Raw genomic sequence first — 121,896 nt, forward strand, 5'->3', positions numbered from 1 at the left:
TTCAATTTAATGAAAAGTGAAAGAGATCGCATTATACTGCAGTCAAGTATGTCCCTATATCAATTTTATTCCACCGTTCAAAACCCAGGTGAAAAGAGTGACCTTCATTTACTTCTACAATAATATTAGTTCTTGAATCTTCCTCTTAAAAATGTGTAGAATTGCTCTCCAAATATAAGCTCAAACAATAAACAACTAATAAATTAACGCACTGTGGTACAGAAAAAAAAAACCAACAAACCCCTCTATTTGTCCTAATCTTCTTTTTGGACATTGCTGACTTGAATAAGAGGATCTAGCTGGTCAAAATTTTTCCTACCTTTCAGGTACTGATTTCTTTATCAATGTTGGGTTACAGTTCTTTATATCCTTATTTTGCTGCATAAGTAAAAAGCCTAAGTTCTAAACAATTAGCAATTCAAATTAAATCAGCATATCTGGTAGAGATTTTATTACCAAAACACCTTTAGTAACAAAAGTATTGATCCTGATGCTCAGGGGCATAGCTTGATAATGACATCACGCGACGCAGCTCTTAGTTTTGAGCTCTTGGCCAGAACAAAATGACCCTGAAGTCTGTGACACATTAAGTACATCGTGTGGGTCAGACAACAACGTTTCTATGTTGCAAACACAAGTGTTTAGTGCATAATATATTAACTGTACAATGTTAAACACAGAGCAATGGAAACTTGCATCTAACCATGTATGGTAAATTAGAGTTTATAGTTCATTTTCAAAGTAAGGGAAGAGGAAGAGCCTACAATAAACACTTGTCCACTTTGTTAAACATCATCAATAAATGACCCAGCAGCGCAGTTCCTATTTAAGGGTATAATGTTCTTACATATAGTCTCATGACAGAATTCAAATAAACTTGGGGCCACTGCACACTTCTCTTGTCTCCTGTCACTCTTCTCACTGATGTCCACATAAAACCACATTGGCCTACTGCTGGGAACACCTATTGTCCAGGGTGTGATTGCTTCCCAGCGCAGTACAGAAATCAGTGTTATCACTCAGCAGAGAACGCACTTTGCCCATAACAAGTATTTAAGAACCAACAAAAGGAAGTACTTTTTCACACAACACGTAATTACATTTTGGAACTCATTGCCACAGGATGTTGTTAAGGCCAAAAGCATAAACTGGGTTAAAGAAGAGACTAGACAAATTCATGGAGAAAGGGTCCACCAGTGGCTATTAAAGTATGATGGTCCAGATGCTGCCTCTAGCTCAGGAAATCCCTAAGCCATTGATTGCCAAAAGCTGAGGAGAGAGGAAGGGACATATAACAGCACGATAAGGCTCAGTACTGGTGTGTTATTCTTTTCTCTGGATACTTATGAAAAAAAAAAATCAGTCTTATATGGTATACTGTCAATCCTACCCAAAATCTTTTGATCTCAAGGTAACCAAAAGTTAATCAAATTTGGCAAAGAGCTCAGGAAGTTGGCAGAAATAGGCAGATCAACAGAAGGCAGATTTTTTTAATGCCCCAAAGCTGCAGCATCAGCTCAGCTTTTATTAAATATCTACCCAAGACCCAACTGCATTGAAACTCTGTTCACAGAGCTATGTGCTATTAAAATTTAAAAATACTGCATAACCTATTAAAATAATTGCAACCGAATGAAAGCTGTAGTGAAGCATATAATAAATACTTAACACTCAACACAGATTTAAGGTCACATAAAAAAACCTAAATAATACAAAACCCAGAGTCAATCCAGCTGCTGAAATGCAATCAATACATGCCATGAAATAAAGCAAGGAGAAAAAACACCCTTAAAAACAATAAGAAACAAAGTTGTTTACATTTGATAGTCAAAATGTACATTTTGCATTACTACTCATTTCCAGTCTCATGCCATAAAGTCACATCTGTATCAAATGTTCTACTCCCTCTCTTTGAACTCTTTTGAAATGTTTCCTTGGTCTTTTTAAAGGAGTGTAAAAATGGACTCAGACAACTAATTCAAGATCTGTTTTGTTTCTTGCCAAGATTTCCTTCCAGATTATTAAGAGGGCCTCAAAATGTAGCTAAACAAAATAATAGTGTTGGAAAAAAAATTAGTGATTCATTTAAAAAAAAAAAAAATCTTCTTGGCAAAAAGGAAAAGAAACTAATAGGAGACAAAGGCAATAACTGAAGTACTTCCTTATAGAAATAAGCATGCATGAATGTCAACACTGATTCCTTATAGTTAACACACAAGATATGAAATTGTATTAACTCTTCGTGTGTTGTACAGTATATATGGCAGACCACTACAGACAAAACCATTTGAAAAAGCCAATGCTGGTTCATGACTTAACCTTTAATCCAGCAAAACATCTTCATGGCATTCCTGAGAGAGCTAGACAGTCTATAAAAGATAGAAATAAAAATATGTCTTGTTAGAAGTTATTGCCCATTGGGGAAACTCTAAACCTGAACACGAAGCATGAGTATAGAAAGACTACAATGCTTGGCCGGAAAACAAACATGCCTGTGGGACTGCTTTTTGGATTGACTCTGACTTCAGTATATTTATTTCTGAATATGAAAATTTATAACCAGTAATAGTCCAAAACCACAATTTCATGTTTTAATATTACATCAGAAGTGCTTTATATACCGCCCAACCTACAGTACATTATAAACAGAAATAAATCAGTGAGAAAGCCCTGAAGACCAAACTTATACAAATGGCTCAATCCTAAAGCTTTTGCTTGTAGTCTCACTGAGTTCAGTAAGACAGTTCATATGTTTAAGTGTGAAGGCTCAGAACACCCTGGGGAAAATGAAGAGTGGATAATTGTTTCTAACATATCATTTACATGTTGTGAGCTATTCCCAGTTGGCCACAGGGAAGTCTTCACTAATTCATGGCTTCAGACACAGAGAGATGAGGAGTCTGGATACTAACCTGGCATTCAGGGAATACAGAATGCTAAGACTTGCTTGAGATAGTAAGTTTTTAATTTTTTTTTTTTTTAAGTAATGAAAATTACCTCTGCAATTGTCTATGTCAAACAATCAATTTGTCAATACAAAGGAAACTCTTTTAGTGGAAATGCAAGACTGAAACTGTCTTAGGAAAATAACCATTCCAGTGCCTGGAGGGGTCAGTGAGTGTATCACTGCGTGTGCACAGGACTGACGGCTGCGGTCTCATGCCAGTACCAGCTCCCTTGCACTTCTACACTGCAAAGCTTACATCCCCACCCCACTCAGTTAGAAGGAAATATTTGATTAAATCTCAAGTCCATTCACTCCTTAATATTCAGCAATGGCAGTACTTAGGGGAAACCACACATATGTCACTAAGATGAATAACTGCTAAGATACTCTCCTATCATTTTACAATGATTTCAAAAGAACTTCTGCTTAAAGTAAAACCCATCAATTTCCAGTCCTCTAGCAATTGTATAATTGCCTGATGTAAGCCCATTGGAGTCTACTGGACTCCTTCCAACTGCTTTAATATGTCTGGGGATGACATATATCAACTGAAGTGACTAGGTAGTAACACTAGGGCAGATTGCCTAGGACTCCAGATGAGCTTCCCGTCAGTTTCCCACAGCTCTTCTCCCCAAACAGCTCTCTGATTAGGAAATAGCAACAGCTATACTCCGCTGACTTCAGATAAGGCAACAAGGCTTATGACTACTGTGCGTACGCTGTGAGTTGAAGCCTTCCTTTTGATAAGTGTTTGAAGGATAGCAGTTTAATTATTTTCCAGGGGCTTATGTTAAGAGTATAGATGAAGACATGGGAATAAAATATATGTCAAAAAGTACACGTTTTACGTGATTCTGTTTCTCAAATAAGCCAAAAAAAGGAAAACATTTTCGTTCTTTTCACTAATACAAATGGTTCAATTCACTTGTCCTCACATAGGCATCGAGTGCCATTTGGGGTATGCAGAAGTCATTGCGTGGTCTTGGAAGCAGAGGAGTATTCTTCCTTTTGGAATAAATAACACATTTAAGATGATCAAATTCTGAATTACAAAAAAATCAAATGTCAGAGTAAAGTTTAAGTAAGTAACATTATCATAAATAGGCAATCTCATCATAAGTACCATTAATTTAATACTGACATTCCTGAGACATGCTGGAGAAAAACTGAAGTACCGGTCACCTGTACTTTCCAGCATATTAGTGCTGAACCTGAAAAATAATTTCTGCTTCCCACAGCAGAGGTGATTTTGTAAACTATGTTCTAGAGAATAGAAAATTTCTCTCATTGCTGGATTTACCTGGCCAAATATTAAATTTTACTCAAATAGTCTCTGTGTTCACATAAAACAGCAGCTCAGGTAACGTCTTCAACAATTACAATACATTTTAATTGCATCCTCAAGAAATCTTCAGTTAATTACTGTGGGCCCAGTTGAGGCAAAGTCATCTAATGTACAGTTTGGGTGTGAATATGTGAATAATAAGGTAAAGTCATGTCTAATAATGAGGAAAAAATGTAAATTATGAAATTTTTCAGCCTGATGGGACTCCATACAAATATTCAAGCCTATACATATTCCTGTATGCATCTGTACACCTCTTTCAAAATTTGGCCTAACAAGATTAAATTCCATTGAATTTTAGGCTTCTAAAAATTTATCTCCCTTTTGTAAGGAAATTTTTTTTTGAAGTATTGTAATCGTTCTTTTCAACTGTGCTTACATTGATTTTGTTTTCAGTTTGCATCCCAAAGATTGACTTTAAATAAATATTCCAGTATATTGATTGAAAGCACTTATGAATTACAATCCCAAAGCCTCAAAATCCAATTATGGAAGATATTTTCAAAGAAACAGACCTGTCATCCTCTCAATTTAAACTGATATATAGATATATGATAGTTATAACCGATAGTTAGTATAGCTAGATGTGTTAGTATCACATACTGTAATCATCTTTGCAAAAGCCATTGATCAACATTGATTTTGCAAAATTACTAAGTGAATATTGCATATACATCTGAGAAAACAATGTTTTGTGGGCAATTTACAAAGCAAACTGAGAGATAAAGTTTGTGTTAAAAAAAAAACTCCTCAGAAATTTCCATTGTCCTAAGTCTGTTTCTGAATTAAACTGTGCTAAGCCAAGAGGCCTGATCTTGCAAACTGACTTAACCTGGCAGACAAGAATTAAATTATCATTTACATCTATATTACTCTTCATGATCCTTTATGTGTCCTTTGGACCAGTCAGTGTCTTCCATCTACACTAGTAGCACCCTCTAGTGTGTACTGGCCCTAGCTCCACAGGTCCTTGTGCCTGCTCACATCCAAGCCTCTCCATCTCGCTTACGCTAGGCACATCACGGACTTTTACACAGACTACGTTTTAGACCTCTGGGGTCTATTTATTTCAGGAACTGTTCGCAGGCTGAGCTGAAAACCTCCAGTGAGAAATCACCCAGCAACACACCCATAGGTGACAAGATTGTGGACTTCTGCAGTTGCGCACCCTCCCTCAGATGTAGGCCTTCGGTCAAATTGTCCAGGTCTTTCAGTGGTCTATGTGACCTCTCTCTGAGCCAGGAACATTTTCACGTACAAGAGGTAAACCATTCCAAATGTTGTGTGTGAGAGAACTACATGTTCCACTCCAAAATAGATCTCAGATGTTTTCTAGCATGTGTGCTACATTATTTCTAGATAATGTAGGAGGATCATGGAGAGATTCATACCAACAGGGTAGGTGTACAATACATATGTTTGCCCCTATAGGCACAGAACAATTTAAGATCACAGTGTGATCCTGTTAGAACACCATCTCACTTTGCCAGAAAACCATTATATTGCAATGGATCCCTGAACCTTGCTAATTTTATAATGTAGAATGGAAGAAAATTACTCATCTCACTCTTTTTGCTTCGCGGAAATAAGCAAAACCAGCTAGTACTTTTAGTTAAGCTGAGCATTTTTTCTTTTTTTTTTTTTTCCCCACAAGCATATGCATTCATCGGCTTCAGATTCCAGTTACATAGATCCATTCAAATAGGATATAAAACTAGAAAAAAACCTCATAGAAATCCACCAAATTCTGGCTGAATCAAAGTAAGTTTTATATAAATATTGTCCCAAACTATAAATTATTCTAAGGTTTGAACAAAGTCCAGTTTCCAGAGTACTTAAAACTTGGCCCCAACTTGATGGAACGTGACCAAGAATCACCAGAAGATTGGCAAAACCTAGGGAACCTGGCCTGAGAATATAACAAAAGCCAAAGTCCAGAGAGGTTCACACTGACAAGGTGTCAGTGCACTTTAATGTCACTGAGACAGTGACTGCCTCCCCTCCAGACTTGCTTTCTTTCACAGATTGTAACTTGTATACACCTGAAAAACATTAAGGGAAAAAGATCACTGAATGTTATCTTAAAATATAACGTTTAATCAAAACAGGGTAAAAGCATTCATATGATAAAAACAGGGTTTGTTGCAGTTACGATTATTTTGGTTACGAATGAAAGTGCCATGTTTGGAAATACAAGAAAACACAGCACATCTGGGACCTGAATTACTTCTCTGTGCACAGCACTTTTAATAGAAGTTCTGGTTCCGTCAGTTCCCACAACTCCTTCTGCACATGCCTGTGACTGACAGCGATGCCCAAAGCAGCTGCCTGCTGCAAATCAGGTGACTCGGACATCTTTGCTGTGTGACACAAAGCTGCTGGACGTAGAAGTCTCATTTTCTGTAGGTGTGAATTCTGTTAATCAGGTCCTTGCATTACTAACCTATTAATCTCTAAGCAGGTCACGAAGACATAGTGTAGCTTTAGTAGTGACTGGGTCAGACGATGTCTAGAATATCTAGCAATTTAATGGCACTTTTTAACTCTTAGGTTAGAAAAAAATCATAGATAAGTACACCGATTTTAGACTGAAGAGAGGAAAGTAAAAGTGACAGTGTAATTCCAGAGTCGAAATTTAACCAGAATCTCTGAAGTTGAAGTCATACACTAGCCATGGAAATTGCCTGGTTAGGGATATGCTGAGAAAAGGATACATATAAGCAGAGGCTCACTTTAAAATAGTTCAGTAGTCAGAAGGACTGGCTGGCCAGAAGTCCCACTAATTTGGAAAAGGAATGGAGTCACAGTCATTTTAGTGTGAGTTATTATCATAAAGAACATCATCACCTTCCCCTTTCCATCATTACGTACCTTTGCACATCTTTGAACAAAGATATGAAGTCATTTTAATGCAAGAAGAGATGATACAGTCTCTTCAGTTTGGACAGAGATAACAAAAGGGAGATGTGCTAGAGGTCTATAAAAATATGAAATGTGGAGAAATTGAATAGCGAAGCACTATTCACTGTTTTTCTTTGTATAATAATCAGGGAGTACCCAATTTATTTACCAGGCAGAAAGTTTAAAACAAAAAAAGGAAGTAATTTTTCACACATAATTAAATCTCATGCAAAATTAAATTGTGGAACTCATTATCACAGGATGTTGTGGAGGTCAAAAGTCCAAAAGGTTCCAAAAGGCATTAAAAAATTCTCATGGAGAATAGAACTGTCAGAGGCTACATAGCATGATAGTCCAGATGAGACCCACAGCTCAGGAAATGCTTACAACCGCTGATTGTCATAAACAAAGAACTCATTCCAGGGAAATGAGCAGGTTAAACATACTCTATTGCTATCAAATTTATATTAAGTATCTGTTACTGGTCACTGCAAGGCGCAAAATAACAGGCATGATGGACAGACGATCTGATTCAATATGGCATTACTTATGTTCTTTTCTGCTTGTTATTTATATGAATGAAAATTAAATACTGAATGATTGCCATTTTGACTTGGTAGAATCTTAAAAAGAAATCAAATTTGATAAAAGGAAATATAAGGTGCACGGTAATGATCAGATGTTCCCTGGAGCACCATGGCTACAAGAGTGAAGAGTTACAGTTTCCCTCTTGGTCACAGTTTTCCTGTTGGTCAAGAATTCAAGAGGCAAAAGCTATGTTCCTTTTATGCTCCTCGAAAGCAGCACATTTTGCATGACCTATTTCCATATTTCCATATTTCCCTGCCTAATTCTGCATAATTAGCTTCCAAAAGTATTGTATGTATTTTTCACCCTAGTAGTAAGGATTTGACAAGTTATCTATATCATTATATATATCATTACAGATTGTATTATATATATATAATATATATATTATATATCATATATATATATTATATATCATTACAGATTGCATCATCCAAATAATGTTAGAGAGCACCAAAAAATCAAAGAAACAGACCTGGCTGCATACTGACATTATTGCAGCGAGTGTTTCAACTGCCAAGCGGTATATTTATAATTACATGTTTAAAAAAGACAGTATACGTGAACTTAGAGCACATCATGTTAAAACACAGCCCAAGGCTATAATAATGTGTCTGAGTAAGGAAATTTCCAGTTCTCCTTACCATGTTTACAGAAAGAAGTGCTATGTTTTCACATCAGGCAGGATAGTAAGTTTCCATAGGCAATGACCATAGCAGCAAGTAACAAGATGCATTTTGGTAGCCAACACACGTGGTAGTTCTATTAGTTCGGAGTTTTCAAGTAAGAATCCCCAAAGATCAGCTGCACATGGGAGCTGCTTAATTTTGTGTCAGCTACATGTACTTTTTTCCAACTCGGCAAACTGTGCAAATAATTTGGCTAGAAATTAGATGGTTCCTGACAATTTTAAGTGCTTAGAAGAACATACGCTAAGTAACTTTCTAGTCTGTTTTGCCCTCAATGTATCTGAACAATTAAAGGAAAAAAAAGAAAAAAAGAAAAAAAAAGAGGAAAAGTAGCAAAGATTAGAATACATTACAATAAAATAATCTTCAGTGTAATAGCTAATAACCAATTCTGACGAGTAAGGTTATTTACAAGTCCTGAGGACTTGGATGACTATAATGGTGTTCTGAGATCACCTTTTGATTTCGATAGACTTATGACATTGTCTTGTTCCTTCATGGTCAATTTGGAATATTCTATGATGGAACTACACTACGATGTAAATTCTTGCAAATTAGGTAGGATTCACTTTGATTAATAATTAGAGATATTGAAAGAAAACCAAAACTTTTTGCCGCCATGTCACCAGCAAATAGTTTTACTATTAGGATGCTAGCTATTGTTTTGGACAACAGTAGCTATTAGTTCCAGAAGTAGATCTGAGTACCCACTATATTTTCATTTGATGTCCTGATCTGACAACAGCAAATCTAAAGTAGAAGGGAAATAACTGTCCAGAATTCAATGCAAGCAAAAGCATAACTGGTTCAACCAGCATCAAACACGATCATGCTCCAAATGAGTTTGTACAAGCTCACAAAATACAGATGTTTGTAGCAGATCACATTCCCCAAGGCTGTTTTGATGCACATTTTGTACAGGAATGTGTGGTGCGTATGGAGCCCTTCTAGTTTATTTATTACTTGCCCAGGGCTAGGCTCAGACTAGCCCTTCCTGTTTTCCTCTTCTCTGCCCTCCTTCAAGAATACCACAGCTAGAAAATTAGATTTGTGTGAAGAAACTGTGCCCTCCAACGATGCAGAAGGTCAATAAAGGGAAGCTTTCCCAATCTATTACCTCCGTTACTTCTGCCTTGATTGGTGCACTGGTGATGAGTGGTTTTATAACAATAACTCAGCTTTTCTGTTCCTACCCTTGTCTGTGGCTCCTGGGCATCTTTTCTGTTTTGGTTTCTGGTCCCTTCTACATCATGCCTTTAACATGTCCAGTATTGCAGCCTCTTCATCAAATGACAGGAATCTATAAAACATCTATAAAAATATATTTTTTGGGTACAGAAGATTAATAGAGCTATTACTATAGCTTCTGCCATCACATGAAATAGGAAGCATTGTCCGTAACTAAAGGGCCCTAATAAAACTGCTGATCTTATGGATCAGCAACTTGATCTAACTTCAAAGTTGGATTTAACTTCAAAGTTGGCCCTTCTTTGAGCAGAGAGACCAGATGACTTCCAGAGGTCCATTCTAATCTAAATTATTCTATGTTTCTCTGTCCTGCAAAGAGATCCTGGCTACTAACATTCACTAAAACTCCCAAAGGGGAGATCCATTTATAATAACCACTTATTTGTATGCATTTCCATAATCACTATCTTGCAGGATCATACTCTAGGCTCCATTAAGCATTTCCCTCTCTGTAACCACCTAAAGAAAACCATGGAAAAAAGGAAAGTGAAGAGGTAGCTGCAGAGGAGTTTCCTGTCAGAGTTACAGAACAGGAAAATGAAGATCAGTAATATGCAAGGACAAAAATGATGCAGCCTCAATGTTTCATTGCAGGCATCTCCTTGGCAGGTCTTCCACTGCTTCTGTGAAAGTTGTGTGCAAACAGGGATTCCAATAAATATAAGCATGTACTGATCGGTATTTTTTAAATACCAGGTCTTACATCCACTGAAAGTCAGGAAGGAAAAGAAAATAAAAAAGTCCATTACAAAAGTTGCTGTTAGTAGACCCTCTCAAGAACAGCAGGAAAGCTTGAGAAGGAAGTGGGCAGACTGAAACATGAGAAATATATACTTGCATGAGGCAGAAGAAGATCTGGAAGTGTGAAGGCTCTAGGTTATCTAGGGAATCTGAAGCAGCTCCACCAGGAGAGAAGGAATGTGGCTGTGCTCAGGCAGGAAATACTGCTTGCTTAGCCCCAGCAGCCAGCAGCCAAGGCCAAAAAACGATTGCTATCTTGGTGACCAGCAAGGAAGCTACCCTACTGATTTAAAAAAACCAAATGCCCTAAGGACTCTGCTTCTTCTTTGTAGAGGTGCTTATACATTTCAAAGAGCAGTGCTTCTGGGACTCAGTGCTGCGGAAGCTGGAAGAATGGATCTGCTGACTTGTGAAGTATCAGAAAGTGCCACTGCAAAGGGCCCCAAATCCACTACAGAAAAGCTGCCAGGGCTCATCTGAATCACAGACTACTCCACCACAGTACTAATCCACATATGCACTGATGATTCCTCTAGGACTTTCCGATCTGAGCAGATCAGAAATTACTAGAGCCAGAGGCTCAGATTATATTCTCCTCAACTCTTTCATACCTATGAAAAAGCTAGACAATGACTGACCTCTTTTGGATAATATGATGTATACACATGCTTTCAGGGATAGAAGGACAAAATAAAAGCAGTCAGCAGAGGGAGGAGAAAATACACCCTGCCTATGTGCGTACCTATTCTGGTAGCACTTTGGCTTCCTTCTCTATGCTGCAAAGAGACTGCTGCGTAGAGACGGTGTGACACCCAAAAAGAAGGGAAAGGGACTTTTTGGATACAGTAATCTGAAACTCTTGAGGAAATATAATCATTGAGGGCCATTGATTAAGGTGGTATGAGAATCAGAAAAAAAAAGGTCATTTGCCAAGTTGCTGAATACCTTACATGGCTTCATCTTAAAGCAAAGAGTGCTAACAAAATCTGGAAACCTTCATACCATCAAAATTATGACCTGATTAGAACAAAAGAGATTTATTGGATATAGCTTTCACAAAGATTTCACTTGTTCAGAACTAAAATACAGTAGGAAGATGATTTAGGTGTTACCTGGAAATCATGGCTATATATATTCATGTAGGATTTAGGGTAGAGGGAAATAGCAACACACTCCTGGTGAGGACAACAGTGGTTGTCTGTAGATAGCCAAAACAGTAACAAGTGGACAAAAGCCTCTGTGTGGGCAACTAGTGTAAATATCCAAAGCACAAGAGCTGGTACTAATGGGAGCTCTAAAGTAGAAAGGGCAAATGAACATTTCTATACTAGTAAATTAATAATTTATTAACTTTCCCAGGCAAATGAGTGTCATGGTTTAACCCCAGCTGGCAACTAAGCACCACACAGCCACTCACTCACTCCTCCCCGGTGGGACGGGGGAAAGAATAGGAAGAGTAAAAGTGAGAAAACCCGTGGGTTGAGATAAAGACAGTTTAATAAGTAAAGCAAAAGCCATGCACACAAGCAAAGCAAAACAAGGAATTCACTCACTGCTTCCCATCGGCAGGCAGGTGTTCAGCCATCTCCAGGAAAGCAGGGCTCCATCACACATAACAGTTACTTGGGAAGACAAATGCCATCACTCTGAACGTCCCCCCCTTCCTTCTTCTTCCCCCAGCTTTATATGCTGAGCATGACGTCATATGGTATGGAATATCCCTTTGGTCAGTTGGGGTCAGCTGTCCCAGCCATGTCCCCTCCCAGCTTCTCGTGCACCCCCAGCCTACTCGCTGGTGGGGTGGGGCGAGGAGCAGAAAAGGCCTTGACTCTGTGTAAGCCCTGCTCAACAGTAACTAAAACATCCCTGTATTATCAACACTGTTTCCAGCACAAATCCAAAACATAGCCCCATACTAGCTACTGTGAAGAAAATTAACTCTAGCCCAGCCAAAGCCAGCACAATGAGTTAGTGACTTTCTCAGGCAGTGAGGTCAACTGGTATGGAGTTGGCCATGTCTAATCTGATGAACTCTCTTAGTGTCTAAACTATGGTGTCTGCATGCGCACGGCTTAGTAAGAAAGGTCTCTGGAGTGTTTTCACTTCTGAACTGTACCTGGAAATTATTTGGGAGAACATCATTCTTCATGCCAAGGAGTTTTCCAGCAATTCACTGACACAAACATATTCACTGGCAGTGCTTCACTTTCTAATACAGATTCAGCCGGACAGAAGGATTCATCTTGCCTATTTTTAGTATACCTCCAATGTAGATGCTACTTCCAACATAGTAATCCTTAGCATTCAAGTAGACTAAAACAGGCACTTTTAGAAAGGATTTAATCTAGCCTAATTTGGACATTTACCTTAAGATGAGAAAAATCACAGCCTATTTCTCTCTCCTGACTATGGATTATAAGTCCAGATACAAATGTCTGCAATGTTTATGTCTCCATATGGTCAGATGAATTTCACACAGAGGAGAAACTATCAAAGTGTAATGAGCAATTCTTGGATACAAAAGAGAATGACTGTTCTTTTATATTGGATTCCTAAAACAGGCAGAAGTGAGTGAAGGATGAGAAGCTAGAAAGCAATTCTTGTTAGGGTGACCATGAAGTTACTAAGTCATCATTCATTGTATTGATTTCAGACTATTCCTGCAATATTTTGAATTGCGGTCATGTTTTCTCTAACCTCTGCCAGTTGGCGAGCTTCCAGTGCCATGTACAGGTCACACAGGAAAATTTAGAAGAGCACTAGCCCCAGGAGAGGCTGCCTTCACCTCACTGATATGCCACCTTGAGAGCCAGCTACGAGCAGCATTTGACTATAGTTCTCCACACAGTTTTATATCCACCTCACAGTCAACCATACTTCTTAATTTGTTCATGACAGTCCCATGTGGGGCAGACCAAAACCCTACAAAAGACAAGCTCTATCACAAATGCTGCTTCCTTCGTCCATTTGACGACTTGCTCTGTCAAGGAAGGATATTAGATTTGTTTGAGAAAACATTTTATTGACAAGCAAAGATTTGCATTTTTTTATCAGTTTACTATTTTCTCAGTATATTGGCCCCACTCAGAGCTACTTTTCCTTCCACGTTAAATGTAATTTCCTTGCCTCTTGCCAGTTCTCAGGGATTCCCTAGCCCTCCATGAGTTCCCTGAGAAGAGAACAATGATTCAGAAATCGCTTCACCTTGTTCTCTAAGTAAATTCTATCGTCTCGTATCATGCTATATTTATCCAAATATTTACTAAATGACCTTTCTCCTTTTGTGTCCCGTATTCTTATTAACATTAATGATAAGAATTGTAATAAAGCTCTTAGTTTTAGCCAAACCTTCTATTAACCTAAGTTTTGTTCTTTGTTTCTTGATAATTTTAAGTCTATTTGAATCTTCACCTTTCTTACACCTGCACACTTATGCCCCCTTTTATAGCATAGAAATATGCCTGTTCCTGCTTTCAGTGGGATTTCGTCAATTTTCCAGTCATTGAAGAGTACTTTTTCTCTCTTGTATCTTACTATATTTCCATTTTTCCTCTGCATCAGAATATTATTAAGCATATCTTCAAAGCACAGAGAAAACTTCTTATATTTAGACATAAAATTGACATGCCTTAAATATATCATTTAAGGTATTTTATGCTGCACATCAAAATATAGAAGAAATATGAAGGGTTTATTGTTTGAAGATGTTCTCCAAGACACTCACAATGCATTTGAGTTGGATGATAACACTAATACTTCATGGTACATGTGGACTGTGTAACACAGAAGTCTCAAAGTACTCCATGGAGAAAATCTTGTTTACTATTTTCATGCTTTCAACAAGTTCATATAACTTAAAGCATGTTTTTGGGAGGAAATAGAAAAAATATGAAATTCCAAGCAGAACAAAATATGACTACGTGCCTGCCAAAATCTAGGCAGAAAATCCATAAAAAGTAACTATAGAGTTTCCCGAGTAATTCATAGGACAAAAGTCAAAAGGCAGCTACAGAAAAATATAACAAGCACAGCGTATATTCAGCATTCTTGTAGAATGGAAAAATCCCTCTCCTCTTCCCCCAGATCTGCTTCTACTTTAACTTTATTGAGGAGAACAATTAAACAGGAGGACTCATTTAAAAAATAAAATAAAATAAATGGCTAAAAAGGTTTGCAGGCATAATGGAGACATTTTAAACAGCAAGTTAGGATCTTAGCAAAGGAAGGAAAAAAGATAAGTATAGATAAATTGCAGAAAAGGAGAAAATAAAAATATTTAAAGTAAGAAAATAGTTTAAATAATAAATCAACATCTAGCCAGAGGGAAAAAAAAATTAAAATTGTAAATGTAAAACCATAGCAAGACAACAAAAAATCATTAATTAAAGTGTGCAGATAAGGATGATCATTGGAATGTAGGATGCCTGATTTTTCAAAGCTTCTCAGTAAAATCCCTTGCTAAGCTGAAGAAAAACTATCATGCACTAAGAGAAAAAGTCTTCTAGGAGATTAGTAATTTGTTAAAAGACAGAAAACTAGGCAGAAATAAATAAATACACTGAGGTGGGAAGAATCTGCTCTCAGGTCTTTCTTGCTGCTCCACGTTTTCAGAAGTTATGTGGAAAATGGAATAAATAATGAGTTCACAGATGTTGCCAAGTTCACGGATGACACAGATGTACTCAGGATCATCAAATCTAAACCCGGCTGAATAGAGCAATAAAAAGTTCTCACTAGTATGAGTTATCAGGCAATTAAATTGCCTGAAGATGAAAGCCATTATCCAGTAAGTGAAAAATTATGCGGGGGGGTGGGGGTGGAATTCCTAAGCACAGACATAGAAAGGTGTGCCTGAATTTCTGATTACTCTTCAAAGACCTCATAGTTACTTTGAATATAGTTGTGAAAACATTAACTCAAAGCTCAGACACAGCCAAAAGCCAAATATGATTTGGAATTACTAAAATAAAAGAAGAAAATGCATCAGAAAACAGTAAACATAATATAGAAAATATAAAACACTCCGTCATGCCATGATATCATACCTTTCAGGTTATCATACAACTAGGAAAAGCTCAGGGAAGGAGGCAATGAGGATGATATGGAAAGACTCCTGTACAAAAGACCATTAAGTAGGTTAGGACCTGAAAAAGAGGTATTTGAGGAAGGATGTGACAGTGATCTACAAAATCATGAAGAGTACGGAAAAGTTGTGGAGTTTAACTCACAGATTTTAGAAAAAGGTAAGTTCAGTGAGGAATCCATATCCGGTTTGGAGAAAATTTGGAAGATGGACAAGGGAATGAAACAGCTGGGTGAGAAATTGGAAACAAGTAAAACACTCTTTGCAGTTTCCATCACAGAAATGATGTGTTTCATAGTCATAAATCTCTTGTTTTGCCAAAAAAAAAAAAAAGGTAAGAAAATAGCACTCCCCCCCAACTACTAAAACCAACTGTTATTCATTTCATGTAGATTCTGTCTCATAATTAAATTTTAAACTGTTTATCTATGTAATTTCTCAGCTAGTTTTTTGTGCTACATTATTTAACAAAAGTTTTGGCTGAAGCAGAGAATAATTCTTTGGGCCTTCCGACTGCCTTTTTTAATATCTCCCATTTGTATAAACATATGCATTTTATTTGTTTTATTGTAATGGGTTTATCTGCCTTGATACTTTTTTCCCCCTTTTCTTTTGTATCTTTTTTCTCCAAAAGCTTTGTTTGATTTTTCAGGAATGAAAGAACATACCAGGCTGTGAACCAAAGGAAACATAACAACTTCACTGTCCTTTAGGATGGAATCATAGTCAGGAGGAATTTTATAGGAGGACAATCATAAACCTTGGGGAGGAGGTTTTTGTCTTTTATGTGTAGAGTAATTTAGCTCATTTGGGTCCAGGCCCAGCACTGGAATTGGCCAAACCCACAAAACAACTAATTGAATGCTTCAGTCGAAACCCCCAGTCCTGAAATCCCCCTCCCCCAGCCAGCCACTGCCTGATGCAGAGAGCAGCTCAGCCACACCTTCTCCTTTGAAGTTACCCAAGCATTTAGACAGCAGTGATACTGCTTCTTAAAAGCAGATGTGAAGTTGATCTGGTGCCTGAATTCAAGCCCTATCTTCACTGTCCATGTGTGGGCATACCAGGAAGAAGGTTTTGGCACAAAACAGCCTTGCTGGCCCCACCGTGGGTTCTGTGCATGGCCCGGCTACCTCCAAACATCTCAGGTGCCCCTGGGGAGGGACCACGCTCTCAGAGCTCCCCACTCTGTCCCAGGAGGGGTGCAGAAACTCCCTCCCCCCTTGACTGCATGCACTGTCAGTTCAAATTCTGGTTTTCTGGGAGGGGGTATGAAGGTAGCAGGCTCAGCCCGAAGGACTCAGCAGGCTCCAGGATGCAGGGCAGTAGTGGCAGATGATGTGCCAGGAGCCCTCTGACACAGGCAAAGTGGAGAAACTCAGCACTTGGCTTACTTTTCAGCCAGGCAGGGTTCCTGGGCTAGGTTATCCTCTGCAGAAATCCTGCCCTGATCCTCAGTCCAGGATCCCTGCTGGAGCCAGGTCTGCCACTCACAATCTCCTCCAAAGTGCAGCAGCCCATCTGCAATATGGCTGCAGCAGCATCCGTCATGGTCCAGGTGCTAGGGGAAACATCTAGGAATCAGGAAGGAGTTTCAACCCTCTTGGCTTGAAAACACTCAAGTTCCCAGCCAAAACACCAGCTTAAAGACTATGCAGGAGTGCTGTCACTCCTTGTTTAACTCATGCCACTCTCTAAACATTTGCACCAGGGTGGGAGCACAACACAGTGGTCTGACTTTTAAGACATTTAACTGCAAGTACTGCAGTCAGGTCTCTTTTCAAAACCTGTTTCTGTAGGCAATGGACATTCAAACGTGTAAACTTCTCTGGGAGCAGGAGTAGGATTTCCATTTTCCCACACACAACTCCTCACCCCGTAGCCTGGGCTGGACAGTAATTCTCTCCCTCCCGCTCCTTCTTGCAGCCCCATCGAACCCTTCAGTCTCAAGCAGGAATCAAATGCTCTCACGTATATTTTGGATGAGTATTTTCAAAATTAGCCCACTTTATAGGAGAGAGAAATTACTATCATCTTGGGATGTATCACAAGAAAATCATGCCTAACTTCAGATGTGGCTGACAGGACGGATGCTTTGCCGCCCTCGTCAGCACTGAGAGGTGCCTCCAGGGCAGAATCCAAGGCTGTTCCCTTCCTAAACCTTTCCCTCTCAGCTCACTCTCAACAGCTATTTACTAGTTCAGAAAATCCAGGTACCTCACCCAGGACTCTGAAGCCAGCTCTAGAGGCCATTGGCTATACTGGATCTGGCTCAATTCCCTTCCACCCCTTAAGCCCCTTGATGTCAGCTCCCTGAGCGATTATACGCACTCTCAGAGTGGTGTGGTGAGTCCAGAGAATTTTCACTTCTTAGATGAGCAGTTTTCCCAAATGCTTAGTGTCACAATGGGGGGAATTTCAAGCCTTGTCTTCAGTCAGTCTGGAAGAAATCTCTCTTCCAAATTAAAGCCAACCCCTGCTTTCGTTTAGTTATAGCATCTGATTCATTAATTAGGGACAGAGGCTTACACATTTACTCATAGCATGAAAAGATTCATTCTTTTTCCAAAGAATTAGGAAATACTTGGTTATAGATTTGTATCCACCCCTAATTTGAAGAAAAATCAGTTAGAAAACCAGCATAATAGCTTCATCTAGAACGGCAAGTATCCCTTCAGACCTGGAATTTACCCTTTCCTTACTGGGCAGACACTTGGTCTAATGAGGAACTGGGGAACTACACCTGCAGTATTCCTTCAGCTATAACTCTGGGAACACTTGAAGCTCTGCTTTTTCTGAATAGGTTTAGCATACGCTTTTCCTCTCCAAATTCTAGGTTATCTTTCAATACGAAAGAATACACTAAATCATAAAAAACCTATCGTTTCTCCCTAATTAAAATTTTATTTAATGGACACAAAATATGAGTAGACATGGAATGGTAAGCTACTGTCTTTCAGACAGCATGACTTCACATACATTGATTTGGATGCCACCTTGTGTTAAATGAGATTTCAAATGAGAAAGATACTACAAAGAGAACTTTATCATGCATATTAGCACTGAATATTTACTCTTTAGAGCTGAATGAACATTGCTGAACTGCTCAGAAATGTTTGCGCTTTAATGAGCTGCATCTGTTTTCTCTTCTGAATGAAATGAGCACAGATAAAGCACAAACACAAGACACTGTCTTTGACTTCTGTGCAGGACTGAACTTCAATCATCTTAAATGGTTTGAGAAGTGAATTTTATGGCAAAGTACATAATTTACTGAATATTCACAAAAAGGTGAACTTTTAATAGAGTTGAAGCTGAGCTATTCACGCACTACCTTGAGCACAGTGACAAGGAGAGAGAGATGAGGTCCACCTCATCAAACTGCATTTGCAGGCACTGTGTACAAGTGCTTCTCACAGTACCAAAGTCTGTCGAATTACAAATCTATTTTGTCTGAACATATTTTTAAACAGAATATGCTTTAGATCATAAAGGAATTTCTCCCACAATCAGCTAGGTCGTGACCACTGCTGGGAGAAGGGGAAAGAACTCACCTCTCCCTATTCATTGGAAAATTGCTCAACAGAAAGTTGTTCCTAGCTTTATCTAGGAATGTCATCAAACAACTCTGCAGCTCCTTCAGAGATCTAAATCACTAATGACACTTTTGCTTATCCATTCCATTTTTTTGCTATGACTATTGGCCTGTAACATTAAGCCTAAGGCAGAGTGGGAAAGTAAAAAAGATAGCATTGAAATATTGTACTAATAGTCGTATTGGGATGTTATCTTTGTTTTAGAAATGTTGTAGTAAAGCAAATTCACTCCTTTAGTTTCAAGTAACTTGTCAAAGGTAGATGTCGGTAATTTATGAACAAAATTATTCACAAAACCCCCCAAACAGTGCTTCCAGGCAGACAATGTATTACCAACCTGCTGTTTCTAACCTTTTTGATTCTTAGTTGTATCACACAGGGTGTTAGTTTTCTTTAAAAATTAGTACGTAAATATGGTAAGAAGTAAAAGGCGGTTAAAGGTGGAGTCATTCCTAAAATTAATTGTTTCTTTTGTATTCTTCAATTTCAATACTTGTTTCAGAAACCTTGTCTGGAGCCCATGAAGTCTGATGAATTTGTAGCTATTTTCTTCACCACTGAGATCCTGTTACTGAGCACCATGTGATTTGGTTCACTAGGAATATGACAGTGACTGCTCTTTCCTCAGAAAAGTTTGAATAACTTTGTCCTAGTTGTCGTTTCAAAGCAAAATTTGAAAAAAAAAAAAAAACAACAGTAAAAGTTTACATTAACAGTTAACATATGAGTATATGAGATCAGCTCCTCATGTTCTAGGTCACAATTATTATCTCTGTAAAAGCTGGAAGCATTTGGAAAAGTTTCTTTCAGTTCCAGAATTATTTATTTTTCTGTTACTGCTCTGAGTAACCTCTATATTGACCAGAAGTTCAGGGTTTTAGGTTTGTTGGTTTTTTTTTTTTTTCCTTTAGAAAAGGACCTGAGACTTAGCTGCACTGCCTAAATTGATATTTTGAAATAAAAATATCTTTTCATGCAAAATGTGATGTCTCAGCTATATCTATAATTAAACATTTTCACATAAAGAAAGGCCTATACATGGGTAGAATATAATTTGTTAGTGAAGACCACATGATCCCAGCACAGAAGTTTGACAAAGCTGTTATTAAACACTGCTTCCTATGTACAGCTCTTGGCAATATTTATTCCACTATTTAGAAAGCCACAAATAAGTAAAGCACTTACACATGCCTAGTTTGAAGCCAACAAGTACTTCCAGGTCTAATAGCCCCAAGGAGTTTACTCATCTACTTGCATGTACACATGTGGTTCACCAATTCAGTGATCCGATGGATGAGCAATAATGAAAATAAGGAAAGGAAGTAATTTCTGAGGGCTCACATATCTGATAGCTCAGTGACAGAAGACCTCGTTCCAGCCTCTCGCACAAGCTGCACACTGGCCAAGATTCAGGTATCTGCAAGCCAACCATATACCACATACATATAGATACTGTATGCGGACAAGTGAATTCAGTGTCAGGTGGGTCATGGACTATGTGGCTTTCTGAATCTAAACGGATGTGAAAGACCTCCTGGAGGCCAGGCTGGTGCACTCCACATGCACAAGAATTGTAAAACAGAAGTTAAGACTGACAGAGAAGAGAGATCAACTGACCCCACTTGTAATGCAGATGTGAAAGTAGAGAAATCCTTCATTTAACTTGGAATTTCTCCCACAGTCTTAAGGTAGGTTACTCCAGAGAGACCCTGAAGAACTGGGGCAGCAGGGAAGTGGGGAAAATATCCCCTTGCTATTATATGTACAAGGAAAATGAGCAGATGAACTTGTCTGAAATCAACCTGCCAAAGTCCACAAGCATGTGTCTTTCTTTCGATGATCCAGCATGGCAAACAAGATTGCTGACCATCAGGGTTATGCCGGAACACTTCCCATAACCGTAAAAGAATTTCCATTAGTATACTTGCTAAAAAAATGAATTTCCATTTGTCAACACCCAGTGCCCAGGGCTCTCAGGGCACTTTAACAGACAACAATTTGTTTAAACATTTGTTTAAGCATTTAGATGGGGGAACATTTTGTTATGTATATATAAAGTTCTGCAGAATCCAAATATTTTTACTGGAAATTGAAAATTCACTTCTTCCAAACACAATATTTCTTTACTTGGCATATGGGCACAACAGATGGAGTAAATATGAGAAATTGCTATAACACTGAGAAAAGGTTCCTCCTGATTTTGAAGAGTTTGGAACCGATGTTAAGATTTTCCTGCTTGACCTCTTTGAAGTCAATGGTACGTAATACCATTAATGCATGCATTGCATAATCTTGCAAGGAATAAATGTCCATATTATCTTCACTGATGTATAACAAAGCACTCCAGACATAAAGAAAATTTTCTCCTTCCCAGGCATTTCAGTATTAGAATTAACTACTGAGCTTGACCTATAGAGTTCTCTAACCTGGGATCTCCACTCAGGTTATCTATCATTCCCACAGTAATGACCTCTCTTTTTGAGTAGCTTGATATAGTGACTTTTTAATTTGAGGATGAGAAAAGGAACAACCACCCCACTATCTCTCAGATAATCCACATTATATGAAAGGCATCTGCATTACCAGAAATGACAGCATTTTAGGAATACATTCCTAAAGATTTGTTTAAAAGCAGTAGAACTTAAATACAGAATATAGAATTGTGTGGGAAATGTTTTTAATTTCACAGAGATGTAATATTTCAAAAATAAATTGTTTCATTTTCAGGTTGAAGATAAGAGTTTACAAATTGAAAGCACCAGACTTTGCCTACCGCAGCTTCATCAGCACTCCAGGAACTGGCATGGAAGCAGAGACGACCTTGCACCAGTTGAGTATCATCAGCAATTTCAACAACCCACACGAGAACTCAGTTCCCACACAGCTGGGAGTTGCTGGCGCGCGCTCTCTCTCTCTCTCTCTCACACACACACACAAACAGGAATAATACCATTCTTCATCCAGCCGGTGACGACCTTCCCATTCAGCTTCCATTTTGACAAGAGATCTTATTTGAACAAACAAAGAAAAACCTTTCATTTGAAAATATTTGCCTACCTCTGCTCAGCAGTTTACTTTGGTACAGCTCAGTTAACAAATATTAGTAGAAGAAATTCTACACATATGAAACAAAATGTACAAGTTCTGGAGAAAACCAGTAGAAGTATTTGTATACATAACCACAGGACTTACTCAAAGAGCTACAAGGAATTAGTAGGAGCATGACATACACTCCTGGGTTTGTTCCAGGCATTTGTGGATCCATAGGCAGTGTTTATCACAAGAACAGTTATACATGAGGAGCCGGCAGCTGCCATAGGCTCTTCTGCCTAACAGAGGCAGAGCTATTGTCATTCTCCACTTGCTTTCCATTGCCATTCACCTGTGGTCAGATTATACCCATCTGCTTGTACAGTAACATTGTCCTTTGATATAAGTATTTCTTTTTCCTCCCTATTGTTTACCCCATCATATTTATAGAGGGCAACTACAACCCTTTGCATGGTCTGTTTTGTTACACTAGATAGGCAAGCCAACGTCTTTAGATTTGAAGGGATAGAGTTGGATAAAGTTGGACATCTTATATACTGCAATCCATTGAATTGCACCTAATTATATCTCTAGCCAACTCTACCTTGTTTAATAAAAGAAACACTCAGTCTCAATTTTTAAGCAGTAAAGGAAGGGATACACAGTAAGGGTTTTGAGCCTGACATTTGCTGTATGCACAATGTAGGAAACCGAGTTCAAACAAGCAAGAAGTTTATTCCAGAGAGTAACTATTTTTACTATCAGATTCTTCCAGCTCTAATAACAGCTTCAAAGTAGAAAAGAGCAGTGCTCCCAGAAAGGTGAAGATTTCCCCTGTCGATATCTCAGAGCTCCTTCCCACCACACAGCTAAAGATCCCCTACACCGTTGGGTATGTGAGTCCTTCTGCTAGCAGATCTGTTCAGCATCTGCCACCTCTTCCAGGCAGTCCTCTCCCTCTCACACAGCTCAGCAACCAGATAAGTCACAGGGAGAACGATCACGTAGTGGTAATGGTATATGCACGCAGCTCTCAACAGCCAGGCTACAGCCTGTGCATCTTCCAGTAACTCACTTTATACCTCAAGACCCAAGGAAATACTTGGCTTTTGCACCTCCTATTTAAAGTAGCATGGCAAGCACAGCAGGAGAGACTGAAGTAGAAGGAAGACATGGATAAAGACACAGACAGTACAGTGTGGCACAGCTTAAAGAAAGCAGAAATGTAAAAAAAAAACAAAAAAAACCCCAAACACATTAAAGTGAGATTTTTAAAAAAAGCCATTTGCAAATAGAGGAAAAAACCTGAACAAATAAAGTATCTATCACGTGAAAGAAATGAAAGAACATCTTGTAGGAACCCTGCGAACAGACAAGTTACACGTGTGCCAAAGTAGATAGGCCATGGGTGTGACCTGGGGGAGGAGAGCAGAAGGAAAGAGAGAGAAAGACAATAAAAATCATGAAACTTCTATGGATTGCACTTTGCAGATCACCATACAGATACCATCTGGCCTTTAAATTGTAAAAAGCAAAAAAATCCCAACCCAAAATGCAAACTGCATCGCCATTTTCTTAGACTTCACACTGTAACAGTATTAACTGTATAAAATTTATAATTTCAGTGGAATTTGCCTCTCTCATTTTAACATTGCCCCTACTGCCTTCTACTCTGCTTAAAAGCTAAGAGTTAATCTCTGAAAGAGATGATCTAGGTAGCAGTTCTTTTTTATAACATCAATGCTTCTTCTCTAATCATATTCCTACGCCACTGTACTACACAGGCACATGTAACTAGGAGACAAGAAGGTTTCAGTTATTTTTTCTCCAGTTGACTCTGGTCAGCAGGACATACATTTCTACATCAGGTATTTTGTTCCTGGCTAGATGGCTGCACAGCACTGCCACAGATACAGAGCCTATACTGTTCCAGCTACATATATATACAAAATACTCACACGAAGTCCACAGGCAGAAAGATAGCCACCGTTTATTAGCTGTTATCCATTTTTTCAATTGGTCTATAAGGTCAACCAGTTTGCTAACAACTCAGGTGAAAACTAACTCTTCCACAAAGAGAATACTTGTTGAAGGCAAATCTGTCATAAGCCAAATATACATCAAAATTCTCCACATGTAATCTTGTCAGAGAGCCATTCTTTGTTGTCAAAAGCTTTTAACATCCCAAAATGCTTAGTTCTGACACCTATTTTCCAGTTTACTGCTTTCTCCCTTTTTCCATTACAGCTGGGAACTTAGTTCAGCTGCATTACATTTAGCAGCAACACCCCTTAGCCTGCCGGGAATTAATCTCTCATGATTCTTATCGCATGCAGGCTCAGTAAAGGCTCCAGCTCATGACAAACGGGAGCTGGAGTCTCCCCCATAGGAGTCACCAGAACGTTCACAGCTGTAACACAAGCTCCTTTATCAAGCATAGCTCCAAGTTACTTCTTGTCAGCTGATCACCAAGTATACATTAAATATTGGCTTACTCACTCTTCATCCAGTTTTTAATAAATGATGTTACAGTGGTCAGGGCTATGCTATCAACTTCTCAACCAGTAGAACTTATCATAATGATTCTCTAGTGAGTTACTATCAAAGTATGATTCTAAGGTTTCTCAAGCTTTTGCCAGTATGCACGTAATGCGAACGCATCCTGAAGGCAATGATGTAATTGTGAGGAAATATGGTATTAATCTACTTCTATGTCAAGCTTTACAAAATTTACCTTCTCATGGCAGACCCTGCCTGAGTGTACCCACAAAACAAGTGAGTTTTCCTACTTATTATCCGCTACACCTACCTGTTAAAGGAGCATTGATAGTAACTTTTAATAGCTATTTACTTTTGCCAGTTGGTACTTAGCAGGTACCACCAGCAGCTACCTACATATCAGCTCCGAGGTATAGATGCCTGTTGGTATATGGCAGGCACCTCCAATAAACACTAGGGCACACAAAAGGTTTGATTCATAATTCAGCAGCGATCTATTTACAGTGAATGCTGTAAATGCATACTGAACTTTGTTTTTTTGTTAGCTTGAGTAAGAAGGAACTGCCCTTGAGAAAGCTGCTGGCTGCTGGATTCCTGGGCGTAACAAAAGCTCTGGTGCAGGGGCAAAAAAGAAAGCATGGGGGATTTTCTGAATGCCAGTTCAGCCCCTTCCTCATGAAGGCAAACTAACCTAGTTCCCCAGCGCAGATGGCTTTGGATATTCAGTACAAGATTTATGTGACCACAACACGCAAAGCCAGAATTCTTTTTCCTCAGTTCTAGGTTTGGGGTTTTTTTCCTAAGCAGCATTGTAAAAGGACTTACTGTGTGTAGAAAAAAACCTCTTTAAACTTTCATAACACAAACACTGTTAAGTGCTAGCATTTGCCTGCCAATTTCCGGAACAGGAGTTAGATAATATCAGGGTGGGACAGTTATTATGATCTCTTGAATTCTCATCCAGAACTTTGGTCCCAGCTGCCAGAGATTCCTGGTGCTCAGCACTGACACATTCGTCTTGAGCTTTCACCTCTGGGAGGTCTGTCACTTCATATCAAGGGGGGTGTTATATCCACGGTGTACCTTCTCAAAATTTTTTTTGAGGAAGACAAGGAGAAGCACAATTCATTCAAAACATATTATAATAGAGTGGAGGAATAAAGTGAATCACCTTTTCCTTCTCCTTCATTTGCTATCCAGGCTACTGTACTGCTTAAGCCAGTTTTTTCTTCAGGCTCTCTCTTTTCTACATTAAAGGTAGTGTTCACTCCCACATCAGTAAGAGCTTCACATACCTTGAAGAATCATGCCCAGGTTAGAAGAGAGCTTTTTTTCTTCCTTCATCTCTCAGGTAGCATTATATTTTTCAACAGTTCAAGAAAGTTATTTCTTTGAAACGCAGTTTCTAGGCATTATCACCTTTTTTTGCATATTTAATATGTGATTTCAATGTGTCACAGAGATACCATGAATTTTTTTCATGCTTTAGAAAAGGAAAAACTGAAAACAACAAATGGAACACTCTGGAATTTACAAGGTTCCAACATGAGAAAGATACTTTTTGCAGGCAATATGGACGTATGATGCCATAACAGTTACATGGCTAAATCTTCTGATGAATTCTCACCTACCTTTTCCTTAAGTAGAAGAATACTATGTACTTTTATCAGCTACAAGAGGAAACTTGTCATGAAGTGTCAGAAAATCAATACAGAACACTTAGATAGTTCTTTAAGTCTATGGCAGACAACCAAGGAGCCTCCAACCCGCCAGTATACCTTCTGGAGAGCTAGCTGAGCGGCCAGACACCACTTCTGGAAAAACATCTTCTAATGCTTGCATCTTTTGCCAAGAAAGGAAAGAATAACACAGAACAATACAATATCTTGAAACATCACCACATTATTTCTTTGTTACCAAAAAGCACTTCATGCAAATATAGTAAATACTGGGAGGGGGAAGATGCTTGTAAAGAAAAACTCAGGAATAGTAATGATTTCCCCATTGTAAAAATGGACTTAGATTCTCCAGGATACATAGATTATGTCCTCTATGAGAAAATCTTGCTTATCAAGAGAAGAAAATAACCCACAAATATTTTTTTAATATAAGTCAAGTTTTAAACATTTCAACAGCATCCAATAGTTCTTAAAATGGTTTACTGCCTCTGCTGAATATGGATTAATAAGATGGACTTTGATTTATCATCTATGTTTTCCCTCTGAAGGAAAACACTATAGCTTCTTTTCACAGGGGTTTGATTCAATCTGTATGAACTATAATGACAGATCCTGCCAGTGTTCACCACCAGGCCAGTCGGATGCACTGATAAGAAATTTCATTTTAATGCACCTTGAGTTTTCTGAGAAATGAGATTCTTTAGTTCTGAAAGATGCACAGCTAACGATTCTCTGCTCCTCCTCTAAGAGGCTGACCAAGCTTGAAATACACTGGCTACACCTGAAGCTGGCAATGACGCCTCGGCTCTGAAGCAGTAGCAGGACTGTGATAGTTCAGTTCTTACAAGAAGACTAGATTTCATTCTTTTACTTTTTAGTTTTTAACTGGAAGACTATGATGTCTTTCAGTTAAACAAATGAAGAACTGAGAACCATACATATACATATATATACACACACAGCATATATACATATATATATATTCACCAAATAAATCTGCACATGTGGAAGCCATCTGTGACATCTGGTCTTTTACTAAATTATATATATGTATATATAGACACATCACTCCATATGTATTTACTCCAAACCTCCCTAAGAAGATCATGATTCTCAGAGGTGCAAATTGCTGAGCTCCATACACCACTACGCTTTCATTAAGAAATTCAGTTCTCACAGTAGTACTTTGCAATTCTGCATCTTTATGCCCAAGTACATGCCTCAGTATCTAAGAGGCAATAGCAATCAATGACCATAGTGAAGTGGTAAATTTTAAATGTATTTTACACACAGAGAGATATTACGAGTTGAAGCCGTATTCAAAATCTAGTGTAGTGAATTGTAGTTCCTCTACTGACACCAACAGGCACTAGACCAACCAGGGAGTATGTTTTTTAACTCAAGGTCACACAGTAAGATGCTACTAAAAAAAGTCCAGAAATTCTTTTTGCATCTTACCCTCCACTTAAAAATTAGCCCAAGATCCAGTTTTAAAGACTATCATCAGGAGAGTAAGTAAATGTCAATTAACAGAGTTTCTCGTAACTGTTTCCAGACAATATCTGGTAGTTAGATGGTGACATGTTTCACAGTGACTTTTTTTATTCACAGCTTCCGATTGCAGATCAACACCTGCAAGAACCTCATATAGTTTGAGTGAATAGTAATTGAGTCTCTCTCCTGTGGATCATTAATCTGATAATACTCAAGTTCGTACCATTTGTTTAACTTCTTACTTTACAATTAGTTGAAGATCTGGGAAAAATATTCATATTCTCAGTTACAGGATCCAATCAAGGTATGATCTTGAACACACCTACATTTACTGTATAATCCCATTATATCAAATGACGTCAGAAAATTAAATGATTTGTGAAGTCAGCTAAATTCTGGCTTGATAAAATCTTATAAGGAACAATAATCTAAATCACAGGTTCCTAGGCTATAACATACGCATTTCAATGGGATGCAAGACACTTGCTAATAGTTTCTGGCTATTTAATCATGTAGAACTACGTTTTCAAAGTGCTTGTCTTCATTTAAATAAGCTATGTTGTTATTAGCTTTCAAAGAGGCACCTGCACAGCTTAGATGGTTAGCATTTCCTCTGGAAAATTCCAACTTGTCAAAACCAAATCCTTTTTGTAGAAACGTGACAGGTTCACAGACTCAAATTCAGAGCAAAACACCAAAGATACAGCAGTACTGAAGCTCAAAGCATCCAAGCAGCTCAAGCAGTTAAGGCAATCAAATAGATCCAGCTTCAAATCTCCTCCTTTTGCAGATCAAGGGTTTGAAGTTTGTTTTACATTCAGTGAAGCCTCTTTAGTTTTCAAAGTCAGTCTTTCTTACTATCTTATTATACAGAGTGAAATAGCTCCAACACAAGATTCTGCTTTAAGGCTGTAACAAAGACATGCTCTAGCTGAGATTGTACTCTTTGAGCGGCACTGTACAGAAATACTCATGCTAGGCCAGACTGAGCTACCTTAGATACCAGAAGGAGTAGAGGAAAAGTAAAAGTCTCTCTTTTATTTGCATAGACAAAAAAAAAAAAAAAATTAAGCCACACGTTCCTTAGCTGCCTCCCAAGATGAGAACCAGAAGACCAACCACCTCAAGTGTGTGTATACCAATGCACACAGGCTGGGGAACAAACAGGAGGAACTGGAGCTCTGTGCCCAGTCAGATAGTTTTGATATCATAGGAATAACTGAAACATGGTGGGACAACTCACATGACTGAAGGATCGCAATGGATGGCTATAGGCTGTTTCATACAGACAGGCAGGGAATCATAGAATCATAGAATCATTGAGGTTGGAAAAGACCTCTAAGATCATCAAGTCCAACCACCGACCCAACACCACCATGTCCACTAAACCATGTCCCTAAGTGCCTCATCTACTCGTCTTTTAAATACCTCCAGGGATGGTGACTCCACCACTTCCCTGGGCAGCCTGGTCCAATGTTTCACCACTCTTTCAGTAAAGACATTTTTCCTCACATCCAATCTAAACCTCCCCTGGCGCAACTTGAGGCCATTTCCTCTCGTCCTATCGCTAGTTACTTGGGAGAAGAGACCGACACCCACCTCGCTACAACCTCCTTTCAGGTAGTTGTAGAGAGCGATGAGGTCTCCCCTCAGCCTCCTTTTCTGCAGGCTAAACAACCCCAGTTCCCTCAGCCACTCCTCATAAGACTTGTTCTCCAGACCCCTCACCAGCCTCGTTGCCCTTCTCTGGACACGCTCCAGCACCTCGACGTCCTTCTTGTAGTGAGGGGCCCAAAAAAGAAGAGGAGAGTCACGCTTTATGTTAAGGAGAACCTTGAATGTATAGAACTCAACTATGGCAATTGTGGAAGCTGTATCAAATGCCTCTGGGTCAAGATCAGAAGTGTTGTCTCCAAGGGGGATCTTACAGTAGGCATCTGCTACCGACCTCCAAACCAAGACAATAAGGCCAACGAAGAACTATTTGGGTCACTTAAGCAAGCTTCGGGTCAACAGAACCTGGTTCTCATGGGTGACTTCAACTACCCGGACATTTGGTGGAAGAAAAATATAGCAGCTCACATGCCATCCATCAAGTTGCTGGAATGTGTAGAGGACTGCTTCCTCACACAAATGTTAGATGTGCCAACCAGGAATGAGGCACTGCTGGACTTGCTACTCACAAACCAAGAAAACCCGCTTTGTAATATCTTGGTTAGTGATAGCCTTGGCTGCAGTGATCACAATATCATGGAGTTTGAGATCCTGCTGAGCATGCTGAAGGTTGGTACTAGGACAAAGGTTTTAGATTTTAGAAGAGCAAACTTCAGCTTGCTCAGAGCTCAGTTGGGAGGGATTCCGTGGGAAGCTTCCATGGAGAATAAAGGAGCTAGCAAGTGCTGGGAGGTTTACTAGAATGCTCTCTTGGAAGTACAAACACCATTCATTCCCTTTAAAGGTAAGCAAAGTAGGTGGAGCAAGAGACCCCTTGGCTTAACTGCGAGCTTCTGAGTCTGCTGAAAACCAAAAGAGAAGCGAACCAGAGTTGGAAAAGTGGACAAATACCCATTGAGAACTACAAGGGCATTGCCAGGGCGTGCAGAGATGCAGTTAGAAAAGCTCAACTCGAACAGAAATTGGCCAGAGATGTCGAAAACTACAAGAAAAGGTTCTTCAGGTACCTAAACAACAAGCAGAAACAGAAGGAAAATATTGGCCCACTGTTAAACAGAAGAGGTCAATTAGTCACCAACAACGCTGAAAAGGCAGAGGTTCTCAACACTTTCTTCACCTCTGTTTTTACCAACACTGTTGGGCCTTGGGAACAAAAATCCAGGTCAATGCAAAGACAGACCCACCATCAGTGAAGGAAGAGTTGGTATGTGAACTATTACAGGAGCTTGACCCCTACAAATCGATGGGCCCTGACGTTATCCACCCGAGGGTGTTAAGAGAGCTGGCTGATGTCATTGCAAGGCCACTCTCCACAATCTTTGAGACATCATGGAGATCAGGGGGACATCCCAGAAGACTGGAAGAAGGCTAATGTCACCCCCATCTACAAGAGGGGCTTAAAGGAGGATCGAGGAAATAATAGGCCCATCAGTCTTACTTCAGTCCCTGGGAAAGTTATGGAACGAATCCTCCTGGGGGCTATCACAAGCCAAATGAAGCACATGATTGGGAAAAGCCAGCATGGATTCACCAAGGATAAATCGTGCTTGACAAACCTGATTGCCTTCTACGACAAAGTAACCTGCTCGGTTGATGTGGGGCGAGCAGTGGACATTGTCTACCTGGATTTCTCCAAGGCTTTCGATACCATTGCCCACAGCCTCCTCCTGGAGAAACTGGTGCATTACGGTCTAGACAAGTGGTCCGTGCAGTGGGTGGGGAACTGGCTGACAGGCCACACCCAGAGGGTGGTGGTACATAGCTCCTTTTCAAACTGGCAACCTGTCACAAGTGGGGTCCCCCAGGGATCGATATTGGGCCCAACGCTGTTTAATATCTTCATAAGTGATCTGGATGATGGGATCAAGTGTACCCTGATGAAGTTTGCCGATGATACCAAACTGAGCAGGGAAGCGGACACTTTGGAAGGCAGAGCCACCCTGCAGGAAGACCTGGATAGGCTGGAAGAGTGGGCTAACAAGAACCTTAGGAAGTTCAATAAGGACAAGGGTAAGGTCTTGCCCCTGGGCAAACGAGTGCAGCACAGGCTGGGATCTACCCGGCTGGGGAGCAGCTCTGTGGAAAGGGACCTGGGGGTCCTGGTGGACAACAAGCTCAATGAGTGAACAGTGTGCTGCTGCGGCAAAGAAAGCCAACAGGATGCTGGGTTGCATCAACAAGGGCGTCACCAGCAGAGATAAAGAAGTCATTATCCTACTCTACTCAGCGCTTGTCAGGCCACACCTGGCATAGTGTGTTCAGTTTTGGTCCCCGCTATACAAAAAAGATGTGCACAGGCTGGAGAGGGTCCAGAGAAGGGCCACAAAGATGATCAAAGGACTGGGAAGCCTGCCATATGAGGAAAGGCTGAGAGAACTGGCTTTGTTCAGCCTTGAGAAAAGAAGGCTTAGGGGAGACCTTACACCATGTTCCAGTATTTAAAGGGTGGCTACAAAGAAGATGGAGACTCCCTTTTCACAAGGAGTCACACGGAAAAGATGAGGGGTAATGGGTACAAGTTACTCCTGGGGAGATTCCCACTGGACACAAGAGGAAAATTTTTCACAATGAGAACAATCAGCCATTGGAATAATCTCCCCAGGGAAGTGGTGGATTCCCCAACATGGACACTTTTAAGATTCAGCTGGTCAGGGTGCTGGGCCATCTTGTCTAGACTGTGCTTTTGCCAAGGAAGTTTGGATCAGGTGATCCCTGAGGTCCCTTCCAACCTGGTATTCTATGATTCTGTGATTCTATGAAGATACAGGTTTCCAGTTAAGGGAACAATAAAATGAATTAGAAAATAAGGAAGGTATTCAAAGGGAAATATTGGCATAGGTAAAAAATTGATTGCTTCGAGAACTGGTTTTTGGATTGACAATACTGTTTTCTGTAGTGACCTTGACACAAAAAGTAGGAGCACGCTAACGAAGACTGGATCAAAAGAAAGCAGGATCAGAACACAAGAGGAATTAGTTTGGAATTAGAACAGCAAACAAGCTCTGAAATGCACTGCTACATACTGCAAGCTCATACACTTAAGAACTAATAAGCATAGCTACTTTAAATTCAGGTCCCCTCCAACTTGAATTGCCCTCTCCTAGAGGAGCTCATCAGCTACAGAAAACAGAAGAGGGGATAGATCTGGGTAATACTAGTTCATCAGAGAAGACCTACATGACTCTTGTATAACTTACCCAAGAATGAAGAAAATGAGAAGCTGAACAGAGCTACATGCTTTGAGTAAGTATCAACATCACCGAGGTACGACTGAGGTTCCTTACCTAGAATTATGGACATATTTCTAGAATGACTCATGCTCCCTCAAAAAAGTGAAGCAGAGAACTACCAAGGATGAACAGGGAGTGGAGAGCCTTTCAAACAGGTGGAAAATAAAAGGGTTGCTTGCCTAACCTAGCAGACGAAAGGCTGTCAGGGAACACTGGTTTTCCAAAAGATACCAAAAGAAAAGGAGTAACTCAAGCCAAAGACAACGTTAGCATAAGAATGAAGGTATATAAAATGGCCATTAATAGAGGCAGACTGGAAATTACACATAGATCCTCCATCAGAGTCATTCAGAAACAACCCTCCAATAGGACTAATGGGGTGACAAAACCACCACTACTTTTCAAATTGAAGCTTGATATATGTGTGAATTTGATCAAATGAAATCATAACCTAAGCTACCAATCAGACTGGCTGATAAAATCAAGACTTTTTTCCTGTCAAATGCACTACATTAAAATTTTTCTTCCTCTTGATAAAACTGAAATGTTTGGATACAGAAGGAAATGTTTTGCCTAAATGAATACAAAAAAAGTGAAATATTCAAAAATTTCCAACTTTTCCACCACGCTTCTCATGTGGAAGAATGTATGTGTGTTATTTTAAATTATAATGAAAATAAATACTGGGATTTTCTACAAGTAAGGAATTCTGGTTTTCTGTATGTATTCGCTGCAATCAGAGGTCCTTCTGACTTGCTCATTTTTTTCTGTTTTTGCTTCCTCCCAGGCTCGCCAGTCACACCACCATATATCTTATTGGAAAAGGTGTCTTAAACGTGGATTTAAATTAGCATGCAGTGTGGACAGCTCGGAAAGGTTCTACAAACATGCTGGGATCCTGATTCCTTCCTGACATAGTGACATGTTTCACTTCCAAATAAATAGTGTGGGATTGAACGCAACAAAACACGAGGTTTCTAGATTCTTTCTTCCACAAATTCAATCAATGCTTGTTCACATGAGTAAAGTCCTACAGTGTGTACCAGGGAGACAACTTCATGCACAGCTTCATTTCTCAGGTCCACATCAGTATCTTCCAAGAATCATCTTGGAGGTTTTTAGACTAGGTTTTATGAGATGCAAATGATTGCACTCCGCTATAACCAAGGCTGCGGTTTGGCTAAGCTACTCACTGCAAGCACCCTTCTGCGGGCCACAGCCCTGGGGGGGCAGCAGCCACTGGGCACAGCACAGCTGACCGCTCTGGCATTCCCTGCCCCCCGCAGGCGGCAGGAGCCCAGCAGAAAGGTGCTGCTCCCGGGGACGGTGCTTTCTCCGGAGGAAATGGAAGGGCACTGGGGAAAAAAAGCACAGCGGCAAGGTGGAACTATCCCTCCATGTATTACAGGCATCACTCTTCTCTGTGACACAGGACAGAGGCGACTCTTGCAATCGCTCATCAAACTACCACCAGTTCTTTACAAAATTTTATTTTACCTTGAATGTCAAGCATATTACCAATCTCTGATAGTAGGACAACAGAAAAACAACACATTAGAAAAAGCCACTTATAAAGCATCGGTTAAGTTCAATATAAGACTCTGCCTTAATTTAAGAAACGGATTTTAAATTCTCATGGGAACTGTGCCTTTGCTCTTTATGTAAAAGCAAGCAATACACCTCATTAGCAAAGCATACAATGAAAATTACACATAGCTTGCTTAAAATGAAAAAGGAAACAGCGTAACAAACATTGCAGCTAGTCAGCCACCAGTTAGACCTTTCTCCTTGTAAACGTGCTTCTTCAATTTGGCAACTGCAGGCCTTGGGGAGAAACAGCAAAGCATATATAACTTAATACTTAATTATGCAGAACTGTTACACTGGGGTTGTGCAAACATTTTTTTAATCTTTATTTCTGACAAATCATAGCTACAAGCCAGCTATACCAGTTTTTTGTTCTTTTTTATTTTTTAATGCCATTTTCGTATAAGTTGAATCACCCACATGGAACCTTTTGACCTTTTGTAGCTGAAAGTACCATCTTCAATAAAACCTTGGCCCTTCTTGAACCAGTGGGAGTTCTACCCTTGCATTTCACCTTGGTTTTAAGCAAAGAGTTGCATGGCAAAATAGGTGACATTACTTCCATAATAAGTCCAGATATTTCTCTTAATTCATAAAAATCTGATATATGCTTTTGCTCACAGAACACTTGGAGCTATGACATATGAAATGTACACAAGCCAATGAGATTCACACACATATGAAGTCAAAGCCAGCCACATTCTTTCAAAATCAAATACTGTATATGTCGGCTGCATGTGAAAATTTTCACAGTAATTTATACCTGACCAATACCATTTAAGGCCTAATCCTGCTCCCAGTGGCGTCTCCAGCAATTTTGCAAAGGACTTCAGTGGTAACAGGAGTATGATAGGACACTTAAATGCTAAATAGGAAATATTATAGTTTATTTTATTCCTATTAAAACTGATGATTCTTTAAAAACACTTGAGATTCAGTCGATGCAAGTTATAAAAAAATTATCGGAGTTTCTTTTCTAAAGGAACATATAACCTTTGGGATCATTATTTATAATGTTGATAATGTCAGAGGTACTTTTGTTCCTGCTTATGGGATTATTGCTGGTCACCTTCCTGAGACTTGAAAGACCATAAAAGACAAGCACCATACCTATTACTCTAAATTATTGTGTCACAAATTAATAATTTGGTCCCTTTCTAAATGGATCTCTCCCCACAATTACACTGAAACATAGTGATGGGTCACAAATTCCAGGGGGTCCAACTGGTCCTGGCATTCCCGGACTGCCATGATCTCCATCTTTACCGGGCTGCCCACGCTCTCCAGGACGTCCTTCCTTACTCATACCCGGGGGACCTTCAGGACCTTAATGACACACAGGCAATAAACAAATACATTACAGAGGATTTTTATTAAAATGAAAACAAGAGCAAGTATGGACCCACAAGCCCCCTGCTCTTTGGTGAAGTATGCAGATAAAGAAAACTTCATTTTCTGAAAAAGACACTTCTTGTCACAAACTGCTTATATGTTTATATAACCAACATGATACCTTATTAAGATTTAAAAAAAAAAAAAAGCATGTGGAAAACACTTTAAATAAAAACAGCTTTTAAGAGGAACTATAAAAATCTACTTTAGTACATTGCTATATGTTATCATATAATCTGGAACCACCATGGCATGAATCAGAGGCCTCCGATTTCTATTCGTTTCTCTGGCTTTGGATCAGGCCCTAGTATCTCTTCCAAACACTCAACTTTGCATTTTGCATGAATACACTGCTGTTAGGAAGAACATTTTCCTTCACTAAGCAATGCTTACAAGTCACATGATTATATCAGGGCTCAGTTGTCAGATAATGGCTGACTTCAAGATCCATCTATCAAGAAACAGCAGTCTCAGGTACCAATCTCTACAAGACCTGTCCTATATTAAATAATGTATTATACGGCAATTTAAAAGGCATGCAAAGACAGGCATTAGCCATAAAACATATATGGTAATTAAGATGTGTAAAAACTATCTATGTTTTTCCAAATTATATCAACATTGTTTTCTAAACCATGTTTTTTTGGAAATTATTAGCATGCACTGAATCTGCACAGCTGACCCATCCCTCACCTGGAGGTCCTGGGGGGCCTTGGATCCCAGGAACCCCAATTCCTTGATTGCCTTTTGCGCCATTTTTCCCTGGCAGTCCTGTAAATTAGCAAACACATGTATATCTTTGCACACTAAGAATATTTTCATCCAATGAATTAGGAAGTCAGCATTTGATAATACTTACTGAATAAAAAAATGTAATAGTTCAAAAGCAAATAAGGGGATATAAAATAAGCATTTCCTTGTAACCTGCGCAGTGTAACTGGGTTCTAAATTATCCTCATTTCTACTGAATTAAGAGCTGATGTAACACCTCTCAAGCAGACAGCCACTATGAGTTGAGGGAATAGATGACAGGCAATTAAGAAATTTGCTGTCATTCCCTTTCCATTGGCAAAGTTTTTAAGAAGTTGTATGAAGGAAGTGTAAGGTATTCTATGTCCCTGTGGAATACAGAATACATAGACAATCTTCCACAACATATGGCAGAATTAAATCTCCATCAAAGAAATACTGAGAGGGGCAAAATATGTGCTCTCTGACACTAGTACAACCCAATAAATTCAGTTTCTTCATAGAAACAGATACCTATTTTACCAACTCTTACGGAATAGCCAGAACTGTTAGTGTCAGCTCCAGAGGAAAACTGCACATTCTCCTATTGGAGATGAAATTATAAAAGCACTACAGACAAATCATCATTACATCTAAAATGAATTTGATGTGCTAGGTCACAGTTAATAAGTCACAAAGAAAGTAAATATTTACTGAACATGTGCCTGCCTACCCTTGGCACATTACTAGTTAGCTGTATTTCGTACAGCTTTCCTGATTATTTTGATGCTATAGGAAACACAGCTGCTGCTGGGACCAGTTACCAAATTATGGACTTCACCCAGTCTCTTGGTCCAGTTCCAGACTATATATGCATATTTAAAGTCTGCAAATACATCACAGAAAGCAGCTGGAATGCTCAGACGGATGAGTTACCTGAAAGCATAAACCTTAGCTTACCTAAAAAGAAACCGGAATGTTTAAAAAAGCATAAAGAAAGGAGTAAAAATCCTTATGAGATAAAAAGAAAAAAAGGAGAAAACCCCAGGAAATCAGAGGGAGTATAAAGGTTGTCGCAAGCCAAAAATCAGCCTACAGGTTAGCAGATAGTAAATAGCCAGTGGATAAATACTGTTCTTTAAAATAGTAGAAACAAAGACATTTGGAAGAAAAGAAACCAGAAAACATGGAAATACATTGAAATCCATGTCTAAGCATATTTGATCTAAAAAAAAATAATCTAAATGCAGTTAAAAACATTTACTTGACACTAAGAACTCTCTAAAAAGATCAAAACAAAGTTTGGCTATAGTAGAACTGAACACTAGCTGTCTTGTTGCATTCTTGTACTTTCTCTTCTTCTGACATGCGTTCTTCATAAGCAGTGAAACATTCACATTGCACCATGTCCTCAATTACACTTCATCATAGAAACCCAGCTATTCCCTTACTCCACCCTGCACTAATGCCATTCAAAACTGGAAGCAGAAAACAGTCATAAAGGCCATTAGCACTGTGACACATGCACGCAGTAAGTACCTCTTGTCCCACGAGCCCCAGGGCGACCTGGGATGCCTGTCAGCCCCGGAATACCATCGTTTCCTGGTAAACCAGGAAACCCTCTTGGGCCTTCAGGGCCCCTTGGGCCTGGTGGTCCTGGAAGTCCCGGGGAAGTGCTTTGGGATTGACAGTGGTTACAGTTTTGTAGCCTTCCACTCTGGAGGATGGCAGGCAACTGGGCTGGGAGAATTCAAACAGAAAATTGCTTAGAGTGTTGCAACAATAAAATATAAAAATATTGCCCCCTAGCCACTAATACAAGAACAGTTTCCTCTCTTTAGAGAATATGACACCTTTAGGAAACCAAGTGATAAATCAGCAATATCGATCTTGCTTTCAAGAAAGCATCTTTATAATTATCAGGAAACTTCTGTAGCACTTTAAACAAGGAAAGAACAGTAAAGAGGCTTTCAAACTTACTTCTCAGTACATCTGAACACACCTGTCGAATAAATTCTTCTGAAAATTCTCGTGCCTGAATTGAACAGAGAACAGTTAAAAAAACAGACAGCATGCATTTGTTTGGGGTTTTTAAGGTACCCAAAATGACAAGTTTGAGGTCCTATACATACAGGTTTTCCATCTGATCCAGGTGGTCCCGGGGGTCCTCTATCTCCTGGCTGACCTCTGAGACCAGGAGGTCCAACCAAACCCTGGATACCGGATTCTCCTTTTTGCCCATTGATACCTCGAATGCCTGGATCTCCTTTCTCACCTTTCTGGAATGAAAACCAAGGAAAAGCCAATCATACCTTCACAGACCATTTGGAAGCTAGGTAGCACCAAGCAAACATATTCTGAGAAAATCTTCATTGATGATCTTCACAAAATGAATACGTAAGTTGTCACTGAAAACTAACGATACTGATGCGATCTATTTCACTAAAATGTACTGAAGTTTTCAGATTCTTTAGTAACTGTTTCAGATAAACTACCATTATATATTTTTTTAATTTTAAGGACCCATTTCACTTACTAATTAATATAAAACAAAATAGTCTTCCTTATTAACATATGGAAGGAAAGGCTTTATTCACTTTTTCATGAAAATTAATGTGTTACAGTACATTAAAATCCTTAGAAGGCTGAAAAATTAGAAGTGAGATTCTGGCATCACTAAAGTTCCTGGCAAATTTACTATAATAATCAAGACTTTTACCCTACGTCTGTAGTGTATAAGACAAAGGAAAAAATAGTTTGGTTTCAGTTAGGGTTTTTTTGTTGTTTTTTTCTGACTTCATTTATTCTCCATATGACTAATAACAACTGTAGTCCATTTGCTTCACTGGAAAAGGTTAAAATAATACTGGAAAATATTTTGATATATCTTCATCGAAGCAATGGTTCTTTAACGTATGGAATTACCTACTGCAATAGTTCACGTGGAACTCTTTCCCTATTCTGGAACCAACAAAACATCAGTACAATGTAATTTGGTATGTGCTCAAGATTAAAGTTCGTATACTATGTTTGCTCCCTGATGAGTTTTTCCTTCCATCTTTGCACAGCTTCTGCATAATGTTATCAGTTGCTTCAAAATTTTCTTTCACCCTTTTCAACTATTTTAGATGGAATTATGGAAACAAGGCAGCAGGATTACTATGTATGACAAAACTTATTGGAGCAAATAATGCAAGTTTAAGAAGCACTCTTCATAGACTTACACTGAATTTTGAATTATTTATTATTATTTTGAAGTATTTGTATTACTTTGTATCATTCTACATAGTACTCATCAAAATTCTTTACATCAGAAAAATGCAAAGCTTTCTGGCTTGGTCTGAATTAGTAACAATGCCCAGAGTTCTCCACATGAATTATTACAGGGTAGCAAGCTTCAAATTCAATATCAAATTACTGAGTTTTATGGAGAGAGCTAGCCACTAAAATAAGGCAGGTAGTTTTTCCTCTTAAAAAAACAGAGAAATGAGACAAAATGTGACAGATGTCAGTCAAGTGCCTAAGAGTACTGCTGGAAAGATGGTCCACCAGTAAGATGCCATGCATGAACTGAACAGCAGTCTATACCCTCTTCCCACAGTTATACACTAATTCAGAACTGACTTTTTCCAAGGTTGCAATTGTATTTTATTTTCTTGATACTGTCAAATTGAATGTTGTAGTCACAGAGAATTGATACTCTTAGTTACACCATGTAGATTTGTACTTGTTCATTTCTATTACATAATTACAAATGTTTTTTTCATTTAACAGTGTCAGCAAGGCTCAGAGGTAAACATATGGAGCATATATAGCTGCCTGTGGCTATACTAGAAGCTATATGTGCTGGGATCTGAAAACTATGCTTTTCTTGTAGCTGGAAGTTATTTGTTTTAATTTTAGTTACTTTTACAGCTATGGACTATGTTTACATAAAAGACATCTGACTTGCAAGTTGATTTATTTGGACTAAATGTTAAAGGGGCTAGAAAGCATTAAGACCCAGTGAAATACTGGGAAAATGGCATCTATTGTAGAAAAACATTACAGGCAAGAAGCCAGTACAAAAACACCAGGACAAAACGTTGGAAGCATCAGCACAACTGCCTGCAGAACTTGCCAAAAACCAAATGAATCTGCTGAGGGAACATTTTCTGCAGTATATCTTGGTCTTGCAATGCTCAGCCACATCCCATGTGTAGCCTTGTTTGTTGACCCTTGCTATTGGCAAAGAAAATAAAAAAAGGGAAAAGAGCTCAATAAGTGCTGAGAATTACAGACTGAAGAAACTTTTTATTGAGGAGTTGGAGTCTAACAAAAGACAACATATTTTACAGAAATAGAAAATAAACTAATGTTATAGGTCTGATAGGTAAACACAATGACAGCATTATATCTTACCATATAGTAAGAATATTATTAAAAGGATTTTTCAGAAGAAATTTATTATTACCACGATTTACAATATTTAAAGAGGCTAGTTCAATAGTATACAAGGAATCTTTTACCAATTTTGGCAATGATTTAGCAAATCACCTATAAGCCAAACTGTAATTTTAAGTATTTCATAGAACCACAGCAGCATATAGGGCAATTTATATGTTTAAATGCATAAAATTTAATTATCAGAATTGAGCTTCCAGTGAATATGTCCAGTTATTGATATGCAACAACGCTTTAATGAAAAAGGGTTGAACAAAGAAATCTCTAAATAAAGTTGAAGGAGAATTATATTAATGGGACAGTGTGTACCCTGATTTCACCAAATATTGGAATAAATAAAAAATAACTAACAAAGTTAATCTTTTAAATACCCATTTTTAAACAACACGCAACACAAAGATTAAAAGGTCTGGCCATAAATATAACTACATTAGCCAAACACAAGAAAAAAAAAAGATGGGACTTCTAAAAATAACCTGGAGAGCAACAAATGCAGTTTCTGACAGACCAAGAGCAGTCCAAGCAGGCTTCCCCTTATGCCCCTCAAGTTTCAGGCTGAATTGAATTATTCCTGTAAAAACTTAGTAGTAGGAAGAATTCTGCCCTGCATTTTCTGAGTCAGTCTCAAAGACAGAATCCTCTAAAAAAAAAAATCTTTGTAAAGACTGCTGTATTTTTTTTCATTAGCTTTGAAATAAAGGTACACAAAGAAATCTCACTGGTGAAGGTTAAAACACACAAGACAAAGAGTTCAGCTGTGGAAGTCCTTACCACAGACTTTTATGGAAGCTGACAGTACAGTGTATCAGCACAGTTCAAAAGGAATTAGGCAAATTCAAGACTGACATTAAATGTAATAGTCTTGATCTCTAGCTTAAATGCCCCTAATTTGCTGACTGCCAAAAAGAGTGAAGGTATACAAGAAGAAGGATCTTCTTTGTGTATCCTGTGCCTTATTTTTGTACCCTGCCCTGCTATTATTGGCTGCTGCTGAACAATATGGATCATTTTGATCAAGTATGCTGTATTCTTTTATGAACTATATTTTTATTTTTCAATGAACTTCGAATCTCTAGATTTTTTTTTTCTTTAATTATTTGCTTTCTTCAAGCAGCTCCTTCTCGGCTTTTTTTGTCTGTTTGGTTTTTTAATTATCTTAAAGTATATACTTGGCTTTAATTATTTTTTTTATTCTTTCATTTCATGAAATATATATCTCACTATGCCTCTTTTTAACTAAATCTTCTTTCTCTTCTCTGATATTTCTCAATTCATTTCTCTTCTGTTGCTTATAGAGATGTGGGTATGGAAATAAGACTGTAAACACACATTTTACAGATCACATAATTTGCGGAAACAAATGGAATAATTTTGTAATACTATATTTGTCATTACAAAATACCTACCTCTCCTTGTTCTCCACTCAATCCTTCTACTCCCTTTAGGAATTAATATGGAAAAAAAAAAAAAAAAGGCAAGTTGAGCCAAATTACTTGGAATCAAAAAAATAATATTTTTGTCCTTTGTTTTCAATAATTAATCACAAATGTCAATTTTTAAAGATTCTGTGATTGTAATTTGTATAAAAAACTGAACTGCATATAAGGATGAAAAATGTATATCATGGTGAATTAACAGTTTAGTAGTACCTTTAATATCATATACCAAAAGGATAAGTTGGGAATATATCATACATATTATAAACCATATATTTTATTAGTGTACAAGAAGTGCATATAAACAAAACCTTATTCACTCTACAAAAGAAATAAACTTTTGTGTTCTAGCAAAAGGAAACTCCTGATTCTACCTGTTTAATACTGTCTTACTAGACAGAAATCAAGTTCAGAGCCTTCGAAATACAAACTCAGTTTGTAAGCCAGATTTTGCATGTTGGCAAATGGTTTCGGTGTCACTTCTACTAAATGGTTCAATGGTGTTATCGATCATTAAGTTCCATGGCAAGATGGCAGCTCAGCGCAGGCTTTTTCACTTTTCTGATATACTCTTACGGACAAGGGAATCTGTATTGTATCTTTGAGAAGTCCTGGAGGCTTGAGAAACCTAGTGCTGTCCGCCAGAAGTATGTGAATGACTGATTTTTTGGTTGCTGACCAAACTAGATAAGCCTGGGAAACAATTTTAGACCAAGCCTGTATTATTTTTTCAGCTTTCTCAAAAAAAAAAAAAAAAAGCAAGCAACAGCAATTCAGTTGCATCATTCTATCTGAAAAAAAAAAAAAAAAAAAGTTTTCTTTCACTATCACTTTGTTTTACCATATGATTAAAATAATAAATATATGAAAAATTTATCCATTATTTGCAAAAGGAAAAACCAGAAAGTTTAATTTGTAAAATGTTAGAGTAGGACATTACATTTGGTTAAAACCAATGATCGGCCTTTTAGTTTAAACTATTTATTTTCAAAAATATCTGCTCAGCTTTAGTACCGGACTCCTGTCAACCTACATACCCTTGAGAGTGATAAAACTAGGCTAACATACAATCTAGATCTCCTGCCCATGCTCCACTGGAATCAGCTCCTTTTGGCTAGACAGGCAGCTGTATCGATGTCGTAATTCTGAAAGAAGCAACTGTGACTTCCTTCCAAGTCTAGTTTTAGATATGTACCTCTAACAAATACTTCTCTGTTTAGGCACGACGTAGATCATGTAGTTAACAAGTATTTATAAATACTAACAGTTATTTTCTGTGGTATAACAAGATAGCCAACTATGACACAATCAGAATACATTGGCCCAGAGTTAAAGAGAAACAACTGGATCTCACTGATTTGCAGCTGAAACAGGAAACATCTGTAATTTATGAGCACAGAAGATGTCAATAATGACTCCCAGTATGAGAGGTAATGAACTATATGAAAGTGTAGCATGGTACATGCAAAATCTTAACATCTCAAGCATCACTCTTATAACCTTTACACAAAAGCCACTTCGTGTTGTTATCTGTATTTTATATTATTTATAATTGTTTCATGAAAATTTTCCATAATTAAGGATTTAATAAAATAATCCAGAAAAACATACTTCCGGTCTGTTTCTCAAGATGTAATATCCCAGAACCACAGAAACACGTAGGTTGGAAGGGACCTCCATGGGTTCAACTTCCTTTTCAGAACAGATCCAGCTAGAGCAGGCTGCTCAACACCCTGTCCAGACAGGTTTTGCCACAATCTCTGTGAGCAGCCTGCTCCAGTGTTTGACCACTCGCAAAGCAAAATGCTTTTCCCGTATATCAAGTTGGGATTTCCTGTGTTCCAACTCGTGTCCATTTCTTCTTGTCCTTCCACTGTACACAGCCAAGAAAAGTGTGGCTCCATCTTCTCTATATGTGTTGTATTTGTTATTTTTAAAATACTAAGGTTGCTTAAGAGGTAATTTATATAACTATGTAATCATGTTATACATCAATATATTTCACCTGATGCAAAGAACTATCCATCTTGATGGAAGTAATCTTGAGAAACAAGTATGAATCATGGCTCTCTTGAACTAGGATCATTATTTTAACAGTACCTGTAAGCCTGGATTTCCTTGTCTTCCTTTTTCTCCTTTCAGTCCCTTCAGAAAAGAAGCACATTTTCTTAAAATAAACATTTATCTGGGAGACGTAATTAAACTATCAAAAATAACACAAAGAGGTAAACCCTAAAATCTCATCCTAAACCAGGCCAAATCAGTCTGAAAAGTTACTCTTCAAGAGTTCACAGCAGACACTGTGCAGAAGGATACAATTTCTACACTGAACACAGAGGAGCCAAGTTAGGATCTGAGTAGTGATGTAATACTCTTCTTTTTCTTGTAGGTATTTCCATGGCTTTTAGATAACAAGGAGGAAAATCCCACTGGTTATAATATAGTAGGTAGGCAGAGGCCAGGTGACGTTACTTTGACTATGAGCATTTATGTGTTCCCACAGTGCCTGGGGCAGGCAGGGACAGAACCCATCCCAGGACAGTGCTGGGTCATGTCCCAGCCCCCTGGGGCAGCAGCACAACCCACATCCCCGAGCCCGCACCATTGCTTGGACCACATAGCTCTGCACCAAATGTCAATAGCCTGCTCAGCCCCAGAAATGCAGCTGGAAATTTATACTGGGCATACTGGCCAGTTTTCCTTGAAGAAGAGTTAGGGCTCAGTGCTGCTATTCTTCAGGCAAACCTTCTGTGGAGCTTAATCTTAAAAAAGGCTCCTGAATTAACACCTAAGACTTGTATTGATAGTGTTACCAGATGATTTCACTAGAAACAAAGTTGATATACCTGGATACCACTTTCACCTTGGTTTCCTTTGTCCCCCTGTAAAATATTAGAAGAAAAGTCTCCCTTGTAACATGATTCATCTCGAAGACATGTAGTCTGTGTTTTAATTTTACACAGTAAATATAAGAGAAGCATCTAATAGCTTTTATTTATACTGAATGAAAACAAGTTACTTTATCCCCCATGTACACAAACACTGAGAAAAGTACAGAAAGTTATATTAAGAAGGGAATCTGTCATAGAAAGAACTATCAAAAAGAAAAGTGGATACTCATATACCAAGTTAAAATTAAAAAATGCAACATAATGAGGTGGCAAATCCAGCAGGATTCTATCCACTCAGTGTGTGGGAGTGGAGAGGATGTAGGCAGGGAGGGGGGGCAGTATTTCTGATGGGTTAAATTTCACCAGAATGCTAACCACTAAGTATGCTTGCCTTCACCCACAGAGAATAGAGTATAAATAATTTCTGTTACACTTACTATAAACCCATTGAATGCAGAAGTTATACATGACACACAAAAGAAAAAAATATTTTTTTTTAATCAGAAAAAAAAATTATATATAAATTTAATCAAAACTGTGTAAGGACTAAGTTCCACTTCCCTCCACTCCTTTTGACTTTCATTGAAATGTTTATAGCAAATAAACATTAGTGGGGTGATTGGCAATCAGATGGTGCAAATGGTACTTAAAAGCATCTAGGTTTATCAAGTTGTCTGCACACCATCTAATTGACACTGGAGAGAAACACACAGCTTTTGAAAACTATTTATGCCAATTAATGACAGAGGTATAAAATATGTACTCCCAGAACGTGCCTCTCTCTCTTCCTTGACTGAAAAGGAAACTTAAAGTTATGGGAGATGGCTCCTGCCCTAACTCTGACCTCTTAAATCAGTGTGACTGTTTAAATAGACATGAATCAAAACGTTGGGCCAAGAACATAGCAACTCATGAAACAAGAAAGATCTCTGTGTGTGTGTGCAAAACTGCATTTAATAAATAAAATAATTAGGATGAAGTTTTTTGGATCTGTTTTGCCAGTTTTCTTGTAAGAGCCAAACGCGTGTGTTTGGTTGTTTTTTGAAAGAGAGAATGTTTAGTTAAATGCTAAACAGTAGTAAAGAGGAGATTTTGGCCACGGCAAATATTTTCCTGATTGAAAATCCCAGAACATAAGAGGGTATTTATGCCAGCTGTATTTGGTTGTATTGTACTTGAATGCAAAATATTTGGTTTGGTTTCAAGTTTTAAAATAAGCTATAGCTGAAAGGCTTCACTTTTACTGTCAGATGCCCAAACTGCACTTTTTTTCCTGAAGAATTCAAGAGTTTGTCATACTTATGACTTGTAACTCCAGTTAACCAGCAATATATATTCTGACTTGCATCTTTTCTATAAAATGGATGACTTTTGCAAAACCTTCTTCAGTTTAAAATTTAAAGAGGTTCCATAAATTTTAACAATATCTCCTTTCTTAAAATCAGTATTACTGTCTTGGCACATGCACCTTACATGACCCTTAGATACTGAAACTGAATATATGGTGATAATGAAACTAATGGAACTATTGTTATGACTGACTCAACTCAAGTCACACTTCCATTGGGCTTCAGTACATTTTGAAAGATTTAAGCCAGGAAATCTTTGTCCTCATATGCTCTGGAAATCACTGTTTTGAAACTGGTCAGAAGACTAATTTTTCTACATCTTGTCTTGGAAAATGGAACTCAGGTTCCATTATCTCATTTAGCTGAGATAACCTCATCTAAATTTGGATCATTCTCTAGCTTCCATTGACCAGGGACTTGCTTCAGTTGCCTAAACATAGGCATTTAAGATGCTCTAGGCAACCCAAGGCATCCCCATGTGTGTCTACTGACATCTGAAATACTCTAGCACACCTAAGACATCCATACATGGCTGGCATATGAGACACTGGACATACAGGAAACCTGTGCCCTTCTGGAACAGAAGCTGACATCTAATGGAACACCTCTGCCTGGGATTTTCATAAAACTTTAAATATAACACCACCCTTCTAACTTACTGCTTCTTTACCCTTCAACCTTTCTTTCCCTAGTGAAGTACCTGATTCAACTCTATTTCTATAATGCCTTTTTATGAAGGGCTTCATCCTTCAAAAGGTGGTCCTCTGCATTGCTGGTAATGCTACACAGATGCATTATCATTTTTTACTAACTGCTTATTTCTATCTGACACCTTACCTGAGCTTCCTTTGCTTTTACAGGATTTCCTGTTTATTCTGAAATCTGTAATTTGAATATGTAATGGAGAAATCTTTGCCCTAATTGAGACTCCAGTATTTCCCAGGAAACACTGCTAGATTTCTAACACAAGTGTCAGATACATTACGTAAACACACTAAATTTATTTTTATATAATTTTTTCTATATATTGCAATTTGAAATTATTAATTCTGTTCAAATATAATTTAAAATTTGATTTAACTTATTAATTTAATTGTATTCATTTAATTTAAAACTAATATTAATTTTTTAAATTTAAAATTTATATTTAGATATTAAATTTGGGCTGATAGCAAATACAGCAACATTTTTAGCCTTGACAACTTGTTGCTTGAATAAATATCAAGTTTGAATAGTTGCAGGTAAAGTTTCTTAGTTATAGTAAATGATATATCCTAAGGAAACAAGCCTATCTATCTGTTTCATGACATCAGAACACTTATATTGCTCCAAAGAAACAGTATAACATTAAAATAAGCTTTATACTCATATACGCCAATTAAGAAACTCACTGTAAAAAAAATTTGTCATGTTTTCCCATAAAAATACAATAAAATAATGAAAATAATAGCAGTACTCATTATCTTGCAAAGCAATGAAACATTTAATTTTCAGGATGCACATATTATTGCTTTAAAAGTGTCCAGAATATAGAAATCTTAATTAAAATTTAGACTAAAAACGTAATGGATACAAGTCAGAGCTTCAGTTACAACTAGAATGAATTGATTTACAGCAATGGAACTAATTTGACTTCAACCACTTTTGAACCATGAGAGCTGACAGGTGTTCAACCCTGCAATTGTCCTCAAATCATATTATTAAAGATTACAGTGAATATTTTTTCTCCAGCTGTTTCAAATAAATATGTAGTGTTTCCTTCACATAAATTTGCCTAATAGCATATGTAAAGTATAAATTCTTGGTCTTCCTCTGTTTCTTGGTTTCTCTGTTTCTACACAGAAGAAAGGTGCCATGCTGAAAAAACATCATCTAGAAAACACAACTCTGTTAAGTTCTTTGTAGTTACACACTGGGCACGAAGAGTAATGATTTTCAATTACTTCCAATTTTCAGGTTCTTAAATCCCATTCTATAGAAAAAGCATAGCTGATTTTCCCTCAAGAGACAGTTCACACTCCAGTGAGTTCTGCGAGTTATAGTAAGATAAAAATAAGTCAGTATTTTAAAACAAGAAATATTCTAGGGGCTTTCCCGCTTCCAGTCAAACAAAAAGTTCTGCCTTATTGGCTGAGACAAAACTGAGAGGTTTCAACCACACAGGAGATTTTTAGTAGAATGATGTCATCTTGTAGAAGGAAATCTCTAGGAAAGCATTTAATGTAATGTTAATTACAGCTTTAAGTTATGCAAAAAGCTGTGTGCTTGAATTTCAAAACATGCCAAAGAACAACATTGCCTATAATCTTTTCAACCTAGGACTCCTTAAAGACATGTGATTGTCAGAAAATCCTACATACCTACACTTTAAAAATAAGGATGACTATCCAGATAAGTCAAATGTCAATACGAAATTTTACAATGTGTTCACAAAACAGTTCTTCAGCAATGAAGAATTTCAGCATAACCACATCTATAGCAGTGTTTGAAAGATGTAAGACTGCACCAAGAGATGGTGAGATCCTTGAAGGCATGATCTTTATGAGAATTCAGTATGCAAGAGGAATAAATATAGGTTCTTGTCTGAAAAGAAGAAATAATTTTCAACCTGTACAGTAGAAGTAGGATCCATCTAACCTAACTTTTGCCATCTAAAATGTCAACATTTAATTTAGCTAATTGTCTAGGCTTCAGCTACCGTCAAAGAAAGGCATAGAGATGTGAATTTATGACTCCCCAAGGACCTCAGACTCTCTCAGCTAAATACGGAGAGAACCCGGGCAGCTTGGTTAGCCCAGCTAACTGGGCTGAATCTGTCCCAGCTGCCTAGGGTTAACTGCTCCACTTCTTATTAGAGCTCCACAAAAGACTTTGTACAATAGACTTTATAGATGTAGCACTTGCTATAAGATATAAGACTAAGTAAATATAGAATCCTGGGTCATACCATTATGTACTATAATTCATAATGGAAATTTCATTAATACCTATGCCATAGCACTTTATGTTAACAGTTTCTCCATTTTGGCCATTCTCTCCTCCCTATGAAAAATGATTGCTTTTCTAAAGAATGGGCCTTCCAAAATATACCAGCTATTCTCTAATAATAATGATGTATTTAGAAAAAGGATTTCCTTTAATAATGATCACTTGTAAGAAAAGCACTTCCAATAAAAGATGTAATTAATGTAAAACTGGAAAAAACACTTACCTTTATACCCTGGGTACCAGGAATACCTGGGTAGCCTGGTTCACCTGGAGCACCTGGTAATCCTAGTTCTCCCTGAGTAATACAATAGCTCTGTGTCAGTGATGTACTGTGTGTAAAAACATATATTGCATGTTTTCTCAAGGTCACATGATATGCTTTGGCTATGATATTTTGAAATTTTATAACTGAGGATGATTCAAACGTCTGGAGAATTTGTGAAGGGATGTTGAATACAGAGAAGCCACAAAAGGGACTCCTAATTCTTAACTTTAGTTTTCCAGTATCTATCTTTTTTAATTGCCTTTTAATACAGCTGATGTTGATTTTTCAAAATTACACAAATAAAACTATCTGAAGTAATGGCAATCTTTGCAGGTTTGAACTTCATGAACAGCTGACTTACATTGCCTAAAATCTAGTATAAAATTAGTAAGAATAAGCCATCAAATGGATTCTGATGAGCTTTTATGTTAACTACTGTTTTATTTTGAAACAAACTGCCTCGTAGCTCATCATGGAAAATCATGGAAAATCAGTAAATCATGGAAAAGTAAAGCAATCCCTCCTTTAACCAGAATACTTCCAGATTCATATTTACCTTGGCTCCTGATGATCCTGGTTTCCCCTGTATTCCAGGTTCGCCTTTATCACCCTATATAACAATATAAGAGTGTGGCTGATACATCAGTATGTTTTGTCATATGTGGTATGAATAGCAAACATAAACAGACACTGCAAGGAAACTGGCTCTTAAAAATAGCCACAGCTGGTGACTGAAAGGCTAAAGTTCTGCACCTTTATAGGAAACCTGAAGTTTCAACTCTCTCTCAGGAAAGATGAGATACTGATGACAAAATGTGATCTGCCAGCCTCTGCTCACCTGTCCCTTCCCACCTGCCTAATTTCCCTTGCCCAGTCATACCATGTTTGTGTGTACTGACTTCACATTTCCACCATCTTATTTAATAAAACTCTGAAAATCCTCGGACCTGTCTGATCCAAAATATTTATTTATGTTTTGGTTTTCACTGTAGCCTATGGAATTAGGCATATACTCAGCACAAGGATTTTCATTAAAATCTAAGAATTATTATTTCATGATGCTCTTCTGTAAGAATGAGCTTATTAAGAATGATTCTGTAAGAATCAGCTTATATTCTGAATGAAATATAAATACACAAAACAAAAGCATTTTTCACAAATGAAAATAAAGCTAATTCATTTGTAGTTATTTCACAGGTATTCAATCTTCTTGACCATAGCAAACATTGACCACTTTAAAAAATGTTACCTTCAGTATACAATTTTAAATAAATACATATGTACTTTTGGATATAAAAAAATGCATGGGTGGAAGTGGAGCTAAATGTAAATACAAAGTTCGGGAAATGGATTCTATATTCCTAAATATTCTCTAGGACATACAATTCAGTGCTTACTAGCCAAAACTCATCTTGGATTAAATTAAAAGGTTACACTAACAGATCTGGATTTATAGTATTTATTTTAGTTTCTGAGAGCATAGGTCAAATTAATTCTTGCTGTAGCTGCAGTGCAATCAGTAAGTTACATCTGAAATAAATTTGGCTCCTCGGGTGGAAAAAGCAGCATGTAACGTTATTTAACACAATTAAAATATAAATAAATGTAACATGGGCAGAAAGCTCTGATGTATACTGAGAATTATCTGGCTCCCAGCACTGCAGAACATTTTCCAGGACTGCGAAGCTGAAACAAAGTCTCATGGCCACTTCCACAATTGTTCCAAACCTCATGGGATGACAGGAACCGTTTACTGAGCTATATTAAGCTCTCTTGAGACTGAATTATCATATAAGGTAATATAGGGAAAATCATACAGCTACTCACCAATATTCAATATACCAAAAAATTAGCTGCAAAATCCTGGCATATTGTCATCCATAAAGCAGTCATTTATCAAAGTCACAAGCGAATTAACACAAACACTTACCTTAGGCCCAGGAGCTCCAGGTAGACCAAATGAGCCTTCTGGTCCCATCAAACCCTATTTATTTTTGAAAAAGGCAGAGACATTTCTGTAATAAGCTAAAGGAATAATGGCTTCAGTATAGTGTATTAGTATTATTAGTATTATTATTATATTTCTATAGTGAAATAAGTAGGACAGGAAATATAATGCCTTTCATCATATTACTATATAGGCTGTAGCTCTGATACAGCACAGTGGATTATTTAGACCTTCTATGGCCTAAGGAATGGCTACTGTGCAATGGAAAAAAACATTCAGGAAAAAAGCACAGCGCTGTCATGACATACTCCTAAGAGAGAAAATTCTGCAACTCAAAACCCTGGCTGTGTGATCTAATCTTTAACATATCTTTAATACATCCTTAGCTATAATTGAAAGTGACACAAGAGTTTCTTAGTTTCCATTTAGGGTTTCCAAAACCAGTAAAAGTATACTCGGTATTTCATAATTCTCATCCCTCTTTCTGACTGTGTGTCCCTCAAAGGTTGCCACGCCTTGACACCTTTTGCAAACTTTGTGGAGATTTATTGGGAGCAGTTAACTTTGGGGCCACACCTTTGCATCTTCTGCAGAATCTTCAGGATTGAACTGTTTTTTCAAGAACCCAATAGTTTCTGCCACTTCAGATCATGACACTTCAGCACATGTACAAAGCCAGAGCATTGCCAAAATTGTCCTTTGGATTCCTCTCATGGAAACGTGTTGATAAAGGCATGTTTAGTTGTCTTTGTTCCATACATAAACTAAGAGCTAAAGGGTGTTAAACCATCAAATGGCTGGCTTTCCTAATTTCTGTTCAAAGCTACTCTCAAGTATAGATTAGAAAAGAAATCTTTTTTTAAAATCATGCTTTCCAAGAAGGAATTCCCATTTATAGTATTTTACACATCTTCTCACCACTTCATCTCACTTCTCTTTGACTCTAGAACTGCATGTGTCAATAAAAACAATATATTATTATTGTTTTATTTGGATTTGCATATATACTCTGAAATATGATCTGCTATAAGAGTGTACTTAAGACACAGCATAAAATAAAAGCATAACAACACAGAAAGTCAAACAATTAAATAAGGCCTGGAAATCTAACTTGTCAGAGATTAAATTTTATCAATGATTCTAATTGATAGTATTTTCAAAAACTACTGTTGTTATTATTTAATCTTTGCTTTCATATAGATAAATACAATCACCTTCCATTTAGTACTAAATGTTAGTAACTATTCAGTTCAATGACATTATCTCAGACCTCCTTCAAAAGTTACACGTGATCAAAAATAAATGTATGTCTACAGTAATTTGTTACACAGATTGTAACTCAGTTTTGCCAAAAATTATTAACTTTCTTTGCTAAAACTAAAAGGATGGCTTTGTTTTTGCAAATACAAGAGAAAATTCAGAATATTCGGAACAAGAAGTAATTATTTGTAGCCAGAGTTTTCAGCATTTCATCAATTTTCTGGTATTTCACCTGTGCTTTACTGTTAACTGAGGCAGCACAGATTAACTCAGGTTTCTTTCCTGCTGTATTGTAAGAAAGTACTGGTCACCAAAACTTTCTATCAACAAACATAGCAACTTGCTCTTTAGGCCACAGACACAGGTCTGTGAATACAAATAAATGGTATCAATCATAAGACTAAAACTTCAGTAACTTTGCTGCCCATTTTCCTCAGTCTCAGACTTTTCCCGTTCAGTCAATTGCACACAAAAATTCTTCTACTAAACTTCAATTTCTCTAAAATAACTAATAATATCATACATCAAATAATTTCCAACACTTTTCCTGAACTTTGAAGATTAGATCTGCTTGTTCTTACTTACACAGAAAATCTAGTGTAAGTGTAATCTAGTGTAATCTATTATTTGGTAAATAAAGGTTTACTATACCCTATGCCATTTCTTTTATAATTTTGGAATAGAAATTACCAATTCCTCTCCAGCTGGAGTGAAGTTTCTGCAGTCTGCTTCCACTCATAACCTAAGAGACAGTGTATTCCCATTAACCATTTGCTTAAGGCCTATGTTCAGCGTCAGCTTTGTTACAGCAAGCGTAAGAAAATATTAATTTGGTTTTGGAAACTAACGTTGATTATATTAAGACTGTCTTAATTCACTTGCACATCAGGCCTGCTTCTTCACTTTTTCTCTTTATTTACATAGCAAAATAAGGTTCTATCTGTTTTCATTTCACTGTAAGGCTTAATTCAATTTGGCTTTTTAAAATCAAATTTCATGTTATCTATTGACCTCCTCACTTCTGAAATACAGCTCTCTTCACTGTGTGGTATCTTTTGCATTCCTTGAAGGCTACCTTCCTTTTCCAAGAACCACTGTGAAATTATTATTTTCTTCTCAGATTCCTGTTCTGTGCTCATTACTAGCACATTAATCCATAGAGAAAAGCAAGCACAAGTTTGGGGAGGGATAGTGGGAAGGGATGAGAAATGTGACTAGGGGATTTCTGGCTCCTTTCACATTGCCACCTCAGTGTAGCCCTGTGTTTCAAGTCATGTAACATGCTGTTGAAAGCCTACCCCCTACCAACTCCACACTAGATCACTTCGAGTTTATGCCCACACCAGTCCTTGGGTTACAGAAGTGGTTAAATGTTCATCACAAATGTTCCTCATTCATTTTATCTTATACAAACTGGAAATACTACGCATACAGAATAGTTGTGGTGTTTTTTTTTAAATCAGATATGTGTATATATCCACACTGGTCTGCAAACATATACTAGAGAAGGCAAATCAGAAAATACGTTTAGTATAACTAAAGTTCAGGCGTACATCTGCAGGAAAGGGAGAAGTAAAACCCAGTTGTCCTGGCTTCCTTTCTTGCACTTTAATTACTAGGCCATATTTAATGTATGTCATTTAAAAAATTACAGGAAGACGACTGCATGAAATCAGTACGCTGCAAGAAGAAAACTTTCAGATGCAATATAGGAAAAGCTTGAGAACATAATCTGAAAACTATGGCATGTAAAATTAAGAGAAGAGCATGTCCCAAATAAAAATAAAGAACAATTCAAGGACATAAAATGTAGCGTTACTCCCCCCTTTTCAAGAGCTGACACTATTTATGTGGCAGATAAACTAATAAATTACTGATGTTGGCAATGTAATAGGGATACTCATTACTGAAGAAGAACTTGTTACTGAAGAATTTTCCCAAGGTATTAATATACCATCCACAAGCTTTCCATCTGTTTTTTCTGGAACAAGCATATTCAGTGTGACTAATACAAGGAAAATCCCACTGTCTTTTCTGGTTGAAATTCCCTAATGCCATATAACTCATTCAAATACTCCATGCATCAATTTCCTACTTATTTTATCAGGTGACAAAAGATAAATTAAATGAGTTGACAGGAAACAGGAAAAAATTATTTTCAAGTGTATCGAGAACCAGATGTTATTTATCTAAATAAAACTTGAAGAAAACATGGTAGGTGAGTTACTTGAATAAATACGTACACTTTGGAATCCCACAAGGCTTTATTATAGCTGTTGATACAGGCTTCCCTCCAGCATTTTGTTCAGCTTTGTCAGAAAGAAATGGAGAAAAAATTTCCAGCGATAGGCAATAAAAATTATTAGAGGCACAGGTGAGAGAACAAATGTGCATGTGTTAACTAGGAGTAAGGACATTTGAACTTCCAGTTCAGGCAATGTTTCTTCCAAATGTGATCTAAATAACTGCGATAACTGGTTCTCAAGGAAATTTATTCTTTCCAGAGAAGATCTTTACGTGGCTGAAAAAGTCCTTTAAGTTCATGAAAAGAAAATTAACCAGTGTACTCACTTTATACAAAAGGGCTTCTGACAGCTGTAATGTAGTGGTCATGCCTGTGGTAGAGTGAGGAAAGGAAGAGCTGCTGGGTAGATGCAGGGTAGCTATATATTGTGCAGGAAATTCTGAATGTACTGGGTGACAGAGCAGCCCAGAATTTGTAAAACCCAAACCTGGTTTCAATCTTTCTCTCCAACAAGGACTCCGTTGGTTTTAATTGATCATATATTTTATTAAGGAACTGCGAGCATGGAAAAAGAGGTGTGCTCTTCAATACATTTATAGACATTCATATGCCCATACATAATCTCTGTTACCTGGAAACCAGAGTCAAGTTTTTTTAAACCTAGCATTATTCAGAGAGCAAGTTCAGGGCTCTCTCCTTTGTCTGTGGTTGTCTACAGAGATACAGGAGAAAGCACAAGCCACACCCTTAGTTCTTCTGAATTTTCTTTGACGAAAACCAATAAAACAAAGTGAAAAATTAAGAAAAGAAATAGGAAAGAAGACGAGATGTGTGGACTGTACAACTTTGAGAAGTCTATTTATAGTTTAATAACCTCCTCAGCTTCTTCAAGTGATAGTCCACATATCCATTTCGATTCCACATGACTAAGCAATACTCAGAGCAACAATCAGAGCACCCTAAAGAAAAGATTTAAAAGTCCTTTGTGGAATCAATGATCTCAGCACCATTCTGACAAATGCACAATCGAAACCAAAAGACCACCTCAAAAATGGTGAGGTTTACTTGTGACAGGATAGACGTACATTACTGGACAGACACACAGCAAGCCTTGACTTACAGTGATGATTCCTCCCTTTGGAGGTCTGAACAACCTGACTGATTACAAATGAAGTTTAGCACCTGATTTAAGTGCAATTCAGATGCAAGATAAAATAGAGACTTGGGAGGGGTCTGAAAATATATTCTCTCTGAAAAATAAAGTTAGAATACTATTCAGTCTTAAGTGTCTGAAGTTCATCCACCTTTGACTGGAGAGAAAAAGGCAACCTTCACAGAAAAATAGAGAACAAATGGCCGGTGAAAAACAAGAAGTCTTCCCACAATGGACATAACATTCTATTAAACCAAAGACCCTCTCACCAAATAATCAACCAAATAATCCTATATAAAATGACAAAATCCCAAGAAATTTGGGGGGGGGGGGGGGGGGGGGGGGAGAAATACAGACGTGCTTTCAGGGAAAGAGCAGTAGGAGTTACAGATACTGAAAGGACTTTAACTGAAGTGATGCACATAATCAAAACTTCAACACTGAGATATAATCAAAAATAGCAAGGATAGAGAGAACTCAGATAAGCCTTAGGCCAAGTACATGCTCCATTTAGCCAGGTAGGCATATATTGCTCTTATTACCAGGAGTAATTGGAGAAGAACAGGCTCTTTCTAGAAATAAAGAACCATCCAGCATATGTGTTGTAACTGGAGCATACAGTCTTCTCTAAATCCTTTACTGTCAGGTCTGCTGGGTGTGAGAAGAGCATGGGACTCCTTATCACCAAGCTCAGAAAATCCACAAACCAAAACTGTCTTAGCTGGCCAGATGTAGGCAAAAATCTGGTAAACTGCACCTGACTTCGTCTTTTGGTGATCCTTAGACAGCCACGGAAAAGGCATAAAGCATTATCTCTCTCTGTGACTTCAACTCCAAAAGTGTAGAACTCTAAAGGAAAGCAGACTGTATTTCCAGTTGAAAGCAAAGGAGACGAAATTTTGGAAAAGCCCATTCATTAAAACAACATCAAGAGCAAATTTCCCACTCCTGATTCAATATTCTGAAGTGAATGAGAATGTCTGACATCATGTTCAAGACTCATATGTGACTCACATATCTGACAAAACAGTTGCAATATCTTCCCAGAAAAGAAGAAAAACCCTTTCATTGCTTTGCTTGGGGATGGAAACTATCATGTTTTCAGTCACTGTTTGCTTGTAGTGAGCCCTTAACTTGGGCTCCCCATAAACAAACTCCTCCTGAAGCTCTGACTTCCAATACGTCAATGTGTATTTTCTTTTTCTCTGGAGAAAAAAAAGACTCCTGGTTTTGGGTACCCTTTCTGTCTTAGGAGAGAAACATGCACCAGTAACAATCTGGACAGAGAAGTGCCATACCCTGAGGAACATTCCAGCACTAGTATATAAAGGACCCTTAGGCTAGCAGTTACCTTCATACTCAGATGGTTAATTTGGAATGCAGCAACACATAGTTACGCAAGACTGCATGTACCAAGATGGTCAGACATACACGTTGCTAATCTCCATCCAAACAAGGATACTCCTTAGAAAAGCCCCAAATAATTTTGATATCTGGTCTGCCCTTATGTACTCTAGAAGATGGTAACATCGGTAACCTTAACTAGGATTTTAGAGAGATTCAGCAAGAAAGACAGAGGATCAAAAGGTCCACACTGAGACTCTTGGCATCCTTTTCCTTCAAGGTTCCTGTCACCCACCAAAATGAGGCACAAGCTACCACAACAACGTGGGTAAACACCACTGGAGTCACTGAGAGCAGAAAAGAAAGGTCCCTAAAAAGATTATTCCTGTCCTGCAGTGAAAGGTAGATACTGACAGTAAGATGGCCTTAGCGGTGTGACAGTAGGCATCCTGATGACTGAGAAATGAACATCAAACCCTTTTTAGAGAGCCACTGACTATCCTGTATTTGACGTTGCAGATACATGGATTTCTTTAAGTTCAGAATAAGCCCTCTCCCTTTCTTCTACTTTTAACACTACAAAGTAGCACCTGAAATCCCTTTGTGCTTTGGAATGGATGAAATCCAGCCTGATGGCTGGGTGTCAAGAGGAAGTTCACTACTGATGAAGCACTTTCATAGGGAAAGACCTTGAAAAGAGATGGGGTAGATAAATTGAAAGACAGACAAGTTATGAAACCGAACAATACAATCTGTTAACAATTGCCAAAATCCAAGAATCTATAGCGATGTTCTCTCACCTGTTGCCAAAATATCAAGGGGCTTAACATAACGGCAAGGGCAGCAGAGAGAACAGTTCACAGCTTTCATCCACGATTTCCACACTTCAAAGATGCTGCTGGGCTAAAAACTTACAATTGCCATAGCCTTGTCTTTTGCTGCTGACAGAAGGAATATTGAGACTTCTAGGCATAGCTTCCCTATTTAGGAATAAAATGGTCAGTGCCATTTGTACATATCTACAATGCAGATATCACTTTCTAAGCTTCTCAGCCTCTTCTTCCATTTCATGAATGCCATCTGCTTATTTCTAATGATTTTTCTGAAGCTCTATCCAGAGCATTTCCTTCTTGCTGCTATTTAAATCCCTCAGCTTTGTCCAGATAATTTCATTTACTACTTCCTTTTACCCTTCCATTTCAGACAGAATTAATTAGCAAGATAATTACTGCTCTGAGATTAATTTTTGTAAAAAGTGTTTATATGTTAGTCTCTTATTTATCAAAGCAATGCTATCAAAGCATTTATAAGAATCTGATTCAAGGTCAGGTTGGATGGGGCTCTGAGCAACCTGATCTAGTTGAAGATGTCCCTGCCCATGGCAGGGGGGTTGGACTAAATGACCTTTAAAGGTCCCTTCCAACCCAAACTATTCTATGATTCTATGATTCTATTCTCAGTTCAGATATTAGACAACTGATCACTATTGTTATCAAAATCAAAATTAGACAGAATTGGACTCAGTGATTATTTATCTTCAAATGCATTTTCCAAGCTAAAGAAATTAAGCAGTATTCTACAGTTTCCCATGTAACCATATTTATCCCAGTAGTAACACTACAGAAATGCTGAAACTTCCCAATTAAATATTTTCACTGAACTGCTTTCTTGGCTTCCTGAGAAACTGAAGTTGTATCTTCTATTTGGACTGGGCATGGACAAGCCCGTTACATGCACAATATATAGTGAACCTCAAGATGAGGCAACAGAGCAAGAAAAAACCCAAGTGATCTTCCTGTTGTTGGCACACATTAAAACATTTGCATATGCCAGTCAGCTACAAATCAAGAAGTGTTATCTAATTTTTTCCCTGACAAGTGTTGCTAATTCTGTAGCCCGAATACAACTGCATAAAATCTCTTACACTACCATATGGCTATATACACTAAGAATAAACAACAAGTTTCTTAGAAGGTTAAAATATTTTAGTCATTTAGTGCCTTATTGTCCATAAAGATAATAGCATGAGTCTTAATTCTGTACTTGATTCTCTACAGTATTTACTTCATTCTAGCAGTAATAGTCATATTGATCTGCTTGAGGTTGAATATAGGGTGAAACATAGGTTCTTTAACTAAATAAAAAGTCACAGTAAACAGCTTATTTATGATGCTAAGCCATGTATCTCTCAGGAAAGTCAGAAGCATTTTAGTCAGCAAAGATGATAAAATATCTCAAACACAAAATGAAAACTGCAAAAAGACATGTTAACAGTGAGGATGATTAATAATGGAACCATGTAAACATTGTTGAACTTTTCAATAGAAAAGATAATTATTTTTTAAGGCAGCATATGTTCCACCAATGAGGAAGTTCCTACTAATTAATGAAAGATCTCTAACCAGTTTTAAGCAGCTGTCCCTTTTGCCTTTAAAATTTTCATTTTTTAAAGTCTGTATATACTTGCACCAACTTTCAGAACAATTATTTTACTACTGTGATTTCTAAAGGATTATAAAGAACACGGGAATCACCCTACTCAGACAGTAACAAAGATGTGGTAAGCTGGACCGTCTAAAAAGAATGAATTATTTTCCATTTCCTACATTCCAAAATGAAAACCTCTTTTTAAGCAATTTGGGAATTCAGTGATCTCAGCTATTCTCCCAGTCCTTGTCAAAAGAGCACTATCACAAAAGCATCCTGAAACTCATCTTCAGAAATCCATTGTACACTATGACAATATTTAAGCCGGTCTTAACTTTCATAATAAATTGATTTGAGTACTTTCAAAGTTAATTCAAAGTTAATTAATTCAGAGAGTAAGTTCAGAATAATGTGTTTGCTGGACTTGTTTATCAAATGTGCAGTCAGGAAATAATGTTTAAAAAGTAAAGTGGGTATATAATATTTGGGGGGTAATTCAGAGATTAGACTTAGTCTGATCATATTCGCCAACCTGAAAATGTTAGGTTGCTACTATATTTGCCATTTCTTGTTTGTTTATTACAATTAGAGAACAACAGCATCAGAATTATTTGTTCATAATAACATCGTTCTGCAAACTTACAGTATCCCCTGGTGACCCTTTTGCTCCTGGTTGACCCGGTGGTCCAATTTCACCCTGTATTTTTTACATAAAGAGAAGAGTTCTGTGATTAATGTATGTATAGTTAACTAATTTGTTAAATATTCTTTAACTTTGCAGATTTATCTAGCTAGGATTATTTCTCGAAGTACTACGATGTTAACTTTGGTACTTTGAAATTATTAATTCCTTCTGGAATAGTAGAAATAAAACCTAACGAGAGATTTTTCAAACATGCCACAAAGAATTTGGAGCATGTCTCCATTCATTTACAGCATGATTTGATGTCCTAAACCCCCACTATGAAAACTCTCCTCTCAGCACAGACTGAACCCTTACTTTGGAATGGGTATATATATGCACAGGTTTTAACTGTGTTTTGAACTATTAATAATACCTTTTGTCCTTTTGCTCCTTGATTTCCAGGGATTCCAGGAACTCCCTGAGGGGGAAAAAGAAAACCTTTTAAATATATGGAATAGTTTCTCTAGAAAATAATATATATCCCCCCCCATGTCCTCATAAATTTAACATTTGCCATATGATTGGGGTTCAAAATTTGGGCAGAAAATAGAAAATTTAAAAAAAACACATAAGAGAAAAGAGCTTCAGCTGGAAACATGCAAACTATTTCATCTGGGGATACAATGAAACACTAATGTTCAGTCGCTCCCCAGTGCTTTCCTGCCAGGGGTCCATGGGTGCTGCTGGGCAGGCTCAGATGCTCCCGGCTGCCCACCAAGGGCTGCAATGCTGTACTGAAAACCCTGACTGACACGGGGAAAGAAACCACTTTTCATTATCCATAAGATTTCCCACATAAGATAGAGCATATCTTCTTCCAGCAAAAGTCCTGGTCAATAGGACCATCAGTATGACAAATCCTATTTTCCTATCTAAAATGCAGTGATTGTAACAGAACCCAAGAGATAGCTATATTTGATATATGCTAGCTTCCACCTCCATAAATTGAAGATGTCTGTCATTTCCTTAGCATCATTGCTTATTTAGCTCTACAGTATATCTCACAATTTTCTTATAGTAATCATTTAATTGAATATAATTCAGTTTTAAAACAAAACTTCATATATGCTTAAAACTGTAGTCTACATTCAGTTAATCTATTTTTTTCAAAAAATAGATTTTTTATAAAACTATTCAAATTTATTGGACAGACACTTACTTGCACCATCATTAATCTGCAGCAAGAATTTGGCTTACAGACTTTACATTTTAATCTAATATTGAAATTAATATGCTGCAGTGAAAACAAGAGAACTGTTCTAGACACCACCAAAACAAATGCATTCTGTGGGAAAAAAAATTAACATGAATGTAACAACCAGGAATAACCTGATAGTTTCCATATGAATCATAGAATCATAGAATCATAGAATCATAGAATCATTGAGGTTGGAAAAGACCTCTAAGATCATCGAGTCCAACCATCGACCCAACACCACCATGCCCACTAAACCATGTCCCTAAGCGCCTCATCTACTCGTCTTTTAAATACCTCCAGGGATGGGGACTCAACCACTTCCCTGGGCAGCCTCTTCTAATGCTTGACAACCCTTTCGGTGAAGAAGTTTTTCCTTACATCCAATCTAAACCTCCCCTGCCGCAACTTGAGGCCATTTCCTCTCGTCCTATCGCTAGTTACCTGGGAGAAGAGACCGACATCCGCCTCGCTACAACCTCCTTTCAGGTAGTTGTAGAGAGCGATGAGGTCTCCCCTCAGCCTCCTCTTCTCCAGGCTAAACAACCCCAGTTCCCTCAGCCGCTCCTCAGAAGACTTGCTCTCCAGACCCTTCACCAGCTTCGTTGCCCTTCCCTGGACACGCTCCAGCACCTCAACGTCCTTCTTGTAGTGAGGGGCCCAAAACTGAACACAGTATTCGAGGTGCCGCCTCACCAGTGCCAAGTACAGGGGCACAATCACTTCCCTCCTCCTGCTGGCCACACTAGTTCTGGTACAGGCCAGGATGCCATTGGCCTTCTTGGCCGCCTGGGCACAATGCCGGCTCATATTCAGCTGGCTGTTGACCATATGGATTACATCCATGCAACCCTGGCTTGGAAAAGACAGCTCCACTGTTTTGCAGTTCACACCCAGCTTCTAGTTAATAATGACCCCATCAAGCAGAAACAGTTCATTGGTCAATAGCACATGAGTTAACTATGACATCCCAAGCATTTTACAGGTCATCAAAATTCCAACATACCTATCATTAAAAGAAGAGATCAAAGAATATAATAAAAAGAACTGGAAAACAACGCCTCATTCTAAGACTTCTATTCACATTGTGTAACATAAGTGTTCTTGCTAAATTTTTATCCAAAACCATCTTAGATCTTTTGCACAAATAAAGAGATGGGAAATAGGGTATATTTATCACATTTATCACCACATTTAGGAACTTCCAGACCTGTCCATGAGTTCTCAGTATAATTATTTAACAGCTAATTTCTGTAGCTGTAAAATATAAAACTAAACTATAAATATCTGTACCTATAATATAAACCAGAATTTCATATATGCTGAAAAAACCTCCCACTAGGCACAAACCTTCTCGTACTGAAAAGATGTACCAAAGCTTTCCATGGTTACATTTCTATGCTATCTGCAGGGCTGAGAGAAGACAGTTCCACATACTTATCCAACACAGCGAATTATTTACTATTATATAAGCATGCCTAAAAGAAGAAACACAATGTCCCGCTGAGCTGTGTTGAACTTCCTTGGCTAAAAGAAATTGCTGATACAAGACATTTAACTTTACCTTTATATCAGTGGCAAAGGATAAAACTCAAAAAGCAACAATTGTAAAACTAAGTCATATTTCCTTTTTTGCCTTCTGATTGACTCTGCACTACTGAAGTACACGGAACTTAGGCTCTTATTTCAGTGGGAGCTGGTCCAGACCCTTAAAATTCTCTTATGGCTCACTGACATTCACTCAGCTAAGAATGAATCTATCACTTATGCTAATGTGAGTGATTCCCAGAGTACATGGGGTGGAGATTTTCAGTTATTCTCCACATGTCAGTTGGCACAAAAGAAGGAGAATGAAGTGGCTAATTTGGTCATAAAGAATGAGTGCTTCCCATGAGAGTTATTTTTCTGTATAGCTTCCATGGTTCAGTGATTACAAACACTAATTTCTGTAGGATCAGCTCCAGGATGCCTAAAAAATTAAATTTGGTTTCCTTCTCATTATCTATTCCCAATCTATTACTTCCTTTTACATGGATAATCTCTGGTTATGCCAATTAGAATTGCACTTTCCCAGAAGACAAGGTTAAAAAGTAGTTTAGATATCCTGAGTTTCTTCTCTAACTTTCAGGTCAAAAGCCAAACCAAGCTTTGGAAATATGTCTTGTTCCTAAACAAAGATTCCACATGCAGTACAAATTCTTAGAATCTGAGCATTTTTTTGTCCACCGTGAGCAATAAGGCACTTTTAATAGGAAGTTATGTTTAATAGGGTGACATAACACTAACTAAACTATCAAAGAAACCTTACTCTAATTATCAAAAAATGTATTCTTACTTTAAAGCATGAGGCGAAGCAACTAGTTTTCCTCCATTTGTAAGATAAAAATGTAATTTTTGTGAAGAGTATATTGTAACTAAAATTATCACAAATGCCTGTGTTTAATCAAAACTTAATATGAAACAGATTCATCATGCAATTTTTCTGCCACTAAGGGAAACACAATGTTTGGAACTACTACAAATGGGAAAATTGCCACCCCCTGGGAGTAACAGAATCAATGCTATGGAATAATTCATGATTCACTGGCCTACGGAAAAAAATTGCCTTTGGGGATGTCCTTTGCAAAGCTATCAAGCAACATTTTGTTCATATGAAATAAGAAAAAGGGGTTGCAATTCTAGATTGCCTTTTGTCTTTGCAGAAAACTTACTTTAAATGGTTTGTATTTACATATATGCAGTTATAATACCAATAAAACATAGCATTACATTTCTAGCCAGAATAGCTAAAAATCAAAGCATCTACTGCGCTTTAGTGATTTCTGTCCTTACATGAGTTGGACCATCTTACACTTCCGAATCAGTTAATTTGTTCCCCTTCTTCTTTTACATCAAATTTCAGGTAAGGTTTATTCAGTGTTTCTTCATATTTAAAAATGAAGTTTATTGCAAGCCTTACCACTGCCTTAGTTCTTTCAGCATCATCAGTCTGACTTTCTCAATTACCTTCATTTCATTCAAATGCCTTCCTCCTTTCTCTGAAATTTTCCCTTAAATGGGAAGTCTTCCCTTACCCCATAAAAGCCTGTAATATTATTCATTATTGTTGTGGTTTAACCCGGCAGGCAGCTAAACACCACACAGCCGTTCACTCACTCCCCCACCACCACAGCGGGATGGGGGAGAGAATCGGGGAAAAAAAAAAGTAAAATTTGCGGGTTGAGATAAAGACAGTTTAATAGGACAGAAAATGAAGTGAAAAAAATAATAATAATAATAATAATGATAAAAGAATATACAAAATAAGTGATGCACAATCCAATTGCTCACCACCCGCCGACCGATGCCCAGCCAGTCCCCGAGCAGTGGTCACCCCTCCCCTGGCTAACTCCCCCCAGTTTATATACTGAACATGACGTCACATGGTATGGAATATCCCTTTAGCCAGTTTGGGTCAGCTGTCCTGGCTGTGCCCCCTCCCAGCTTCTCACTGGCAGAGCATAAGAGGCTAAAAAGTCCTTGACTAGTGTAAGCACTACTTCGCAACAACTAAAACATCAGTGTGTTATCAACATTATTCTCATCCTAAATCCAAAACACAGCACTGTGCCAGCTACTAGGAAGAAAACTAACTCTATCCCAGCCAAAACCAGGACAATTATTTTAGCATTAATCAGCAAGTGCTATAATCACATGAAATTTAAAGCCAGCAAGGTAGCCTAGTAAACCTAATTCCTTGGTTTAAACACATGTCTATTCTAAAGATTTGCAACTGCGGTTTTGTCACACACTGCTGAGTTTGTGCCTAAAAACTAATGTGATTATGTATCAGTCTGGCAGCTAACCAAGATTTTTTATTTATTGAGACACCGCTGTCTTTACCCTTTATTCAGCCTCCTTTGCCTGTTTAATCATTTATCTTCCACCCTGTGTTACCTATGTGTACCTAGAAGCCTATCAGCTTTCTAAGCTCTTGTTACAGACCTGGGGAGGCTTTGCAGAGTACCCCCAGGACCTAAAGTGACACTTGAATGTCAGGTAGGTAACTGAAATCGTCTCTGGTGTCCCTGAAGGTGCTGTGGGATAGCTGATCTACCCTTTGAAAAAGATGTCAGTCTGCTCTAAGAACTGTCGTACATGCCAGATGTTGCAGTTGCCCTCATACATCTCAAATGGCTCTCAGTGCCAATGTCTAGGCGACCAAATCCCACACACCTTGATGTCTTGTTCTCTGGAGCAAAAATTATCTCTTTTGTTTTCTTTGCTTTGCTTGTTTGTATATGCCTGGTGTGATAGGTCTCTATAGGCTCAGATAGCGAAAACTTCTGACAAAGTCTTCACATTGGCTAGGAATCACAAGATATGTAAGTGTAAACTAGGATATCCAAAGGTAAAAGGAGCTATGGGTATGCTTTACCTGCAAGAAATAGCAATGCTTAGCCATGGGTCTCACAGCTTCATCACAGAATGAAGCTCATCTGGGTATGCAACTAAATCCCCTGATGCAGTTTTCCTCGGCTGCAGCCCCCACAGCTGGGACTTCAGAACACCCAAAAGCATGAATTTGTTTCTATTGTGATGATGAGCTTCAATGATGACACTTATACAATTCTGTATAAATATTCTATTTTATCCCAGTTTTAGCAATTTAAATAAATCTTCCATTCTTTGATAATACCTGGCAGATACAATGGATTTAACTGTAAAAGAAACATGGTTTCACAATCCCTGGAAAATCTTTCTTGTAGCTTTCATTAATCATGAAGTGTCTATTTTTGGTTTGGATGATATTAAACAGCTGGATTTTTTTCCATGCAGCCCCACGAAAAATCCATTAAATAAATTGCCTGAGGCCTTATATACAGCTCAACTAGGTGTAAGCATTTTTACTTAAGCCACAAGCTACATTTCTCAAAATACTTTTCCCACTTCTTCTATCTAGTATTATGCATTATTTGTATCTCCCTCATGCTTAACTTTATGCTTGTGAACAGCAGAAGAAACCATGCATAAAAACTTTTTCCAGAACAAAACAAAAACTATTTTACTCCTAAAATGAATATTTATTAGCCTATTCTATTCTTTATTTTCTGCTACTGTCTTTAATATCTTACCAGGCATCTCTTCAGTGCCTGGTAGGACTTCATTCATCAGTACTGGCTGATAGCCCTAGTAGGGAAAGTAGGAGTTTCTAGGCTACAGGTAACATAGCCATTATCATAAAATTCTACCTCTGGAAGATGCAAAATTATAGAGTATTTCCAAAAGCTTCTCTGTTATGAGCAAACTGTTTTGCACTCAACTCCCCAAGAAGATGGAGAGAACATTAGTATAATTATCTTATTATTATCTTATTTTCTTAGGGTAGGTATACAAAACTGTACTCTTTCAACATACTGCTTTGAACAGGCTCCTCACTGAATACAGTACATCTGGACTTATTTTGTAATGTGTCAAACATTTGATAAATACTGTCTAGGACAAATCACTATGGAACAGTTTTTCAAATTATCCATTCTTCTTTCAGCATCAAGACAAAAATACCTGAAATAATATCATTTTTCTTTATTAAAAATGATAATGATTTTTAAAGTTATGATAGAACAATACTTCCTGTTTAAACAGTGAGACCTTCTGAAAAAATGAAAAAGTAGGAAAAGGTAAGCATAGACCCTTTATTTCAGAGGTCATTACTTGGGGAAAAAAGATATACTAGCTTCTCTACTACTATTGTTGAATATTGGTAAATATTATAGTTTATTTTATGGCTTAAGATAGTATCTGCTTTCATATTTTATTTTTTTATGACGATGGCTAGTGAGGTTATTTTGCTGTGACTCTACATTGTTGAAATTATATTAATTTTAAAAAATGGATCCATTGAGTAACATTTAGAAACTTTTGTTAAAAGATGGTCACATTCTAGACTGTTGCCCATTTACACAACAAAAATTCAAACTGTATCCCTAATGATCATTCGTAATTCAGGCAGTGACACAAGCCTCACAGAAGACTCCCAGCAAGGCACTGAGAAACTGCAATCAGAGTTTCAGTCTTAAAAAGTCCATAGGCTTTTTAAGAAGATTGCCAGAATGGTGCTAATTTTGACCCTAATCTTTCTTCAGCAGGGTAACTGTTAATCAGGGTCAGCTGAAGGATCAGGTTTAAAAGAGATAAAAGTCATGACTACTGATTAAAAAATGGCTTTTCTAGTGTATATGAGTTTCTGAATTTTGCTTCATCAAATGGCTCCTCCCACTCTGAAAAATCTGCAGTTCTGATTCTGGGAAGACACTAAAGGACATTACATGAATTATAGCAATAGAACAAGATTCACAAAAGAAATCTATCCACCCAGATGTTCCCATGATCCCTTTAAACACCTGAAAAATACAACTATTTATGTATTACTGATCCTTACTTGAAAAAGCATACTTGATACATGAGAGATTTACTGGAAGTATGTAAAAAAGTACAAGTCAAGCCATAATTTGGATAAAAGTACAACAGTCAAGATACTTTTTAAAAGATTACAGCAAATCCTTGATAATCCTAATAGAATGAAAGACACAAACCCAATTTGGATAATACTTTCTACCGCGGAAAGTAGCAAAATATATGTAAAAGAAATTCAATGAAGCTGCATCTGCTACTACTGAGTAGTTGGAATTGATGACAAAGCAAAATGGGCTATATACAAAGAAGCGTTCCCACAGACATAATGAGCATCCACCAGACTAGCATAGCAGCTTTAAATCAAATGCAGGAAAGGAAAAAGCATTACCAAGATCTTTGCAGTTATACGACCAGAGTTTGCAAACACTTTTTTTGGCAAATCAGTTATTAAAAATAAAACACACGTGTTAAATGTGGAACACAGTGACTCCTGTTGCATTGCCAACAACACAGATCTTGGAAAACTGTAATTTGAAAGCTGGAAATGCTAATAGAAAATGAAAACTGTGTATATCCTGTCATAGGCCAAAACTGGTGTCACTGTTTCTTGTAAACACCCTTCAAAATAATATCAGACTTTTAAAATCTTTGTGGATCCAAAGGTGGCCAGACAAAACACGAGCCCCCAGCCCTGCAGGTGACACCGCAATGCCCTCCCTCTGCCTGCCATGCCAGGCACCAGCCTTACAGACTGTGCAAACCAACGTCCAATCTGTCTAAAAAGTTTACACTGACTTCTAACAGCTGACAAACTGACCCATGTTTGACACTTACATGTAAACACACTGATATTCAAGCAGTTACATGCCTTCAAAATGTTTTAAAATTTCTCCACTACTTAAATTTTGGAGAACAGCTTATGATGGGTCACACAATTTGAGCACCTTGCACACATAAGAGAGGGCAGGCTGAGGACGGCAGAGCCTCCTCGAAGTGCACTGACTGCTGCTCTGCTCCTTGAACCCAACATGCCCAGCTATCTGACACTACAAGAATCACAGTTCTGTTCATACAGGTCACGCTGATGTGGAAGAACGCAGTTTTCAGCCATCCCCCTTTCCTGTAGTAAGGAGCCACTCAGTTAAATTAGCAGTAAGTAGGTTTAACAAATCATGCATTTTTTCCATATGGTGCATACTGTGAAATTTGTCACAGGATGTAGCAAATGAAAACAGTAAAACTGTGTTCCAAAAAGGACTGCAAAATTACTAGAAAATTGGTCCATTGGTGGCTATTAAGTAGGATGGGCCAGCATGCATTTTTGGCTAAGGAAGCCCCAAAAGCTCCAACAGACAGAATCTGGCAGTAAATAACAGGCGAAAAAAAAATCGTTTTCTACATACTCCTATCCATTGGCAGAGAAAAAGTTCTGTGATAATTCATTTAGTCTGAGTCTGCTTGGAAGTTCTTATCTGTTTAAGAAATAGCTAAGAAAAGTTGGTGCAGAGACTGGGATCAAAGCCTTCCAGAGCACAAAGAAGGAAAATCACACCTTGACTCACATAGCAATCACTAAGACTAAATTTAATTACTAAAACTAATTACTAAAGCAAAAATTAATTTGCACAATAAAAGTCAAAGGTTTTTTCTTAAATAGTTTAATATTTCTGTAGTACATTTCTTTATTCTTGATCTTAGTGGATCTAATAACCTCAATTTTGCTGGTCCTGTAGTAATTTATTCCATATCCAATCTAAACCTCCCCTGGCACAATTTGAGGCCATTTCTTCTTGTCCTATCACCTGTTACTTGGGAGAAGAGACCAACACCCACCTCGCTACAACCTCCTTGCAGGTAGTTGTAGAGAGCGATGAGGTCTCCCCTCAGCCTCCTTTTCTCCAGGCTAAACAACCCCAGTTCCCTCAGCTGCTCCTCATAAGATTTGTGCTCTAGACCCCTCATCAGCCTCGTTGCCCTTCTCTGGACACGCTCCAGCACCTCGACGTCCTTCTTGTAGTGAGGGGCCCAAAACGGAACACAGTATTCGAGGTGTGGCCTCACCAGGGCCAAGTACAGGGGCACGATCACTTCCCTACTCCCGCTGGCCACACTCTTTCTGATACAGGCCAGGATGCCATTGGCCTCCTTGGCCGCCTGGGCACACTGCCGGCTCATGTTCAGCCGGCTGTCGACCAACACCCCCAGGTCCTTTTCCACTGGGCAGCTTTCCAGCCACTCTTCCCCAAGCCTGTAGCGCTGCATGAGGTTGTTGTGACCCAAGTGCAGGACCCGGCACTTGGCCTTGTTGAATCTCATACAATTGGCCTCGGCCCATCGATCCAGCCTGTCCAGGTCCCTCTCCAGAGCCTTCCTACCTTCAAGCAGATCAACACTCCTGCCCAAGTTGGTGTCACCTGCAAACTTATTGAGGGTGCACTTGACCCCCTCATCCAGATCACTAATAAAGATATTAAACAGAACTGGCCCCAGTACTGAGCCCTAACTGAGCATGACCCTAACTGAGCATACTGCACAAGGATAATGCAATACTATTGATCATGAAGGACACATGGAAGAAGCGTAACAAGAAACTAGTTACTTTGACAGCCCAGCTACCTCTTGAACTCAAAAATAACAAAGAAGCCCTGCTTTAAGCTGTTTGCTAGTTTTTCTCTTCCACGTTTTCTGGAAGGGTTCAATTCAACTAACTTTAATCTAAAAATCTGAACTGTCTAAGCCAGTTAAAAGAAACAGGCAACTTCAGAAGAAAATGACCCCTTCTATTTGAGACAAGTATTTCATGACGGGATGAATAAACCTATGGAGATATTAGTGTCATATCAGAGAACCATAACACAGAGATGGACTAAATATGGCTACTTGACTATATGAGGTGAAATGAAAACCATTCTGGATAATTATCAGAGTATAGACTGTAGATTAGATGCCCAGATGCAGCAGTTAGAGCCCTGAAGGACTTACCAGCTAGATTGCTTCATATCACTACCCTGACCACAGTTCTCAAGGAGGCTGTAACTCAGACCTTCTGAGGACATAGGTACAGCAAATCTTTTCTCTGGCTTGTCCCATATGTTGAAGAAGAATGATAACTAGCAAAAAAACTGGCTACCCTGTTACTACCCTGTTGAAGTTGGTTCCGAAGGAGGAAATTTTGGTAATCCTCTTTCCACTTGTGGTTAACTCACCATAAACATGTTGAGAAGCACAGAACAGAACAGCAATATGTAAATGAAATCAACTGAAATAATAAATATTTACGGCTGCTACTTTCTAACTGAGTGTCTTCTTCATTCATAGCCTACTGCCTATGTTTGGTTTCTACGTATAGCAATCATCTGAGAGAAGTTTCTGTTTGGCCTCCAGAGTCACTGGAAACTCCAGCAGATATTTACCTAAGTTGTAAAACAAAATGCTAATTCCTAGTGTTCATAGTGTATTAGGAAAGTAAGATAGAAATATTTAGGGGATGTGTTAAAGGCATTCAGATGTCTCTTTTGATTATTCTCTAGCATGAACATTAACAGAGACACAATTCATACCAAGGAGAGGGCGCTTTCCCTAGAAACCTGAAACACCACGTCCCTGTGCTCTGTGGAGCAGCATTTGAATACATCTAGGAATTTGTCCTTGAGCCATGCAACTAAGATTCAAATCACACTTTATATTACTGTTATGTGAAAATGCAATGATACAAGCCAGTGACAATTGATAATGTGTGTGCCTAAAAATGAAATATAAAATTGCACAAACAGAAGTTGCACTGTGAAGCATTAGCTCCTATAGCATTGCCCATGACTACGTGGAATTACCAATGTACAGTTTAAAAAGCTTGATCTGAATTTTGCATTTATACACTATAAATGGGGGGAAAAAAACCTACATACATTCTGCTTTTATTCACCATAAGTGATAATCTTAGAGCTAAAAATTCATTGTCTGACAAATATTTAAAGATTCAAAACATTTCCATTTTGCAGCATATGTTAAAACAATGCCAAAAAATCCAGATCCATCTGGATTTTCTGTAGCTTGCTTCTGAGACCTGACAAAATGAAAGACCACAGTAAGCACAGTGTTTAGTGACTTGCCACTTAGGACAGGCACATATTAATTACATATTCATGCATTTCCCAGTCTAACATAGTCTAACATACATGACACTTTCTGTGTGATTGAACACAGCTGCTGAGCAGTAATCTTGAACACAATTGCTGTGAATTACAGATGAAAGCAATGCAAAAATGACATTCTTATTTATAATCTGGTAAGTTAAATTAATTTATTCTATGCCTTGTATTTTTGCATAAAATCTACTGTCTAAATGACCATTTATTGTTACTAAAAATATTTTTAATTCTATTAGTATAGATACTAGAAACTGAGGTATTCCATATCCCACCTCTGTAGTATGTGTGAGAGCGGAAAATTAGCATAGACAAATATACAAATAATAAAGCTGGCATTGCTGCAAAATATTTAAACACAAAGAGAAAAAAATATCTTGCATATTACTTGTAACTCCTCTGCCACAATCCACAAATGGGATGTTTACTCCACTGGTTGTCAAATATTTTCTCCTTTACAAAAGAACTTTTTTTCATTTTTTGCTCTTTCTTCCCAATAAACTGCAAAAATGTTACTTCAATGATTTCAAATACTTTGTCATATCATATTTTGGTTAAAAGGTGATGCATATATGACTAAATGAGGCCAAAATCATGTGATGATACTGCCACCCAATAGGGACCGTTGGGTACTTCGGCTGTCAGAAGTTCATTCAAATTTGTAAGTATTTCACTATGCATTTATTTATTTTTCTGATCCTAGGCATAATGTTTCTGTTGAGGAATATACAAAATCCATTTTGTTAAAGACATAATTTCCAATGTGTTATGTATATTACTGAAGGATTTGACAGTGTCTTGAAGTGTTCCTTGAAAACTGTGGGAGTTAAGAAGAAAACTGTAAGGCAAGAATAATGGAGAGATGTTGCTGTTTCAAGATTAATCAGCACACGTGGAACATTGCTTACTGGAAGTATAAACACCAACTTTCCTGGCACTAAAATGGCAGACGTCAGCCCAATACACAACATATACCAGTCCAAACATTTTCTTCAAGCATCTCCTACTTCAGAAAAGCCTTTCTTGGACGTTTGAAATTAGCACACAAGTTCAGGAATGCCCTAAGTATTATTATTGACATCAGGTGGATCCAAAAGAATGCAAATGAGTCCTTTTTTAAATATCACATATCAAAGGAAGTGAATGTTAATCACTTAAGGCATACCTATTCTATACGAGTTTTACTATATAACTTTCAAGATCTTTAGTGGTTTTTCTCTTCTTAGCGGGGTGAATTAACCCATTATGCCTGGAAAGTACTAGATCAGATCAAATGAGATTAAACACTTAAGCAAGCACATAGTTTAGCAAACTTACAGGGAAAGTAATGAATGATTAAAGAACTTCTAAACTTTCTAACTCAGATCAGCTACCCAGACAGAGCCAAACTGGATTTACACACACATACATACACAAACACACACACACAGAGATTATATAGTTTTAATTCTTTAAGCCAATTCCGCAATCAATCACATTTTTAACTGAGATTTGGGAGTAAAGAAATTTCTGAATAAGAATACAGGATCAATTTACAGTTGTGTGGATTTGTCCATTCAAATCCTCAAAAATCTCCACTTGATCAAGTCCAGTAATTTTTTAGAATGTCTTTTTTTCAGTTCAAGCAGTAGTTTATTAGCTAATACACTTGAAATTTATCTGTACATCATTTGCTCAAAATAACATAAAACAACTCATTAGAAATGCTTTTGAATTATAATCAGTTATAGTAAACTGACTTTTTCCCACTTAAAAATACATTAGAAGTCAAATTGTATAGCTATAATGTTCAAATACTGATAAACCATCTCTATAGAAAGGCCCACTGCAGTATTAATACTAAGAAAATCTAGTTTCTCGTACTCAGAAAAAAGGTAGTGATGTTTGTAAGCATGCACATATTGCGGTCTCTGCAACTGATGTGAAGGTCTCCAGTCTCCTAAATGCACAAGCATTTAAATGGGCGAACATTTATATGTACTTTTGAGTACTATTACCACAAGAGGGGATATGTGATGTGTACTGTATACATCCATACTGCCAAGCTGATTCACTCTTAGTTTCATGCCAGATCTCTAGATTCCATCTTAGCCAAGCTGAGAACATGACAGCTGAAGCTGCAGTAGGAAGTGAGTATGATCATTCCCTCAGTGGGAAAAACCACAGGTGGAACAACATGTGTCACAGCTCTTACTCTACAGACAGTATAAGCTTATGCCAAAGCACTTTATCTGGGAATTAAAGCTCACTTTCTAGTACAGATAACTAATAAGTATAATACCAAGTTTAAAGTCTCTACATGAAAATTTCCAATAAATACCCAAAATTATTTTAATGCATAGAAGAAATTACACTCTTCAGAAGAGTTTGTGGGTTTGTGTATAAACAGGACTAGTTCATCGGAATCACTCATGGAATACAAATAAATAAGCACTACCACTAATTTTGTGCTTAGAAGATAGTTACTAGACTCTTTAACAAAGCTGCACATTCAAGTGTTTGCTGCAGGACAATTCTTTCAGAATCACACTGTTTTAACAGATTTTTTAATTTATACAAGATTAACAAATTATTAAGAGACATTTTAACAAATGACATCTGTTTATGGTAATACTGCTCAGCAAGTCAGTAGGGAGATTTTAAATTGGTACAACATATTGGTCAGAGGTATTTCTATCACTATGTTTACAAATCAGCTGCAATGGAGGAGGAATGCTGGTATGTAACTTCTATCAGCACATGAATTAGTAAGAAAAGTGCCAGCGTAGCCATAAAAAGGTCACTACAGCATACAAGCATAAAACAGACTACTCCGAGTACTGTTTATAACAATTTATAGCACACACCATTCATGACCATAATAAGCTTACAACTACAGCTCTGTTTGTATTTCCTTACATCTTTTAAGAAATTGCTTTTGTTAACATTGCATCTATTAAATAGTCTTAAAGAAATGGCAGCAAGGTATGCCACCTTTTCTGCACTTGATTTTCCAAAGTTATCAAATTGGAAATGGTACTAACTGAAAAAATCGAAAAATAATACTTTCCTAAGTCTCTGTAGGCAAAATAAAAATTTGCTATATAATTATAGAACATTAATATAATTAATGTAATTACATAGTATGTGAAGACAGAAATTTAAAAATTAGAAATCACGAGGAACAGACAGAAAGTGACAATTGGATGGGAGAGAACTGTTAGTTTTACAACTTAGAAAAGCAGGCATTATTTTCCAAGTTGCATTAGGTCAGCAGGCCCAAGTTTACTACAGCATTTATTGTGGCCCCAGTCCAGACTGAATTCAATGGGAATCTTTCCATTGACTTCAATACGCTTTGGATCAGCAACTATGCTGTCATGTCTTACATCATTTTTGTCAACTGGGAATAACAGAGTAGTTTGGACTAGTCTGCCTGAAGTTCCAGAAGTCTTTAATTACCTGTTTCTTTACAGCACCATTCTCATATTTATCTTCTTAATAGCAATTAACTTTGCTCAAAATGTATGGAATGAATGTAGTTAAAATAACTCGTTGGGTTGCAAATAAAGTCTGTTAAAAATATAAACACCTAAAGTGGACCTAAAAGTTACAATTGACAGGAAAACCTGCATTCAGTCTAAAAAATGTGGTTAAGTTTACAGCAAGCACTGTGTAATTAAAGAACGATTATTGAAAGTATTGTGCTGTCAAAGCTGTCATCTCCCCCTTCCTCAAGTGGGAACAAGACTAACAACATCTGTTATAGTAGCTCCAGCAATCAGAAAGTCATCAGCAAGACTCTGCCCTGTCTACTCCAACAATTCAGAAATTAGAAGAAGAAATAAAGAAAAAATCACTAAAAAACTAATTCAACTAACCAAATCTACTTGTAAAGAAATAATGACGTATGGCATATGCCTACCAAAGTCTTACTGCATCAGCTGTTTATGTAGAAAAAAGTACCCCACCTGAATAACCATTTCACTTTATACATAAATGTATTTACAGGTCAAAGTCAGAATTTTCCACAAAGAAGTATTCTTTTGAGACCCACAAGACATCATTTGCGGAGCAAAAACTAGTCCTTACTTCCCTTTTGACTGTAACGCTGACACCTTTGAAAAGCAGGCCATCAGTGTTCAGAGTTCAGCTGCTACTATCGAGGCATCTCAGACTAGTGGAAAAGCATGAAGATTAGATTTGAAGCTAAGAATTTTGGTAGACTCACACCAAGCAGTTTGCCGAGTCTCCTGATCAGTTTTCTCTTAAAGACTGACAGGAAATAATTTCTTCGAAATACATTACTTATAAAGAGAGCACTATTTTATAGCAGTGCCTACTTTAAGGCAATATAAAACTTGAATGAGTATTTAGTACTCCATGAAACATTTTCACAAGTATTAAATCCACACAAGACACGATCTTTTGAGCACCAAAAATACAACAGGATTTTTATGCTTTAATCTACTGAGAGATTAAAAATAGAAATACAACAATCAGACTAGATGCATTAAAAAATAAACTAAGTAACACTTTCAGAAAGAAAGATATTTTTCACAAGGCCTATTGCATAGATGTACTATAGAGATTTTAGGTTTGTTTCTAACTGAAGTATTTCATAACTCAGTATATAAATGCAGATATAAAATATAAATGTTGAGTAAATGGCATCTTATTAACTAAAACTGGTACAAACCAATTTAACATCAAGTGCATCAAGCAAAGCGTATCATTGTGATCACTGAAAAACACATTTGTGCATACATGTGGTATAAGTATTTCACTTCTACTTTTCTCAGCCAGTGGTCATCATCTGTTTCAGTCAACACTAACACACTGTGCTGCTCCTGCTATTTGTGAAATAGGAACTGAAATAGGACTGACAAAGTATTCACACATGATGTTTCATTCTCAAATACGGTTGTTATGAGAAACAATTCTGCAAATACAGTTGATAAATATGACCACTAAAAGCACAAAACTCCACTCCCTATTGCAAAGGTTTTGACTGTGAATTTTAAATTTCCTTTCATGAATAGTTTGAAACAATTACCAAGTTTTCCATTATTCACAGTCCCATCCTATTCCACAGGTAACTGGCTACTTTCCCTCTCATATGGTCTACCTAACTTAACGAAGTTAAATGTACAGAAATCATATTAAAATTACTTTCTGATTCTGTTGTAGACTTGAAGGGGGATTTGAACACCCTAAAATTTGCACATCTCATCTAACTATATTAATCATCTTATAAAAGATGTTCCTCTTTACACACCATTCATTCATTTCGTATTTTGCACTCAAATATGCTGGTTGTGGTGTTAAAATTTCTCTCCTCAGTGATTCTCATGAGAAGGTACACATGGCTAGGGGCATAAAAGGGTGCAATTGAAGTGAAAGAAAATTTTGTTGCAGCAGGTAAATATAAGCAAAATATCATTTTTCAGAATGTCCTCCATTCTCAAAATAGTTGCTCATTTATATATGTCAGTTTATGAAATGACAGTGATCTGTGTAAAGCTGTACTGAAGAAGAAGAAAGTTCATTAGAATCAGCTACATTTACATTTTAATATGTAAATACCATTATTTCCTATATTATTATTCTGATTATTTCCTATATTATTATTATGATTGGCTGCCAGGCATTTGTTCCAAGAACAGGATCTCTAAGGAACATTGTCAGTATACAGATAACACAGTTGCTAGTAGTTCTGTGGTTTGTGTCTGGTTTTTTCATAGTTTCCTATGCAAAGAAAGACAAGAGAGGCAACACTGAACACAAGACTATTTAACAAGCCATCTTGCCCCAAGGTGTTGCATTCTAGGGGTTCCACTAAAGCCAATTTGTTCATAGGAAAGAGATCTGGAAAAGTGTATAGTAAGGGAGAGGAGGAAATATTACATGGCACACAGAAGAAAAAAAACACCAAAAAATATTTTGTTCTGCATACTACCATGTAACTAAGTCAGGAATTTTCTTTACTTGGTTCCTGTTTCTATTAATCTCAGCATGGCTATAGATGCGGTAGAATTACATTAACTATAGGTTTGCTTTCCAAATATACAGGCTACCTGGCTATACCAGTTTCTATGTTGTATTTTAAAGATTTCTGCTTTATGAAGAAAAATACAGCAAATTCTGTTGGAGATTTTTATATCCTTAGTGTATCCAGAACACATTTCAAAAAGAATTCTGCTACCATACCCTAGCATAAAATGCACATTTTTCAGAGAATGCATTGATCTAGATCTGGCATTCCTGATGCAGTTATAAGAGATCAACAGACAAACCGGCAGTACAAATATAACAGTAGGAGTCAGGTCAGAAGCTGAAAGCCATGTTATGCTGCTATCGCTGGCACAAACGAGGCCACATCTGAGGTCTTGTGATGTGACCTAAATATTAAGGGCAAACTCCACCATTTTAAGTGTTTGCAGCTGTATTTCTAAAAAATATGATTTCTGGAGAGTAAACATGAGCAGTTGCAAATGTTCAGACATATTACTTGTGGCAGAACAGCACATGCTAGGCCTAGAAGAGTGCTATAAATGTCCTTCCAGCTTCACCCACAAGCACTCACTTCAGAGTTCCCATCTGCATGGATTGTAAACACAAGGAGAAGTCTAACACAGCTTCCACTGAAACCAAACTCTGACAAAACTCTATCTATGTTAAAAAGGGCAGCCAGGCTGAAATTAAACTCAAATAAATCTTGATTTATTCTATCCTTTAGACAGTTGGCCCCTCAAAAAAACGTAGTTATCAAAACAGCCTGTCATCAGTAAGATAGATGACTAGCCCTTAAACTACTCAAGTGACAGCATGGCCTATTTTTGTCATCAGTAAAATGAGCTTGATTACTAGCTTTACTAAATGCTATCTAAATTATTCTGTCCATACTGGCAAACGTTATTCTTACACAGAGTGGGTAGGATTGGGATGGCCTGGCTAACTTAAGTTCCAAATAGTACTATTGAGGGAAAACAACCACATCACTGGAATTATTTACTTAGCTTTACAACCTACTTTTTCCTGTTCATAAATTTGGGGATTCATAAGAGTAATAATATACCAGAAAGTATGTTATCCAGAAAATAACCACACCTCTCAGAGGCTGGAGGCAATGGGAGGTCAGTTCAACTGTGCTCTTCATCCTAGACAGTTGCCTCTTAGATGTTGTCTCAAGATGCATTCATTTCGCAACCATGCTCTTTTTCTTTGCTAAAGCAAGAGGGATCATAAGATGGCTATTTTTAAAAAGACCAGCTTAACAAATTAGGCCATGTCTAACACCAGTGTGGCTGAACGGAAGAAGAAAGACTGTTTGCATGTATGTTTGTGTGGGTGGGGTATCCATGCAACCTGCTGAGCTGTCCCAGGGCTGCAATTGCATCTGGCTGGTTAATGGTATGGAGTCATACAGTTTCACCAGTATCATCCAAGGCCTGTCTTGAGCCTAGGCAGCCTATTTGGCTATCACAGGGAGGGCACAGCAGAGTTCAATCCCTCTCTCCCACACTAGTGCCCTAACTACTAGGGTATCTCGCCAGAGAAGATCACACTGAATTGCACAGAAGAGGAGCAGAGAGGAGGTGCTTACACATTATACATCAAATACACATTGGAAGAAACAATAAATTGCATAAGACATCCCTCACAGCCCCCACAATCCAGCCCACTTTCCATCGGATGAAAGCCAACTACCCACTACTTGAACAGGGGAGCCCACATATCCCATGGCTGAGGACAGTTTTCATTTTGCACAGCCCAAGCACACACTTTTACCACAAAGCTGCTGCACAGAAATGCCCTTCGCTCCTCCTCCAGGCTCTAAATAGATGGGGGCACCATGTTTGCACATGCAGTCTGGTGCTACACCAGTAATAGAGGCAGATGAGCAGGCATGACTAGGTGTCTTACATTTCCTGCTGGTTACTTTGAGGCAATTTCCTGGTCAGCATGTAGACTTTCTGCTCTTCAGAAGAACCTCCACTGATTATAAATGAAGGATATACTGCAATCTGGCTTGCCCTGTTAGGATTGTGTAAATCTTTTGTAGTTGTTTATATACTGGAAGTCTTCCTGTATATTATTTTATGGTGATTTTAAAAGACTTCTTAGTGATTTTAATGTCTTAAATCTGCCACTTCATTTCTCTGAAGCAAAAGTATGGGACTTAAGTGATGAGTTTACATTGCTGTTTAAAATGTTATATTGTGAGGCATTTATATTAATTTTAAACCAAAATGTGTTTCTTTAGTAGATATAGGTCAGACTTAACCAAAGCTATCAGATCAGAAAGAGAGCTGTTAAAGTATTAAATATTTAGTTTTCCCTAGGTCAGAAATGCCTTCTCCTTCCTATTTTTTAGATTAATTAAAAAAAAAAATCACAATGACTAACTAATATTTTTTCTAAAAATGAAAAGAGACAAAACAAGGCTAGGGACAGTAACAGAAGTCTTGTTATTATCTCAACACATTTGCTATGGTGTACTAACTAACAATATACGTATTTTATGTTTTTTAATTAACATTCACTTTCAGTCTTTCTTACATCTGAAGATATCATAGATTGCAGAAGGTTAATTCATCTCACAGTTATTTGGGGCAGAAAAAGGAAAAAGTAAGGCCAAGTGAGGAATTATGTGTGTTCTTCACTTAAGCCAGCCAAGTGGGAAGAAAGTCTCTTGGGAATGATTGCCCAGTGTTTTGCAGTCTACTTAGAGTGCTTTGTGAGGTTTTGGTGTATATATAAAAAATTAAAATGAAAGAGCTTGAGAATTTTTCAGCTGGGAATGTTATTTCCATGTCCTTGTTATCAAAACTCTCTATCAGATTTCAGTACCATATAACAAATACTGCCTCTCGTTACATTCAATACCACAAAAATTTCTGAAAGTATAAAGCTGTATCTCCTTATCTTGCAATTCAAAATGTAATTCAGAATGCAATTCATGTGGAAGGCAGTGTTGCACCAACTGAGCTCCGATTACTGATGGTTTGAAGACAGCTGGCGCTTTTTCAGCACTCAAAGCTTTCAGCTATTTCTACAGATATCTTGGCTCCTCTGCTTCAAGCAAAGTCTGGTGGCTTTAAAGAGCCAAACCAGGAAACAAGGAGGACAAAGCCTAGCTATCTCACATAAAGAGGAGGAAAAATGAGCTGTCCTGAGGAGTTGTCCAAACACCAGTAGAGGAACAATGTCTTTAAAAACAAGCAAAACAAAAATGCAGCAGCATGTTCCCCAGCTAAGCAAGAAGAACAGAGATACAGATAACACGGACAGTGTAACAAGATGCAAGGAAGTAAAAGACCAATAAAACTGGACAAAGGAGAGAGGAAGGTAGACAGTGAAAAAATGAACTTTAAAAGTGCAATTAACAAGTATATGAAAGAACATATACCACGTTGCAGAAATGAGTTAAAAACACCCAGAATCTTTCCTTGTGTAAGTAACTATCAATATCTAACCATACCATCCTATCAATAGGAAAGAAGTCAACGAGACAATTTTATAACATATATACAAATTGGTATATAACAGCAATATAGTTAAGAATCTTTTCTTTTAAGGCATCTTTGACTTTAAAGGCTTGTTTATTTCTTTTACTAAATCCAAATTTAAAGATGAACACCAGAAAATAAAAAAGCACTTTTAGAAAAACGGATATATCGACCAATTCAAATCAACATGGATGAAACATAAAGTATAACAGCCATTAACTAAAAAAACCAAACCAAACCAAACCAAAACAGTACATAAGGATATGTCAGCAATTTAATCACTTACAGGCTCTCCCCGATGTCCTTCTAGGCCTGGAGATCCAGGCTGTCCGACTTCTCCCTTTAAAATAAAACAGACTGTTAAATACAATACTAAAAAAAAAGACCTTCCTTTGCATAATAAAAATAATTAATTCAAATAGTAAATCATTATTTTTAATATAAGTAAAATGTAAAACCAATACACATGAACAAGCCTTCATCAAACAAACATCTCTTAAAAATAGTTTTAAACACAGTAAGAAGTGTTGTCAATCCGATATTCCCTCATGCTGTGTCCAACAGACAGCTGTCAAACAGTTTGCAAAAAGAGATGAGAGAGAGACAACTGTCTTTTGAATCAGAACAGCAATTACTGGTTGAAGAAGCACATCAAACAGTAATAAATTGCTATTGTCTAATTGTTAGTACAACTAATAGTCTGAAAACTATTTCAAAGCACTCCAGAATACAGCAGTACCAGATATGATCAAATCTTTATGTCCTTACTCAAAATACGTATGATACCAAAAATATTCTGAAAATTTGAAGAATAATTCCAGAAATAAAAGCACATAAAACAAATGCAAAGAATAATTTATATATATATATATATAAAAAAAAAATCTGGTAATAATTAACTTAAAATTACAAAAACTGGACTTGAAGTAACAATGGGTTTGAAGCCATGCTTTTTTCCCACATTCTTTCCCAGAATGAATATTGTAAGGAAACAGGAAAGCTCCAGCAGAAATTTCCTTCAAAGACAGCCTGTTTGTTACTCCTCTAAATATGATTACAGACCCAGAATGAAGCACGCAGATGTTGTAGTCAAGCTGACAAAATGTTTGAATGAAGAATATGGCTTCTGTTAATATTATAAAATGAATAAAAACTAACAAGCATGTCATATTTTTGTACTACAATAATTAAATTAAGAAAATAGTCAAGAAAATGTCTTTCAGGTTCACACAACTAATATACTGAATTATCTGTATATTGTTTACAAGCATAAAAACAGATCAAAATACTCTCCAAATTCATGCTTTATCAACATAATACTTCACTTTAAAGGGCCACCAGTGACAGTTATAATTTTATGTTAAACAACTACAACTATTACCTGTCCATTTTATCAAACACCAGACAGGAAAAAATCTAGCATCTAATTATTTTTTTCTACTTTCTATAGTACTAGAGAAGGAATTTCTCTACCAACTTAGTAGAGATATCTGTGTGTGTATATATATACATTGAAAATAAGGCAGGATTCCTTTGAAATAAATTCATGTAGGTAACTAAGCTCCTATCACAGCCAACAGAAGTCTAGTCAAGACAATTGATGGAGGCTTGATCCAGCTGACCAGCTACGAGGAGCTCAATTTCATTGCCTGCACATAGAGGTTTGGTCATATTTGAGATACCCAAGGGTGTCTTGTCTGGGTTCCTACTCCCACTTCAGAAAGTGTCCTGGTTTCAGCAGGGATAGAGTTAATTTCCTTCTTAGTAGCTGGTACAGTGCTGTGTTTTGGATTTAGGATGAGAACAAAGTTGATAACACACTGAAGTTTTAGTTGTTGCTAGGTAGTGTTTACACTAGTCAAGGACTTTTCAGCTTCCATGCTCTGCCGACTGGGAGGGCTGCAGGTGCACGGGAGGCTGGGAGGGGGGCACAGCCAGGACAGCTGACCCAAACTGGCCAAAGGGATATTCCATACCATGTGACGTCATGCTCAGTACATAAAGCTGGGGGAAGAAGAAGGAAGTGGGGGGATGTTTGGAGTGATGGTGTTTGTCTTCCCAAGTAACCATTACGCGTGATGGAGCCCTGCTTTCCTGGAGATGGCTGAACACCTGCCTGCCCATGGGAAGTAGTGAATGAATTCCTTGGTTTGCTTTACTTGCGTGTGCAGCTTTTGCTTTACCTATTAAACTGTCTTTATCTCAACCCACGAGTTTTCTCACTTTTGCCCTTCCGATTCTCTCCCGCATCCCACCCGGGGGGAGTGAGCGAGCGGCTGTGTGGTGCTTAGTTGCCAGCTGGGGTTAAACCATGACAGAAAGGCACTGGCTTTCCATAGGACTTATGTCATATTTGTCAGCTCCCTTAGGATGCTTGGGACATTAATGCATCTCAAATGCACCAGACGCTTTTACGTAGGCAACTAAACTGATACCTACAAGTCTGCCTTCTTTGAGCTGAAGTGCTCTCCAAACTCCACTGGCATTACTGGTTAGACCTCCATTGACTTTAATGGCAACATAGGTAGCTACTACGTTCATAGACACAAACTTAGCTGAGTGTTTTAAGAATGTCTTTTAAATTGTCTTTGCCTGACATACTTGCAAGTGTCAGAGATACATGCTCTTGTAGATATATATTAATAATGACAATTTGTAGGCAGGTATCAATGAAATTTGAAGATCAAAATTAAATGAATGTAGGAGTATTTAAAACTAAACCAAGTAACAAATAAAGAAAAAGTCCTTCAGTATCATAGAAATAATTTGCTGTCGGTTGCTGAAGTTAACTTCAGAAAAATGAGCAATAAGAAAATATTTTTTTCCATAATTAAGATTTACAACTTCTTTTACTAATGTATTTTAAAGGTGTAAACTTAAGGGCAGTTAAAAAAAAGCAGTACACCAATTTGACGTAAAATAAAGTTATTCCATTACCTTTTAGCACAGTCTCATTAGGCCTTCCAAAGAGAACAAATAAAATAGGAAATACTGAGTTTACCTACCATAAAAGTTATTTTAGATGTGTTTTCCTAATAAATTTTTGAATTGCGGGATGCTTAGTTACACATTGAATTTGGGCAATTTTTAGAGTAACAGTGCTGTAGTGTTGTATGTAAGTGATAACTCCCCCCTTTAACTTCAGATTAAGACACCTACATGTGTTTTTCTACCTGAAGTTGTCTAGAGATACGTTAGGGATCTAAGATCCCATTACACTGAACAGGGGCTTAATTCATTTACCTAATCACAAATGCCTGGTGCTATTTGAGGTGCTCTAGGGCAGCCAAGGCTTCCACATCGGGCTGGCATTTCCCAGTAACACATATTGTTTTAATTTCCAGTAATTCTCCACAGAATAAACTGGGTATATTTAGACCAATAGCAATGCTATTGAAGACTTTGGCAAGATATGAATATACATTTGTACATACCTTGAAACCAGGACTTCCCGGTAATCCATCTTTCCCACTTCTGCCAGGGTCTCCCTGTGGCAACAGTTAACAGTCATCAGTAGGTGAATTAACAAGCAAAAGTTAAAGGCAAATTGTCTTCACAAAACTTACAGATCGCCCAGGCATTCCTGGAAACCCCGTATCACCCTTCTCTCCTTTTGAACCCTGAAAAATACAGCAAACAAAAAGTAATGGTCCTCAATGTTTATGCTGCAAATTCAGTACATTTAACCTATAATTAATGTATGTTATTTCTTATTTTGAAAATGTATGAAAGATCTGTTTCCTTCTTAACCCAGGCAGTGGTCAATTAATAACTACCCCCTGTTACGGAAACGTAAATATGCTCTAAAAAATAGAAATGTGAACATAGCCCCTCTTTCAAATTGCTTAAATCTCTAGACCAATAAATACATGAAGAAAATATAACAACGGGTGAAAATGTAACTGTTAACATTGGATGACCAAAATATGCTCTCTGAAATGTAAGTATTTACATACAAGCACACACTGCTTTATATAAATTACGGATTAAAACAACATCTCTCTTCCAGGCTGCGATCAGCCTCACTCCGTTCGTGTGCCCCTCTCCTCACTCCCCTTACTCCTCTCCCTCTCTCCCGTTCAGTTATATGGTTCATGTACATTTCTATGTATTAAAAAGCACAGACTTCTTTGCAATATAATTATTACATATACCCCATGTTAAAGGCATAGACATATTTGCAAAAATATATTTATAAGCATTTTGTGTTATGTTAAAAAGAATTACATCAATCCATTAACAGAAGGATGAAGAGAGTTCTCAAAATATCCAAATAAGCAGAGCATGAGTTTAATATTACTAGACATAAGTATATCCAGTAACTTCAGTGGAAATTTTTCTGAGTTAGGACTGCAGAATTAAATTCTCTGTGAATACACCTATTATAAAAATATAAATGATATGTATTGGGTGCAGGTGCCCAGGCGCTGGCAGCGGGGGGCTGCAGGGGCGGCCTCTGTGAGGAGAGGCCGGGGCTGCCCCGTGCCGGACACAGCCGGTTCCAGCCAGTTCCAACCGACCCACCGCAGGGCACGGCTGAGCCCAATAGCCAAGGCAGTGGTGCCTTGGGGGAAATGTATTTAAGAAAGGGCAAAAACATGACACAGGCAAAGTAAGGAGTGAGGGAAAAAGCGAGAGAAACAACTCTGCAGACACCAAGGTCAGTGAAGAAGGAGGGGAGGAGGTGCTCCAGGCACCGGAGCAAAGATTCTCCTGCAGCCTGTGGAGAGGACCACGATGGAGCTGTGGTAGCCAAGCTGCAGCCCATGGAGATCCCATGCAGTCCCTGAAGGACTGCAGCCCGTAGGAAGGACCCACACTGGAGCAGGGCAGAAGTGTGAGGAGGAAAGAGAGCAGAGAGGAACTGTTATGGACTGACCCCCCCACCCTGCTCCCCATTCCCCATCCCATGAAGGAGTGAAATTGAGCCTGGGAAAAAGCTGGGTGGTGGGGGGGAAGGTGTTTTAGTTTTTTTCTTTGTTTCTCACTATCCAAACCTATTTTAGTTAGCAATAAATTAAATTAACTTTCCCCAAGTTGAGTCTGTTTTGCCCATGACAGTAATTGGTAGGTGACCTCCCTGTCCTTATCTGGACCCACACGCTTTTCCATCTTATTTTCTCTCCCTGTACTGTTGAGGAGGGGGAACGAGAGAGTGGCTGGGGGGGGCATCAAGCAGCCAGCCAAGGTTACCCCACCACAGACACCAAGAACATTTTGTTTTGTTTTATTTTATTATTATAAATTTACTTGCCTTTTTTCCATATATTCCTGGCACTCCTTGATCTCCTTTAAGACCCCTTTCTCCCTAGACAAAATGTGTGTGAGTAAGTTAATTTTTAAAATAGAAGTAGTTATATACAGACATATATACAAAGTATACATGTATAACAGACATAAAATGAAGCAGGCAAAGAGCTCCATCTGATATAAAAAAATATGCTTAAGACAGTAAATGCAAGCCTTGAATTTTCCAAGCTCTCCTAGGGGAGAAGCCCAGAATGTCCAACACTGCTGGTGAGACAATCCACAGCTCGCAGGCTTAATGCTTCTGTTTTCAATGGAAGGCACTTTGAGTTTCTGGTCACTTCAATATAGCTAGGTACCTAAGTGAAAATTCAGCTCTTTGAAAAGTGCTGCACTCTTCTGAAGACTTTATTTGAAAAGTTTAAAACAAAAATTTTTAAAAACTAAGAAGTAAATTCAGTTGAGTACTAACACAGAAGAGCAAAAGATACGGTTTATGATGTTTTGAGGAACGTACACGTGAAATAAACTCATTGGGTTAGACCAGAACTATCCTTCAAAATGCTGACACTCAAATTGAATGACTTCAAGAAAATTATAGAATTATTTTTATTTCTTTGACACATTATTTGTGATGGAAAAGGTTCTATGTAGTAGTAAAATCAAAGGTCAAAGTAATTAATATAGAATCCCATAGAACAGAACAAAAATGAAAAAACCAGGCTGTTTGATATGTATGTAATGAAGTCCCACAGCATGTATTTTCCTTCAATTTCAGCATCATATCTGTTCATTTTATGTAGTTCATCAAATGCACTGGCATAATAGTGTATATAAACTTATTTTTCCTTTAAATTAAACTATAGAGCAAGCTGAAACACATGAATCCTGTAACAAGAAATATTTAATTTCAACCTTTGGTGCTGGCATCCCATGTAATCCAGGAAAACCAGGTAGTCCACGGTCACCCTAAAAGTGCAAACACATTTTAAATCCTTATTTCTAAAATAGTAGTAATATACTGTAATAACATTCATATTCTCAATGATCAACAAATAGTGGAAAGACACTATATATCACCCTATCAACTACATGACATTGGTATGCTGACTGATGAGAGTTTGTTGATCTTTAAACAAGATTCAATACATAAAAGAAAAAAATTAAACAATCACTAAATTTTTTAGAATAAATTTTACTGTAACCTCTCAATAAAGCCTATGGAGCTACAAAAGTAGCAATTTAGCTTTGACAAGAGGAAAAAAAGTTTTGAAAAGAGCTTTGATAACCTCTGTAGGAGCTGTGATAATTCTACCATCCATTCCTAATTCCCGAAGAATAAGGAAATTCCCTAAATCTGGGATGGCTTTGCTCCTACCTCTTACTGAAAATATCACAGACCTCCTGACCTTATCAAATTTCTCACCAGCTTACTCTGGATGAGTGAAGTATTAAAAAATAAGGTATTAAGTACTTTCTCTAAAAAATAAACAAAATGAAACCAAAATACACTGATAAAACAACTTTGGCACTTTGACAAATGAGTTGTCATTTCAGTGGAAGAAAGAATCCACTTTGGTAAAAGCAGTTAGCAATTGAAAACACAAGCCAAAACATCAATTCTTTTTATTGTCCTCACAGGTGTCAGATATCAGGAATTCCAAAACTACCTGACTTGAAACAATAAAAACAAGCTTAGTTGCTTGTTTCAGTAGACTGGATCTACTTCACTCAGGACAAAGAGCCAAATAATTTTTGGACAATCACAATGTTTTCTCTCTGTTAATATCTAACTTTATATTGAGCAATATATTTCAATTTGTTTATTACATTTCAATCTTAAAGGAGGAACAGTAAATTATGCTCAGGAATTTATTTTATATAATATTTCAAGTTCTAAGACAAAGGGTAAAAGAAAGACAAAGGGTAAAAGAAAACATGTCTCAGTGGTATTTATCAAAATCATTCATGTCTAAGCAGATTTGGAGAGGTCTGTCACATATTCACAGAAGACAGGAACACAACCACAGGAAGGATAGCTTGTGGGTTAATGCTATCGAAATATCTCTCAACAAGTAAGTATTGAACACAGGCAGTGGAATGGAGTTCAAAAAATCAGCAAAGCTCATAAAATATACACTTCATGCATCCGCTGCTTCTTAGCGAAAAAGAATGGAGCCTCGATTTCTGCTCAAAAGTAGCGATTCAATTATTGGATAAACTAAAACACTTGGCAATGGAAACAGTTAAATTAGTTGCTATAGAAACTTTACAAGTAATGGAATGAAATTAAGAGATGAAAATTTGGGCTGAATCATCAGGAAAAAAATTGTAATGGCAAGACCTATTTTACAATGGAAGAAGTTTTCTAAAACAGTGGTGGAAGCCCTATTTCTTGGCACGTTTTAAACAAGGCTGGACTGAGCATTAGGAAATATTCTATCTGTCACAACCCTGCACTGCCAGGAGAATTGAGTTTTTCATCATCAGTATCTTACTTTCTGCACGTGGCACAATACTGACTGATCAATTAGATTAACATCAATTAGATTAACATCTAAAATCAATTAGATTAAGATGCCTAAAGCACAGAACACATAAGCACATTTTTCAACTCTAATCATGCATTTGAGAATTCTGCTGAACCATGATGAATTTAAGGACCTGTTTTTAATATTAGGAACTTTAGAAGAAGGAAATTCTACAGTAAAATCTGTTTGGAAAACAAGTGTTTGTTTTACAAAAAAGGCTTTGAAGTTTTAATAAACCAAAAACAAAATATGTTTTTATCACAATGAACTTGGAACTTTTCTAAACATAGAGCAAAAGTGTAAGAAAAGGGGGGAGAGAGATATTTACATATCAATGAGATTTGCCAATAGCCAATGGCTAGTTTATTCACTGTGTATACAGGAGATCCAGATTCAAGTTTATCCTGATTACCAGAGGGGAGTTATACATAAGCTTCCACATCTGTCTGCAGCTCCAAGCTACTGGCTACACCTCAGCTAGAATTTTTCCACAAAAAGCTTTGGTTTCAATTAGTCAGTGTTTTCTGATAAAAAATGCCATCCAAAAATTCCTACCTATTTCATCTGGATGCTCACTTAAAGAGAAAAAGGGTAAAAAGAGATAGAAAGAAACCATTCTAACAGATGTCTGTATCGTGCTTCCAGGTACCCGTATTTAGATATGCTTTCTAAATATAAATCATTCAGTGCAATAAAGGTGTTACTGGCAGTGATAAAGCTTATATGAACTTTATTAAATAAAGCAGATTAGATTCAGAATTGAAGTAACACTCTAAATTTAGGATTCTTATTCCTTATTACCTTTTTAGTAAACAATTCTCAAGAAGCCTTATGTGAAAATACTGATATTATTAACTGTACGACCAAAAATAATAAATGGTAAGAGTAAAATCTTTTTATCTATTACTCTTTTTTTTTTTTTTACCTTAGTCCCATCTTTCCCCGGCTCTCCCTTGATACCTGGTAAGCCACGCGGTCCCTAAGAGAGAAAAAATGAAAACCAGCTCAAATACTAATACAATCTGATAGAGAATGAGACACAGAAATGTAATACAACATGACCCAGGGACTGATGTGTCAGCTGGCTGATCACAACATTTTGGTAACTGGATACAAAAGCAGAACCAAGCATGAAATGTATCCAGCATGTATGAATATGGCACGCTATCATAACCCATGACTGAGGAACACCAAAACAATTCTTTGCTCTAACCAAGGACCACCCCAGGAAAAAAGGACGTCACACAGCCAGTACTGGTCCAGAGATGTCCCCTTCCTTTCAAAATGTCCATCAGACAGCCTTCACATATGTCATGTTGCAGGCTCCCTCTTGGCCCCAGCATGCTCTCAGATATTTAATTCAACAAATTAGTAAGTCCTCGACTATCCAGCCAGACTGGATCATGCCACAAGTAAAATACAGCACTGGTTTCCAATAACTGTCCCAGTAAGGGCTACTAAATTCATACAATGAAGAAAGAAAAAGAATTCTCCTCCATCAGTCTGGGCTTTATCTGAAACCTTCTTTTGGACATGTGAATTGTGGGTAATCAATCACCATGACAAGGTTTCAGATCACTGTTACTGATTCACAGAAAAATGGAAGGAACTACTGTTTGGGTTCTCGATCAGGATGAAAATGTCTAAGCTCCAGCTGAGTCCTGCTCCTACAGGCCTTACCTAGCAATGATTAGATTTGCAGTCTAACTGTCAGCCTACCTACAAACCCCAAAGCCACGTGAGTTCCAAAGCAATTCACCCAAGGATGGCCCCTGACTTCACGCCATCCCTCGAGCCGTTTTCATTCCCCACACCTCAACTCTCAATGACAAACAATGGATATTGGGAGAGAGTTGGCGGGATTTGTCTCAGATTTTCAAATTCTAGGAATGAAACAGAAACTTACTTGAACCCCTGGAGTTCCTGGGATACCTGGAGTTCCTGCTGATCCCTGATATCCCTAAGGAAACGAAACCAAGACTTGTGACTTTTCATAAGTTATATATACAAATTTCCAAACACCTATTTAAGGAAAAAACAATCCTCCTGGTTACTAGAGAACTGTTGTCACAACCCTGTCATTTTAGGTCACAAATTTCAGTAACTGCTATCACAATCATACATTTGAGATTTAGATTTCAGCTTTCAGAAGCTTTCATCTGTGCATCTGAAGTTTGCAGCCTCCAGACTTCATGCTGAAATCCGTTATTTTAGAATTGTTACATGAGAATGTAACAAACATATTGTTTTATTCCCCATTGGGGGGGGGAAAGAACAAATTAACCCATATACGTAGACACTTTTTTTTCCCTCTCTCTCTCAAGAAAAACAGTTGAAAAATGATAGGACTTTTAAAGGCTTATTTTCAGTTACAGGAATAAGCTTTAACAAACAAGGCATGTTCTAATGCGTTATGCAGCTAGTTTTATAATATCTCTAAATAATAAAAATTCCATTCTCAATACCAAGCACTTAGCTATGGACTTGAAGGTATATAACAGGCTATGCAAGTAAAAAAATAATTTGAATGACTGGGACTACAAAAAGAAATACTAAATAATTCATGAGTTGAAAAGAGAATTTCAGGAATGCTTTACTAGAAATCAACATTGGCAGAACAAGAGAACCTTTACAGAACCCAAAATATATGCCTGAGGTGTTTTGGTAGATTGGATTCAATGAGTACAGCAAAGATAGCCAGCTTTTATGCAAAATTAACAAGTACTTTAAAAGAATCCTTTAACAGAGGCAAGTAACTGAACAACAGGAATTTTACTTAGCTCCATTAAAACCACATCATTCCAATGAACAAAATTAGCTACAAAGAGGGTTTTTTGAGAAAACATACAAAACATGAAGAGAAATTGTCCTATAAAACTCTGAGACTATTTGGCTCAGACCTTTCAACAGGCAGCCCAAACTAAATTTGATAAATCCCATAAAATGGACTATCCAATTTCAAATACCCAGAATTTGATTTTGATTTGAACTGGAAGAACTAATAATCCCATTTCTAAATGAGTTGCAGTCTTAAAAACTTAGCACAAAATTTAATGGGGGGATTTCCACACTGGTAAAAAGGAGCTAACAGAACCTTTTCAATACAAGGAAGGCACTGTGTATGTCTGATTTCTTCTTTAAATCAGTCAGAGCTTCCTGGGAATAATAAACAGAGCTAAAATTATTTGCTGGGTTAGATACAAGAGAGTACTTGCTGTGCCCTCTTCCCAAAAGACATTTGAGCAGATGCCTGACAAGCCAGCTGGTAATGTTTAGTTTAGAAGTAAACAGAATTCTAGGTCTCTGTCATACATGGATCCTTTATCAAGCATTCCACTTTTAGTGCTCAAGGTGGTTCTAGCAAAATCAGCTTTAACAGTAAATGGTGTAGCATTCCCAAATTGCTTATAAGCTTCCCAGGTAGCTGAAACAATTCACCAAGCCAAAAAATGCCTTTAAAAGTTTCTCCTTTTATTTCTTCTCCAAAAAAAGCAAAAAGTTTGTATGACTTCCTGTAGGATATAATTCTATATAAATAAAACTTCATTCCACATTTTAGATCTCTGAAATGCAATTTCCCTTCCTTCTCCTTTCAACTGAGTAGGGGAAGAAGTAGAGGAGGACAATTTCCTGGCTGAACTGAATTTCAAAATTCACGAGATGAATGAAGGATGGCAGAAGAGTTTTCAGCTTACAAAACTGCATACTTAGCTCAAAGCTAGATCTTGTAATGTGATTTCAGAGCAAATCAAACACATTGTCAGTGTGTTTTTTTAATGGAAAGCCGGAACAGAGAAGATTCAAAAGGAAATTCACAGAAAGTCACAAAAATGAGAATCACTGTCTGGTACAAATAACGCAGCAATTGTTTGGACAAGTTAAAAACACCTTCTATAAATTATGAAAACTGGCTTTCACAAAAACTGAGCATGTCTTTGTATCACTACTCCTTTTGCAGTATGGATCATTAATCTATATGCTACCGCCTACAATTTTTTTGCACTAAAGTCAGCTCAAGTCCTCCTTCCCTAACCTCAAAGCCCTCAATAGGAGTATGTATGTGACACACATACATATGCTCCAAGAACAGCTGTGCCATAGCTGACATTTTATGTAAAAGGGACAGAAGTGAAAATTCCCTTTTCAACTGACACAGATGAGTTGAGGACTGAAGGTTCACTTTCAAATAAGGTGAAAGCACTAAATTTGCCAAGAAAAAGAATTCTTTTTATTTGGACTTGGTCTTCTCTCATGAACTTTTCAGAAGACACACAAATGGTGTAAAAAGTATTATAGCTAACCCTGAATTTGATACTCAGTTTTGAATCCAGTTGCCTAAACATAGGCAGCTCCTGCCTTTTGAGATTCCCTAGACACCCACCCAGTGTTAGAAGACAGTGGCACAAAATATTTGGGAGGCATTCATCCTTTTGAAGCAGCAGCGTGGCTTACAGCATAAGAATCCCATACCTCTTGGGGTATATTAGTTAAATATCTGTTGACTAATACAGGAATTTAGACACCCAGTGTCTCTGTACACATGTAAACACTAAATGTAGGTGTCTTAAACTGAACCCCACCTATAATGTTTTATCAATGTTGTCCATCAGCAGTACTCCACAGCACTTTGTTTATATTCTCATTAATTATTTTACATCAGTGCAACTGAAATCAGGATTATACAAAATCTCCCTCTCAATTTGTTGTGGGTGGGAGCAGTGCTGATAAATTTCTACTGCCTGAAAATCTGTAAAGGCAAAGTGATAAACAGCAAGATACTGAGATGCTCAGTTTTGTACCAGATGGCTGGGTATTTAAAAAAAATCACAGACAAAATGTAACTTTGGAATTTAAAGAAAATGGCAATAATTTACACATAATTCTAAGGGAATAAGTTGAACAGACTTCTTAAGCCAAAGAACTTACATAAAGGACACAGACAAATTAGCAATACTGTCATCATCAGCGAATTAAGAGCCTTGCTGGAACATGAAAGTTAGTTTACCTCTAGGGAAAAAATCGACCAAGGACATATGACAAGTATTAATTCCAAAGAAATTTTAGGTGCAATAGCAAAGTAAACCTCAGAAGTATATCTTCAATGCACTTGCATGCCTAAAGGACAAAAGTTCAGACAGCATTCATAGGTGTATCACATCAGACAAATATAAAATAAAAATAAAAATAGAGGATGTACTGATAAGGCAATGACAAGTGCACTGTGCACTTCCTTACTGAAAAGCTTTTGGAGTCACTGAACAACATAAATGACAAAGGCATGACAACAGGACTACTTGGGAAAGACAAGGGAGAAGTAAACAAGCTCAATTTGGCTAGGAAACAACCAAGGGTCAACAGTAACGGTCTAAAGATATTTAAGGACTGTAACCACTAAGTAAACAGAACTATTTAGGGTGATGTAACTAAGCATAATGGAATTCAACTGCAAAAGAAAAATTTAACTTGGTGTTAGGAAAACATCCTGACAGAGAGGTCTGTGGACCTCTTGTGGAAGTCTCTTACAGAAAATCTTTAGCACATTTAAAGCACAATTATCTAATGCATTAGAAGAGAAGTTTTCCAACCCTTTTCATAAAATACATTACATCTTAAAGGACAGAAATTCTTATAGCTATTCAGACATGTATCTACGCCTACACTCAAATTTGCAGCCATGCTATGACCTTCTCCCTCACTGGCAATATCAGTAACTAAAATCCTGCGAGGCAACAGAAATGTTAGGAAGTACTTGATGCATTTGAATTAAGTGTTTTAGCCTTTCTCTGAGAAGTTGTTTATCATCTAATGTTTTTGCCTCAGGTCCTTCCTCCTCCTTTTCTCAAGGAGTAGAGTTAGCTCAACTCAGGACCTCAAAACAAGTGTCATCTCCTCTCTCCTCCCTCTGTTAAATAGCACGGCCCTGTAGAAGCACTTCTCATGGCATCTGCTTCTGCAGGCTACCAGAGCTGTCTCTGCAGTGAAGCCTCTCTGTCTACACATACCAAAACATGAAAATGAAGGACAGATCCAGCATTAGATTACAAAGGTAACTAAATGCAGCTTTTATACTCCAACATAAATTTGGGGATGACTCCTGATCAAAGTTTGTAATCACGTGAACATTATTATGGGAAAAGTACAGAGAAGAGTTTTTGTTGCCTTGTCTGTTGCCTTTTTTTGCTTTGTTTTGGTTTGGCCTGTTTAATTCTTTCTCCATTTGATTCCTTCCATTGGCTACTCCGTCATCTGCCAAGGCTTTCATAGCTCAGAGCTGCTAGCAGTATATTTTACATGAGCATGATGTTCTGGGCTCAAATACCACAGAGGGGAAAAAAAAAAAAATCCATCAAGATTATTAAATAAAAGGTCATAAATCCAGCGTAAAAATTCCTGAGCTTCAGACTTCTGGGAGATGGGATGATGTACCAAGGGAGTGTAACTTCCTGCTCGCTGCTTAGATGTTCATGCTTATCATCTTGCCCTTGGGCACTGCTGAAGATAGTCCTATGGCCTTTTGTCTGAAATATATAGCTGTATGCAACACAAGTCAGCATCAGGCATCACCCTCATTTCAAAGTAGTAGGTCTCAGTGAAGCCATTACATGACTGTATTAGTCAGAATGGAGTAAATATATTTCCTCTAAGAATAACAAGGTCACAGTGTTACTGAGGAATATGTATTTTTCTGGAATTGAGAGCAACATTTTACAGCTGAATTATCAACTGTCTGTGAAAGTTTCCTGAGCAAAGTAGCTGCAGAGTTTGTATCAACTTAAATCCCCAGGCAAACCATCCAATAGCACAGGTAATCCTATGTATACATGAAACTATTACCCATTTTTATTCCAAAAGTACTGTTGAAATAGCTGGCCATTGCCATTATACTAAGTTCATCATAAAAGATTCAGCCTTCAGTTGGTCACCAAATATTTAACTCTAGGTAGTACAGCTGTAATAATGTTCTATAGTTTTTTAAAAAGAAATATTGGAATGATCAGAAATTACTTCTTATGTGAGACTTTTGATACCTTATGAACTCTGTATCTGGGTATATCAGTAAAGTCAGTCTCACCAGATTATTTTTAAACTGCTTATTGCTTGTGGACACTGTAAAGACAAGGCAAATGGTTCCAAACTTTCATGAATGAAACTAGATGGAATACTGGAAAATTGTCCAGATTTGCCAGCTGTGTGGTTCAAAGTTCAAAATTGACAAATAAGTGTATTTTTTCATTTCTTTCAGCAGACCGATAACTTATCACCTCTATTAACCACAAGTGATCACTGCATAGACTCTGTTCATTTATTCTTCCCCTTAATTTGAGTTTTTCCCCAGTACATATAAAGTATCCATTGGAATAAAAAATGGCCTTGTGACTGCACAGTCAGGCTGCTGAGCATTCTCAGGGCCAGCAGCCACTCCAGCTGCTTCTTTCTGATGAATAATGTCCATTAAAATGAGTTCTAGTTGAGATTCAAATACTATTTTTACCCTTGTGCTTATTTACCAGTGTTATTTCTCCTGACAAGACAATTTAATCCTTTCAGGTCCCGAATGACATTTTTGATTGAAAAAAAATTATTTCCATTACTTATTATGCTTCTCACTTTTGTGCTTTTCTCCAGTTACTTCAATTGATCTTTTCTGTATGTATCAGAGTATGGAAAATAAACAGAGGTGGCAATTAAAGGGAAAAAACAAAGAACCTATAAACAAAACCATTTAAAAAACAATTACAGAATGACTGAAAATTAGTCATGTTTATGCTCACTTCCCCAAATATTACAGCAAACAATTTTACTGGGTAACACCAGGTGAACAATTACTTTCTGGTAATATTGAAGATATTAATGAGAATTGGTTTGAATTGTTCTGGACTAAAACTAACTTTAAGTATTACAACAATCTAGCCAGCCCGCAAACAATAAACTAAATTTTCTTTGATGTTTTACTTCAAAAATCAGTTACATATAGTAATATAAATACATGCCTAAAACCTTTCTCAGAGGAAGAAACATTTTGTTGACCAGTTATACTGTTCCAAGAAAATGAATACCAGATAGGCAAACTGGAATAACTTTAGAGAAGAACATAAAAATGTGTCTGGGAACAGAAAAGACCGACTTTCCAGGAAAAGCTTTTCATGCAAAAGCCATTTGATTAAACAACACCGACTACACAACTACCTGTAAGGCTATTGTGCTGTCTGAATTAAGAGCTTGCATTTCAGAGTTCCCCAGGGGATACAGCTAAAAAGATTCATATGAGCAAAGTTATCTCAAACAAGGAAAATCACTGACAGCACAGAAAACGTGCAAGTCCTATTAGCAAATAAATAAGTAAAACAGAAAGAAAAAGACAGAGAAAGGAATCTGTTTTCCTGCACAGCATATCTAAAGGGTCTCACATCGTTCCTGGCTAAAAGCTAGCCTGTAAAACTCTCAAGAATCTACTGTAAGGAACAATAATGTACTGGCCAGAGCTGCAGATGATCTAATAGGTTTGCAATTATGCCCTTACAAAGAACAAGTGCAAAAAGCTACAGCTGATTTTTCAAAAAAATTAGTCAGCTAATAAAGCTATAGGACTTAACTGTAAGCACTTCAAATAACATATGAACTTCAACTCAGCAAAATGGTAAAATTTCTCCTTTAGCGAAGCTTCTTGATTCTCTTCTAATTGTCTGAGACACTTTTGTTACTCTTTTTTATGTTCAGAGAATGCCCATCTATGCACATTATGACTCACTCGCAGGAAAAAAAAAACGTAACTGCCAGATTACAAAGTTACAGAAAGACTACAGTATAAATTTATTTCTCCTTCACGATTCACGCTGTTACAAATTTCAGTGCTTATGGGAAGATATACAGCATTGAAGTGGAAACCTGTCAATAAAAGTATGAAAAAGTCATAACAAATTGTTTCTAAAACAATACTGTTGCAGCTGACTGGACACTTCAGAAATAAAGTCTTAATCTATTTTTTAAAAGAGAGAATGGAAACTGACAGTTCCCTACCAATATCCAGTCCATTCTGGCTTCACTAAAGCTTACACAGTATCACTTTATTTTTCAAAATATCAGAGTTAGCTGGATTAAAGACAGCTTTGCTATGCTTATCCATACTGCAAGTCTACTTCTAGCAATCGGCATGGTCAAACTGTGGTGTACACTTTCTCCCATGCAACTCCAGGTTGAGACAGTTTGTATACCTGTCTTTGTACAGGAGAACGGGACCGCTCTTCAGAAGCTTAAGCACCATCAATAATCAACTGAAAAGTTATTCTGATTAGATCACACTTCCCCAGCTCAGATTCCACCCATTCCTATTTTAAAACCAGCATTTTCATGCTTGTCTTCAACCAAAATGTAGTATTTTATAGCACTGACAATTTCAGTTCAGATTGTTTTCTCTATTTCTAGTTCCAAAACACTTTGAAGATAATAGCTATCAAAAGCTGTTTAAGACAAAAGCAAAAGTATAAAAATGTTTTTATATCACAGGAAAAATTGGGATCTTTGCTTGTGGAACTACTGAAAAATTCATGTACTCACTGCTCTCCTGGGCCATCAGGCTACCATGGCCAGGTTTCAATATACCAAGTTCCATATTTTAAAACAGAAGAATTTTCAATTTTTAGAAACAATTGCGTTTCTTGTTTTCAGTGCCTATTTTTTTCCTATCAAACTAACTCTGCTTCCAAAAGGAATCACCACAGTTAAATGAACCAGCTGCTATCCCTAAGAAAAGGCCAACACGTAACTAAGCAACAAAATAGGAGAAATGTGAACATTTTATGATGTGTAGCATGGAGCCTTCTCTTTGTAACTGGTAATATTTATCACCCTTACAGCATACACACTTCCAAGTAAGTATCAATCTCACTGTTTCCATCTTTAGCTGACATAGAAATGAAATGTATCACTAGTATTAAAAATTCTTAACAGAAATGGAACGTTAGGTGTTTTTATGAAGCCGTCAAAGTTGGTGGGTAGTGCCTTTTTAGTAGGAATAACATGCAAGAGGTACTAAAATTGATAAGCAAGGGCAGATTCGGGAAAGACTTGTGATTAGTTACAATATCCTCATGAATCTTTCCACAGGACAGAAAAATTACAAAGAGTGAAGTTGAGAAGTCCGATCCAGCCCTTCGTTGCCCTTCTCTGAAGTCTCTCTAGTTTGTCAAGTATGGACCAAAATGGCTTAAAATAACTGAATATCCCTTCTAAGTCTCAACCAAACCCACAGACTATTAGTTCCCCAGTCCATAATCCAATGTTTCTTTCATAAATGATTTTGTCTTCTCTGCACTCATCCACTTATATTTTCTAATGTTTTGGGATATCTTCTTATATTTTTATTCTCAATAGTATTTGGGACTCCTCCCTAATTGTATTTTCTGTAGATTTGAAGACATGACGCTTACCTTCTCTTCTACTTCACCATGGAGATTTCAAAATAACACTACAACGTAAGGACTCAACCATAAAATTTAGTCCTCACAATAAGAATGAAAGGCTACAATGAATTAACAATTTCTAGTACGTGCATGCACTTTTCTTTTCCTGTTTTTGGTATCCAAGCAGAGAAATTACCCTCTTTTCAGAAGCAAATTATTTTTAATGCTCCCAACTGTCTTTTACCTTTTCCTTTTTCTTTTTTTTTTTAATATAAATATAATAGCTGTCCTGGTTTCAGTTGGGATAGAGTTAATTTTCTTTCTAGTAGCTGGCACAGTGCTGTGTTTTGGATTTAGGATGAGAACAATGTTGATAACGCACCAATGTTTTAGTTGTTGCTAAGTAGTGCTTACACTAGTCCTTTTCAGCTTCCCATGCTCCACCAACTGAGAAGGCTGGAGGTGCACAAGGAGCTGGGAGGGGGCACAGCCAGGACAGCTGACCCAAACTGGCCAAAGGGGCATTCCATACCATGTGATGTCATGCTCAGTACATAAACTGGGGGACAGCTGGCTGGGGGGGCCGCTGCTCGGGGACTGGCTGGGCATCAGTCGGCAGGTGGTGAGCAACTGCATTGTGTATCACTTGCTTTGTATATTATTATTATTATTATTATGATTTTATTCTATTTCAATTATTAAACTGTTTTTATCTCAATCCACGAGTTTTCTCACTTTTACTCTTCCAATTCTCTCCCCCATCCCACTGGGGCGGGGGGGAGAGTGAGCGAGCGGCTGTGTGGTGCTCAGTTGCCAACTGAAATTAAACCACGACAATAGCTTATAATGAATAGTAAGCAACACCAGAGGCCATATTCTTTGAAAAGAAACACGGGTGGTCAAGTCTCCCAGCTGTTGGCCTGCCTTCTCTTAACACACCAGAGGCACATGCACACCACCACTTTGGTGATACAGAGACTGCAGGCTGTTAACAAAACCTTACTCAACAGAGAAGCTTGGCTGTCAATATCTTAGAGGCTTCCAATTGGATTCAGAGATCTAACATATTTTTTAATGAAACCTTAGGCTATTTTTATATATTTATTTGCCTTTATTACAATAAAAAATGTTAACCATGAAGACCAGACGAGCCATTGCTAAATCTGTCATTTTTATTTTAGGGACATATGTTATTCATCTACTTTCTTCCAGTCTTTACCATCCATACTAATGCTGAATGCCAGCTTAAAAAGTAAAATCTAGGGTAAGAGAAAAATACAGGTATTTTTATGATGTATATTATAACACATAATGTTTAGAACTGCAAAATATCTATATTTTTAACACTGTATATGCATATCTACATATTTTGATGGACTTCTTGAGGCAGCCTAAAAAGAAATTAAATGAACTAAGCTTAAACATGAGAAACAATCCCTAAAACAAAATAGACAGGATTTTAGCTGCCCTAAAGTGCTTTCTAATGCAAAAATTCTTAAGCAGTAAAGATTGAAGGTCAGAAGGTGAAAACTTAACTGCTGCAAACTGATGCAAAGACCAACAGGAGCACTCATAGCCTGTTCTCTGCTTTACAAGTTACTAACTCATGCTATCATATTTACAATATTTTAGCTTGAAACAAAAATACTATGATTAACATATTCATAGAATTGTTACATTCAGATAGTGCTTAAGTGACATTCACAGTTTCAAAGAATGGAGACAAAATCATCTAAATTTGAAAATCTGGTATCAGTAGTACATGTTTTTTCTCCTGTTAGTTTTGCATTTACAATATATGACTAAGTTTTTAGTACTCACAGGCTTACCATCTGGACCAGGCTGACCAGGATAACCATGATTTCCGGGCTGCCCAGGGTCACCCTATGGAGAAGGTTAACACACAAAAGATATGAAAGAGCATTTTAAAATTAGCACAGAGCAACCTTAACCCTATATATTCCACAAAACAGTGGCTGCAAGCCCAGATACCTGCTACTGAAGAGTAATTCCTACAGCAAAATAGAACTGATCTTGTAACCCCCTCCCTGGGAAAATTCTCCCTAACTTCTCGTGCAGGATTGGAGAAGTGAGCCCACGCTCAGTTACAGCACAAGTTTGGCCCATCATCTCAAATGCTTTCATCTTAGTCAACAGAAATAAAAACACTTTTCATCAAATAGATGAAAAAATCTTTATTAAAACCTTGTTAATCTAGTTCTACTCTGAAGAAAACTCTCACCTGCTTTAGCTAAGTCTAGTTCTTAAAGCAAAACACTGGAAAGGCAGGAGCCAGGATTAAAACCTGCTAACTACTAAACTACTCTCCACACACTTACTGCTATCTAAAAAAGATATTCTTTTAGATTTCTTCGTATAAGGCCTTTGCAATTATTTTGGTAACCTCTGTTATGACCATGTTAAAGGAAAAGAGAAGTTGGTTCCCCGGGCTTCATGTTTATGGTAAGAAAGCAGGAACTTAACTTCCTTCTCAATATATCCTCCTAGGGTATTAACGTTCTCTGTTTATTTTACTAACGGACTTGATCTGAGCCCAGCAAAATCCAGTAAGACTTGATCTATAAAAACATTTTACTTCTACAGGAGCGTTAAGCAAGTACCACTTTTTTCAGCCTGAACCATCAACAGACCTGCGGGTCAGTTACAACTGCAGAATCGTTATAAACAGGGAGGACATTAGGAGGGAAACAGGAAACCAGCTTTCAGTGTGACTGTGAAAAAACATCTTTTCACATATAAACCACAGAAATGTAATGCTGAACTAAATGGGAAAGGATATAGAATAATGTCTCTTTAGAGAAGCGTAACAGTTATAATTTGCTAAATTAATAATAGGTTATCCAGAATTATTATTGTCCAAATTAAGAAGTCCAGGTTTGAGATGAGCGAAAATAAATTTGCTTTCAAATATACTATCTAAACTATGAAATTTTATGCCTTTAACTTGAAAAGGTTAAGATATTAGTTACTTGTATTTTTAAATTGTTTTAATTTAATTAATTTTATTGTACTCCATTAATATCACAAACACACAAATTAAGTTTAAATTTATACAGTTCCGAAGTCCAGTATTCAAAAGTTAAGAAATACTGTAACTAAGATAACCTATACAATCTTAAACTGGCTTCCTTTTCACTCTTTCTGCAGTCTTTTGTGTTAGGCACCATCTTGTCACCTGCATTATTCAGTTATCCCCAAACAAATACTATACTGCAATGCAACTGAAAGATTGCACATGAAGCAGGGATCTAAATAAAACTGTATAGGTCATCCTAATTCTGACATTTCATACTCCTTCATAATTCACAGGATGTGGCTTTCAATATTTTTAAAATGATAAATACTGTCTTCTCTCTCTGTCTCTCTCTTTTCTCTAATACGCTAAAGAGGAAAAAAAAGGTAAAAGACCACAAAAATTCTATTACATGAAATAATAATGATCTCCATCTTGTGGATTCCAATTCCCTGGTTAGAAACCCTTACCATTGTAGCAAAAAGCCCTTTGACTTGAGGTAGCTGCAACAGACTGTTAACCCCTTACATAATGAGAGTAGAGATTTTTAATCATTTGCTTAATGAAAGACAAGCGGTTTGGGGTTTTCTTGTCTACCCTTATAAGGCAAGCTAGTAACTCTGGAAGCACTGCTTAGCACAGTTATTGAGAAAGGCACTACAGCAAAATACTAGGGATTTGAGTTTGCCATGTTAGACATCTGAAACTCAAGTCTGGTTCTCATTTTAATCCTTCACCAACACTGAAGGGATGTCATCAGAACAGCAGAGGTGGAACTCTCCCAGTAAGCATCTAGTCCATTCTTTAACAAAGAAGGAAAAAACCTCTCCATTAAAAGACTTTTATTAGCAAACCATTTCATTCTCAAACAATTAACAGTGCAAGATCATTTGCTGAAGAGTAGCAAGGAAACACAATTTTACATCCATGAGCATTTTCCTTAAAAAATAAAAGATATATTTGTGTTATTAGGAGTTACGGCACCAAAACCTGGCCTTGAGGATCCTAATCACTATATTCATGCACCGGAAACCAGAACTAGGTGAACTCGTCCCCTACTGTTTTAATCTGCCTGACTATAACTGGCCAACATTAAGATTTGAAAAAAAAAAAGGAAAAAAAAAAGTCATATACACTCAGTAAGACAGAATGGAAACTTACTTTGGGGCCTGGAGGTCCTTGTTTTCCTGGTGGGCATATGCAGGGGGCAGGCGTTGAGCCTACATCACTAGGACCATTCATGCACTACCAAGAGTGAAACCAGCCATCAATACACGTGCCAAAAGCATTCAATAAACATATCATAACATTATACGAAGCTGATTTTCCTTAGGTTGCATAGGTCCTGGCCTTCACTCCTTGTTCAGCTGGAACTTCTGCTCATCTGAATATTGCCCTCCAACCACTTTGCATGCATGAATTCATCATTTTACCCAGAAGAAAAATAAATAAAAAAATTAAGTACCGATACTGGGCTGATATCTGAAATTCTATTTGCTTTTCCACAAATATTTTCTCACATAGTTTGATAATTTTATATCTGGCAACATGCAAAACTCTTCTCCTAAACTAACAGATATTCATCATTTGAAGTGTGATCAATTATCAAATATAACTATTTAATTAAAGTCTGTAAAAAGAATCTAATAAATATTATGTATAGCATAATGACCACAACTGATGGACATGCTATCATGTGTAGCAAGCCTGAAAAGAAAGTAAAGCCCAAGTCTGCTACCTCCTGGGCACATGTCCCACCTGAGGCAAGGTGGGGCATGGCTGCTACCACCAACTCCTACAAGTCACAAGTCCTGGCCCCAGGGTGCCCATCCTCCAAAGACCGTTAGGTGACCTCCTCCAAACTATGCTCCCTATACAAACAGCAGTAAACTCTAAACCTTGGCAGACCACATCACCCTCTAGAGATTTTTTTTTTTTTTTGAGGTATTTACTTCTCACCATTGAGACCACTTGAAACCTCAGTGTTTTACCAAGGCAGGCAAGGGGAGAGCTACTAGATCAAATCCATTTGCCCAGGGTCAGGCACCCAAAATTTAGGTGCATCTGTATGAAATATATATGCTGAATTTAGATTCAGTGAATTCTTTTTCACCCAGCAAGTTCTTAGAGCTATGGAAAGGCAAAAATTTAAGAATCCAAGATACAAAAAAACAGATTTTGTATTTATTATCTAAAACACTTTCTATAACATTTTACCCATATTTTCTAAAATAATGCAGACTTTTTACAATGTTCTCTGAATGGAATTCTTTCTCAGGGTCAAATGATTGATCAAAACACAAATCGACGTTTCCTTTGCAATGGTACCAAGTGGAGTTACGAGGATGGTTAGGGAAGCGATCATATTAAACCTTCAAACAAGCTCCCCTTCAGGGAGCTCCCATTAGCATGATGCAGGTAACAGCTACCTGACTATGCATATCCCCATTCACTTTGCAACAGCATCCAGCCCTGCAAATAAGAGCAATTGAATTGAACCGGGGGAAAAAAACAGGCCATTTATTCTAATAAATGTGGGTTTCTTCAGAAAACTGATTTTTAATTTGCCTATTGACTAGAGTTCAATTAATGGAAATCCAGCACTTTCAAGCTTAGCAAACCTCTGTCCACTTTTCAAAACAAAGGGTATTTTCTCTAGAATAGTAAGAAGTTTATATAAAGTCAAATACTACCTTAAACTGAGTTTGAGCACTTTAGGATTGAGCCTACCTCTCCATTCTGAAAAAAGAAGAAACACAGTTTAAGAGTACAGCAATATTTGTAATATGCAAAATCCATTTATTTGTAAACACTACTACCAAAACCAGTCATAAATTTAGAGCTGTAACTGTCAAGGAATTATAATTCAAAATTTTAGACTTTCTCAGACTTATGTGCAGCTGCTATCAATGCATATGAATTTTTAGTTAATTTCCTTTAAGGGTCTTTCAACAGGAGCTACCAGTAGCAAGTTTTAAAAGGCAATGACAAAACTAGAATTAATACTGAACCATGTAAATATTTACACATTAAATGTTTAGATTTGGGTCAAACCTTTTGCCAGGAGTAACTTCTCATCAAAAAAATCCTGTGCTTACTCATTCGTGTCAGAGAATGTACTAAAATATTTCTGAAATCTCTGATCTCTGCCTGAATCCAGCATCTGGGAAAACATACAGCAGCACAGAGGCAAGGCTGGCTTTTTCTTGCTTTCCTGTGTGACTGCATTAGACTCTGCTATCAATTGAATTGAGTTTTCCAGTATCTGCAACACCACAGAACAATCCATCCCCAAATATTTCAGCATACCAACCATGAAATTGTCTGTCTTAATGGTTTAGTGTCCACCATTAGCTGCACCATGTACAGGAGTTTTCTAACGCACACAGTCACCACAGACTTCAATGTGGAGAGAGATAGCTTCCTCTGTATTCAATTTTCATCTTAGGCAACCTCTAGAGAAGGTTATCTTTCTCCACGGATCATAGAGGGAGCTTAAAATTACTACGCAGCTAGGTATCTCCAGGAAAGGGGATGAATTCAGGCTGTAATTAGTATATACAGCCCCTGCTTAGTTCAGGAGCTCTGACACAACCACACCGACAGAATACAACCACAAACCACATATTCCTCCTTGGAGATCATGCAACACTTATTTTCTGAAGGAGTCCTGAAGGAGTCCAGAATTTCATGGGTAAAGTCCAAATTTAATTTACAACAACAGCAAGTGAAACTAAACTGGCAAAAAGCAATCTTTTTGCTTGGACTTCTTGCCAAATCGCAGAGAACGCAAGGTATGATGGACTTGTTAGTCTTTGCTTTCTTTACACAAAAATTTTTTTCATTTGTTTACTTTTCATATCCTACTTCTATTTTGTAAAGAGCAAAAAGATATGTGGTGCAGTTAAATAGCCAAATACTAAATTTACTTCAGGATTTAAAGCTAACTTTACAAAAGTGTTCCTGAACCCATTAGTTCTTGACACACACAGTCAGATTTCAGAACAGCTAATAATCCAGCCACCTATTCGCTGCTTAAATGAAAGCTGTTAGTTTTGAAAAAGGCCTAATAAGGGTGCTGATTGCAATAGACACACTGGCTCCAAATAAATAGAAGAAAAACAGTCTAGCTGGGTGTCTGTGCAAGTCTGACAAAAAATAAAATATCTGGATGTTGAAGATTCACAGGTTCTATTGTCAAACTGGCAAAATGGTCCTAATACTAAACCAAATCACAACGTGAAGAATATGGGTTTACACAGTATGACAGATGTCTGAATATCTTTAGCTCAGTTTGTTTCAGACACCAAACAAAGGAGGACATTTTGAAGGAAACTGTATGTATAAAACAATCTCTTGCTTATATTTTGAGATGGGAGCTGAATGCTTTCGAAAATCTGGCTCCAACTGTGTGTCATTAATTGTTTCCAAATCTGTTTGCATTTCATTGCAAAATTAACTGTAAGTAAGAGGGCAAAGAAAATGTCAAAGGATCCCCATAAGCTTCCTAATTGTGTACATGAATCATAAAATCCTGAATGGGATTTTATTTTTGTCTTATCCATAACATACTTCATAAAATCTTGGCAACATTTCACTTAATGGGATATTTAACACAGACATCAGCATAGATACTTCTGATAGGAAAAGGTGATTTAAAAATATAGGTTTGTTGGTTATGTACAAAAATTTCAAAGATTAAATTACCTGACAAGTAGCAAGAAGTATATGAGACAAGTTAAAAAGTAATATTTAAAGTATTTTACACTGCTGTAACCTAGTAGTTTTACTAATTTATGTTTAAAATCTTAAATTGTAACAGAAGATTCTGTGATTCTTCTATACTGCTGTCAAATTTCCACCATCAAATATCTAAACTAAAAAAACTTTTTAAATATGTTTGTGCAAAAATAAGGCTGAAAAGAGACAAGTTCTGTGTCACTTGATATTGCACCGGTAACAAGCATTTGTTTGCACCAGCTGAATCAATGTAGTATTACTTATTTTAAGAATTCATTGAGTAAGCTTTAAACAGTGATTTGTAAAAAATGCCAAGTAGTCCTCAAAAGTTCATCTATCATACTCACAAATCCCGGGATCTCACAGACTGTTTCTCGATTATTTTGCTCTGGGTCACAGTAGATTCGCAGTTTTTGTATATCAAACTATAATTCAAAACGTAAAAGACACTTTTTAGAGAAAGCGTTAATAGTCTGACATTAAGTTAGTTTAAACTATACCCTTCTTAAATTATATCATCCACAAGTTTAAAAAAATATTAAAAAGCAAGAGAAACTGGAGGCTCTGTGTGTCCACTATGGTTAAAAATCAACTAAAGATGTAGAAACATTTTTAGTCAGGCTACTCACAATGATTAATACGTGCAACCAATTAAACATTCTGTAACAGAATTATTTAAAGAAAAATAATCAATCCAAGATTTTCTTTCCTGAAATAGTAGAAATCACCACCCCTAATCCTTGGCAATAAATCCAAACACGCACAGCACGAATTACACTGGCTGCCAATATCACTGGGAAACAAGTTACAACTGGGCAGACAAAACCAACCTTTTCCTTTTTACCTTAACAGTCCTGGGAAGATGTTTCTACACTGCCCTGTCTCTCCTAGATGTAAGATTAAGATTAAAGATTAGAGATTGGAGAACAAGTCTTATGAGGAGCGGCTGAGGGAACTGGGGTTGTTTAGCCTGCAGAAAAGGAGGCTGAGGGGAGACCTCATCGCTCTCTACAACTACCTGAAAGGAGGTTGTAGCGAGGTGGGTGTCGGTCTCTTCTCCCAAGTAACAAGCGATAGGACAAGAGGAAATGGCCTCAAGTTGCGGCAGGGGAGGTTTAGATTGGATGTAAGGAAAAATTTCTTTACTGAAAGAGTGGTGAAACATTGGACCAGGCTGCCCAGGGAAGTGGTGGAGTCCCCATCCCTGGAGGTATTTAAAAGACGAGTAGATGAGGCGCTTAGGGACACGGTTTAGTGGACATGGTGGTGTTGGGTTGACGGTTGGACTCGATGATCTTAGAGGTCTTTTCCAACCTCAATGATTCTATGATTCTATGATTCTATGATTAGTAAGTTTCAGTGAAGCATCAGAAGGCATCCCTGACGCTTGAAAGAATTTGGTTTAGAGTTTAGCTGTATAATGTAAAGCTTTAAAAAGCAACCAATAAAAACACTGGCACCAGGTAAGCAAAAGTTTGTGCCATTCTGCTCTGTTGCTATACTCCAGAAAAATGAAACCACTGAAGTCAGTTTTTCTAGCATAAACTATCATGACTGCAGAGAGGAAAAAGCCCTGTTACACTTATTTGAAATCAAAAGTTCGACTAGCAGGGGAAGAAAGCACAGAAAATGGAGTCTGTTAATACCATGGCTAGTAATATGTGTTTTCAAATTCAAAATGTCTACAATTCACAACACTTAAGTATGTACACAAGTTTATCATCACTGGAAAGCACTTCAGCCAGTAAGATCCTAATTAAATCGAGAAGACTTGCAAAATATCACTAGAAAACATCTGAATTGGAGCACAGAAAGAGAATGAAAATTCACCAAAGAATCTCTGAAGAAGATTCTTGTATCATACTTTGTATCCAACTCCAATTGATTTCTTTCTTAAAGGATTTCAAAATACCTTTTCACTGACAGGCAGTATGCAGATTTATTAACATATTTCTCTATAATCATGGTTTAAATAGAAATATCCTGGCAAAGTTTGACTGTTAATGCTTTGCAGAATCTGTCACAGTCTGAGAAAGCAGAGAAAGGAAATACCTTTTTTAGATTATAGAAATCATCTGGAAATATAAAATTGCAACCTGAGGCAAATTTTCTACTTTTCTTCTAGTCCACTATCAGAAGAGGATCTTATACAATTTGTCATGCCTAAAATGTTTTCATTTTTATTTTAGATAACATGTCTTGCTACTAACATTAACTCAGAAACTGTATTATTTGGAATCTATAAAAGTCCCATTTCTGCAGTGACTTAAGAGAAAAAACAAGACACAACAAACAAACAACCCTCTAATCCTAAAATGCACAAAACTATAAAAATGGGATAATCCTGCACCAACAGAGAAAATGCATGAGACGATTACAATTCTGAAATCTCTACTTTCCTTGTAATAAGTGCTTGAAGTCCTATCAGAAATCTGTGACAAACATTCAGTAGTTTTCGCAAAGGGGTACTTTAGTATACGGACAATGTTACCACCAGAAATGCTGAGTCACACACACAGTGCGTCATCCAAGTTTCCATGTACACTTTTAGAAGATTATAATAATAGAACTGAAACCTGGCTACAAATACACAAAATTCAGGAGTAATGAGTAAAGACATCTGAAGAGCGTTAATGAAGATGATGCAAAACACATTAATATATTTTAATAGTAGCAGTAAGGATCATTAAATTAGAGTACAAAAAAAGCATAGCTTTCAAAATAACTAAAAATAACGCCTACTTATGTAATTCAGTATTTCTTAGTATTGTTTCCATTACTATCATCAGTCTAATTAGTAATGTCATTACCACATCGCTACAAATATAAGGAAACAATCTATTTAGCCAACAGCTGAAACACTGTCAACATAATAGTCTTCATCACTGGTCTACACAGCCTTTACGTATACAGCCTAAAGTTTTAACCAGCTTTTTGATGTCTGCAAAGAGCTGAAGGCAAAAGGACTTTAACGTTCCTCAGCACAGAGAAGAACCCTTAGTACAGGGTTTTCGGGGGGGTTCCAGCACAGCAGAATCAAACAGTGGCAGTTTGAGTATCAAATATTTGCAGTATGATAGAAACAGAGTTGATACACCTTGTACTGTCGTGACAGCTAGTGATGAGAAAGAAACTTCATCAAAATTTTGTTCTCTCTCTGTTTTACCAGCATAACCACTGATGGAAGGAAATTATATGCAAGTGTCAAGCACAGAGGAAATCCCCTGCTTTGAGACACTGTTTCCCAAATTCAGGCAACCACATTGCATCAAATTTGTGTTTCAGCAAAAGCAAATGCCCCTTGAAGTCAGTGGGACCAATTAAGCACCCACTGTACAGGATATATCAGTTGTGCTGAGTCCTCCTGACCATTTATGTTCCCTCTTAACTATTAAAACTTTGTATATTAAGTTTCAGCCTAGTGTAAATTAGAAGAGTAAGTTCAAGAAAACAGAAGGTGCCGATGCAATGTTAACCTACAGTTGAATTTCTGAATCATTGTGGTTTTAGCATATGCTTACCTGTACAGTTTCCTCCTTTCCAGAATACTTTCCTATTTGGGTTAGGCCACTGATGTAAATACCTAAAACAGGATGTAATGGCTTCGTTTCAATTTCTTGGTCATCTATATACAAAGTTACAAAGTCTTCTGTTACTAAGAGACGAATTTGATGCCAGCCTTCATCAAACAATGTCTAAGAAAAGTGAAGAAAACAGGATTGTTTAAAACAAAATGTCTTCAATTTAAATAACAATAAAACCGCATTTCAACACTTAAACTATTGTTAATGATTGAGATGATCAATGTTCCAGGTTTTGTCATACAAAAAATTGTAAACTGCATAGGCAAAAAAGTATTTGCCAAGTAATATTATAATTGAGAAGACGCTATTTGGTAATAATTAATCCCTTTTTCAGAATTATTTTTTTAACTCACATAGATTTTTTCAGTCTATGATCTTGAACATGTATTTGTTAAAAATATGAAGCCAAAGGCCTTTTTTTCAGCAGTGGTATAATGTCTCAAGCACTTCAGATCTTAAATCATGGTGAAAACAAACCAGTACTTGAAAGTCTTTCTACCTAGTATCTTATGAAAAAAAATCTTAAAGACAACATGATATTGGCAGAAAGAATCACAATATTGCAATGAATAAACCAAATATTACATTCATCATCTCATAAAACCTCAGGTTTCTAAAGCTTAAGATTTAGTTTAAACAAATAGCATAGTTCTACAAGTAACAGAACATGAGAGATACCTTTAAAGAAGGTATAAAGTAAACAACAGATCAGAATATATAACATTTCCATTTTCCTGAGTAAAAGTGATAAATCGTCATAATTAATTTTATTAATTAATTAATTTTATTAAGTTAATAAAATTAATAATAATTTGTTTTATTTTAAAATTTTAATTATTTTTTAAAATAAAATAATTAATTTTATTAAATAAAAAGGTTCACTGAAAGCATAGTGACATTTATAGTGTGTTTAGAGACATACAGCTCTAAAAAGGGCCTAAAATTATTGTTCTCCATAATAGCAATACAAGCATGGAGAAACAAAAGGAAAAAAAGCAAAAGTCGTCTTTTTATGGAGAAGTTCATGGATACCTTGGACTGCAGGAATAAGACTGATTTGTCACTGTAGCTGCCAGAAACAATTGAATAAAAATTTTCGGATTGACTTCAAATTGTATTTACTGGAAATTGTTAGAAAATTAAGTTTAACACTGCTTCTTTAAAAAAAAAAAAATTCACCTACAAATAATTCTAAAAAGGCAGAGGAAATTTGGAAAGAAAAAGTAAAATTCTCCATCCAATAACAGAAGAATAAAATGCCTCTCCCTAGCAAAAGCTTAGTAGTTAAGACCTTCTCTTGGATAGGAGTCCTTCCTTCTCTGAGGATTTACATTTCAAATTCCTTCAGCCTGATTTGGAGTAAGGATTCGAATGCAGGAAACTGCTTCCCAGAAAAGCTGAACCCACTTGGCCATGAAGCGCTCCAGCAGTAAATCTTTCCCACTCTTTGTCTGCTAAAGCATCCCTCTTTGTTCACTTAAATAATACTCCCTGCGGTAGGAATGGGAATCTCTGGGCTGCATATTCCTACACTGCTACAAATGCAAGAGTAGAGACATTCAATCTCCTTCCCTCTGTCTCACCTGCAACCAAGATAATCTTTCTTGTAGGAGTTGAATACTTCACTGGAAATTACTGAAGAAAGATTGAAAGAGAACCTTCAGATTACACTAGAAGACAATAAAATTGGTTTGCACAAAGAGGGGAATCCCTTCAGTGAGACAAATAAGTAGCTGAAAGGAATTTTTATTCAGCAGAGAACTAGAGAAATCCAGACTGAACTCTCATTTTGTAAGCTGCTATTTACTCTTCTGGAGAAGAAAGTAAATTCTGTCATTATGTATTTTCAAGGAATTTAGACACTTAACAAAAACTCTCTCTAAAAATGGACTATTTTCATTCACATTTTCTAGTCTCCATATCAAAGGCAGAAAATACTTTCCAGCATACGTTAAGCAAAGAGCTGTGTGAAAAAAAGTCTCTGTGATCTTCACAATTACCTGCTAGAAACCACTGAGTAGAAAGCACCTGCAAAGTATTTACAGTGATGATCACTGTGGATGCTCTGGAAACATGGGTAAAGTACCCCCCATCTATTTTTAAATGCCTAAGCAGCCAAAAATAAGACCATGCATTTTTAAAAAACATAAAGGGCAAAGGAATAATGTGTACTTAAATGAGTATTCCAGCATGATGATGTCTTACTCCTTACCTTTACACGAGGTGCAGCGAAAGTAGTAACTTGTGTCCCATTTATTAAACTTGTTGTAGTGAATGATAATGTTTTCTCTTCTCCATTAATAGTGACTGCTATCTGTGGTCTCTTATCCAGACTTAGAACTCTCCACAAATCCCATGTCTTTTTTACTTTAAATCTTTGAGTGGAAACAAACACATAGGACGGAGGCAGACCTTCTGGAAACACATTCCTAAATAAGGGGGAAGGGGGGGAAAAAAAGACAGTACTTGAACATTCGTATAAATCTTAAAATAAGTCCCTCTCACTTTAAGCAAACAAAAAAATTTACTAAATTTAGAAGTGTATTTATAAAGTTAAATACCTTGTCAATTCTGACAGGTCAACACGTGAGGTTACTTCATAAGCTTTTGCATTAGTGGTTGGTATTTGTATTCTCTTTTTAACCTTTTTCTTCACACCTAATCCTACAAGAATGTCAAATCCTTTTTCGTCTCGAGCTGCCACTGGAATTCTGGTTGGACAAACAGATTCTGCAAAGTAATAAATGCAAGTATAGTTGAAAATATAACTTAAAACTTTCAAAAACTAACCTCCCACCTACCTGATTTTTTGTAGCTGCCTTTCAAGAAATAAAAGATAATTGAGAAATAAAAGATAATGCCAGTTAACATGAGAGGTGACATGCAGAATCCTCAGAGACATGAAGCGAGAATACTGAGTTGTCATATTTTACTGCAATTATGTTCACATACTATTTTGAATTGTCACTAATTGTAGTTAAAAGGTATTACAATATCCGACAAATAAAATCATTGCATTTAATTTCTAAAATTGCATGGTTTCAAAATACTACAAAATTATAGATGTTAATTTCCACAATGCACTAACAATTTGGATTAATCCAGCATCCCTCCTAACTATAAAATCGGGTTGAAATTGGATGAAGGTAGAATTATCTACAACTACTTTTTCCATCCTCTTTTGTTCAAAATGGACTCTGACCTATTTTGTCTGTTACACTGAAGTCTGCTTGAAGCTATTCTCACTGGATAAGTATTGTGTGATACATTTCCTGTGGAAACTAAAGTTAGCTGAATGTTATCTCTGTTTAAGTCTCTTTACACAAAAACAATACTAGGCAGTGGACCTAAGTTGTCTCAAAAAAAAAAAGTGAGATAGAGTGAAATTTAATGGTAAAGCCAACACTGTATTAGAGTAATAAATCAATGAAAAGAAAGCAAACAACTTTTTGTTTTATTAAAATTATGCTAAACTATTTTAGTATTTTTATAATAAATACATTTTCATCATTCATTTCCCATTGTTTCTTCAGAAAAGCATCAGTTCATAGAAAGGGAAGAGGTTAGGAATACGTTCCAAAGCAGGGGTGGAGAGTTCTCTCATCTCCATCTGGACCAGCCATGGGTTGGAAAACTCATGTTTCAGTGCCAGGGAATTATCAGCTCAAAGGTCTAGACTGGCTTCTCTTTCTAATATGAGCAACGCTGCACAGCTTCTCTTTCTAACCAACCCAAGGGCAGCCAGAAGCTACCCCGTTCTGGTGTGGGAGGCAGGATCTATAAACTCTAAGAAAATTCAGCTAAGTGTCTGCACAAACTATCTATGGTGGGAAAGGACAATCCATCCCATCCTAAGGGGACATGCCACAGGTACTCAGGGTAGCAGCAAGAAGCCACGTACATTCCCCTTAGTTTTCTTTTCCTCCCCACAGCAAAATGTCACCTGACTCCCAAATTAAAAATATATTAAAAGTTATCTGTCTGGTTCTACAAGAAAGAATTGCAAGAACTCTCTGCCTATATTTTGGAAACTAAAATGTCTACCTTCTGAATGCTTCCAAAAAAAAAAAAAAAAGGAAATACAAAGTCCAATACAACTTTCCTTCTCACTCTTCTCAAAACACAGATGCAGGATTTAAGTCAACATACTTATGATATTAAGTAAGAGTAATAACAATTTATTTTTTCAGGTTTCTTCACTTGTTATCATGGAAACATTTTCTAAACTCATTTGTTTCAAAGCTGAATAACAGTCATATTGCTATTAATACAGATTACAGATAATCATATACACTGACAAGAAAATGAATGCAAGAATCTCTTATCAGCTACAGTATTAGAAATTTGGTGTAAAATCAAAAAATAAATGCAGAAATAGGATTACTTTATGTGAGAGGGCCATTATTCTGGATCAATGCCAAAGTAACTATTCCAAACCAATACAGTACAAATTAAGTATGTGTAAAATTATACATTAAGAATCTATTCTTTATTTCCAATGGCACATTGAAGAATTACATAAAAACATTGCCAGTAAGGTAGATCTTTTTTGGGGTCTTCTGGATCATCTTCTGGCAGGCCTATTTTGATAACTAACTGAGCCATTATACAGGATGCAGAAGTCAGTGACAAAATTAGGAACTGTCTTCCATGGGAAACGGGGTTGTGTTTCCAGTCCATTGTACCAGACACAGCAACTCTGTAGCCTATACTGAAATCTTGTTCCCTTTTAGTGTTTTTATATAGTTTTCAGATGCTTTATTTTTCCTTCCTGAAGCATGAAATAACTTTCTGATGTTAAATCCCATTATCTAGCACAAAGGAACTTTCCTCAGCATCCTCCAGGCATACTTCTGAGGTCTGCATTGAGTATTGTTTTTAAATGCATTCCTGACACACAATCGTTTCTATATTTTGCTGGAGAATATTTAATACTACAGGAACATCCGACTTCCAGAATAAATATTAAATATTCCTTAAATATTCTGGGACTCTTTTAGCCACATTGTCCTTTCTGGATGACAGGTTCAGCAGGTTTTTTCACCCTGCTGTACTCTAAAATGAACACTAGAGTTTCCAAAAGGCACACAAGAGCCCTCCATCCGCAAGGCCATTCGTAATAGCACTACTTGCTACACAAACCACCAAACGTCAGCCTCCTTTTTCCAGAAAGGAAATACTGCCCCTATGCTCTTATATCTATGGTTCATGTAATAACAAAGTTAAAAACGCCATAGAGTAAAGGCTAGCATTTTTTTAGACATTAAAACAAAGACAATCAAGAGAGAATTGCAAAATTTTCAGGCAGTTTCATGTGGTTGATCACAACCAAATCATTGCTGCTTTGCCCTCATGGAACTTCCTCTCCCAGAGTCAAAGTGAATCTTAACAACATGAATAAAATAATCCACCACTCAGATATAAAATTTCCAGTTTACCAGTCTTCCAGTTCACCTGCTAAAGACATTGCAGTTAGAAATGAAGCTGCCAACTGGCTCTGATCACCCATTTAGAGAGGCATCTCAATGCTAACACGAGGGAAGACCGCAACATAAGAGAGTGGAAGCAAAGGGTCACTTAAAGCAAAACAGTAAGTACACTTTTGTACACATAGTCAACATTTGCAGATTACTGCTCCAAGAGTCGTGTCAAATATCACAGCTGAAATTTAAAGGACACTAGTTAACTTAATTCTGAAAGCAGAAAATCCATCTTGATGAAATATAATGTCACTTCTTCTAGACTTTATTTAAAGAAAATACTGTGTTTATTTTGGGAAATTTCTCCCTGTGTGAAGTTCTATTAAAGAATTTAGCTGCACTTAGCTGATTTAATTTTTGGACTGACCACCTTACTACATCAGCCACAAGGAATTATTATGATTTTCATAAGCGTATCAAGAAATAAACACTATTATCCTCAACATAAGTATCACCATATTTTTTCAATTAAGTCCATACTCAAAGTGAGAGCAAATGAAAACTCTTTCTCATTCTTACTAAGTGCAGAAATATGGTACAACTGAAATATGACTTGCATCAATTCTTGGTAATAGAACATGTACAAAATAGCACTGATAAATATTCGCTGTATAAGAGTCCTTCTGAGTGATATATTTTAGAAGCAATTTGCTTTTTTATATATATGGGAAAGCCATTGTTTTACAAAGTTATCAGAAAACCCAATGCAGAAATGCTGCTAGCATTCTAAAGCTAAAAAGTCATTTTACAATGTTGGTCTTGGCTAATTCTTCTACAAAATCCTTCTAAAATAGATCGTAACAGCTTGTTACAATTCCAGGCACTTCTGCCAAGAGTCTTTCTTCTGGGTTTTTCAACACATACTAGCGGAAGAACTCCTGTTTGTAATGATACGCTATCCTCTCAACTGTCAAGAAGAAATGCTAGACTGTGGATGAGTATCAGCCGCACCTAGGAAAAAGATAAAGAAAGCCCTATATTCTCAGCACTATGAGAATTGCTCAACTATTTCAGGGTTTCTAAACTTCATCAATGCAAAAAATTTAGGGCTTAGGGCAAAATGCTACATACTGAAATTAAACACACATTGTGTTAAAGCACCATATCTTTCCCAAATATACCTCTTTGTTTAACGGAGAAAATAACATTTTGGGAGTGATTTCCACAAACAAGATCAAAATGAAAGAAGATCATAGTAAAGGTTATCAGGTGCCTTAGGTTACATTCATCATGCATTCTGCTTGTGAAATAAATAAATATGGGTACAGAACTACATTCTGCACACCTGAAATATTTTATAATCAATTACTTACCTTCACAAAGTTTCTGCTTTATAACTTCTTTAATTCTTGATATCGCAATATAATCTTCAACATAAAATACGTAAGTTGATGAAGGCTTGTTGGCAATAGCTTTAAGTTCATCCTCCTCAATTTCTGAGCCAACACCAATAGCAAACAAAGTGATTTTATTTTTCCTTGCTTCTGCTGCTATGTCTTTGACTTCATCTTGGGACTTTCCATCAGTGAGAACAACTGCTATTTTTGCTAAAAATCTTGAAGATTTTGCAAAAAGATGGTCAAAGGCAAACTGAATAGCTCTTCCTGTTTTTGTATTTCCTCCCAAATAGTGTATGGACTCCATTTCCCTGATGAGGTTCTCAGTGGATTCATGAGTTCCGAGGGGAATTTCAAGTACAGGGTAATCGCTGTACTGGACAACTCCAACTTGAATAAACTTCGGCCCTATGTCAAAATTTCTTGTAATGTTGACAAGCCAGCTTTTGATTATTTCAAAGTTTTCTGGGCCAACGCTGTAAGAGCCATCTAAGATAAAAACTAAATCTGCCGGAGCGGTTCTGCAACCTAAAAAAACCCCAAAAATCAAACAAATATTTTAATGAACTCTTCCACTTTCTTTTTTCTTTTTCTGTTTTTCCACAGGAAGTATTTTTCATATCAATTACTGTTTGTATTAGAATCTATATTGACAAATACATTCCATTTTAAAAAAAATCAGCTGAGTTTATCAGAGAAAACAAGATTGTTTCTGTAAGCCACACAGATCCAACTTGGTATCTGAAAACCATACCCTTTTCTGTTTTTCACATTATCACCAGAAACTACTGTGAAAAATTCTGGAATTCAGTTCCTTAGCTGGCAATTGCATTTCATGCAATCAGCAGAGAGGAATACATTTTGATTTTTCCGTATCTCTCTGTCTGCAGAGATGATAAACATAAAAACTCATTTTTGTTAGCAAACCAAGCACACTGCAGAGGAAGGCTATAGTCTGAATACCCCAGAATTCAGCAGTAATATCCAATTCTTTTACAAATACATTTTAATTGACTTCTGACACTGCTACTTGGCAATTACAGAACTAGTTATTATAAAATCCTGAGTCTTGATTGAATGTTGCTGGTAGTATATTATGATTTTAGTAGAAGAAAAATGCTCAGTGAACGAGCTCAACCTCCAGAATATAAGATCACGTAAGCATTTAACAAATATAATGTAACTGCATGATGACTTAGGCATTGATTCAGCTCTCCTTGCTATAGTCACTCTTAAGTGGAGCTTTTAGACTAAATTGCCAACTACAGGCCATAGACTGACACAAGCATTTCTACAGGACAGTCCTATCCATCTTATATGCACATCCTCAGATGGAGGGAATAACTCTCTAGGAAAGAATCACATTCCATTGACTGTGAAAGGAGCTTAGAGAATTGACACATGAGGTGCCAAGGAGATGGCCAAAACCAGGAGAGATTATTTTGATCCCATGGCACTTGGGGTCATGGGGTTTGCTGTGTATTACTGTGCTTTCTGTTTTGTGAAAGGCTGCAGCTCCACCCCAGGAAGGAGGGCTTTGCCTTGTCCTGACATCTGCCCACAGACACTTCTGGTCAGGTCAAGATTTCACCTTCCTTGAAAGCAAGTGACCACAGTCTGCTGGAGAGATGCTTTTGCAATGCAGGTGGTGCTGAAGAGAAAAGACATTGGGAGAAGGAGCAAGGGGCAAGCAGAGTGCGTCATTCTGTGGTCCAGGGATATGAATCACAGAGTAATTTCAGTTGGAAGGGACTTTGGACATCATTGGACCCTGCTGAAAGCAGGCCCAGCTTAGAGCAGGTAGACTGAAAACAAAATATGTCTTTCTAGAGACCAAAAGGAATTTTATGGAGTTTGTTGTAAAATACTGAAAATTGCTAGATTGAGAGTAAAACTAGAGGAAAAAGACCGACCCTGAAAGTATCATTGTGGCCAGAGGAAAGTTTGTCTTTCAAAAAGCTACCTTGCTTTAACTTTTTCTTTTCCATAAACCAGATTTAGAGCATAAAACTTGGTTTGGTGGGGTCTGAGATGCTACTTTTGAAGAATATGCAAGAAGGTTTGTCCCAGAGCTGGGGTTATCTCAGCTTCCTCTCACAGAACCTTTATTTTTCTTATTTAATTTCTCACATAACATTAAGCTATTCAAAACATGACTTCTGAAGAAATGAAAATATAAATACTCAAGATACAAGTTTAAATCAAGACTGGAGCTTTATAGTTCCATCTGCCCCCTTGGGCATTTCCAACACACAAAAAGAAATAAAGATACTCCCTTCCTAAAGGAAAAATAAGATATTTAAGTTACTTATCATATATTATAGGATTTTCACCAGGAAAATTATACTGGAAAAAAATCACCATCAACAGAAGTGTACATGTGGACCTGAAAATGGATACTATAAATTCAAGGCATGCTTTGAAGTTGCTGTTATCTGAAATATAAAAATTAAGACTTACTTGCTCTTGTCTCCCCATCTTCAGCTGAGATGTAATCATGAAGTAGCAGAATTAATAGCATCTGAAAAAATGTTACGATCTGTGCCATGTGTATTGTATTTTCAAAGTCTTGAGATTAAACTAGATGGGGAAGAAATTAAAAGAAAATACAGTGTTATATTACAAAAAAAATCCAAACTTCTGTGTTTTAAAACCAGTGCATGAGGAACAACTTTGAATCGAATCTGCAAGCCCAGATGTAAGGCCAGCCTGCAATGGACCACAGGCCCAAAAAGTGTCAGTCAAGCATGTAAGCCCAAAATTGAGATTCTAAACCCAACAACACTCACCAGCCTTTCTGTGGAAGCTCAGTTTTCAACAAGGCACATTTATATACTTCTTCTGCTAGGTACATACATGAGTAGGTTATATTCCCAGTCCCAGTCACACTTGTCCAACCGCTATCCCACTCTGCAGCCATTATCCAAAGACTTGACAGCTACTGCTCCAAAATATGGCAAGTGTTTATGTATCAGGTACTGGTGGGGAGACATTATTTCAGTCTCAACCCACACACCTGGCTACTTCAGGGACTCTGGGACACTTCCCACTCCTCTACCCCAGGGCTGAGACTGCCACCAGGAGTCAGGCTCTCAGTGAGCCCCAGCCCTCTCCCAGCAGAGCAGACTCTGTACCGTAACATCCAAGGTTACATATATTATATGCATCTTCAACTTCTGATTTTTTCCTCTGTTTATGTCTCCTTCGTTATAGAACCATAGAATCATAGAATCGTTTAGGTTGGAAAAGACCTCTAAGATCATCAAGTCCAACCGTTAACCTAGCACTGCCAAGTCCACCACTAAGCCATGTCCCTAAGCACCACATCTACACATCTCCTAAATACATCCAGGGATGGTGACTCAACCACTTCCCTGGGCAGCCTCTTCCAATGCCTGACAACCCTTTCGGTGAAGAAATTTTTCCTAAT

The 121,896-nt window shown here is 37.3% G+C and overlaps 1 protein-coding gene across 1 annotated transcript; it reads right to left on the reverse strand.

Annotated features, from left to right (window-relative positions):
* Window positions 1–35,000: 35,000 nt before the first annotated feature.
* COL21A1 (collagen type XXI alpha 1 chain) lies at window positions 35,001–121,042 on the reverse strand. Its single transcript, XM_076332964.1, has 28 exons — window positions 120,927–121,042; window positions 118,443–118,994; window positions 114,211–114,379; window positions 113,862–114,078; window positions 111,587–111,760; window positions 108,413–108,490; window positions 104,487–104,570; window positions 102,113–102,175; window positions 91,798–91,851; window positions 90,817–90,870; window positions 88,276–88,329; window positions 87,368–87,421; window positions 85,680–85,733; window positions 85,548–85,601; window positions 82,400–82,453; window positions 61,260–61,304; window positions 60,845–60,898; window positions 51,755–51,808; window positions 50,381–50,434; window positions 49,783–49,854; window positions 45,178–45,213; window positions 44,432–44,476; window positions 42,302–42,334; window positions 38,585–38,731; window positions 38,433–38,487; window positions 37,992–38,192; window positions 36,417–36,494; window positions 35,001–35,657 (listed from the first exon to the last, which is right to left on the reverse strand). The coding sequence occupies exons 1-28, from the start codon at window positions 121,012–121,014 to the stop codon at window positions 35,470–35,472; spliced, it is 2,865 nt and encodes a 954-aa protein (XP_076189079.1). The 5' UTR covers window positions 121,015–121,042; the 3' UTR covers window positions 35,001–35,469.
* Window positions 121,043–121,896: the final 854 nt, after the last annotated feature.

This window comes from Aptenodytes patagonicus, chromosome 3 (genome assembly GCF_965638725.1).
Source record: "Aptenodytes patagonicus chromosome 3, bAptPat1.pri.cur, whole genome shotgun sequence".
NCBI classification, from domain to species: domain Eukaryota; kingdom Metazoa; phylum Chordata; class Aves; order Sphenisciformes; family Spheniscidae; genus Aptenodytes; species Aptenodytes patagonicus.

Excerpts from the sequence above, each read along its gene's own strand:
- COL21A1 (XM_076332964.1), bottom strand. The coding sequence starts at position 121,014 with ATGGCACAGATCGTAACATTTTTTCAGATGCTATTAATTCTGCTACTT. Across the intron at positions 45,214-49,782 it reads CTGGTACCCAGGGTATAAAG|GGGGACAAAGGAAACCAAGG; the intron begins GTAAGTGTTTTT and ends AATATTTTACAG. Across the intron at positions 38,732-42,301 it reads TGAGTGGAGAACAAGGAGAG|AAAGGTGAGAAAGGAGATCC; the intron begins GTAGGTATTTTG and ends TTTTCATTCCAG.